This window comes from Xiphophorus hellerii, chromosome 6 (assembly GCF_003331165.1).
Source record: "Xiphophorus hellerii strain 12219 chromosome 6, Xiphophorus_hellerii-4.1, whole genome shotgun sequence".
NCBI lineage: Eukaryota > Metazoa > Chordata > Actinopteri > Cyprinodontiformes > Poeciliidae > Xiphophorus > Xiphophorus hellerii.
In genome coordinates this window covers 8926521-9057723 of record NC_045677.1, presented here as the reverse complement: position 1 = coordinate 9057723, position 131203 = coordinate 8926521, and the positions used below count along the sequence as shown (strand labels likewise).

Below are 131203 nucleotides of genomic sequence, written 5' to 3'. Positions count from 1 at the left end.
GAGCCCTCAGCATATTTTCATTTGGGGTCCAACATGTCAACACCAGCTGCTTTATCATTCATAAGCTGCTCAATTATCACTAGCATCATTTGTAATTAGCTTGCATCATGCCAGTCTGGCTATCGATTTTAACCTTGCAGGAGTAGCGGGCTAAAAAAAAACAACAATTATTTGGATTTTAAGTTGCAGAGCAACCTCTTTGTTTTGGCGGAGCCTGTCTGTGTTGGTCTCTGTTTACAGATCCGGATTGGCTGTGGCTATCAGCCTGACTTGGAGCACCTGGCCAGAGATCCCAGAGTCTTAAAAGCAGAGTGACGACTGCCACTGAGGTTGCGTGTTTCTCGTTTCCAACCAGAGACGGAAGGAGGTCGCCACCCTGGTTCCTGCTGCCACTCCCTAAATGGTCACTTTTTTTTTTCTTCTCATAAACTAGTTAATAAATTATATAGACATGTTTGTTGGAATTATTTTATCGCTGTTTGTCATAACCGGGTTGTGACATAGTGGGGACTCGTCAAACCACTTGTTGGGTGTTTTATTGGGGTGACGCTTTAGTCAGGCATGTGTTATCTGGTGCTGCTAAATGTAGCTGCAAATAATCCTCTGGTAGGCACAGCAGTGCATCCTCTGTGGATGCATTGCTTTTTTTAATCTGTTGCTGGAAAATGAGGGTTAAAGCAGTTGCTTGGAAGACGGCGTAGTTCAGAGGCATTGTCATGTTCTCTGTAGCAGCGGTATTTGGTGCACAAAAACTAGAGCTCAGTGTTAGCTTATGTTTTCGGCTAGGCAGGCTTAACATGGCGGGGGATAATTTTGCGCTTGTTAGAGGCACATGATATATTTTGGGGGTTTTCTGTATGTTAAAACAAGTGGAACTGCATTTTCATTGACCATGTTGGATAATGGATAATCAGTTTGACATGGGAAAAGCAGAAAGAGTTATTAATGTTCTAGTTGGAGCATGGCAAAACAAAGTCTACTGCAAGATCAGCTTCAGAATATTTTAACATTTTGGGTAACCTGCTAATCCTGCCCAGGAACCCTGAAACGTTGTTTCTTTTATTGAGCGGGTTGCAGACATGCGTATTTGGCCGGAGTCCGCTTGTCCTTTGATGTTGCAGAGTGTGTTGACCGGTCGAGCACAATATCATCTTCAGAGTGTCAGAGTTATGAAGCAGTTACATCAGCGGCGTTGCAAGCATACGGGTTGGTTCCCGAGGCTTAATGCCAACATTTTCGTGCATGGAAGAAGACTGAGTTCGTCTGCGATTTGATGGCACACTTTACTCACTGATGTTCAGCATTACAAGTGGATCATTTTGAGAAACCGTGTGACTTGGGCATTTGGGAGCAATTTAAAAACTCCTTACTGGAGAATATTGCTGCTTATGTCAACGATCAAAAAGTTTAAATTCCTGCTGAGGTGGCTGCATTGGCTTGTAACTAAACAAGCTTAGTTTTAGGGAATTTCAAAGATCATAATGTTGTTGCCGTAGGCAAAACAACACTCATGTCTTCTGTCATGTTAGGTAGATCAGAGGTAAAGGAGTGCGAAATTCAGAGAAAGACTGCAAATTTTATTATAAGGGAAAACATTGGTTAACCGACTGCCTTGCTTTGAAGACAAAACCAGAGACTGTTTCTACAGTCTTACCAGCTTGTTATTCGATAAAGGGTTCAGGTAATGTTGTGGCAAAACACTTCATCTCGAGCTCCGGATGTCTGTACTAATCTGTCCCTTGTCTGTTTTTCCTGTCCTTCTTAAATTGCTTCCCATTGGTACCGGGTTACTGAAGGGGGAGGTTTAGGGACAAGGTGGGAGTGAGTGGCTTCACATCAGGTCAATAGGTAGACATGTGTATTTTATGAATGGTAAAAGTATAAAGATTCATGTTCCATAATTTATTGGAAACTGAACAACGAAAAAAAAAAAATTTTAAGTGGTGTAATTTAGAGTTAAATGATTTGGGACGGAAGCCGGTTTCCATGGGTGGGGGACGACCTCTTTGTTTTGGTAGGACCCGACTGTGTTTTTCTCTGTTGACTCACCTGACCGGTGATTCCAGAATCTTAAAAGCGGAGTGACGACTGCCACTGAAGTTGCGCGTTTGCGCCTGGTTTCCCTACTAAAGGAGGTCGACACCGTGGTTCCTGGTGGCACACCCAACATGGACACTATTTTCCCCTCATGAACAAATTAATAAACTATATAGACTTTTTTTTTCCTACTTAAATTTGTGTCTGTTGGGGTTATTTTGTTTGTCACGGCCAAAGAGCCAGGTCGTGACAAAGTGGGGGCTTGTCAAAACTCTTGCTGGGTGAATAATCTGTTATTTGTGTGCCAACCATAAAAAAACAATCTCTATATAAAAATATATATCAGATGGCATCAAAACATTTCTGTCATATTCTATTTCTACTCGTCAATTTTTAAATGATATCCACCATTCAGTTACATTTCATTTTTATGCGATTTAATTCATATTCAACCAGTTGAACAGAGAAACCAGATTCAGTGACCTACAAAAAGCAGATGTAGGTCAAATTAAGCAATAAATCAGTTAATCACATGATAGATTAAACAAAACTCAGTAATTTCCTTTGGCATGATTTATTATTTTTCTCTCCATGTTTCCATCAAAAACTGGATGACAAAAGTCTTCAGTCTGGTGAGTTGGTTTCAACTGTTTGTTCTTTTTTTAAAGGAGTTTTGTTTATGGTCTTTGTAATTAATTTTATATGTTCTTTCTGATGTTTTGTTTATTTATTCTGGACATCTAAAATTTTTCCACTTCCAATGTTAAATGTTCATTAGAATTTAAAGTTTATTGATCTTTGAATCGTGATGCCTTTATTATTATTATTATATACCCTGCAAATGGTCTCCAAACAACAATATTACTGTTTATCGCAATAATTTCTGGGACAATTTATCGTCCAGCAAAACTTGTCATTGTGACAGGCCGAAGTGGATGAACACATCTAACTTTTTTTCTGCAGTGACAAAGACTGTGGCCCCAACAACCACATATAAAAATTACATTAAATGACTCAAATTATGAACGCACACCCTCACAATGTCCTCCTGGTCCACATGTGGAGGAGAAATCTGCACTAGAGTTTAGATCAGACCTAAAAAGTCCAACCCGACCCGGCCCAAGGCCAAAGACATTGTGTCCGAGCCCGATCCAAACCGACTGATTGACTTTAATTAGAGGCCTGAAGTAAACCCGTAAATAAGATTTTCCTGCTTTCGTTTTTAGTCTGCCATTTGAGTAAGCAGTGTTGCTTCTCCCATTTTTAGCTTTTGTTTAACATCTCCCAGCTCCATTTTGTCGCTTGTTGTAACTGCGGGGTGAGTCAGGCGCAAATCATCTGGGATGTGTGATTGATGGGAGCAGATCAGGGTTGGGGCGTTTAATTGTAACTGTTCCCGTTACAGTCTAATTAACTTCTGCACCTTAATTTCTTTCCTCAACAAGGTAAGCTACTATTACTCCATTTAGACTACAAACAGATGGACACAACATACGGTAGTATTCTTGTTTAGTTTTCTCTGTTCTGTTCGTACTGTAGGCTTGTTAAAAGCTAAAGTTTTCTCAACCAGACATGGTTCAAAGAGTCCTGTTCCACATGCTGTCAGCTCCCGGTCAGCAAGATGCATTTAGTTCAGTGTCCATGTCAGAGACAACATTCAGAAGGGACTTTGTTTTTATTATTAATTTATCTAGTTGCCTCTGTGTAACGTCTGTGCAAAGTTGAAAGTCTCTGCACCAAGTATAGTTAGGAGTGTAAATTGTAATCCGTGAAAATAACATTCATTTCATATTTTTCCATTTTTAAAAAAAAAAATCAAATACTGAAAATATTCACTTATGGCAACCCCTCATATATACATGTATATATAAATATTCATGTATATTTATATATGAGGGGTTGCCATAAGTGAATATCGTTGCTAATCGTCAATTGTTGCTAGCAACAATTCTAGAATTGTTTAAAAAGAATTTTTTTAAGCGATTTTCCCCTCATTTTAGGAAAATATACCTGTATCATCACGCTAGCTTGGTGCTCTTGGGAGCCCCCTGGTGGTATGGAGGCCCTAAGTAGCAAAAATGTACTTCTACAACTTATTAGCTCAGCCTTTAATCATTTTTTACAACCTTGAACTCCTTTGTGTTGGCATACCTTATAAAATTCAAGCTATGTAAAAGTATCAGGCTGTAACGTGACAAAATGTGAAAAAAACTTTAAGCGGCACTGTATGTGTATGTGTGCGGCTGTTGACGCCACAACAACGCCACATATCACAATTTAAAAAGTCCTGATTCAGACTTTTTAAATTACGCTCGCCTTCCCCTTGGTCCAATGGTATGCGTTCATCGCTCTGACATCTAGATATGAACAGAATCACTGCTTTGCTCACGAAGACCACAGCAGAGTGCCAACGGGACACTAAAACTCCTCGTTTCCGCGTTTTTCCCACGTGTCCCGCTGCTTGCTAATGAACTACCACACAGCATCGCTCTGGGCTTCTCTCTCTGTCGCCTCTGCGTCCGATGCAAAGGGCAACATCTGGTTTCCATAAGTGCATATATGTCATCACAAAAAACGAGGAGAAAATGAGGGCAGGGAGGGATTAAAACAGGGAAAGGAAAGGAGGGAGAGAGAAAATATTATATATCAAATACATTTTGAACTTTTAAGACTTGCTGTCGAGATATTGCTGCCTTTCATCTCCGCGTCAACTTCTTGCTGACTCGTGTTTACATGAGGCAGGCTGAAATACTGTCAGTAACAAAGAATCCAAGGAGATATTAAAGTGAATGAGCGCAATTGTGAGAGAAAGAGAGACTGAGAAGAAATAAGAAAGAAAAAGTATATATAAAAGAAATCCTTCATTGAGAATGCAGTTAAAGGAAAGTCTGTGACACATGCAGAGATCAGAAGGGCCACATCTGAGGTTGCCTGTGAAACCGGAGCATGGTGTGCTTCTCTGCTGAGCTCTTAACACAGAAACCCGTGTGGTTACACCGAAGAGGAGGGCAGGAAAGGAGTCGGAGGGGAGGGTCTGCTTACAGAGCGAAAACATATTGTTTTTACTGCCCACTCACCAAGACAAGAGCGGCCTCGCACAGCTGACTGGCTGCCACACGGCCGAGCCCAGCCCTGCCCGGAGCGCAGGTGGTGGTCCGGTCCGGTGCGGTGAGGCCCTCCAGCTGCTGTTTGCGGCAGAAACACAAAACTGCAGAAACTCTGATTTGAGCAATCTGTCTCAAGATCGGCGAGGCTTCTTGGGAAGTGTGGCATTTCGAGCGAGCTGGGAAGGATCAGAACCACCACTCCTCAAATTAAGTTGGTGTGAGAGTCAATCTTTAGCGGAAACAAGCAGTTTTAATTGCTGATATAGCCGCGAAATAGTCATTTCTTCAGCAAAACGAAATCTACCGACTTATCTTAAGGTGAAGGGAGTTTAGCCATTCTTTTATGTAAGAAGTTCTGAAATGTCTTTCTACGGTGTTTCATTTCCCCCCCCCCCACACACCCCAACAACGCCTCATCGACACAAATGTTTGCAAGATCAAAAGCACATATTAAAAACATTTACTGTGATCATAAAGCTTGAAATTTGATTTATTTTTATCAAAACCTTATGCGATTGCCCAACACAAAGCATCTGCCTCTAATTGTCATTTTAAAACAAAAACTAGTCCAACAGCATCCATTTTTTTAAATGATTTTTAAAGAGGTAGTATGTTTTTTTTCTAGGCACATGGTGCAATTTTTTTTTAGCATAATCAAGTAACTATTTTACCCCCAGTTGTTATAAAAATGCTATATATATCAAACAGGACTTGAAAGAAATTTTACTTTGTAACTTAATGCCTTGAAATGGGGCCTTTGTCTCTAAAAAAACTGCCTCTTTCTGAAACTCCGCCTTCAGGAAGTCATCACAACATGGCTCCTCTACTAGCCTTTCAGCAACATATTCATTTTAGCACAGCTTTAGGGTTACTACAGCAGACTAGAGGATTTCTCAAACATGTATATTTTTCATGAGGGAATAACATCATAACATGATTTAAAGCTAAAAAAAAAAAAAAGAAATGTTGATTTAACGTAACGCTACCCCTTTAAGAAAGAAAAAATAAACCAAAAAAATTGCTGTATAAGCTGTTGCCTATATGATAAGTTAAAAACAGATCCTGCACAACAAACTAGATGGCAATGGCTTACTATGTAGGGAAAATAATTAAAATTGAGAAATGGCATTTAGATTTTCTTTTATCTTTTACTTACATTGCTGTGTAAAAATGTCAAAATACTCATCTTTCACTGTGACGTGATGCGGTGTTACATTATTATATATGTTACATTAGAGTTTAGAGAGGGTGTTACTAAAAATATGAAATTATAAGCTTCTTTATATATAAAGTTTCTACTTTGCATCCAAGAGCATAAATGAAAAATCTTGGTTTTAAAGGTGAAGAAGGTTGTGACCCTTCGACCTCCCCCTACACTACCAAAACTATTGAGAACACCTTACCCCTTTAGAAACAGGCTTAAGGGACAAAGGAGCTGCAAGGGATCAAATGAGATTAGGCCAAAATTTTAAATGTTTGTCTTGTATCTTTCACCTACTTTCAATAACTTAAGTCAAGATATGAGATTAGAAAACCAAAAATGCCTAAAACTCCAATCTGCCTGGTTGAAAACCACACTAATTCTTATCCCCTCTTTTTTCTGGAGCTCTCAATCCAAGCTTTGGTCGCCCCTCCGAAAACGTCTTAGTCTCTCATCTGCCAAGAGATACTGGTGCTGAAGGTCTTCGCACAGTCCAGACACAGAGCTGCAGTTGCATCAGGCCAGAAAAATGTCAGGCTCAGCGACCATAGGGCTGTAATTACATAGAAGCACTGCTGAGCGCTGCAGGATAAACGTCAAGAACAGAGAGATGGACCGAGGCGAATAAATTGGGAAGAGGATAAATGCAGGGAGGAGAAGGAGGGGGGAAAAAGTAAATGCTGGGAGTGGAGAGCAACTCAAATGTTTTCAGGTGGGAGGAAAACACAAGAGGAGAATAAAGATGAAACCAAAAACTGCCGGTCATTTCTTTTATCTTTTGTGGTCGTGAAGGAAAAGAGGCCTCGTTAGCTGCTGCCGTAGTTTTGGTGTCAGTTTTGTTTTTAAGTTGCATGGTCAGCCGTGTGTGAATGTATTACGTATTTTAGGTCGTCCCAAAAGTCCTGATTGAGCCAACGTGGCATGACTGACCCCTTGTGGAGCCCAGGATAATATCTGGTACACCTTGCCCAAAACTGAACTGATCTTGTGTGGAAAAAAATCAAATAAATGAGTAAATAATTAATTCCTATTTAATTCAAGACTTGAATGTGATTAACAGATTTTGTTCAGCATCACTGGTCACAGCCCGGCCTGATTACTGCCTGACTTGTGTAACGACAAAATCACTGAAACAGAAGCTGTGCAACATCAAGATCATGCTAAAAGATATTAAAAACCAACCAATCATAGCTGGGCTAGCCAAAGTTTGGATCTAGTCCAGTTGTGTGTTCATACCTGAAAATATATTTCCTGGATAGCAATGCTTTAAGGAGCGGTTCCAAAAGGATCTGGGCCAGCATTCTCAAAGAATCCTGAAAGTAGTCAATAGTGATATCATTTTAGGAAAATTCTTATACTTTCTGGTATTTTAAATATTTTCCTAGAAGTAAGATAAAAGTTATTCACAAAACATTTAAGACTGCCAGAAAGGAGCGGTATTCTTCATTAAAATGGACTCAGCTGTGCCAACATCAGGCGCTGTATGTTGATGCTGTGTGGGACTTTATTCAGTTCAGCAGTTTCATCATTATGATAGACTTTTCTTAATCCAGTCTAAATTCAATGATTGGTAAATTTCCATCAAGTAATTACTGGGGTGTATTTTTTGTGTCTCTTTTTATTTCTTGCAACATTTTTGGTCTATAAAGTCACCAGATTCATAATTTCTTTTAAAAAAGACATTTTAGTTCCATTGGTCTTTTTATTTTTCCTCAGGCCTTTGTTTTCTATTTTTTATATATACCATATGTTTGTCCTTAACTTGATCTTTGTTAGCACACTAGCGCTACTTTATACCAAATTAACTTTTAGCTGCATGAAAGATATGGTTTTATGAGTAAAAAAAAGATGTCTCTAGTTAGTCAAATCTGTTAAATTGATTAGTAGTACATTTAAATGTGTATTTTTTTGTCATCTTGGAAATATGGCAAAGTTCACAGAAAAAGCTGTGTGTCGCTTTTTTGAATAAAATCAGTTTTCAAAAGTGAAGTATTGAAATCCTTTTTGTTTCCCTCTACTGAACATGTGATTACACTGAATTTACTGTATTCAACAAGTCATAACACAACACATTAGAACGTTCAAATATCTCCAGCATTGACCTATGAAAGCAAAAATACATTTACTGCACATTTAAAATCTCTCTTTGTTGTTGTAGATGTACGTTTTAGCATCACAAATGCCTGAACAGTGACCAGTCCTGCCATTTTGGATGTGGAAGTTATGACACAGGGACGTACTGCCCCAATTCTTACATTTTTGCCCGGCTGTAAGTAAGGGTCTGTGCACTCAAACCTTTATGTGCGCTTTGACTGAATCCACACTTCATAGAGGGGCATAGGGTGCACACTGGGACTGGGTTCTCGTTAGTTCTTCCTACTGTAGCACGGATACAGTAGATAGCTATGTCTATCTGTCAGTGCTATGCGTCTAAAACTACTACCGTCATGTTCACAAACCGAAAAATAGCAGGCTGTGTTAATGTTAAATATTATCATCGCATAACAATCTTTGAGTGACTGGACTGAAGTGGAAGCTTAGGTGTTATGCTTAGCGTAGCACTGGAACGATTTATATACACAACAAAACCACAAAAATATCACTTCCTTCATCAGAATATCCTACCGGTTTAAAATGAAATGCTATCGCAGATGTTTGCATTAATCCTTTTGTGAGAATATCCTACATTTTTAAAAATATTTAATGTAGGAGCCATTTACCTTTACCTGTGTTTATCGCCACCTGAGGGCGTATTTCATTTTGAGTTCTGAGTGTGTCTAAAAGGGGGTTGGGTTATTTAATAAGAGAGTGTTATTAAACTAAAATATTTTTAAAATATAGGGACAGGGTCATAAAGCCAGGTATAAATAAAATAAAGCTTACCTTAATCTTCGACGAAATAAAACAGACGAAACTAAATTTCCACAGGTAGGATGTATTGATAAGAAATCTGCTGAGTAATCAATATGTGACGTAGCATCGATGTGCGCATTACCACAAGGTAGGACGGATTCATGAGTAGCACAGATAGTTAGAACACCTGTTCCATCCAGTGGAAAATGGGTTCAGTGATGCAGGAAGATTAAAGAAGTCTCAAATAAAATATTTAATAAAATCCATCCTACTAAGGTGTATATGTATGTACAGTTGGGAACCGAAGCCCCTTAGCTTTTTCTTGAATACTGTTTATCTGTATTTGTTTTTCTTGAGGCATAACAAATATTTCTGCGAATAAAGTTTAAAAAAAAACATCCTCCCCCTTTTCCCCCCCACCCACGCAACAGATTTCTTGTAGATTTGATGTGTAACTTGTCTCTGTATTCCCAGATTCCAGAGAGAAATTCATTTGTGGTTTTAGTTTCGACACAGAGAGATAAATATGGCAGAGAAGGATTTCTTTATCGCTAAAGCTTACATCAATTTACAGAAGAGCAGCAGGAAGTTCAAGGAAAACAATGAGAAGAGTAAAAAGAGCGTGGAAACGTTGAGGGTAAAAATCGAGCGCCTCAACAATGGAATAAACAACGATACAAGGAGCTTGCAAGCAAAACATGAAATGCTTTTAAATTTGAAACAGCATTACAAAGAAGATATTAGTTATCTTAAATTCGAATTGGAGATGGAAAGAAATACAGTTCAGCAGTTAAAATGTGACTATGACGCCTTGTCAAAGTCAAATGTGCTCCTGGAACTGGAACAGATGTCAATAAGACGAAATACCGAGGAAACATTGAGAGAAATGTCTAAACAGCAGGAAAAACTAGAAGCAGAGAATAATGAGCTAAATAAAGAGATCACTGCTTTAAAACTGAAGCTGGACAAGATTGAATCCAGGGTGGCAGAAGAGACCCCAGAAAAAACCCCAAAAGACGCAACAGAAGAAACACTGGAAGAGACAAAACCCACCATGTTTCAGAGAGTCCGGCATGTTTTCATTGAGATGTACCAATCAGGAACGTTACGATATTGGCTGCCACCCTGGATTTTTTAATTTCTGAACGGGATCTTTGGGGGTCGCTGGCACCAAGAACCTGAAAGGTGTGTTTTTCCACTGGTTTAACAAGTTGTCCAGTAAATAAATGATTTGCTAAATAAATTTTTTGTAAAACTGATTTAAAACTGAAGTGGCTGGGATGGGGATAAGTGCCTCCAAATCCGAGGCCATGGTCTTGAGTCGGAAAAGGGTAGAATGCTTTCTCCGGGTCAGGGGGGGTTGTCCTGCCCCAAGTGGAGGAGTTCAAGTATCTCGGGATCTTGTTCACGAATGAGGGAAGAAGGGAGCGGGAGGTCGACAGGCGGATTGGCGCAGCGTCTGCCGTCAAGCGGGCGCTGTACCGGTCCGTCGTGGTGAAGAGAGAGCTGAGCCAAAAAGCGAAGCTCTCGATTTACCGGTCGATCTACGTTCCCACCCTCATCTATGGTCATGAGCTTTGGGTCATGACCGAAAGAACGAGATCGCGGATACAAGCGGCCGAAATGGGTTTTCTCCGTAGGGTGGCTGGGCTCTCCCTTAGAGATAGGGTGAGAAGCTCAGTCATCCGGGAGGGACTCGGAGTAGAGAGGAGCCAGTTGAGGTGGCTCGGGCATCTGGTCAGGATGCCTCCTGGACGCCTCCCTGGTGAGGTGTTCTGGGCACGTCCCACCGGGAGGAGACCCCGGGGAAGACCCAGGACACGCTGGAGGGACTATGTCTCTCAGCTGGCCTGGGAACGCCTCGGGGTTCCCCCGGAAGAGCTAGAAGAAGTGGCCGGGGAGAGGGAAGTCTGGGCCTCCCTTCTGAAGCTGCTACCCCCGCGACCCGACCTCGGATAAGCGGAAGAAGATGGATGGATGGATGGATGGATTTAAAATTTTTTCAATTTTAAATAATTTTCCTGCACTGTTATCCTTTGCTGTATTTTCTACAGTTAAATACCACAAAATGCCCAGTAAAACTACCATAAGACATCTTTACAAGTAGTTACTGTAATTTGCATTGCATTATGGGTATAGTACATAGTATTACAGTAACTTACTGTATGTTTTGAATTTGCAGTAATTTACTGTTTACACGTTACAGTAGTGGTACTGTACTTATAATATACAGTAAGAATTATATTTGATTCCCAACGGTCATCATACACTGTTAGCCTTTGCTGTATTTTTTACAGTTAAATACCACAAAATGCCCAGTAAAACTACCATAAATAGGGTGACCATATTTTCAGTTGGGAAAACCAGGACACGTTGTAGCGAGGGGGGGTCTGAAAGCGGGGAAACTCTTTTGTAAATAGTAGGTAAACATACATTTGCGCTTTCGTATGTTGTTTTCGTACTGACAGCCACGCTATCTATCTTCTGATTAAGAACAGGGCTGCCCGCACTGACGCGGCTCAGGGATTACGTCACACGCAGGGCCGTGCGCAGTGCCCTAGTGCCTGTAAATATAATGGTCCAATGAAGGTAATTTAAAAAACAGGACATCTCCTCACTTTCTAAAAAAAACCCGGGACGCCCGGGACAGGACGTAAAATACGGACATGTCCCGGGAAATACGGACGTTTGGTCACCATACCATAAGACATCTTTACAAGTAGTTACTGTAGTTTGCATTGCATTATGGGTATAGTACATAGTATTACAGTAACTTACTGTATGTTTTGAATTTGCAGTAATTTACTGTTTACACATTACAGTAGTGGTACTGTACTTATCATATACAGTACAGTAAGAATTATATTTGATTCCCAACGGTCATCATAGCTGCTTCATCGTGGTTCCCTGTTTCTGTATTTTTACTCCTTTAGTGGTTAACATATTTTTAAGGCAGAAAGAGAGCATGTACTTTTGTTTTTTCACATCCTAACTAACATTAATATGCAGTTTATCTAGCTACGTCATCAAGCGTGGCTTCGCTTACAACTGTTTTCTGATGACGTTTGTTTTAAACTCCGAAGCTTTTTCTCTCCAAGTGCAAGTGCAGCTCTGTCTCCGTGCTGTGGGCTCACACTGCTTCAGCTCTTCAAGACAGGTAAAAAAACACTTCTTAGAAAACTGTTTGAAGCCAAAGCCTAGTCTGGAAATGTACATTTTAGATGGAGTTAACGTAACTTATAGCATCATGCTATAATGCTATAACTTAGCATTATAGCATGAGCTGGTTTGTGCTGGTTAGCCTGGTAACATAACGTTACCTTTACTAACTCTGGTGTTTTATATAACTGGCATATTGCAACCTTATAAGTTACGTGTTTGTAAATGAGGTGAAAGATAGGAAAATATGATGGTGTTATTTTTTGAGCTGGTTCGGAATTAACGTTAGCAAAGGTGCTAATTTTACCGTTGAAGGTTTTAGCTTGACTTTTACCGCTTAATCTTCCTCGGGCGGCTTTGGGTTGAGATTAGCTCAGTGCTGAGTGTCTGTTAGCATTGTTGCTACATCCTTTGTCGAACAATATAACCTTAACTGATAATTGATCCCCCCCCCCCCTTTTCTTTTTTTATATACATCTAATGACTGTTCATTTGTTTAAACCATGATCTTGCAAATGTTAAAAGTGCAGATTAGCTACGTAGGTCAGCAAGGATGAATTTCTAACTTTGTTCTTTTTTTTCCTTTTCTTCAGATGACCTTTTTTTTTTAACTCCCAAGCTTTTTCCCTCCAAGTGGCTGTGCAGTTCTGTCCTGCTGACTGCTAACATAGCTTCAACTCTTCAAAAGACAAGACAACAGGTAAAAAGACAGCTCTTCAAACATATTTGAAGCCACAAAATAGTCTGGAAATGTAGAGGAGCAGCTAACCTAATCTATAACTTTGAGCTTGCTACAGCTGGTTAGCCTGCTAAAGTACCATTACATCTCCAACATAGTGTATAAGAGTCTGTAAATGAGGACAAAGGTGAAAAACATTAAAGTAGTTTCTGTTATTTTTTGAGTTGGTTCAGCCACAGTGGCAGGTGGACAAAAAAGTTAATTTCCAACCCTGGTTACATATAAGGACTGTTCACATGTTTAAACCATGCTCCTGTAAATTTAAAGTTAAGTCAGTACTAACAGGTGCAACTATGTACAGGTGTAAATTCTGCAGCATTTGTACTTCAGAATTTACAGAATTTTGTAGTCATGTGAAGAAACATCAACACACAGCTAATTATCGGTTTGCATGTGGAATAGAGCAATGTCCTGCTTCCTTCAGAACATTTTCTGCATTCAGGTCCCACATGCACAGGAGTCACCGCCATTGCAGAAGTCAGACTGAACACTTGTGGAACTGTACTTGTGGAATGTAATGCTTTAAAAAATGCATTTAGCCCCACAAACTGTCATTCACATCCGCTGTTTCAGAGTGGTAGCAGGATGTAGGGGTAAAATCTAGTCTAGTCTCCGGGATGAGGTTCTCAAAAACCTGTTGTAATCTGGGTGAACTGGCCCTTTAAATATAAATTACTACCAGTAATTCATATTTAAGAGAGTTTTCCTTTTATGTTTTAAAGGTATCTTCCACCAAGATGTCTGTTGAAATGGAAATGACCGTACCCACTACACCAAGGGTAATCATGCTTGGTAAGAGGAATATTTTCTATCACTATAATTTTTTCGTAGCAATGTATGTAATTGTTATGGTAGTCTGTACTTTTACTCACTAGCGTTAGCCTGACAAGGGTTTGTCTATTTTAGGAAATAGCTTGATGTCTGCAACCCGGTGGATGGTCAGTATGGAGGAGAAGGTATTTTTCGAGCCTGAGCAACTACATGACTTTGCCAGCGTCCTTGCTGTCTTTTTTGGGTCATATTCTGTCTTCAATCTGGAGTATCAGGAGTCAGCATCCACCACGCTGGAGATGATACAATGGCAAGTACTCTACACCAAGCCATTTATGAATTAAATTGAATGACAGTTTGATGATGAAGAACCATAGCTGATTGCTGTATTGTACGTCTTCATTAAAAAATACAATTAATATATTTTATTTCTGTTAAAAGATTCTTTTTGAGGATCAATCCAGATGTTGGTACCAAATGCACTGCCAAAGTCGGTACAAGCCGCAAGACGGGAAGTCTTGTCAAGAGGAAAGTAGTCAGTGTCAACTCCCAGATCACCACCTTCTTCCAACAACTTGCTGAATTTGAATGGAGGACTTCCAACTAGGTAAGTATTTTACCAAATGTAAATGTTTATTATTTTGTTGTCTTTTCCTCCTATCTTGCATGCTCTGACTTTACTTCAGCCTTTTTAATATGATTTTAATGATTATTTATAAATGCCATGTGATTCCTACACAATAGCCCTTTAGAGTAGCCTGCATCTTTTCTGTGTCTGTGGTAAAAAGTGGATGTCGCTGCATCCCTTAATAAATCACAGAAATGTATAAGTGTGTAGTTGTTTAAGTGTGGTGTATTTTTATACTATGCAGTTTTCAGTTTATTAGGCACACCTTTGCAGTAATCCGTCAGCACCAACAAAATGACTAAAACGATTGTTGTACTTCATCGTCCCCTTGGGGACATTTGTAGTACACGATCTTTTGAATTACTGAAGACTGACTGACTGACTGCTTTTGCCATAAACAATCCAAAAACCTGAAGTGAAGCCAGTCCTGCTCATTCTTTATGCAGCTTCTATTATCACTTCAGTCCAATTGATTTTTTTTTAAAACAAATTATCAACTTAATGCTGCTTTATGACAAAGATTTTATGCATGTGAACATTGTCACTTCAGCTTAATTTGTCAACTTCCTGTCGATTTGAAAATGTAGATAACTTCCTGACCATCTCATGACCTCCCACATTGTCTGTCTTATTCTTTACAGTTCAGCTTCCACAAGATGGATCCCACTGATTTTGTTTGACGAATGGAATAAAAGTTCTTCTGATGTAGGAAATGTGTTCTATGGTTTTGTTGTTTTATAGCACATTATATTGTATTGTGACATTGTTTTTTATGACATTGCGAATATGTAAATGGATTTTATTTCTACAAATCTGCTGAAAATAAATACCTGTTATTCACAGTACTTGGACTAAAATTTCTTTTATGAAATTTTTCAGTTTATGGTAAAATATTCTTATCTTAAAGAAATGTAAACTTTAATTTACAGTAAAACTCTGACATTATGTTGTGAAACAAGTTTACAGTAGACCAGCTTTACTATAAAATACAATTACTGTATTATACTATAAACTACATTTACAGTAATGCAGTTATAACTGTAAAGCACACTCACAGTAAAAATTAACTGTGAAATATCATAACAGTAAAGGTACTGTAGAATGGTAATTACAGTAACTTACTGGCAACACTGTTGCCAGTAAGAGTACTGTAGAATGGTAATTACAGTAACTTACTGGCAACAGTGTTGCCAGTAAGTTACTGTAAAATTACAATAAAAGGTCTAACAGTGTGTGCAAGTTTTAAGAAAAATATAAATATAAATAGCTTTTGCTGAAGGATTGTGGTCTTGGTATTATTAATCACTCCTTAGTGATTGCCTTATATCAGCAGACATTCTTTTTTTAAAATGTTACCTGTCATTTTTTTCTCAAGCAATGCTTTGCAAATGTTACAGTTAAGACTTTTAAGACATGCATATTAAATGTGCAGCTATTCACATAAAGCTTTTAAAATAAGTTATGCTTTATGATATTTTCTTTGCAGACAAAGACAACAGAATATTAGTTAATTGAGAACTTTATATGCTCTTCTGTATGCAGATCAGAGCATGTTTACTTAGGGAATATCAGAGCAGTTTACTATATATTTCTCTGTTTTCTTAATTAACTTAGTGGGTGGGGACTTTAGAGAAGGAAAAGTGGAAAGACAGAATTATTAAAGTCGAAGTTTAAAATATACTGTTGTCTTCCCCATTCATCCAGATTCCTTTGAGACTATGAAATTACCTTTTATTCATTGTGAGAGACTATATAGACACCCTTATGTCAAAATTTAATCGATAGAGTGATTTATGACCTTAGTATTTAATTGCTTTTAATTTCCAGTGACTGGATGCCTCCCTCTCTCCCCCTCCTTAAAAAAAGAATCATTTTTTTGACATCTGTTAATCCCATCTTTGTGACACTTTGTTTGCGTAAACTCCTTCTCACCTCTATGATTTTTAAAAAGAATACAATTAAGTATGAAAAACAATAATCAATAATAATACATAGTGTATACTATACCTAGAAAAATTTAAATAGATTTGGAGTGTTGTAATAGCTCTAGTTTTAAACAAATTGTCTTCCTGATACACAGCGTGAAGGGGAGACCCCCTAGATTGGATGTTTTGATATGTGCAGTTGGATTTCTATCGATTCTATGAAGTGATGGTCTGTGTAAATATTGATCAAATTGAATGGCCATTCAGGTTTTGTATAGTTTTTTTTTTCCTTTTGGTGTTTGTTGCACAAATTCAAATATATGCTGCTTATCAAACACAAATTCAATCAGTGTTTATTTCTTAAATACCCTTTCTCGCTGAGACTTAGTTACATCTTCTATCACTGGAAATTAAAGGCAATTAATTATTAAGTTCATAAATCACTCCAATTAAATTTTGACATAAGGGTGTCTATATAGTCTCTATTGTTCACTTATTTATGTTACTGAAGCCTGATCCTAATGCTGTGAAGCATTATATTTAGTATCTGGGTTAAGGTGTAGATTAAGTTTAGACTGAGGTTATGAGTAGTTTTCTGTTCTGGTAATGTCAAGGTTTGGGGTTGTCTAACGGTGCGTTCACACCAAACGTGTCCGACGCTTCAAGTTCGACGAGTGTCCACTTTGCTGCGTTCACACCAAACGCGTTTTGAGCATCGGGCGCATCTGGTTTACAGTCAAAGTCTATGTGGAGGCTCGTCGAAGGCCGTTTTGAGCGTTTGACACGTCAAGAGCGTCCATCGGAAAACAACGACTAGAGCTGACGCGCCGTCGACGCGCCTCCACAGTCTTTGAATGTACAGCAGACGCGCGAAACGTGTCAAGCGTCTACATTCAAAGTGAACACGAGTCGAACTTGAAGCGTCGGATCCGTTTTTGATGCGTGTGTGAACGCACCATAGAATTCAGGCACTTGATATTTTGCTCTACACCTATCGTCTCGCGACACTCGTTTGCATTCCAAGTCTATTCCTCTCTTGGGAGGAAAAACTGGGTTATAAACGCAAGAGGCAGTTAACTACATTAACGTACGGAGCCTTGTGCCAGAAGCCCATTAAAATGCTGTCTACATCGTTTTAAACTTTGTGATTGTGAGCATGAGTGGGAATAAAAACAGCAATAGGTATTTTGTTCCATATAACACAGTAGGAGTGTAACAGGTAAACCTTTATGGATGCAAACTCGACTAAAAACCCACCTGTTTAGGATTGTATTTGAAACGTAATAAATGACAAATTTATTGATGGAACTTGACTTAAAGTTGTGTTTTGATTGTTGATTCTATGTTGCATTGTGTTTCTGTGTTTGATATGATGTAAAGCACTTTGAAATGTCTTGCTGCTGAAATGTGCTATACAAATAAAATTTGATTGATTGATTAAATATACGAAGTTATATAGTCTTGCCACCACTAAGTTTAAGACCTTTAATTAACGCATTTACAACTAATTCATACTTTTCAAATGAATTTAAAATATTCTAACAATCAGAGTGTCTGGCTCAGGGGCGCCGCCAGGAATCTTGGGCCCCATGACAAAAAATTAAATTGACCTCTCCTCCCTCCCCCCGCACAGCTGCTGTTACAATTTTTTTTTAATCTATCAAAAGCATCCCAATTTTAAAGACTTGCAACTGCCTTGCTTTCTTTGGTCCAATACTGATAGTAGCACAATATTTACTTCTCATGAATTCCACATCCAACAGTAAATCCACATACAGTATGCAAGAAGGTTGTTTAATTTTTTCTGTTAGTTTAAATTACTGAAATGTCTCTCCCCACGAGTAACAGTCATAGGCAAGATGCAAAATATACATGAAGCAATCCAGACTTCTCAAAAAATGCTATGTAGTTGCATTTTATTCAAGATGCAGTAAATATCTTTAATACAAAATATGTTTTCTCCATATTTGTTAAAGCTGTCACCATGTCAGATAATATGTGAAAACAATCAATCTTCTCCCTGACCTACTATTACTGGCTAAAGTAATGCAACGTTCTGACCAAAACAACCAATCAGAACCAGTAGGAGGGTCTTAGCGCTGTCAATCAACCTCATTCACTCGCTGCTAAATGTGTTAATGGTGGAAAAACAACTTATCATTACAGGAAAAATGTTTATCTGCCGTCATTGGTAGCTATGCTAACTAGAATGAGCATTAGCAACAGGCTGCGTTAGCTGCAGCATAGGGATGAGCAGCCACATGAGATTGTGATTGACAGCAGTAAAACTCTCCTGTCTCTGATTAGTTGTTTCTAGATAGTACTGGGAGAAAGAAGAGGAAATAGATTTTTCACAGATTATCACTCATGCCTTACTGTCACAACATAATGACAGTTTTAACAGATATGTTAAAAAAATTTTTTTTATAAAAGTTACATACTGCAGCTTTATTTTCTCTTAGGAGACATTGGTTAGAGATGCTGCTTACCACTCATCTGTTGTTAAGTGGTAAAAGGTACAGGGACACGTTAAATATATCAATATGTTGGTAATTTCTTTCTTTAATTCATTAAATGCTAGTGAAATGGAGGCAAACAGTAGTCTGTATGTAGCTATGTTGAATGGTAGTTAAGCTACCATTCAACATAGCTACATACAAATATATAGATACTATACTATGCAGTATATAAAGATATATACTGCATAGTAGCTAAGCTAACATAGTAGCTAAGCTAGTCAGCTTAGCTACTATGCTAAGCTAGTTAGCCAAGCTAACTAGCTTAGTTAAGCTACTATGTTAGCTTAACTACCATTCAACATAGTAGCTAAGCTAACTATGTTGAATGGTTGATATTCTCACACAGTCTACCCACCTCTCTTGGAGAAAAACTGGGTTATAAATTGACACTTTTACCTTTTTCTCTCTCTATTTCTCTATTTTTTAAAAACTTACTTTATAATATTTCTTAGCAGCATAGTAACAACCACAGTCGTTCTTGTTTTCCACTGTCTGCTGCTGCACACCGTCACCGTCCAAGCAGAAACGAACCATTTCATGCAGATCCAGGGGGGTTCAGGGCAAATGTGAGCTTTTTGGTCTGGGAGGGGCAACATTTAATATTTACTGCTAAAAACAATTTTAGAAAACACAATCTAATTTTGTAATCGACAGGGCCCCATTTTGTTGTTATTTCTATGAACAAAAAAAACAAACAAAAAAATTGTGTAAGGTTGGTCAGGGGCCCTTGGAATTGTCATAACTTCCCCCCTACCTCCCTGGTCTGACTTGGCAGCAGTAATGGACCTTACCACAGGGGCCGTTTTCATTGGCTGATGCCCATTCTACGTGGTCACGTGCGTGGCCGTCTCACAAACACACTTAGCTTCCCGTTAGCTAAGTACAGCATAATGGCAGAACTGATACAACTTCTACACCTTGAAGCCTGTTTGCTACACAGTCTTACGTTAGCTAAACAGATCAATATGCAATGTGTCTGTATCTGACATAAACTAAAGATTTTATTTTAGCAGAAAAGGCTTTGGACTAAACTGTTACTAGTGTTAGCCACGCTAGCACCAAGTACAGCTAGTCAATCAACCATCGCTGTGTTCAGGGAAGCGCTGATTAATAATCGAGAAATAAATATCAAGCCTGGAAACTTGATATCGTAACGGACTGAATGTTATGTTTTTAACGTAATATTTGCTCGTCTTGCGGGGCGCAGGCGGTTGCCACGGTAACAGGTGTGCTTAAACTACAAAGAGAGAGAGAGAGTAAAAAGGTAGGAGTGGTTTTGAGTTGATCACCTGTTCAGGTTATTTTACCTTTGTTTACTTTTGCTGTGGCGCATTACAGCCGCTGTAGTTTCTAAACGTTGGACTAATTACCTCGTGCCTTTGTGAGTTTACGTCATTCACAACAAACATCAAATAGAACAAATATATTTAATAAAATTTTAACAAACAAATGGCTTCTACCGTGGTAATTATGTGAAATTAAATTAATTATACCCCAACTTCAGAAGATTTGCCTTTACCTTTACAGAGCTCTTTGGTTCCTCCTATCAGTCTGTAGCTTCTCATATTGACGTCATCAAACCAAATTTCAGATCTACCATAACTGACTGACACCTGCTGGCCTCAGGTTTGCAACCAGCTTGTGACTGAGAAACCAGTAACCTCCTCCCAGATGATGGCATGAACTTGTTAGTTCCTCTGCCCATTGTAGTAGCTGATATATTGTGAAAATCCGGTAGAAATGATGCACTAATCAGTCATGTTTACATAGAAACAAAGCGCCGCGAGGCTGTTTGTGAGACTTGCGGTCACGTGGGTCGGTTGTGGGCGGAGCTTGGTAAGGTCCCTCTAGGACTCTTAGGCAGAAATATTTAGGCTAAGATATGAACTCAGAGATCACTGAGAATCTTTCAGAATATGCGCTCATGTCTTTCCAAAAACAATGTGTAAATCACATCACATTTGATGGGGAAACAAAGCAGTCAAACTGTTATATTGGGCCTTTACTTAGAAACAGCTAAAGCATTTAGCTGATGCCAACACAACCTTCTTTCACCAAACATCGCTCGTCATAGCGAGGCTTGCTTAGTAGACACTCAGTGATTACCCGGGGTTATGGTTATCAAAACTAAAAATTGAGTTATTAGGTTTATGGTTATAGTTATGGTTTTAATGAATAAAACCATAACTATAAAACTATTTTCTTACTTACTCTGATTATCTCTGTGTGATACGAAAACTAGTTTGATGTGTGATATAAAAAACCAAAATCTGAATAAATCAGACATGAGAAATTCCTCATCTGTAAAAAAACGGGGGGGGGGGGGGGGGGGGGGTCCTCATCTACTCCGAACAAAAATTGACAATAATTTCAAACTTCAATTTTTTTTATTATTTATACATTCACCACTGATAGGCGTACTTAAAGAATTAAAAACAAAATGAAATCTTTGTACTAAAATGATAAAATAATGATTAAAAAAAAAAAAACAATATTAAAACCATTGGTGGGAAAACATATAATGCAATCTCCTCTCTCAGGCCTGTATTGACAGGAGAACTGGATGGGAGGAGGAAAAGATGGAAAGAGGTTCAATGAGGACATAATCCGAGCTCATGTTAGTCGTGACGGATTCTCTCCCACAGAGAATGATCTCATCTCATCAGAGAAACAGGAACACTGCATTGTCTTAGTAGTTTTTACACTAAGTCAAAAATAATCCAGAGCTGCCTTATTTAAAGACTTGATTTTGCAGATATTTTAAGTCTGTACAAAATGCCAAACAGGGATTTTTCTGATATTTTCTGATTTCTGCGAGCAAATGAGCAGACCAACAAATTTTCTCTTCAGGCAGAACTGGCAACAAAAAAAAAAGCCAGAAAAGAAAAGAAACCCAGAGGAGTCAACTGCTGCTTAAAAAAAAAAGTATAATCAGTATCTAGACTGAAGAAAAAGTGGACTTTGTAGTAGTTAGAAATTGTCCAGTGTGCCGTTCTGCTGCGCGATCAGGATGAAAAACTGAAAGAAAACATCAGCGAAGGCATAAAGGAAATGATCTGAAACCTCAACCGGATTGAAAACAACACTGCAAAACATCACGTTCTCCGTAAGCATGACTGTGGCCTTAGACGTGCTTTAAAAAAAAAAGTGACGCTTTGAGAGATGGGAAATGACATCAGTTGGTCCTCTGTTGGGTCTTTGTTGTAACAAAGTACATGTAGTGAAAGGCAAATGCAGGAGCGGCGGTCTCCATGGCAGTCCCGTCAGCGCCTCCTGTCTCTTGGTTCGCTCCGGCTGCGCGAGCGCCGGCTCGATCCCGCTCCGCCGCCCCCAGATCTACGGTACCCGTCCCTGCGTTTGTCGTTCTCCCTCTCCCTGTCTCTGTCCCTCTCCCTGTCCCGGTCTCTGTCTCGACCTCGGTCTCTGTCCCTCTCCCGCTCTCGGTTCTTGTCCTCACCCTCGCTCCGGTTTCCGGCGGAGGTGCCCGCGGCTTTCGTTCTCTCCTTGCGCTCTTCCTCCTTTTTCTTCTCCTCCTCCTCTACTTCCTCTTTTCGTCTTTTCTCGCGCTCTTTCCGCCGTTCCTCGCGCTCCTTTACCTCTTCCACTCGAGCCGCTTCTCGCTGAAGAAACTAAATTGAGGAAAGAAAAAAAAGATGAAAAAATGTTTCATTATGAGATAAGTTTTTCTCAGTAAAGTGACATGAGAAGTCATGAAACGTTCAATTAGAAATATACACCTTAAAATATTAACTTTCCCATAGTTACTGTTTATTTTTACTGACAAGCACTGGAAAAAGTCCAGAACATTTTGTTCTAAAATCTCCTTTAAAGGACAAGTTTAGTGTGAGAAATGTATCCTTTAATAAGTTAATATGTGATAGTAGCACTAACAAAAGCAAAGATGAAAAAAATAAGAGAAAAAGAATTGGACGTTTATTTTCCAAGTATACTCAACGAGTCAATTATCTGAGTCTTACAACAAAGCTAAAGACTAAACTGTAACTTCACTGCAAAAACACAGAATCATACAAAGTATGTTTAGTCCAGTTTCTAGAGGAAACATCTTAATACATTTGAAATAAGACAAAATTAACTTACAAGTAATTTAATTTAAATCAATAATTCCTTAGCATTGATTTTTTTAAAAAGTATTAGTTCGACTGGCAGATTATTTCACTTATGGGAAAAATATCTTGTTGAAAGTATGATCTGTCAGTGGAAATAGTACTTTTAAAAAAAATCAATATTAAGGAATTATTTACTTAAAAAAGCTCCTATATCTTGCTGGAAAGTTAGTTTTGTCTTAATTCACATGTTCTTAAAAACTGGACCAAAAATACTTGGTCAGTTTGTGTTTTCGCAGTGGATTTATTATGTGTTAACAGATCAAGAAAGAAAGCAATTGGCTGAGTTTGATTATGGAATATCGGAATGCCATATTTTTCAAATTGTTGTAATAAAAATAAAAAAATAAAAAATCTTTCTGCTTAAACTTTGCAATTGTTATGTTCATTCAAACAAAATACGTTAAAGGTTGTGTTTGTAATGCAACAAAAAGAAAAAAACCGTTTAAAATCAGTGTGAAAGCTGTGGTGCGTCTCTCACCTGCTCCTCTGTGAGGGGCAGCCAGTAAATGCAGGGAACCGCTTTAGTTTTGCGGAACAAGTCGTCCAGCAGCTTTGCAGGAGGATCCTCGGCTATTTTGAGAGAAAAAGAACAACAGAAGGTCAACAAGAATTTATCATCAACCACACCGTGTACAGGCTGAAGGATCTAACATGAGCCGTCCTCTCTCACCTTTCTTTTCCATCTTCTTCTCCTTGCTCTTCCCCCTCTCTTTTCGCCGTTTCTCTCTGGACTGAGATCTCCGCGGGCCGCCCTCCCTCACCTCTCCGGGTTTCCCAAACTCTTTCACCTTGTCTCGGTCCCACTCTCGCTCCGCCCGTGCCCGCTCTCTGCGCTCCATCTCCCGCTCGCGCTCCGCCCACTGGTCCCGCTCGGGGAGAAGCGACGGCAGGCCCGACGTCCGTCCACGTCCCGGGGCGGCGGGTCCCGTGTCCTCTCCTCCTCCAGGTCTGTCGCCTGCTCCCGAGGAGTTTTTCTGGTAGTCCAACTACGAAGTGGAGAGACATGCTTCAATTACAAATGTGCTGAAGATTTTGTCGATATTTTTCCAACAGTGAAAAAAACATAATTTCAAAATTGCGTTGCTTCCGTTGAGAAAGAAACGCAATTAAAATCACATGTGAATAAGTTTGGTGCTAAAAATGTTTAAAAAATTATGCAGTGCCATCATCCTCCTACCACTTCCTGTCGTCTCCTTCATCTATTCTGCCAGTAGTAACATCCGATTGTTGATCACGACTCGTGTGACGCGAAGAAAACATTTTGCCTTTGCAGGTTTGCAAACTTGGCCAATTTCGATACCGAAAACCACCGTAGGCCAAAACGTTTTTCGAAATTGCCGTGTTTCCACCAAGCAAATTTATTTTCGTAATTCCAATTGATTAATGGAAACTCAGTCACTGCAACCCAAAAACACCGACTAAATCGACTCTTACCTCATCCTGCTGGCAGAAGTCTACTCTGAGAACCTTCGGGTTGCTCTGAGGCCATTTCACTCCATGAAGAGCTGCCCGGGTAGCGACCGCCTCCTCAGTACTCGAGTACTACGGAGAAAGATTCAGAAAAAAACCCCCAAAAAACAATAAAACTTTCAAGAACCACAATCGGGCTCAATATGTGCAGGATGAAAACAAATATGGGTGAAAACTTACAGTGACATAACAGTGGGACTTGATTTTATCGATCCAGAATCCGTCCTCCACCAGAGTGCCAGTTCTGCTCAGCAGCTCCTTCAGCTGGCCGAGGGTGAACGGCCTTACCTGGAGAAAATGTTACACAATGCTTATGACCAAAAAATAAAAACATTACGCAATAAACGTTCAAACTGGAAATGTCCCAAAACGTTATTTTACTAGCGTGGTGAGGATTACTGTAAAATCTGAGAACGTTTCAAGCACTTTCAAGGTAAGTTTTCAAACTTTTCCAGCACTGATCTTTGGAGATAAAAACAATAAAAATGAACTAAAAGACCGTTTCAGTTTATTATTATGTAATATCATTTATAACAGTTATTAATATTATTTTAGAAAATATTTTACATTCATTTAAATCTGTTATAACTGTTAAAGATCTTAAAATCTTTAATCTTAAATTGGGACGTGACAAATCAGCGAAGGTCATCATCTAAGGATAAACCGTAGAATGATGATTCAATTTTCCAGAAACTCATTTCTTTTCTTTTATAAGATACAATAAGAGATAAAATATAAGTTCGCCCTCTCTCCCCCCATTCTTGTCTAAATGTTGAAAATAATCTAATTTCACACTTTTCAAAACTGCTCATTTTTCAACAAACAGGCAGCTGACACAGCAGACCGTGATCGCCACCTGCTGGAATAAACCTACTTTGGATCTGCTTCCTAAAATAGCTGCAAGTATCAGTTTTAATCTGCCAGGAGTGTTCTCTCACCAGGTTCCAGATGTGAACGATGCTGGAGACTTGGCCTCGAGGCGGTGAGGGCTGCCTGGCTGTGCGGACCGGGTCGTCGATGGTGATGGAAACGCCCGTTTTCTGCTGGCTGATGGAGCGACGAATGAGGGTGTCGCTGGGTGTCACTGGAAAAATGTTATGAACCCCACAGTTTAATCTTTTCAATAAATAAAAAGAAAACATAAGTTTAAACTTTTTAGCTTTGGATAGCTTTTAGACGCGGCTTTCTTATTGTACCAGTGTTGGTTTCAGTATCTTGGCTTGCTAGTGTTGGCGACTGGGTTTCCGCAGTTGCTGGGAGAGACGTGTCCATCTGCTCCTCGTGGGCCGCTACGCTTTCCCCTTCTACCTGAGAATCGTCTTCCTCAAAGTCTTCCCGCCTCATTCTCTTTGCCTCTTTTTGTCCGTTCTCTTGGCTCTCGACGGGCACCACCTGAAAACGGAGCGGAGAGCAGAGGTCAGCGGCGCAACGTGAATGGACTCGTTCCTGGTCACCTTTTTTAAAAAGGTAAGAGCTGCAGAATAACCTGCGTGACGGTGCGTCGGATCTGAAGGTCCTGGTCGGAGCGCTCCCGCTCTTCATCCTCGGTCCCAGACAGAGCGGCTTCTTCGGGATGTAGGTCCACTACAGCCTCCTGGCCTACAGGCGGCCTGATGTCTGGGATCAGGGACTAACGATAACCAAGGGGGAAGCACAGTTATTGGTCTTTTGTTGTTTTTTTGTGTAGAGGCAGTTTTTACAACAGCTGAGGGTTGTTATATGAGCAAATTTGATCAAGTTTAATATATTTCAGATTCAGGGTTCGTACACTTTTGCCACAGTGAAAGTTAGGCAATTTCAAGGTAAGTTTGAAACTTTTTTTTTTTAAAAAAAGCAGCTTTGGTTGGATGGCATAGTTTATTACAGTTATTAAAAATGTCTCGTGGTAGTATTCTACATGAGAATACTACAACAAGGTCAGGGTAAACCAGAATATGACTAAATTTTATGCTTTGAAATGTCTCTCTCTCTCACACACCTTATATGTCTAACTGGTAACGGATCAAAACACTAAAAAAATGTTTTTAATAATGTTACTTAACGTATAAAATTTACGGCAAGCTTTATTTCAATTACCTAGATCAAGAAGTCATTGAGTCATCAGGAATAATAAATATTCATTACACTGAAACAATCCAAACAAATCACACTAAGGCAAATTACCCTCCTGCACAAATTAAATGCTTAAAAACAATATACAGAGAAAGTGACAAACAAAATCTCTAAAAAAATGTGCTCAAAGATTTGTGACATTTAGGAAATAGAAATAATTTGTGTAATTGTAACAGAACTAAAACAAGAGAGGTTTAGTCTGATGTAACTTCAGACGGTGAGACAAAATGTGTCTTTGTATGAAAATATCGGGCTTCAACTGTAAGTAACTCTTTCTAAATTTAGGCTTTAAATCAAATGTTAGACTGCATTTTATTACAAAATTTAGTTTGAATATAAAGCACTTCCAAGGAGTTACAGAGAAATTAAACATTTTCCAAATTTAGAAAACACCTAGTTGGAATTAGGCGTTTTAAGTCAAGGCTTTTCAACAAACTGCACCAATACGTCATTAAATATATTTAATACTCAAGTGGCTTTTGAAGGTAACTAGTTTCACTAGATTTTATTTAGGGGCATCAAATACAAATGCACACCACATTTCCAAAGCAAAATTGAAAACCATGAATGATTTCACTTCCACTTTACAATTATCCCCTACTTTACATGAAATGCGATAAAGTTTGAGATTATAACAAAATGTGTCAACTTTTGCAAGGCTGCACACTATTATTAATAGAAAAACCTTACACAAAATACAGCAAATACCTTGAGTGATTCAGTGGTGATGCTGATGGAAGGTTTTTTGGCAGTGACGGCTGTGCTGGAGCCCCACCTCCTCTTGCGACCTGCCACGGCCCCCGACTCATGTTCGGCCTCTGCGTTGCCTGGAGATTGTTTGCTGCCTGGTGCGTCAAGATATTCAGAGATATAAGCAAGATGCCAAAGATAAACATTGGTTTCATTGAGGTAGTATGTGCAGTTCAGAGTTTATATTGTTTTATATAAAACACTTTACAAATTATTCAAGCAATGTAACTTATTAGGAAGAAAGAAACTAAACCCAGCTCTCATTCCTCAGCTGTGTCACAAATGAGAGCTTAGAAGTCCAGGAATGTACTCACTACCAAGGTAGATCTTGCGTCCGGAGAAAGCCTTCGGTGTCTGAAAAACAACAACAAAACAAAAACACTATATAAGAAAAACAACCCAAATTAAATGGGAAAGGTGAGAAATGAGCAGTATACATGGAGAGCAGCGGCAAAGATCAGGTTGGGGGGAAGAAAAAGCAGCAAGTATGAGGGTAAAAGTAAGGACTAAACAGATAAACGACAGAAACTGCTCTGCAAGGATGTTTTCAAATTCCTTGCAAATGATGGCTGTCATATATATATATATAAATATAAATAATTCAATTGAGAAAGCTAAAGTGTCCAATCACAACACCAGTGATTTATTAATGTGTCCCAGTTAGGGTTGCAAACAGTTAATCGACTTACAATTAACTGTCGATCAATGGCTTATTCGATTAACAAGAGTTCCAATCGATTACCTAAATAATGTCCGCTTTGAATAAGCCTTCTTTCAGTGTTGTAGTTTGGCCCCCACCCAGCAGAGGGCCCCGCTGGTCCCCTGGAGCCAGCTGATTACAGGAATAAAAATGGTGGTGGAGGCAATTCCAGCCCCCAAGAAAACACAGTCCGGTGTGGGATGCAAAATGCATTTTATGCTGTTTTGTTTTCAAATACAAACACTCCTTAAGTTATAACCTTAATATCGCTCATTCAGCAGAGCTGCATGATGGAGCAGCGTCAACTTCTCAACCAAAAATGGCCGACTTGCTATGAAGGCGATGATACGACAGGGCAGGGAGTGAGAGCATAACAGATAAAATTGTAACATGATGGGGAAAAAACAAAATGCTATTATTAAACAAGACTGATTTTGAAGGCTGTCGTGAGTTAATCCACTTCATGAAGCGATTTTTAAAATATTCCTTCAAGAGCAACCACAGACAATACAGTATGAATATCTCTGTTCATTGGTTATTAAGGTTTCACAGTTCCTGTCCTGATATAGTTTTTTAGTGTCCAAGTTCAACAATGTGAGAAAACCCCCGATTTTCTGTTTATTCAGAGTAGATTTTTTAAAATTCACAATATTAAAAAAATGGTGGCCCTTTATGTTATGGGAAGATGGTCAGCCCTCTTGACACAAGAGAAAACTTGGATTTTAAAGAAAATGGTTGCTTATGATTTAATCATGGGCCCACTGATAAAATCAATAAATTTTAGATTACCTCATTAATCGATAACTTGCCACCCTGGTCTGAATATTTTCACGACAGTAGACATGATCAAAATTTAAAAATAAATTTAAAGAAAAACCTTTTCACAGTCGATTCTCTCGCCAACATTACAACCAAAATTCAAAATAACTACTAATTTTGACACCGACTGAGATCCACTTAATCCTTGGAGTCACTGCAACCTGATCTTTACTGGAATAGAAATGGCCCAATCACAACTGGACCCTTGTTGTCTGATTGGACAACAAGGGTCCAATCAGTGGTGGCTGAGATGTTGAGACTGAAATGTGAAGCACAAGTGTAACTATCTTCTAGGTTCAGGGCCCTGAAATGTGTGTTTTCATGAGTCCTTCTGATGCGTCACCAATAGCAGGAAGGATCACGATCAGAACCAGACGCATGCTTTAAATGTTCAGTTCTCTGCAGCCACATTAAGCAGCAAGTTGTTCTTCAGTTTAAATGGAAAAAAAACAAACAATAAAAGTTCAGCTAAACGCAATCCAGAGAAAACATTAGTGGTTTCAAAGATGAAACAAAATCCAAGCAACTTTAAAGTTGCCGCAGGTTCAGTCTGTAGAGAAAATATCTGAGAGATACACAGAGTTGTTTGTGTTTCTCATACTGATCGGAAAAACAAAGCAGCGCAAGATGAAACCGGGATCATCAAGAAGCTGCTGTCCTGTTCTTTGAAAGCTGTGATCCAGTTAATAGCTCCGGAAGGCAATCTTGATGAGTACAAGGCAGTCTCCGCTCTTTTGGAGTTCAATTTTGTTCAATTTTTTTGACTCTTTAGGCCAGTGGAATAGCTGGAGGTGCAATAACAGCAATCAGCTGGAGTTTGAATGTCAACCAAAGAAAGAAAACATCTTGTTCCAGAAACATTTTTCCAGAAAAATGTTCCATTTTAACATTGTAATTAAACCAACGAATAAACTGATCAATAAAATTGAGCACAAAGCACATCTGTGTATCTAATTGTAAAAAAAATTTACAGTGGTATGTGTTCATTTGTTGACAGTTTTGCCATCCATCCATTGGTCTCTTACCTCCTCACTGGACTCTGAGGACTTTTCTGGATCCGCCGTGGAAGGATCTTTCTCCTGCCTGCATAAAGGTTAGAAATACAAATCACATACTTATTCTCATGCAGACCTCGTAAAATGCCTGTGTCAAATTCAGATAAGCAGCTGTTGGGGATTTTAAAAGCTGAACTATTATATTTTAAAGCGAGACATGATAAGGTGCTTCTGCTAGTTGTGTCTGATCCACCAAAATGAAGCCGGGGAAGCTCAAGGTGACACAGATAAAACTCGTTTTTAGCGTGGGAACAGATGTAGCGATGTCTTATAAAACCAGAGCAGCTAAACAGACCTTTGTTGTTCCTCTTCTTCTTCTTCTTCCATCCTGCTGTGTTTTCTCTTTCTGTTTGCATCTGTTTGTTTCTGGTAATTTAAAAAAGGCAGAAAATATATTTTTTAAAATGAAACTGCATTCTCAAAGTGAAGCTTCCTAAATGGGAAAGGGGAAGATTTCATCCCAAATTATAATTAATAAAGTTTACACAAAAAAGGAATGCAAAGATGGAAAGAAAGACAGAAACGACAGACAGATTACATCACTTTCCACTCAGCAGGAACAAAATACAATATTTCCAGTGTTCCCTCAAGTAGATAAAGGGTTATTTTAAAAAGCAAGTGTAATAAATAAAGGTTCATTATGCTACTGACCATAGTGTGAATGTCTCCATCTGTGGTGTTAATCCTGTCTACAGGCAGCTCTTTTTCAGGACGGGAGGCCTTTGGGCGCTCCTTTGAATCGTCAGATTGAGACTCAGCTGCCTCCATCGGCAGCGGTGATGAGCCTCTTTCATGTTTCCCCTCCTGTAATAAAAAGTAAAAGAGTTGAAAAATAATTCATATAGAATTGACAAAATACATCTTTATCCTTTTTGTAAGAAGTATACGACGTGAAAAATTATTTGGACTTCTTCAGATTTTTGTTACGCCCCTGGGTTACAAGAGTTTATACATTTTTAAACTATACTAAGTGAAAAAAGGAGATTTTTTTTTCCTGTTCATTTTATTTATTAGAAGGAAAAAGGCAACTGAAATTTACATCAGTTGGAAAAGTATTACAAAACCATTTCTAAAAATGAAGGGGAGAAACAAACCATCCTACCTAAATTACCCCAAAGGTTCATTCACAAAAGAACCCAGAACATCCCAGAAACTGCAGACCACACTGGCCTCAACTAAGTAAGAGGCTGGGCATAAACCCAATCCATGGGGAAAAAACATCTCAACAAGCCAAATGTGGAACTTCTTTAATGAGAGGTGTGTAACTTTGAAGCAATTGGATTGACTGACATCAGGTTTTAGGTTTGCGCTACACTGCCCTCTATGCGTCTGGCATGTTTAAAACAACGCTCAGAGGTGTTCATGTCTGCAAAGAAGAGTAGGTCTAAATCCCTGCACAGCGATGTGAAACACTCATTGCTGTCCTGTTGACAGTACCATCACACTGTGAGAACATAACACTGGGTCATGCCCAATAGCCAAGTATTCATACTATATGTAAATTCTTATTTCACACATAATTTATCTGTCCAAAAAGGACAAATTGGGAGTTTGTAAGGCTTACCTGTCTATTCCTGGAGGTGGAGACCGCTTTATCTTGAGAAGATGAGGATGAACTGGATGATCGAGAAGACGAAGACCCAGAGTCTGAATCTGCGGAAGAGGAATCGTTTGACGATGATCTTCGTCTTGCTTTTTTCTCTTCTTTCTTTGCCTCTCTGCCACTTTTATCCTCAGAAATTGAAGAGTCTTTCCTTTCATCCTTCCCCTCAACAGACTCTTCGGCCTTTGGCAATGTTGCCTCCACCGTAGATGTTTCTTCTCTGGAACCCAGGTGGGCTGCAGTGGGGTTGGCGTTCAGTCCGTCAGATCTAGTCCCTGTAGAGCCTACGGACACCGCGCCAACATCCTGCTTGGACTGAATCTGTGCGTCTTCCTGGTTGGTGGAGGACAAGGTTCCTCCTGGTCTTTGATCCCCAACGCTAGTCGGTGTAGTGACGGGGGATGCCCGAGGCTGGGGGCTGTCAGAAAATGTACGAGGCCGCTTGATGACAATAGAACCGGACTGAGGTCGAGCTGGGGAGTCCCTAAGGAAGCGAAACTTCTTAGACGACGATTGCGGAGAAAGAGGTGTGGAACCAGAGTCTGAGGGCTGGGATTCACTCTGGGCCACAGGGGCATGGGATTTTTCTTGCTCTGGGGCACTGCTACCACTTGGAGGAAGAAGGTTGGCATCTCTCTCTTTTTCTTGATGCAGTGCCTTCTTCTGCTGCTGCTCTACCATCTGCTTCTCCAATCGTTCCTGAGCTCGTTCTTGCTCCAAGGCCTTCTCCTTCTCCAGGGCCTGTGCTCTTTCTAGTTTCTCCAACTCTAAGGCCTTTTCTCTCTCAATCTGTTCTTTCCTTTCTTTCTCAGCTCGCTCTTTCTCGGTCCTCTCCCGTTCCAGAGCTGCCTCTCTCTCAGCCTGCTCTTTTTTCTCCCTCTCTCTTTTTTCTCTCTCCAATGCTTGCTCTCGTTTTATTTGTTCTTTTTCCTTCTTTTCCAGTTTTTCTTTCTCTAGAGATATTTCTTTTTCTATTCTTTCTTGCTCTAAGGCCTGTTCTCTCTCAATCCTCTCCAACTCGGCAGCTTTCTCACGCTCTATTCTTTCCTTTTCCAATCTTTCCTGTGCCAGAGCTTTCTCTCGCTCTATCCTTTTCTTTTCTAATCTTTCCTTCTCCAGAGCCTTCTCCCTTTCTATTCTTTTCTTTTCCAATCGTTCTTGCTCTAGAGCTTTCTCTCTTTCTAATCGTTCTTGCTCTAGAGCTTTCTCTCTTTCTAATCGTTCTTGCTCTAGAGCTTTCTCTCTTTCTAATCTTTCCTGCTCTAGAGCTTTCTCTCTTTCTAATCTTTCCTGCTCTAGAGCTTTCTCTCTTTCTAATCTTTCCTGCTCTAGAGCTTTTTCTCTTTCTATCCTCTCTTTTTCCAATCGTTTTTGTTCTAGAGCTTTCTCTCTTTCTATCCTCTCTTTTTCTAATCGCTCCTGCTCCAGAGCTTTCTCTCTCTCTATCCTTTCTTTTTCCAATCTCTCCTTCTCCAGAGCTCTCTCTTTCTCGATTCTTTCTTTTTCCAATCTCTCCTTCTCCAGAGCTCGCTCTCTCTCAATTCTTTCTTTTTCCAATCTCTCCTTCTCCAGAGCTTTTTCTCTTTCTACCCTTTCCCTCTCAAGTCTTTCCTTCTCCCTTCGCTCAGCCTCCAGAGCTCTCTCTCTCTCTAGCCGTTCTCTCTCCTTGGCTCTTTCTCGCTCCATTGCCCTCTCCATCTCCTCTCGCTCCCGTTTCTCCTTCTCCTTCCTCTCTTTCATCAGACGTTCTTCCTCCAAAGCTCTCTGTCTCTCAAGCTCTTTTTGCCGTTCTAGCTCCATTGCCCTCTCTCGTTCCTCCCTCTCTCTAGCCAAAGCTTCTTCCCTCTCTTGCCTTTCTCTCTCCTCTCTTTCTAAAGCTTGCTGGCGCTCAATCCTCTCTCTCTCCCGTTCCAGTGCGATGGCTCTTTGTCGTTCTTCCTCCGCTGCCCGTTCAAGTTGCCTTTGCTTTTCTTGTCTTTCCATCTCAATCGCCCGCTCCCTCTCTCTTTCCTCCGCTACAGCGACTTTGCGTAAACCCCCAGATAGTTGGATGTGGGCTGAATGTGTGCCTGGAATCACTCCGGCGGACCCCAAACCATCTAGAGGCCCTTTGCCAGGAAAAGCCATAGGTGAAGGTGAACCGCTGTCTTGCCTATCACCTTCGCCATCAGGGCCATGCCAGCCTCCTCCAGAGAAGGCACCCTCGGACTCCATTTTACGTGCCAGAAGGGTAAGCGGACCGGGTTTACGGTCGGCACTTCTCTGCGGCTCTGGGCTGCTACTGCGACTGCCGCTGCTGGAAGAGCCGGAGCTGGAGGAGCTGGGCGAGTGCCTTGCCGCGGCGACAGGGGGACTCGGTGGGCTCTGTTTGGGGGTGTCAGGTAAGGGGAATGATAACTCTGGAGGTGGGGAAGGAGGAGGTGTTGGCTGCCGGAGCTGAGGAGACAAAAGGGGGGGAATGTGCTGCTGCTGGGGCTGCGGGTGACGTGCTGCACCGGACCGTGCCGCGGGCATTCTGGCCGGCTCTCGGAGGCTTCTTCTTGGGGCGCTGCTGCCCCAGTCTTCATCGTCGTCGCCATCCTCCTCGCTGTCGTCGTCGTCGCTGTCGCCTGCAACTTCGCTGGAGGCAGAACCTCGCTCTGACCGCTGCTCTGAGGCAGGAGCTCGCATGGTCATAGAGCCGGAAGCAGGGGGGCTGGACACGTCTGCCTCCTGATTCCTGTTCCCCTGTCCTGCATTGACCGAACCAAAGAATCCCTCTCCATCCGAGGGCCCAGGGGGCTTATGTTGAGCAGCTGGTGTGACTTCCTGAAGAGCAATGAAATGAATTATGATAACCCCTCTTAAAAATATAGTGACTAGAATGGTATTTACACAGACGTAGTTGAATTATTATTTATTTAATCAATAACTGGCGTGTAAAGTAAATTATACATGATTTTAACCTTCTTTTTTTTTAACAAATCAAAAATCTGAGATTGTGGCATTAAAATGCAGTCAGACCTCTTTTACTGTAACACCCCCAAACAAAAACCAGAGAAACAGTCTGCCTTCAAAACTCCCTTGTTAGTGAACAGAAGTCATCTCTGTGCCTTCATCTGAGTATAAATCCAGCTGTTCTGCAAAGGCCTCAAAGGTTTGATATAGGCAATAAATCAAACAATGTACTATTATGATATATATATCCATAGATAGTACGTCGGATAGGATATGCAATATATAGAATATTCACTGAACTGCACAGCATTCTGGGGGATGTAGGAATTGACAATAGAGAGAAGAGCAATTAAGAGGGCAGACAGGTCAGGAAGAAAGTTTTGAACAAGCTTAAATCCTAGTTAAGGTCATAAAACAGTTTCCCAAGAGTTGAACATTTTATACAGTTCAATCCCTCATCTGAAAATCCAAAGAATACGGCACCAAGACATAGCCGTCCAACTAAATAAACAGGCTGTATAATGAGAGCAATGATCACAGAAGCAACCAAGAAGTCAACGTTATCTCTATAGACCTGTTATCTCTATTTCAGATGGAAAAGTCTGATAATAGGACTGATATTACTTATTTAATCCACATATGTGACCCCCATGAAAGACTGGAAAAAATAAAGCCACAAGAGGTCCTATTTAACATTTGCCCCAAGATAAGTAGACACAGCAAACATCTGGAAAAAGATGACATGCGCAGATGAAACTAAAATTTTAGTTTTTGGATAACATGCAAAGTGAAATATGGAAAATTAACGCTGCACAGCAATCTGAGCACTCATTCCCCACTGGGCTGTTGTCCTATATGGACGCTTTCCTTCAGCAGAGACAAGAAAACTGGTATACATTTGATCAAATTGACACAGATTTTAATACAGAAGAAACCTGTTAGGAACTACGAAAAAAAAAAAAAAAAAAAAAACTTCAGACGAGGGTGGAGGTTCCTGTTCTAGCGGAACAACTCAGCACACACCAGAACATACCCTGTAGAGGTTCAGATGAAAGCATGTTCATGTGTGAGAATGAGCCGATCAACATTCAGACCAATTCCAATTAAGACATATGTGGCAAGCCTTGACATGTTTGTTATTTCCAGAAACTCTCAATGTATTTTATTTTTTAGCTTAAGCCAATCTGAATGCAACAATGGGTAAAAATATCAGCATCTAGATGTGCAAACACCCCAAAATGCTAGTTATTCAAAGTACTGATTCAAGGGAGCTGAATATAAACAGACACCGCATCTTTCAGTTTTCTATTGAAATATATTTTTCCTTTTTTTGTCTACATCATTATGTGCAAATTTGTGGTAGTATATCCTAAAATCCCTCTCCTACGTTGCAGTTTATGATCATAACGTCACAAAATGGGAAGAATTCAAGGCGCATATCTGTACATGGCACTACAAGTTTTCTCATACAACCAAAACAAGTGCCTTTAATGGGAAAAGGAATGATTAAAAATAATCAACAAAAAAAAAAAGAAAAGAACAAAGCAGTTTACTAACCTGGGCAGGAGGAGGGCACGATGTACTGTTGTTAACCTGTGTGTGGCCCTCTTGCTCTGCTCACAAACAGAGAATGACAAACTTTCTAACAGACCAACGAGGCGAGTCATAAATAATAGCAGTGGACGGATTTCTAACAGCACTCACCGTTCGTTTCATACGCTTCACGAGCCTCTCTCTCCAGACGCTGCCTCAGGAGCTCTTGTTGCTTAGCCAGATACTGCTTGATAAAACTGTTCTGGCTCATTTCCTCGCCAATCTAAATATAGATATGATATTACACATGAAAAACGATCAAGCGCAATCCCGCAGGGGCAACGGAATGTACTTTTAGCAGATATATAAAGGAGGAGTGTGTTAAAACACATTCAGTTATTTATAGATCAGAGATTGGCGCTTAAAAAGACTCCCAGCCTTTGAAATGACAATAAAAGCACCTCTGAGATTTACCTGGGAGTTAGGCTGCAGTCCGACATGTGGAGTGGAGGTCTTCTGCAAATTCTCCAGCATGAGAGCCTGTTGTGGAGGTAAATGATTAATAAAAGGGATGAGCATATAGAATATAACTAGGAGAAAAAAATAAATCTCACTACTTACCATGTAACCAAATTAAAAGCCACATTTTTTCATGAGTCCTATAGGCATATTACATGACAAATCTAGTTAAATTAGTGGATAATTAAGTAAATGAAGAGGTTTTCTTTTCCTCACAAAGTTAAATCTGAAAACTGGATATGTGGTAATGTGGTGGTAATGTGGTAATGTGTTCAGACTGATGTGTATTGTTATGCTTTTTATTTTTCTAACAAGAATGCTTTTTAAATATAAGCCAAACAATGCTCAGTTCAGTCAGTTTAAACCTGGTTGACTCTATCAATTAGATAAACAGCCTTTATTCAGGGGTTTCATACACATACATGCACATAATACTTTTCAAATATATTCTTTTATTTTGTAAAATAATTTATTTTTTTTAAACAATAACAATATCATTTATCTTTCACTTTACAACTATGCTCAGGTTTGTGTTTGAATGTCACATATAATTCCTCCAAAAAATCTGGAGCTTTTTTTTTTTTTGGCTGTATTTTGACAAAACGTGAAAACTTTTCTAAAAAGCCATGCAAGCAAAAATGCTCTTCTTTGTTCCCCCTGATGTGGAATCTGCTGGTCTTTATTGATAAATCTAAGCGCAGTAAGCAGCCAGAAAACCTGCTGATACGTTTAACGTTTTCTTATCTCAGTTTTATCTCACTGTACAATAAAAGCTAAATCATTGTTCTGCACTAATCAGTCCGATTTTGCACAACTGTACTATGGCACACTTGCTGTACATATATTTACATATACATATCTGCATTTTTTTTTTTTATCTTTGCAAGGACTGCTCTTAAGTTGCTTTTTATATTAACAGCATTTCATATTTTTTTTACAATTTATAGCATTTTATATTTTATTTTATCTATAACTACTGCTCAGTGGTAGTTGTTATTGTGTCTTGTCTCTATGCTGTAACTGCGAAGTAATTTCCCTGCTGGGATGAATAAAGTACTTCTATTCTATTCTATTATCAGAAGCAAGTAAGCTGGGTTTAAGTAATGAGACCCAACCCAAACAAATATGGCAACTGTCAACCTATGGACAAATTTTCACAACGACACTGGGTGTTACTTCAAAAACTTAATTAAAACCATTATTATTGAGCTGTTTGATACTATAATAATGAACCACATGCACAATGTAAGACCTAAATGAATGAAATGGGTATTATTCACCCTAATTATGAACACAAATAAATACAAACAAACTAACATCTGATAAATGTCAAAGACAGAAAGCATTTTTTACAACTTCGCAACCATAAGATGCTTAGCAAAAAATATGACATAATGTAGCAACAAGTGATATAAAGCCCTAAAGTAAACATAATAAAATATGTAGTTGTCAATAAGGGCTGATTACATTCAAATGAGGAAAAACAAAAAGTCAAAGGTGCTAGCCGCTGACATTTGCGTACCATTTAATTATTTACTGCATTTCAGCGGGCACATTGTACACACACACACACCGCGGTGTTTGACGGGACAGAGACAGAGACTGACGCCAAGTTCCATGGCGGAAAATGTCGAAATGTAAACAAAGTGGCGCAAACATGACTCACGGGTAGCGCACCCCAGCACCCTAACCGGGTTTATTTCGCAGTGGACACAGAAGCGAGCCAGCAGCTCAGGCCAGCGCTCATTTCAATGCGTTAGCAAGGGGAAGCTAACAGGCTAACTGCACAACATTTACACCAACAAACAGTTTAGCGTTGGCTAATAAGTTGGCCGAACTACGGCGCACACCTCAAGTTCGGCAGGGCTGTGCAGACAGAACCGCAAGTATGCGGAACAAGCAGACGTTTAACAGCTGGGCTCAGCCTCAATAACTCCACTACGCTCGGCAGTAACGGCACTCAGTTATCGGCCCTCTACGGAGAGCATCAGCCCGTCTCATCGTTGACGCTAGCTCGGGATTCACCAGCGGCACTGCGCCTTCGCTGCAAACCTTACCCCTTTAAGCCTTTTAATCAGAGCATTCTTCTGTCCGCTTTTCGACAGCCCCCTCTCCTCCAGAGCCGCTTTGAGGTCCGCTACACGGAGGGACTGGAGCGGTCTCCCGTCCAGCGTAACGTCTTCGAGGTCCGCCATTTTCCGTTCCTCTAGTCAGTTCCCAGCGAGAGCGCCGCCTTCCTCCACCCTGCGTCACCGCCACTCACTTCCCGGTGTTGTGAAGAGTCACGGCCCCCCGTCAGGATGCGCCTCTACACGGCGTTTTACGGCAGCTTTCAAACTCCGTGGTGCGTTAAGGTCGAGTCGTACATAAAACTGTAAATCTCGAAATTAATGTGATTTAAAAACAAATAAGTTAATGTCCCCCAGGTCTCATTAGATGCCTGAATAATATGTCTGACTATTTTCAAACAGTGTAAGTTTAAGATACTACTCCAGGTCTTTATCTTCATTATATTGTGTTTTGCAACAGAATAAATTTGACTGCCCTACAGACTCAAGTTACAACCATGAATAGGCAGCTTAGTGGCCAATTCTGATTGCAGAATCACTGATATTAGGGTGATGGTTTATTTAATGATACAATTTTAAACTGAAATAAACTTTCAAATCATTATACCGTTACGCTTCTTCAGTATGAAAATGGTCATGCTCATGAATGTGCTAAATATTCTCCCTTTTGATAAAGACAGACAAGGTGGTTTAGTATGGGGGAATTTTTCTCCCACACAAAAATGTTAAAACGTTTTGAGAAGAAAAACTTGAAGTCCTGCTTTCAAAATGAAAATGTAAGCACACGTATTAAGTTTTGAGAACAAAAGACATGCAATCCTGCTTTCAGACTGAAAATGTGTGCTCTCGAATTATGGCAGAAAAATTACCCCATAGTTTTGGAACACCATTCCCCTGAAAAATTAAATTTGCCCTCATGACCTCAATACGGCCTTTTGCAATATCTGGTATTGAAAAGGGCTGTTTTTGGTATTTGATGAAAAAAAAAAGTGTGATAAAATAATTTGAAATCTCTTTCAAATCAGACGATCTCTTGTACGACGTGTACTTGAATGCACCACGACGTATAAAGCCTATTGCCGTAAGCTTGCCACAACAGAACGCAATATTATGACAAGAATGCGCATTTAGACGGTGAAACCCATTGCGACGCAACACCTCTCATAAATATTAAAATAACTAAAAGAAAAATAAAGTTTACAGAACACACAACTCACATTATGCACTTCAAATTCGTGTACATATATGTTATAAATCTATATCAATGTTTTACTTTTTGTAGATGTAGACAACATTTTGCGCAAATCCTGCGCAATCTTCACTTCCGTGCACAAAGAGGTTTTAAACTGTTTCCGTTTCCTGTGTATTTTTTGCAGCTACTCGACTGCTGCTAAGTAGACATAACAGGTCTCTAAATATGAGCAAAATGACGTAGTTTACTTCAGATTAGGCCGGTTTTTATAATTGAAACAGCTGGTGTTAAGTGATGCCGGCTTTAAAGTGACGCGTGAGCGGCGGTCTTGCCTGAACCGCATGTAAACAAACCCGGGAGGGTTTCTCCGCCGCTGGCGTTTCAAAGTCCAGCAAACTTTTTCTGGTTGAAGACACTTTCTGAGAAATGTCGTGGTTTAGTCAGGTCAGTCAAGGTCCGTACCAGCGGCAGGCCGCCGATGGCCAACAATTTGCAGCCCCGAATGTCCTCGGCAGTCCCTCTAATCCCGCAAGTCTACCAGCAGGAGCAGCGACCCCTGCTACCCAGAGCAGCAGCGGGGCTGGCCGGCCTTCTCCAGGCCAGTTTGACCTGCCATCAGCTCCCCAGGGTGCAGCCAGCCCTCCCAGCCTGGAGAACCTGTCCTGCGCGGGTCAAGACAGACAACCAGAGCCCATCTCCTACGTGACCTTCCAGGAGCAGCGGTGTGTCCTGAGCTGGTTCCAAGGCTGGAATGACTCCCAGAAGGAGAGGTTCCTGCAGGATCTTGTTGGGAAAGCCGTGCCGGGGAAAGTGTGCACTCTCCTCGACTCACTCAGCACCCTCCAGGTACTCCCTGCTCTGTTACATGCACTTCTTGAGTTGACACGTTAAAAAAAAAAAAAAAAAAATTCTTAACTACTGCTTTGTGACAGGTCAAAGACAAACTGCCCAACATCTTTGAGTGCCAGCTCCGGCTGTGGACCCAGTGGTTTGAGTCCTGGGGGGAAGAGGAGAGGAATCACTTCCTGCACATGCTGGAGGAGAAGGACCCCATGTTTGTTGCCCACTTCTACAGGAGCGTTGCTGGCACCGCAGGAAGAGACTGACCAGAAGTCTGCATCAGAGGACATGCATGCAGTTGCTGCATTCCTTAGATTTGCTACAGACCTCTTACATAGAAGGTCCGTGCTTTTCCGGTCTCAGATACTCCGATTTCTCAGTCAATTTTTGCCCCATATTTAAGAAACGATAGAAAAGTTTTGGATGATTTTACGTCAGATGTTTGCACAGTGTTCAGATGTCGAAGATGGAACTTTGAGACACCACAAGGGAACTGATGGTTGGATGGATTGATGGCTGAACAGAGAGATTATTCAACAGAAGGCTGGATGGAGAGGCAGAATGACAGATGTACTACTTTAAAAAAAAAACACTTTAACAGCAGTTTTTACAGTATTCTGTTTTTCATGCAGACAATTAGGTCTGAAAATAAATATTTCATTAAATATATTTCTGTTACTGGTCCAGACCTGGCATAAGAATAAATCAAAATCCATAATTTTCCAAAGTTTTAAATAGAAATCCACCATCGATACCGATTTCCAATTTTCCTTGGCATTGTGGCCTGCTGATTTCGACTTTTGTCAGTTATGCATGGATCAAAGGAAAGTGGGGGAAAAAAATGTTTTTTGATTGAGGTTGAATGAAGGAATTACAAGATAATCCCCACTGATGCTTCAAAGCATATGACAACGTATAAAACGTTTATATTTACCTCGTGTCAGTTGTTTATAGACCAAAAATAGTGGGAGTTCTTTAGTTCTTTTTGGTGATCGGCGTGTCAGATTTTTCTGGTAGCCGACACTACGCATGTCGGCTACCATAATTATCAGAATTACGTAGTTTTACAACAAGTAAAACTACGTAATTCCGATCTGCGAATGATTGACTTGTGCATCTCTGCTTTTCTAGGCCTGGTAGGAATCCTGTTTTTTTTTTTTCTCCTTTGGTCTTTTTCAAATCCATGTAATTGTTTAAACTGTGATGAAATCCTTTGTGATCATTTGACGCGAGTGGGTTTTTTCTACAGAGATTTGTAATGTTTCTCAAGATCAACATGTTCATAATAAAAACATGCTTTGTTTTATGAAGTTGGACGGTTGAGTTTCATTAAAACGTTTTTTCTACACAGGTTGTTCTTTTTTTAAATGGTAACGTTTATTACACCTGGGAGATGACAGTCAGAGGTCAGTACACACTTTTTTAAGTTTGTTGATTTATTGAATCAAAATCATTCATAAAGACAATAAAACATTTGATTATTAAGTCATGCAACTGTTGGACAAATGTGCCAAAACCAGACTTATTGTGTTGCTTAATTAATCCAGTCGGTTGATCCTGGAGGCAGCAAAACTATTGGCTGAGGATTTTCAACATCCTCAACGCAGTAGTTGAGAAACGGGTAGATTCTGTCGGTAAACTCTTGACCTGAGAACGAGTACAGATGAGATCTGGCGCCAGCGTCGTAGAAGGACACCTGTCCCTTCTTGTAGTCCAGCAGGATGCCCAGAGTAATGGGCAGCCTCTCAACCTGAAGGGTTACAGACGTCCTGTCGATCGCCTTGAGCTCACCCTGTTTGTTCAGGATTATGGTCCAGAAACCGTTCGCGGGCCTGAAGGATAATGATCCTCTCCTCTTGGCCGATTCGCTGACCATCCCGATGTGGTAGCAACGTTTTTCAGCTACAGACACCTCCCAGTAATGGCGGCCTCTCGAGAAGCCGGTCGAGCCCAGAACGCCGAGGACCACGTCGAACCTGCTGGGGTTGTCCTGGGACTGGAGTGTGTCGTCGGTGGTGGATACCTCGGTGTTGTCGGAAAAGAAAGCTAATCTGGGATGTGCCGTATTCGGATCCCAGGTGACCTTTGCTGGAAAAGGGAGAAATGCAGATTGTGTGTTTGTTACATTTAAAAAAGTTTAAACATGCAGAGTACAAGGCGTCTGTATGTTACTTTTAGGGTTGCACTGATAAATCGGCCTAGATTTCTTTCATTTGGGGTGACTGGCGATCGGTCAATACTTACACGTAAAACTGATCTTTCCACCGATATTACCTACTGACCTAAAGGTCTGAAAATCAACCACTAGTTATGTTTCCATTATAAAGGTGGACACAACTCTGTCGATATTCGGCTCATGTTGAAAAACCCATTTTCGCAATGTTTCCATTAAATAAGAAACGAAAATTAAAATCACACGGGAATATGTTTGGTCACGTGATAAGTAATTTAAAAAAAAAAAAAAAAAAAACATGCTGTGCCATCATCCTCCTACCATTTGCTGCCGTCTTCTTCATCTTTTCCGCCAGTGCTAAAATCTGGTTGTTGATCACGTGACTCGAGTGATGCGGAAAAAAAAAAATTTCCATTGCAATTTTACAAAATACACAAATTTTAATGTAACTGAAAAACCACCTCCTCATAACGCAAAAACCTTCTAGCAAAAGACATGCGTTTTTTTGAAATTGCTGTGTTTGAATAAAGCAAATTTGTTTTTGTAATTCCAATTTGCCCAACTATGTGATCAATGGAAATGCAGCTGCTGCCTCTTTTTGTTCTGCGGTGACGGACCCGCCCACCCGGTCACATCTTTATGTGCGTGGTTAACAACAGTCACGCCACTGCTGTAAACTTAGTCATTTTGTTGCTATATTGAGCAACTTTTCAAACAGACAAAAAATGTTGATGACAATGTAATTGGCAAGTCCGTTTTCTTAAAAGATTGGCGATCGACCAAAATACTGCAATCAGTGCATCTCTAGTTACTCTCCTAGCAATTCTGGCTCTTGCGTGTGACTCACTGTTATAGATGGTCCTGTCTTCCACGTTGGTTAGTTTAGCCACGACGTCTGAGAGGAGAGGAACAAAGCATGACTTCCTGGTTCTGATCTGAGCTCGTGTTTAACTCGTAATTCTGAGGTGAACATACTGTTGTAGTTTTCCTGCAGCTGCTCCTTCTCCCGCTGCTGTTGCTCGAAGTCGCGCTGCAGCTTTCTCAGGGCGGCGTCCTTCTCCTGCAGCTGCTGATGGAGACGATCCGCATCCTCCTGGCTCTGCTGCAGCTGCCTCTGCACGTCTGTTTTTTATCAGAAGCTTACTATAAATAGCACAAAATGACACGGTAGATCTTCGCTACAGGTCATTTTTTTTTGACCTCTCACCTTCACAGTGGGTGTTGGAGTTGCAGCACGTTTCCAGCTCCTCCATTTGTTGCTTTAAGTCTGAGTGAGAAAGGAGCTTCGGTGACCAAACAACAAGAGACCATTTTCAGATCAGTGCATAAGAAGCAATTTAAAATTGAATGTTATTTTCCGAAACACGTCCACATGCATGTGGTTCATTCAGGGAATAGTGACTGATCTTTTCCAGTAGATAACAGGAAGGCTGAACAGAACACAGCAGCAGAGCTCATTCCATACCTCTATTGGCGCTCTCAAGTTTTCTGTTTTCTTTATCCTGTGTTCTAAGTTGTTGTTCCAGGGCTGAAAAGAGAGGGAGAAGAATTGCCTGAATCAAGTGTTGCATGCTCTTTGGGGTTATTTATGACAAACACAGTGACTTGAAAAAGCCTTCACACTCTTTTAAACATTTTCACATTTTGTTATTTTGCAAACATGTCTTTATTTGGCAGACAAACTACAGCAGCTGTTCAAGAAGTAAAACTAGAGTGAAAATGTCGCCTAATTGTTCAATGTGGTTCACCTGTGTGTAATTCTATCCAACTTTTATCCAGCTGGTCTGTGAAAGTCTCAACAGCAGCGTCTCCATTACAAATGTTCGCAAAACTTTGCCAATATTCCGCTGATGACAAAGAAGGCAATTTTCGCAATTGCGGTATTTCCGTCAAACAAGAAGCGCAATTAAAATCACGCGTGAGTACGTTTGTTCACGCGATAAGTCATTAAAAACAGGAAGTGCCCCGCCTGCCACTTCCTGTCGTCTTCTTCTTCGTGGTTCGCGCCAGTGGCAGCATCCGGTCGTTGATCATGTGACTTGTGTGACGTGTTTCCATTGCAGTTTTACAAACTAAAGCAATTTCTTTACCACCAAATCCCCCCCCCTCCCCACCTCATCCTAGCACCAAAACCTTTTATCAAAAAAAACAATACTTTTGTACGGCACCCTATAGTAAGTATTTGCTATATTATTGCATTAAAATAATAACAAACCAGTAACTTTCTTCTTAGAAGTTATAGAAGTTTCTTCCTTCGCTTTTTTCAGCTCAGATTTGAGATTGGCGATATCCATTACTGACAGAGACAGAAAAAACACAGTTATTCCAGTGGCAAATTAAAAACAAACAAAATGTTAAACTAGTACATGAAAGGAGTTTGCACCTAGTTTAAAATTCCTTGCGTCTGCCTCCTTGAGCTGAGCTTCAGTGTTTTGCAGTTTCTTCTGAGCAAAATTGCGTCTCTCTTGAAGTTCTGGAGATTAAGAAATACATGCATATGAGCCAAAAGTGCAATTTACCCTTAAGTAAATGTATTAGTTATCGCTTTACCTGCGAGGTTTTCAGCATACGTCTGATTGAGGTCTGATATTTCCTGCTGCAGAGGTGCGATTTTCTCATTCAGTTCCATAATCTGAGCAGCTAAAAGAAATAAAAAAAAGATAGTTGCTTAAATGTTGTTGTTTTTTTTAATTATCTAGTTTATTCTTATTTTTGAAAGGACTAAATACTCACACAGATTCGCAATTCTCAAGGGTGACGTCTCCAGCATATTTGTTTTCTTTTTTATCTCATTTCTGACCGACTCCAATAGATTTTCCAGACCTAGGAAATAAGAAATAAAAAGAAAGCGTGAGGTGTGTCCATGTGATGTTTTATCATTATTATTATTAGTAGTATTATTACTTTTTGCCTCACCTTTAATTTTCTCAGCTTGTGCTCCCAGTTGGCTCTCCATCTCCTTCTTCAGTCTGGCTATTTCGTCCTTCTGAGTCAGAATTTTAAATGCTGACAGAGAAAGATGTGATCCTGTCAGATCAGCTACTGCTCAGCAGTGCACCACTCATTTCACTGATACCTACTTAGCTTTGTGTTTTCATTGTCTGTGTCCTGAATTCCTTCTATCAGGTAACTGAGATGATCTTGGAGTCCTGCAGTCGCAATTATATTAAATAATAAACGTATCCAGTGCTAGCGCAATGCTACGTGTTTGTTACTTACCTTGGATCTTGGCGTAATCTGATTCATTGGAGGCCACAGTTACCAGTCGATCAATCTCCACTTGTACGGCAATAACCTGCAAAACTGAAAGAGTCGCACATTTTTAGTTGACTCACATAAATATCATTCAAAAGAATCATTTATTTATTTAGTCATTGGCTTATATCTTACGTCTTTGGGACTGCGTGCTTCGTTGTTTCAGCTCTTCTGTTACTTTGACCAGTTCTGCACTTTTCTGGTCAATTATTATTTGAAGCTCTTAAAAAAAAAAACAGAAATATTTTTCAGCCAGCTGGCTTGATATTGAACTGTACACAGTACAAGGATATACAGTATAGTAATTGTAAGAAAGACACATTTTTTTATTTTTTTTTGTGAGAGGCAAAAGCTTTTTATTTTGTTACTTTATAAATGTTTTTAGTCTATTTTTTAGCAACAAGAACAGGATATGGGTCCCTTTCCCTTAAGAAACACTTGAAGTAATTTAGCTAAGATAGCTAAAACAACAACATTTGTGTGCACGGTTCATGCAAACCTACCTTCAACTTTAGTTTGGGAAGCAGAGCTTTCCAGCTGCTTCTTTAGTTCTTCCAGCTGCACAGTCAACGTAGAAACTTGAAGAGCTTAAACAAACACATGCGTGTCATTACCGTCGACGTCCTTCGATCTTCCAAATCATAGAAAAGATACGCGCAGCTTTCCGACTCACCGAGAGACGTGACTGTATCAGATTTGCTCTTGAGTTCCTCAATCTTGGCTCCCAAACTTTTCTGCAGGTCTACCAAAAGCAAAATCAATAATTATAAGTTTTGAATTCACAGCATTTCCTCCAGCAGGGACGAAGAGAAGTAAGAGTCACCTTGAACTTGCTGCTCATTTGTTGTTGCAGAACACTCTGATTGAGTCTGGTTCAAGCTGATCTGCAGAGCTGGTAGAAATAAAAATGTTTTTTAAATCATTTATACATTAAATATATTCGCAGCAGCCTATATGTTCACTAAACTTACTTTTTATCAAGTTCTGCTGTTCTTGGTTCTCCTTTTGTTTAATCTTCAATTGTTCATTCAGCTCTAAGAAGCATCATTTAAACACAAAATGAATAATGACATCACATACGCGTTTTCCAATCTTAAAAAGAAGACACAAACAACGTAAACACCAGGAGCCCACTCACTGGACACCGTGGCAACGACTTTTTCTTCTTCACTTTCCTTTTCTAACTTTCTGAGCTGGCTTTGCAGTACAGAGATGTTTACCACTGAATAAAGCAGAAACAAAATGATGAGGCACACATAAATGTTCATATGAGATTAAGATCGCAGCGTTTTCTCGCTTCACCTACACAGTTCGCCGTTTTCCTTGTTCTTCTCCTTCATCTCCAGGTAAGCTTTTTGTAACTGCGCCTGCTTGATTTCAAGCTCTTTGTTGAGTTCTGATTGTGGGAAGAATTAAAAAATATTAGTAATTTGCAGGACATCAATAATGGACTCACAATGGTCAAAATAGGAGGCAAAAAAAAGAAGATATTTTTTCTTTTCAGTGGTCTTAATCATGCTCCGCATTTATGTGATACACCAAGACAAAATATTTCATTATTGTGAGGTTTAAGGAAAATTATACATGATTTTTTTTTTTTGTTTTGTTTTGTTTTACAAGTAAAAATCAGAGAAGTGTGCCAAACACTAGAATTTAGTCCCGTTTGCACAATTCTTTGTAGAACCAACTTTTGGTACATTTATTTATTTTTGACTATATTTCTTTGAAAAAATACTTCAAGTTCAATCAGGTTTGAGTATAAACAACAATTTTTAATTCTTTCCACTGATGTCTAGGGTTGTTTTTCGTCTGGAAGTTAAACTTTCACCATATTCTGACGTTATTTACAACCTTTAACAGGTTTTCATCCACTTCTTGTTGTAACATTTCTATACGTGTGTGGTGCTGCAGCAATATTTAAAAAGGAGGAAGGTGTGTGGATGCTTTTTCGAGGCAAAAATCAACCTCACTTCAGATATTACTTCATTTTGCTGGAGGCACTTACGGGTAATCCTGTGGGATTGTAAAACCTCGGTCACCGACAGCTGTTTCTGAAGATATTCCACCTGACTCTGCAGGGTCAGGACTGTCATCACTGAAACGCAAAACACAAAGTCAAGAGCCTAGACAACATTTGTTTTATTAAATATCATAATGAACCAAAGAAGGACAGACATGTGCTCTCTAGAGGAATGAAAGTGTTGGAAACTGTTTCACTCACTGTGTTTTAGGGTTTCCTGGTCTTTGCTATCTATCTCACTCAGCAGACCATCCAGTCTCCTTTGCAACTCTGAAAAAAAAAAAATAACAGTTTAATGTGGAGTAAATTAAGGAATTTGTGACACAATTCCCATAAATGTTTAACTCTGAACCAGTAACAATTTAAAGTACCTGATATCTCACTGGTCGTCTCGTTGGTATCCTTGCTCTGAAGAGTCCAGATGTTATTCTGCAGCTCAATAATGTTTAAAACTGAAACATAAATGTAAATGGGAGCAACAGAGCTGAAATCTTGGTGGGGCCTTTGGACAGCGGTCTAAAGAAGTACATAGATGTTGTCAAGTAGAAACCTCCTGGGGTCCATCAGGAACGCAGTGAGAGCTTCCTGACTGTTACATCCTAACTACATCTGCTTGCAGGGCTCCAAATAAATTGTTTTTGGGCTTTTTAGCACTGAGAATGCTACGTGCAGAGTGCCCTGCCACTGCTCAGCTGCAACAAAAAAGGACCTCATTGGCAGAAAACAATTCACAATCTGTAGAAAGTCCTGATCATTTAATTATTTAAATGATTAACTGTGATTAAATGATTAATTGGATTAATTAGATTAATTGCGATTAATCAATTATTGAAATAATGGTTAACTAATTTAGTAAGCGATTAATGGTTAACTGGTCAGAGTCAAAAAAAGGCCATTTGCTGAACAAAAACAACAACATATGCAGAGCAGTAATTAAGCCAAAATTGTGCAAAAATATTCCTACATTCTGCATTTACGATAAGAAAATGCCCTTTGTCTGTAAATATGTTTTACTAAAAGCTCCTCGAGTGACAAATAATTAAATTCAAAAAGGAATTTTATTATTTGCTTATTTGTCTCTGCTAATGTATTTCTAATAATGCATGTAAAAAGCTTAAGAAGTTAAATGAAAACCTGCAGAATGTGTCGGTTTGATTAGACAATCACATAAAAATACGCGATTAATTGATTAATCAATAGAATAATCGATTACTGAAATAATTGTTACTTGGGGCAATAATTTTGTGGGTTTCCAGCCATTTATGGATTTTCCTTCCATAAATGGGACTGTTTTTACTCTTATGAAATATTACACAGGGATAATTTAGGTGTCAAGAAAGCTGCCTGTCTGTAAACCATCTGGAGAGAAAAAAATAGGCTGAAACATTTTCCATGTGATCTGGACACGTCACAGTGGACTCACCTATCTGTGAGTTGGGAATCAGTCTCTCTATGTCTGCAGTCTTGGCTTTTAGTTCTTCTTCTTTCTGCAGCAGCTCCCTCTGCAGCCCTGAGGAGAAAAAAAGGGCATTAACGCATCTCGCTTTCAAGAAGGTTGAAACTACTTTCATAAAAATAAGTGGTACTCACTTATAATCTCCTTTGTACCAGCCGATGTTACGATCGCCTTCTTTAAAGCTGCGATTTCGCTGTGCAGGTGTATTACACTCACAACTGACACAGACAAGCATAATGTACATGACAAGTTTTATAGAAAGAAACCACGCAAGTCCACATTTTCCTCTAATAAATAGGAAAAAAAACAACTGAAATTAATACCGAAGGCAGTTTTAGAGTCTTCAGTTCTGTTCAGCTGTGCAACCCTTTGTTCCAGTTCAGTCTTTACCGCTGGGAGAAACAGGTTAGGACTTTAGATCAGGAGTGCAACCGTGACACGACTCGGAAGTTCAGAAAAGCCGCTCACCGATATATCGCTCCTCAAGTCCCGAGCACTGCTCACGTGTCTGACGCAGCTGCTCCTTCAGGCCTGTACGGAAACACAAAAACAGCCTGGTTATCAAAAATGTATTTCACAAAATGCCACTGACGTCACAGAATAAGACTCACTCTTTATTTCACTTAGAGCTTTGGTGTAGTCTCGTTTATAGGTTTGAAGGAGTGTCAGAATATCTGCAAAAACATTCGAATAAGAATAAATGTTGAAAGTGATGCGATTTAAGAATAAGCGGAGGCGCGCTCACCAGGCTGTTCATCGGTTGTTGTCTCCTTGTGCTCCGTCAGCTCCTCCATGATGCTGATAACTTTCATGACTGGTCAAAGTAAAAGTGCACACTCGTCAGCTTTGTTATGGTGAACATAGGAAACATTCTCCAGAGACAGAGATCCCTCCTCTTCCTCCTCTTACTCACTCAGCTGTGCGATGGCGTGGTCTGTATTCTCCAGCGATTTCTGCAAAATGACCTCTTTTCTCTTCTTCACTTCCAGTTCCTCTGTTATGGCTTCAATGAAAAAAAAAACACTCCTTTTAACACATTTCTGCTTGTTCAGTTTAACTAACGTCAAGACTTGTGGATAATATGATAACGGTTACAAAAAACAGGACAAAACAAGCACAAATTTTCAAATTTCATCACCAATTTTAAATGTGTTTTGATGAGATTTTATGTGACCAACCAACACAAAGTAGGGCATGGAAGGAAAATGGTTTCAATGTAAAACAAAAAAACAAAAAAAATGGAGACATAATCTTTACTTTTTGCAGCTGTAACTGCAAAATACCTCCGTACACTCAGATTTAAAAAAATATATATATCATTTTTCTTAAACTCCAAAATTCTGACACAGTTACTTTGTGTTGGTATATCTCATAAAATGCAAATAAAACTAAGGCTTCAGCTAACTTTAGGGATTACAAGAAATGAAATAAGACCAAAAAAATGTTACGGACTAAAATGCAACAATATTGCATCGCTTTATCTTTTGCAGCAAAGGATGAATTTCCACCTAAAAAATTCCTTCCAACATCAAAATGTGAAAAGCTCAGCCCTTTTTGTTTGACTTTACATTAATGCTGTGTAGGGCTGATCTGTTGACAATTTCTTTGGATTAACTAATTAATAATTAGATAGCAAAAGGTGCTTATTAGTTGTTGGGGTTTTTTGACAGAATTTGAACCATGTGAAGCTTAAACTAGGTCATTTGAGGAGATTTGAGTAGAACAAATTTGCAGAGTTTTTAAAATTATTATAATTTTTTTATTTACCCCTCCAGGGGGTCTTTTGTGGGCTTTAGTGTCCCTTATATGAAAGTAGGCTGACAGGAAAGGGGGAAGTACAGGGGGGAAGACATGCAGCAAGGATCGCCAGGTCCAGGAGTCGAACCCGCGACAAGGACTCAAGGCCTCCAAACATGGGTCGCGCTATCCCCTACGCCACCACGGCACGCCCTTATAATTATTTTTAATGAGAAATGTATATATATTTTTGTACAGTTTTGGCTTAATTTGTGCTCTCGGTGTCTTATTCTTTCAGTAAATTGCCTTATTTGGAGTCAGCATAGTCCAGTTAACGATTAATCGCTTACTAAATTAGTTGGCAATTATTTCAATTATCGATTCATCACAATTAATCAGATGAATCGTTTCAGCCATAAATAAAGTCCATCGCTTTGCGTGTTGCTGTTTTGGTTTACATCATTCACCTGTGATGGTGGATTCCAGGGTCTCTTCGAAATTTGAAACTATCGTTGCCAAACGGTCCACCTCAAACTGGAGCCTCAGGATCTCCCTAGCTGAAAAATCCAAATCAAGAGCACATTGGGTCAATGCAAACGTAAAACAAGAACCTAAGTGGAGATGTTGGAGTGCAAGCTTACTAAGATTCTTGTCATTTTCCCGTCCACTCAGCAGCAAGATTGCTCTCTTCAGTTGCTCAGTCTTTTGCCTCAATTCCCTCTGAGCATCTGAAAGTAAAATGAAAAAAAAAATTAATAATAATCAAGCTCAACATGCAAAATCTGAACAAGATATGTGTTGGTGATATGCAAACACAAACTCACCAAGACTTTTAGATTTGGATCCCTGTGTCAGGATCTTGATCCTTTTCTCCATCGTCGTGATCTTATGGCGCACAGAAATCAGCTCCAGCACTGATCAATCACGTCCATGTGATCGATTAGAAATACCAGGTTATTTGTTTTTTTTATATGACTTTAAAATTGTGGATAGAAAACAAAGAAACACTGGCAAATGTAGTTGGAGAGGCTTACACACCAATAGAGATTGGGTCTTCTTTGCGTTGCAGCTCGGAGAGCTTCCTGTCCAGCAGCTCTTGTAGCGCTGAGGGGAATTAAGAGTCTGCATTACGAGATTGAGTTTATGGGTGAACTGTAAAGTTAGAGCATTACTTTAATAAATGCCATGTGTAATCTCTTGTTCTAATTTTTCAGGCAAAGAGAGCGCGATTTACCCAGAAGTCTTCTATCGACAGTCAGAGCGGTTTTGCTGCTCAGTTCGGTCTGCTGCAGGTCCCAGATCTGATTCTGCAAGGAGATTATCTCTAGGACTGAACACACGAATTACACTTATCATGTACTGGACACCGTTTTCACTGCTCAGCAAAGGAATAAATCTTTCCAAAAGAAAAACAAAAACTCACTTAATGCCAGAGTTTCATTGTTCCTGCTGATTTGCTGCTTCTTGGCGTTGAGCTCGGCGGTCTTTGCGCTCAGTTCAGCTTGCACAGCTGTTTGAAACGATTTCAGAAAAGAGACTTTTCTATTCAAGGCAGAAATTCAGTAAAATAAGAACATCAAAATTAAATTGAAGCGTTTTGATAATGCATGACCTGCAGTGCTTTATGAATGTATTGTAATGCCATAATCTTTATCACATTTTTCACAAGTTACAACTACAAACCTCAAAGTATGTAGGAACTAAATATTTAGTGATGAAGATAAATATTTAGCTTAATCACTAAATACTGAATTTGAAAGCTAAATATATACTGTAGTTTTTAAGCAAAATATTTAGCTTGTGGATGAAATATTTAGTTTGAAACGCCGACATTTATAACATGGCGAAAATATGACTTTGAAAAAAATGAACACCCATTTTTTTTACTCCATGACTAGCTAACTAAACCAAAAATATAGCTGTTAATTGTTGACTCTAATCACATGTTGTTTTCTTTGGACTTCACAGTTCACTTCACTAATTTTAGCTGGTCTATTATACAAAATCCTAATTAAAAATATTCAGGTTTGCGGTTGTAATGTGACAAATTATGTAAAAAGCTCATTATATTTATGCTCCTTTTTTTTTATGAATGAAGTTAACCATACTGAAATATATCTATATATTTTTTTAAAAACATTTTGAAAAACTGAAAACGATGAATGGATGAATAAAAACTTCCCACCTGTTATCTCGGTCGAATTTCCATTTGAGTTAACAGCGAATTCAAATTTCCTCCGTAAAGATCTAACATCCCTGGTCAGAGCCATGATCTTCAAAACTATAAGAAATACATTTTTAAGAAAAAATGAACTATGCTGAAGCATTATAAAGATGAAAATTACCTTAAAATTTAGGCATACCTTGAATGTTCTCACTGTCAATCGCCTCCAGCAGATGCTTCAGTTTGTTGTGCAGCTGGGTGTGGTATGCTGTCGGGAAATAGATGAAACATTTGAACATTTTGCTTGTTGAAGCCACCCCTGAAGATGTGGTCAGAGGGTGAAGAGCAGGATTTTCAGGCACGATCTTACAGCCGGCGACGGACGTCACAGCCAAACTGCAGGTGGAGAGTTTCAGCGTCAGCTGCCTGACCTCCCGCCTCAACGCGAAGGCTTCCCCGTCTGCGATGGAGCGCGCAGGTTAAAGCAGAACAACGCAAAAGGAAGCTTTCCATCCAACCCGCCGAAGGATGTACCGTCTACTCACCCAGCTGGCTGTTACGCCGACTTGCTTCCCGAAGCTGCTTGTTCAGGGAATCCAAGCTTTCTTCGAACCCTTACAAAACAAAAGCGAGAACCCGTAAGCATGCGTCGGATTAGAACTGGCAACACGGATAAAGAATACACTCACCAGCGCAAAGTTTGACTTTTATTGACTGAAAGAGAATGAAAGGCATTAGATTAGAAGAACCCAAATCACAGACAGCATTCAAATTAGCATGAAAAAGAGGTGATTACATACCGTTACATTTACATTGTCGAAATCAGTTCCATCTGGCAAGGGTATCTGAGATGAATACATTAAAAACGTTCAATCGTTATTTACAACACACAACTTATACTATAGCAACACAGTGGATATACAAATTGTGCAAAACCCAAGTAAAATGACAGGTTTCAGTGGATATGTGATTATTCATAGCACAAGGTGTGACTTGACAGCATCACACAATCAGATTGGAGTCGACTTAAGGAAATCAGTTAGAGATGACTTGAGCTTTATGACGTGGTATATTATTCTGCTGTTACTGAACATGTCGCCTTGTTTGAATTTTATGCACAAACTGTGTGACATGTTCAGTAACAATACTCAGGGAGGCTGTGGCAAACGTGGGTCAAGAAAATATTTCCTCTGCCCTGAATTGTCGATCACAGATTTCTCAACTCTGCTGACTGAATGCTGCAGCCTAAATTGCAACATTGTTTCAGCTTGTAGTTGTCCAATTTTGAGTCAAACTGAAAGGTGAATGAATGCTGAAATTAAATCCAAATATACTTCAACGTCAGACGAGTTTCAGGGTGTGAACACTTGTGCAACCGGGTTGTTGTAGCTTTATCATAAAGTTAATTTTTCCCACTAATTGCATTTTTGTTTGTTTTCAAAAGGATATCGAGATGTCACCTTAAAAATGGTAAAAGTTTTACAATGGATCATCATGGTTTTATTTTTTATAGTGCTCTCTTTACATGCACTATGAATGAACAGGGTCAGAATCAGTGAGGACTCACAGGAATCCTGGACAGGATTTCGTCCAGCTGTGGGTTTCCAGTGTTCTTGACAAACTCACCCACGTTATGCGGCACTGAAAACAGATGAAGGATTCAAATTTCAATCAATGTTTCAATGCTATATTTACTGGAAACATTACGGGAAAGCATTGCTTCTTACCGTGTCTGTTGTCAGACGCAGGGAGGACACAGATGAGAAGGAAGGGAACCCAAACAAAGCTAGAACCTCCCGCCATTGTTCTGCTCCTAAACTGCAATGACTTGCAGCAGCAGCAATGCTCTTTTTATCCCACTGGATGACCAATACCAAGAGAAGGTCCAGGCTTCCCAGAAAGGGAGGAGCAAATTGATTCTTACTAGTGTCAAAAGGTTAAAAGTGAAAAGGTTGCCGTGGTTCCGCTAACCCAGGAGAGTGATACAGTATCGTAAATATTCACAAGAGATGAAAACCAAGGAATAAATTGTGCTTTTTTAAATTGGAAGTGTTGAGATTATTTCAAAAATAGTAAAATCAAAAGATTTACAGTGCTTTGAAAAGTGCTCCCTTTTACGTTTTAATTTTTTTTGTCACGTTCCAACCATAAACCTAGAGGCATTGTACGGCACCTTGCAAAAGTATTTATACCACTTGATTGTTCACATTTTGGAAAAGCACAGGCTTTCATGTATTTTATTGGGATCTTATGTAATAGGTATATATGGTTTCCAAAGATTTTTTAAAAATACATACAGTATATATCTGAAAGGTTCGGGATGCATCTATAAAATATACGGTGGCCCAGAAAGGTCGACAAAATGCAAATGCCACAGCACATCAGCAAAACGGTTCTGCTAAAACGAAAGACATAAAAAAAACTTGATAGCATAACTTCTGCTTTGGCTTTTGTTGTTGCGTTGAGACTTTTGCATTTTGTTCACCTCTCTGGTTCACCGTAATATTAGGCCTGACTGAGTCAATCCTTTTAATTGAATACGAGAGGTTCTAAGACTGAGCCTTGGGGTACCCCGCATGTGATTTCTGTCCACTTCGATTAGAAATTACTGATTGAAACAATTATCGGACCAGTGCACCTTCTTCCTCATGTTTGCTGTGACTTGGGAATGATGCTGCAGGATAGTTCATGACCATAATCCAATCCAATCCAGTCCGTTTAAGTTACAAAGCACATTTAAAATACAAGATGTTTATCCAAAGTGCTCTCCAGTAGGGGCAGATAAACTGAGACAATAATAACGATAAAATAAAAACATTATTTCTGGGTATAGTTTCGCAATCAGAGAAAGTTCAGGGAGCATGACTTGTACAGTATGTGCAATAGTTGCATTTGTAAATGTGCATACACCCATTAAAGAGATGTGGTGTCAGCAAAAGAGGAAAATGGAAAAAAGCAACGCCTGCACCCCCACCCACTGTAGGGTGGGGGTGTTAAAGGTGGGACAACAGTTGATTGGAAGGGTACATGGCAATAACTATTGCAAAAAAAAAAAGAAAAGAAGAAAAAACAATTTAAGCGCAAAATCTTTCCCGCAATGTTGGCCCAAAGTACTGGCAGTAAAATAACGTGCTCTTCTGGTAAGTCCATTCGGATGAAATGAAGTTTGATCACTGAGATTACTGCAGTCAATACTGTTTACCTCAAGCAAACATTACAGGCACATCAGCCAAAAAGTCATTATGGTCAAAGTGTGTAAAAATAGGTGCAGACAGAAAGCAGAAAACAATCGTACATTCCTCGGAATGATGTACAAAAAGACATTATTCTGTTTATGCTGTAATACCCGAGAGCCACTTTTAATATTTATTTTTAGTGTACATGGAAAGAAGCCAAAGAGGAGAAAGAATAAAATAAAGGACAAGAAGAAAGCTTATCAAATCATTATTATTGGACCAATGAAACGGATTAACAAGTTAACTAGACAACCAGCAATGTTTCAACAGTCAATCTGCTTGTTTAGGTTAACTTCGACAAATTGCCTAGACAGATTGCCACTGCATCGGAGTTGTTCACAAATCAGCAACGTGTATATTGCCACACACACAAGAAGGTATTAGAAATGTTGTGTGTACCAGAGAACTTTGCAGAATTGCCCAATGACTGTCCATCAGGAGGGCAAACAAAGAGGTGCCAGGCAAATAAAAATGATGCATTGGATGAATTGGAGAGAGGAAAAAACATGTTCAAACTCAAAATAAGCTGGAAAGTGCTTTTTTTTCCTTCTTTTTTACCATGAATAAAATGGCTGACTGCATATTTAAAATGATTACATGAACCGGATTTTGCACAACACAAAAGTCACTTACAAGTCATGAAATGATATTTGGTGTCATGATAGTTTGGTTGTCGGGGTGCAGTCTTCTTAGTAAGACCTCTTGCTAAATGCAGGCAACCAGCAAAAATAAAGGCTTTGGTATTCATGAAATAGTGAAGACGTGGTTTGAACCATATAGCTAGGCAAATACAAGCTCAAATAAAAAAAAAAAATCACCTCAATAAGATTATTCTGTTACTTAAAGACAAGTCAGTTTCGACTGCCTCGGTTTGCTGGTTGATTGCTTTGACAGGAAATAGACTGAACAAGTCAGGTGTCTTTAATCTAAAACACCATGGCTTCCATGTTTGTAGTGTTTCATCAAAAATAGCAACAAAGCTTCTTCAGCAATGTTTTGACTACAGATGTGGCAGATTAATGGGGTTAAGCACTAATTTTAGTGATTTTTAGTGAACACCAAACATATAGAGGGCTGATGACGTGGGCTTAGGTACAAGTGAATTCATTCTTTGAAGAACACGTTTAGCGGATGACTCCTTTAAAAGCTTCAAACATACGCCAGAACTCTATAGCAAATATGGCCTATATTTGTATATCGCTGGTGAGCCTTGTGTGTAATAAGTTGTCTGGGAATGAAGCCAAGCCTTACTGAACTATGTACTACCACTGGACTGACATGAATGTTAGCTGAGACAAAAGTAACCTTAAAACAAATAGAGGAGTATATAGTAGAGCTTTAATACTGTCATGCAAAGCAATGTAACTATGCCTTTCATTTCTTAAGGCTTGTCTTTGTTGTCTCAGATTCTTATGTTTTAAAGTGAACTTGATCACTGGAGCATCAACGGAAATACTGTTTATTTCTGCTAAGCTTCAGACAGTTCACAAAAAATATTAAGTATTTTGTTTTTGTCTTGGTTGTTTGGCAAAGTCACTCCCTGAAAGACCTTTTGATCTCTCTGAGGACAAGAAGTCCACTTAAGGTCTTGACTTTTCACAACATCCCTATTTCTTCTTTGAGTCATTGGTGTGTCTCAGTCTAATTCTAATCTTTCTTCTTGTCTTTGCAGATGGTTGGGATTGCTAAGCATATGAGTGCAAGCTCCTGAACTACCACAATAGCTATCCAAGTACACTTTTGTTTTCCTTAATCGTAGATCCTTCTGCTATGTGGACAGTTATTATAGATCAAAGGTAACTCTAAACAAATGGGTTCTTAGCCCGGATTTAAAGGAACTCAGTGTTTCAGCAGCTTTGCAGTTTTCTCAAAGCTTGTTCCTGATTTTAAAAAACCCTACTCAGCTGTACATTTAGATCATTAGAGTATACTATTTTTAATAACTGTGCAATATTATTTTTCTACAACTGTAAATTTGCCCTTACTGTATAATCTCTTACTATTATTTTTATATTTATTTACTTTTGTGGAAATATACATATTTCTAACTTAACTTGCTGCTTTGACTCTTGAATTTCCCAGAGGGACAATAAAGGATAATCCTACTTTATTTTGATTCCATGTCTTAAGGTAAGTAATACTTTTACAAGGCACTTATAGTCTATCTTTAAAAAACTAAAAATAAAAACATATTTTTCCACCAGTCCAGTTGATCAGCGGCTGTATACCAGTAAATACTTATTTTGTGATCAATTTTGTGGTTCTAATGTAACATTATTAGGCCTTACTGTTTCATAATTGACTCATCAAAAAAAAATCTGAAAACAGTCAATACTACTACTACTACTACTACTAATAATAATAATAATAATAATAATAATAATAATAATAATAATAATAATAATAATAATAATATGATTAAATATAGACGGTAGGCTGTTTTTTCTAAATTAGTAACAAAAGTAAGTTCTGCAATCCTAGTGCATTCCAGGATTTTCTGAAGTTGTTTAATAAACAGCGCCATCTTCTGGTGTTGTTTCGAAAGTTATATTCACTCTTGACATTCAAAATAATTTAAATTTTTTGCAAGTTAACTGTGACCTGTGGTGTTCCACAGTTAGCTAAAACCACGGGTCCACATTTACAATAAACTTTGAATGTCTGTTAAAAATGAATACAAATATAGAAACTACACATGAAGTAAATGTGCCATCGTGCCTCTTCAATATGCTCTCGCGATACTTTCACCCTGCTTTTCTCGCGATATTTACAGAAGCAGCGTATGTTTTTGTTTTTTGTTTTTTCTTTTTTTGGATCGCCGTACATGGAGCTGGTGACAAACTTGTGATGTCACCAAAACAGCATCGACAGTCCACGGAAAATCAACACTGCCTCTCGTTCTTCCTTGGAAAAGACTGCAACAGACAGCAGGGACTAGACAAACCAGAACCGCCGCTCTCTGCTACAAGGTAAGCCTTATTTAAAACAACAGCGTCTCTACTTTATTTTATAGAGTTAGTGTAATTTTTGGGGATGGACTGATCTAGGCTATATATATATATATATATATATTACTCACTTTGTCAATGTAGCGAATTAGCTCTAAAAAAAAATTTCCATTGTGTATGTTAAATTTTAGTGTCCTGCCCAAAGCGCCTGTCTACAACTCATATGTTATGTATTCTTTTTGAAAATAATATTCGCTTGTAATTACCGTTTATCTTCAGCAGGACTTAATAAGGATGAAAATAAGTTAGTATCACAATGAAAACTGAAAAACGTCGATGGATTTTACTAAAGGGGGGAAAAAATAGTTACCTAAAGTTAAAAATAAATAAAATTCACGTAGTTGATCAACAATTAAACAGTAAGAAATTCTCACCATAAAGTTTATTAAATAGCGCAAAGTTTCACCAAATGCCCTGCCACTGATTGCATACACATTTCGTCATTATAACATATACAAGCTGGCTGGTTGCTGACTAATGATGACTGGACCTAAAGTGGTTTTGTAAGACAGAACACGGTTCGACTTCCAGGGAACTTTGGACATCAAGAAGCAATAGAGCAGCGTGGCGCTTTCGCAACCGTGGCTGCCTCCACGCCTACCTCATAACCCACGGACATTAATCTAATCTCATCTAATTAATCTGAAAGGTTTTATCAGTGGTTCTACAAATATGATATCTGTTTGAACTGAGAGAAAAATTATATGAACTATTTACACGGTAAATAATGTACCATTGTAAGCTAGGATAAATTGTATGTGCAAACAGGTTTATTTGCATGTATTCGTGTATGTGTGGTTGGTAATAGGGTATTGCATTTACATAGAGAAAATATGCAAGTACTACTTTTTATTATGTGTGGTTTTCTCTTGGTGAAATGTCTGAAATAAATGTATCATCCGCATTAAAAACTACTCTACAGATAAGTGGAGTGCAGCATATTTTGAGAAACCCAAGAAGAAACTGAAATGGGTGACAGTGAACCAGGAACAATTGTGGGTGGCATCACAATAAATTTGAAAAGTTAATTTACTTTAGAAATTGAATTCCCATCATATATGTATTCAATACACTCAGTGATACATCCCACAAGGTTGTTTTCTGGCTTATTTTTATGATTGTGGCTTGCAGCTACCAAAAACTGAAGCTCATTTCATTGAAAATTAAAATCTTAAATTTAATTGAAAAAGATATTTTTAAGACAGTAATGTCGTGTTACGGCTGTCCTAATTCTTGCACCTCCATGAGGAAAGCTGCTGACACGAATGTCATCCAACAATCAATAAGTGTACGCCACGAAAGATCAAAGATTAGCTGGCTGTTCATGGAGCATATTAGTGGAAAGTTGAGTGAAAGGAAAAGTACCATACTTGGACAAAGGAGAAACAGCCCAGTTGATCTCTGGACAACTGGGCTGTTGTCCAGAGGTCCAAAGTTCTCGTTTCATATCATATGAAGGTAAACTTTGGCTTTTATTTGGAAAATCAAGGAGTGTCTGGAGGATGAGTGGAGAGGCACAGAATCCAAGCTGCTTGGGACATTATCAAAGCAGCTAGAATACCGTACTTTTGAGTGGGGTGTACGAACTGACTCATGGTTGGTACGAAACATCTTGTGATGACGTCTGTTTTATACTTCAAAGAGTTTGGCACCAAGTACCGTATTTTTCGGTGGCTATAAGCCACTACTTTTCCCCCACGCTTTGAACCATGCAGCTTTTAGCCCGGTGTGGCTTTTCTGTGGATTTTTCTTCAACCGCCAGGGGGCTCCTTAGCAGGAAGTGAATCATTGGAAGTCAAAATTGGAAATCAAAGAAGAAAGTGCTAATTTTCATTTACAACAAGCACATGCTAGCAGCAGGCACGACAGAGAAATGTTTTCAAACTCATATGATGCAGCTTTTAAGTTGAGGAGTATCGATCTGGCAGTACAGGAGGGAAATAGAGCCGCTCGGCGTGAACGAAACCGTGGTTCGGCTTTGGAGACGGAGACTCTCCTACGCTCTGCTGGTCCTTATGGAAAATCGAGAGCGGTGGAGATTCCAGCGGTTTATAGCCCGGTGCGGCTTATATATGTATGTTTCCAGTTTCTTTTTTTAAAAAACAATTCTAGGTGCGGCTTATAATATGGTGCGCTCTATAGTTCGGAAAATACGGTAATCAAAATGGCAAATGTCCAAATGTGGTACTTGTCAGAAAAGGTTGGAGAACCATTGGCTTATGTTGCAAATTTACCTCCTGCAGGCCAAGATGTCTCTTTCCGGCTGGGTGTGTATAGTTACTGGTGCCTCCAGGGGCATCGGCAGGGGAATAGCGCTCCAGCTGTCTGAGGCCGGAGCTACTGTTTACATCACAGGACGGCAAGAGAAGACCCTCAAACAAACTGCTGCTGAGGTGAACTTTAAAAATGTCTTTTTCTGAATTGAAATCAGATTACTTTGCAAGCCAAGCTTTTGCACAATGCTTGTCGGTATGTTGTATTTTTCTGACGCCCTTAATTATAATGTAGGTGACTGAGAGAGGTGGGAAGGGTGTTCCAGTGATCTGTGATTCCACAAAACCGGAAGACATCCAGGCACTTTTTGAACGGATCAAACAAGAGCAGGATGGCAGACTGGACATCTTGGTGAACAATGCCTACGCTGGCGTTCCGGTTTGTATCAATAAAACACTCATGAAACAGTTCTTAGTATTAGTAAGCCAAGAGAGGTTGTATATAATTTCACGTGATGGCTTTGTCGAGATAACGAGTTCCTTTTCCGATGTTTTTGTTTGAGATCTCCAGATGATGGGTGTGTGTTAAACCTGATTCTATCCTCCAAATGCATGCCACAACAGCGGGAGTATATAAGTGTCATATCTTGTGTGTGTTATTCTGAATAATTCTGTGAATAAGTGATAGGTAAACCTTTCACCGGTGGAATGCATTTGAAGGATGGACTCGAGCTTAACACGCACACCAATCATGTCATGATCACGAGAAAACCATCAAAAAAATTAACTTGTGATCTTGAGAAAATCATTGGAATAACTCGTTACCTCGATAAAACTGTTGGAAAATTAACGTGTGACCATCTGGAAAAAGTATATGCAGGAAATGTCCCCTCAAAGCTTCCATATTAAATACAGATTTAAAAATAGTAAAAGTTATTTTGGTGGGCCTTTTTTAGGAAAAACAAGAAGTAAAAATGAATGAAAGGAAGTAAAGATTCGAATATTGTGTGTTGACTTTAAATTGTCATTCCAGGATATTTTTGACAATATGGGTAAGAAGTTCTGGGAAACCGATCCATCTGTTTGGGATAATATCAACAACACAGGCCTGAGGTACTGTTAGCTTTCAAACACACTAAATCATATTGTCCCACAGTCTCGTCTTGCCTATTTTCTTCTGATCTGCTATAACTTCAGTAGTTATTGTTATTTTTGTTGGGTTTTTTTTAGGGGGCACTACTTTTTCTCAGTTTATGGATCTCGCTTGATGGTGAACCAAGGTCATGGGTTTATAGTGACCATTTCTTCTATCGGCGGACTGCATTACCTCTTCAATGTAGCGTATGGGGTTGGTAAAGCTGCTGTAAGTTCTTCCACTTGATTCAATTTGGTATCCAGTTTCAAAATGCAGTTTGTCTTATATCTCATTACTGTCAAAAAACTGATTTTGTTTTGTGTTTTTCCAGTGTGACAGGCTGGCAGCTGACATGGCGGTTGAGCTGAAAAGCAGAGGAGTGACCTCCATCAGTCTGTGGCCGGGACCGGTACAAACAGAGCTTGTAAATCAGTTTGTAATGCAGAAAGATGCACCTCAGGGTTTGAATCCCAAGGTAGGCTACCATCAGAGAGCAAGTCTGTTTGCATAAATGGTCAATTTCAAATTCTCTCTTAACCTTTGACTTTGATTTTACTCAGTATAAAGATGTGTTCGCCAATGGGGAAACTACAGAACTAAGTGGGAAGTGCATCGTCAGCCTGGCTAATGGTAAGTCATCATTAAAGATCTCAAAAATGTATAAACGTAACTGTTTATTAATCAGTAAATGTGATTGAGAACTTTGCTTGATAGAGAGTGCAAATATCACCATGTCAGGGCGTGTGATGCTGATCGTCTCCTATCAAAAAGATTGAATGAGGCAATTAAATCAGATTTAACAAAGTACTAATTTAGTATTTACATTTATGTTACCAGATTACTCCCCTTGTTTCATATTCCCCCAGATTTGGTTATTTCGCATTGAATTGTACAGGACATAAGTTACATTGAAGGTGGAAGAAAATGATTGATCATAATCAAATTTTTAAGTCTCAAAATCTGTGTGTACACTCTTAAGAGCCACTGTAAATTAACATCTTACACAGATGCATTTTTTAAAGCTACTTTTGTTTTTGTCTGATAGATAAAAATCTGATGTCCCTGACTGGGAAGGTGCTCATGACGTGTGACCTGGCCAGGCGATATGGCATTAAAGATATTGATGGTAATGTAGTTTATCTTACTATTAACAGTCATATAATCATACAACAATAACCACCTGCCTAGTGGTCATGTTACTTATTTCATCCCCAGCAGGGTGTACTGTTAGTCAACAGAGTAATCTGCAATAGTTCAAAGGAAAATATGTCGTCTTTTTTTTTTTTTTTCAGGGCGGGATGTAACAGATTTTACGTCCCTAAAATTCCTCCTGACCCAGGTCCCGTACCTGTCCTGGCTTTCAGCAGTCGTCCCCTCATTTCTTCGCCTGCCTCGCTTTGTGGTCACGCTGGCTACCAGACGCTTATGAAGGGTTCCCTCATCACTCCCCACAATGCCATACTGCACAGTTTCAATATCTGTGCTAAACGACTCCATGAATGACAAAAATTTTCCTTTTTTTTTTTGGAAAGAAGTAGTCTTGATTCAATCAGATCACAAATAAGGATAGCATTTAATGTTGCAGATGTGCTGAAGTTGTACCAACGAAGGTCCGCATGAAGTAAGCTTAACAGTAGCACTAATGCCAGCCAAAGGTGAACCCTCCCAATGTGATTGTAACAACACTAATTGCGCAGTTTAAAGAAGTCATTTTGAACTAACCACTGAATGTATTTCATTACGATTGTATGGAAGAAAAAGAAAATAGGAACTGGGGTTCCTCTGGGTTGCCAGCTCCTTCTACCTGAAGATGTTTGAAAGATAAAAATGTCAAGTTTAACCCAATCAGCTGAAAAGAAGTGTGATTTTACATTGAATATAGAGTTTTAGTGTAATGTTTAGCCTGTACTCGTACTTAATTTCTGCTTTTAATGTTCTTTTTTTTTTTCTTGGATGTGCAGGCAGTCATTGTTTGTGCTTGAGGTGCTGTTTTGTTTGGCAGGATCTTCATTCATGTAATGAGCCTTATTTTTCCCTGAGGGGACATTGAGGTGGATGTTCGGCTGTAGATAAGCCAGAAGGAACAGCATCGCCCCTTATTGGTGAAGGAGTGTCATCTCATGTCCTTTATGTCTTACAGGGTTAAAAATAGGACTACAATAAGAAACCAGTTGACATTCTGAAATTTCAGCTTGTTTTCTACCTGCCTAATCAGCTAATGTATTTCTCCAACTAAAATACAATTCAACAAAGGATTTTTTTAATCTCTTGCTGTTTATTTGTCCTACTCATTTCTGAAACAATATATAGAGATCATAATGTGTAGGCCAGATTTTTTTTTTACTATTACGTAAAGCAGCCAGTTGAAGATATAACCAGTGATGGCATAGTTACTTTGAAAAAGGATTGCTGATCACTCCTTGAAAAAGTAACTTAGATTACTAATTACTTGATTTGGAAAGTAACGCAAGTTACATTTAAAGTAACTTTTTTAGTTACTTTCAGCAGCTGCTAACAACAACGCTCTGCCACCTGTGAAAATTACATTAAGCTTTGCCAAAACTTAATTGCAAGTTATTTTATAAAGGTAACATCCACAATGTGTTTCTACTTTTAAGGTTGAACTGAAGGGGAGACTGTTTAATGGCTACAACAGTACAAAAAAAAACCCTAGTAATTTGTGCGTGTTTGTGTGTGTTCCACTAAACTCTAAGTAGGATTTTAGAGTTCGTGGTTGTTTTCACGTTTATTGCGATGTTCTTATTAGTCTCGATGTTTGCAGTTTGTTGTTGCGCAACGCGAAGCTCGACGTCATTCACAGCAAATATATTAACCTGACATTAACAAAAACACAGCAGGATGGATCATCCGGGAAACGATGGACAGGGAGAGTCTGACTAAAACTAATTGGCGGTCAGACAAATTCTGGGGTTTATGTTTGCTTATTTCCAAGCCCAAAAACCGCAACCAGCGACTCATTACATTTGCTAGCGACTTTAAAAAAAAACGAGCCCAAAGCCGTTTATAATAATCGGACTTGGCGACCGAAACTCAAAATAGTTACCGTTTTTCCAGCAACAAAATGCCCATCTCCCTCCATTGTTTACAATTCTGTCGCTGCTGATACTGTCGCATAGAAACGGCGATCGCTCCCCAAGACGCACAAAGGAAATAAAGTTAAATTACAAAAGAAAATAGTAACGCAAAGTGGTTTCGATAAGTAACTGTAGTCTGACTACTGGATTTGAAATAGCAACGCGTTAGATTACTCGTTACTGAAAATAGTGGTCCGTTACTAAGTAACGTGTTACTGACATCACTGGATATAACATGCAGGATGGGAGACTGAATTAATTACTGTTTGGTAATCAAACATTCAAGTGACGTTTGATTGCTATTGTCTGTTAAAACATTTCTCCCTGTAGACAGATATTTCTTAATATATCTGTGTAGGTGTTTAATCTGTTTTTCTTTGTAGTAAAAGAAACTGTTACAATGTGTTATATGAATTGTAAAAAAAGAAGAAGTATAGGTCTGTTGTGGGAATTTAGTGAAATCATGATTTAACAATTTGGGGAGAGTATAACTTCACATAGGATCAGGTTTGTTTTTTCCCCTTTAATAGATAAAATAATCTAAAGTAAACTGACTGCAGTGTTCACGAATGTTTTCTCAGTCTTATATTTTTTTTAATCTCAATCATGTAACAAAAATGTTGATATGTATTACATTTATATGTATTTATACATTCATATGTGTTTGTCCTATGGCAAATACTTGTGTCTGTGACTGTTCAAGACTGATTCAACCACCAGAGGACTTCCCCAATACAGTACAAAACTGGCTCAAAAAGAACCGTTCAGTTTAAAAGATGATTCTCAGCGTCATCCCGTCTCTCTGATGCCACCATAGGTTGCAGCGGGGTAGTTGGTATTGGATCTCCGGAGCGGATTCATTATACTGGCCCGTTCTCCCTCCAATCCACGGCCTGCTCACCCAGACTGGCACACCCACCCAGCCGTCAGCGAGGGGAGAGTCATGTGGGCCTTCCGGGCTTCCTGGTCCTCAGCTCCGCCTCGCGTTGGTTTGGCCGGACAGGGGGAAACACTTCACAGTTAAAGAACAAAAGCAGCAACGGACCGACCGAGGGGGAGGAACAAACGGCGACTCACATTCAGCCTTTTAATCTCCCGAGTTGGATATTTGTGTCCCTGACCGAGAATTAACCAGCGATTGAACTCCTACGGCTGGGGACAAACTTGGTTGCGTCGTATCTTTGAATCCTGACTGTAATCCGTCGAGGTGCTTGGTAAAAAATAAGACAAGGGTCAGCCAAATAGATGGACGGTATTGTTTCCTCGCCTCGGTGCCTCCAACTTCGATCATATATACCCTAGTAGTGTGGAGTAGGCTCAGTTTTTCTGGTTTACGTGTCACCAGAACGGACCCTGGGGATTAAGGGGTATTTCGGCAATTTCGGTAAGTTTATTTTTATGTTTCACTGAAGCGTGTCTGACGACGAAGTGCGCCTGTGCAGTGTGAAGCGTTTTAGTTAGTACGCCACAAAGAGGGGGGGGCCAGACTGGACCGCTATTGTTGCTGGCATAGTGGTCAACTTCCACAGCTTTTTATCGAACCCAATTAAACAAAGCGTGAATAAACTATCTTCGCGTGTTGCGGGAAAGTGTCGAAACTGAGGAGAGAGCCCATGTTCTCGCCCTCTGGGATTTAACTGTGTCACCAATGACTAACACGATGGTTTGTGACCTAATGTTTGTCCCACTCAAAAACATTTCAGCCCAGTTCCCAGCTACTTAAGGTCAGCCATGGCGTTACCTAACTAAATACGCAATACTCTTATTTGTTCCGAATAAATAACCCCTGGAATAAAATTAAAAGTTAAGAGAAGTAGTTCAGATCAACTTTTAGCCACCAGATTTATGTGTTTGCCGAATCAAAAGTGGTGCGAGGACTTAAAATGCTATTTAAACCTTTATTTACATAGCTCTTCTTAACAGTCACCCTAGTATGGCATAACACCTGTTGCTGGATTAGAAAATATACATGCATAGTTATTTTTTTTTATTTACATTTTTGGATCGCACTAGTTTCAGCATAGACATGAGTCTGACGAATCCTCCTCCTACTGCAGGTTTCTGTTGCCATATCTTTTCCTGTGAAGAGGCCTCTCTCATCTCTCAGGACTGAGAAACTTGGAAGTGAAATAAAAGCCTGACCAGCTAGGGTGAGCAAGCAGACAGTGATGGATTCCTTGTAGATTTTCATTCCCTGTGCTCCCACCCCTTTAGCACCAATCCCCCCTCAGCTCACGCAAAACAAAAGTCATTCACCACGCTTTGGGGGGAGGGGAGAGTGCGCCTTGACACAGTATACGACTAGTTTCGTAGAGAGTTTGGAATAAGCAGGGGAACAGGCAGAGGGGTGTATTTGTCCACTAATTAACTTTGAGAATGAAATCAGAACAGAAAGTTTATTTTCTTGAACAGATTGTCCTTCTCTGCATTGTGATCTTATCTTTGAAGTGACAGTTTGTAAGAAGAGGTGAACAAAAAAAAAATTTTTTTTATCATTGTTTGTTTTCCCTTCTAGATGGCGGAACATATTTTGATAGCCGACATGGCGTCGTATACCGAACGTAACGGCAGAGACAGACGACTTGTGGACCTAGATGAGCCTTTTGAAGTGGATATGACGGAGCCAGAGCGTGAAGAAAAGGCAGAGACCAAACGCTCTTCCAAGAAATTGCGGCACTCCCCCAGCTCAGCAGAAAGCAGTGCCAGTGGCGTGGCTAGTTTCACCACCAACCATAACTCTGTAGTGTGCCTGCCTCTGGTCTCAGAGGGGCTCAAACTGGTATGGACCCAGTCCGATCAGACCCGAGAACTGGACTCAATCCCAGAACTTGTCAATGCCTTTAACTTGTTTCCATACCCATCGTCCAAAGAGGTTAGCACACTGGCTCGGGTCTGTGTGTTGCCACTGGACAAAGTTAAGGTGTGGTTCATGGTGCAGAGGATTAAATATGGCATCAGCTGGTCTTCTGAAGAGATAGAGGAGACAAGGAGGAAGTTGGCTGTGCCTGAGCTTTGTGAGGACTCCGCTGAAACAAACGGAGCCAATTTAAAAACCAAGAGCAAAAACTTAGATGAGGAAAAGGACAGCGATGAGGAGGAGAGTGATCTCATTGGTTTTGTACCTGAAACAAAGTTGGCAAAGTGTGAGTCTCCAGATTCACATAAATCTACTCCTCCATGTTTTAGGTCCAGTCTCCCACCTCCTCAGGATTCATATTTCTACCGCTCACCAGCAGACACTCCAGCGACCACAACAGCTGATGCCTCCCCTGACCTCTCAGAGTCCTCTTCGCAACAGTACCGGCACGGGCGCTACAAAAAGTCAAAAGCTCAACTCGCTGCCCTGCGCAAAAGCTTCCTAAGAGAGAACTGGCCTGCAGAGCCTGAGCTCAAGCGTTTGCAGGAAGAAACGGGTCTGAGCCGCAATGACATTCGCAAATGGTTCAGCGACAGTCGTTATCAGCTAAGAGTGGGTCGTGGAAGCCTGGCAGCAGCCCAGACCTTTTCTCACCAGGCTTCTGTTGGGAGTAAACATGAACCACAATCTCAAACTCAGCCTCTTTCACTTACTAACCAAAAATCTCGTCAAGTAAACGGGGTGAAAAGCCATGAGGGAAGCCGGAATAACGGGATCAGAAATTCACATTTCTTTCAGACTTTTCTGTCAAACAGTCTAGAAGCATTTGGGGAAAAGCTCCAAGAGCCACAAGCAAATGACGTTATAGAAGAACTTTCGGGAGATACTTTCAAAGAGGAGCAAGAAACTGAAGAAGAGCCGCTACAGTTGACCAAGACCTGCAAGATTGAGCCAGAAGTTGTAGAGTTAAAGTCTTCTCCTTGCTCTTCCCCCTCTCGCACTCCACCGCCTACCGCCTCCCCCACCAAAACATATTCACACAGAATCCGTGCATCAAAGAAGTCGGTGCATTCAACTAAAGCCAGTCCTTCACAGACAACCACTTGCTTGTCAGGCGCCTCCACGTCCTCATCCCCTGCACTCACTCCTGCAGGACGTCCTCGAAAGACCAAGGAGCAGTTGGATGTGTTAAAGCAGCACTTTTTGAAGTGCCAGTGGCCCACAAGTGAGGAATACACTGAACTCGTCAAACTCACAGGTTTACCCAGGGCGGATGTTATTCAGTGGTTTGGCGACACTCGCTACGCCGTCAAAAATGGCCAGTTGCGCTGGGTGAAGGGCGTCCGCGAGCAGTTCTTGGCAGAACTTGCTGCCCAGCAAAGCGGCAGCGGCCTGTCGAACGGCACCGGAACGTCAACTCGTGGCGGGGGAGGGCGCAAACGAAAACTAAGCAGAGCAAGTACAGATTCTCCCGATATCCAGCCACTGGTATCTTATTACCTTACGACAGGCACACTAAATGAAAAAGACCTTGACCTACTATGCAAGAAATCAAGAATGAGCTACCAGCAAGTGCGAGACTGGTTTGCGGCTCAAGAAGTTGGGGAAACTGATGAAGAAATTGTTGTGGCTTAGGACCTTTTTCTTAAAAAAAAAAAAAAAAAACTCATCTGCCCACCCCCTCACACACACCCACACACCTTTAACACAACAGATGTGATTATTGCTGTGGTTCATGTTGCTTTAATTAAGGCAGGTTTGTAAAATCCAGTCTTCCCTAAACAAGCCCAAAGTGTGGTTTGTGTATTTTTTTTATATAGATATGCTGCATTTCCTGTTTATTCTAATATATTTAGATCTGAATTATATTTCTACTGGCTCAGTTGCTGTAAATAGAACAGTAACCTCTACACTGGGTTGCTATATTTTTGACCTCCTTTTCGTTTAGATATCACTACAGTTGTTTTTTTTTCTAATGTATTCTATTTGTAGCAGTATAACATAATCAGGTAACTAGCTGTAGAGCCAGAAAAAAAACGGCTACACTGACAAACTATTGACTGATCATTCCTTTCTAGCCATTATATTGTATTCATGAAAAGCACACTGGACTTGCTCCTTATAATATAACATCTTGCACTTTGGTTTTCCAACCTGCTGCCCCGATGCTAATAATATACTAGTATTTCACAATCTATACTCCTGATTAGTGTCATTATTTTTACTCCTTGCTGTAGAACTTGTTTTAAAACAACAGCACGGTACATCTCATATGTGTAATGCATTTCCGAAACATTTCCTAAATTGCTCCTCACTCTGTGGAGGTGTTTTACTTACCATTTGAATGCCTTGTCATTTGCATTCTGCAGCATGTTTCGAACAGTAAAGGTTGAACCGGGTTGCAGGAATTACATCCGTTGCATAGATGGCAGACTTGCTACATTACTAGACGATGAGTTAGTTAGCATTTCATAGGCATAGGGTGTAATTTTATAGTTTAAAATGTGGGCAGAAGGTGGGTTTTGAAGTAGAAGCGAAAATGAACCAAAATCCAAAGACTGGTAACATTTCACACAGAGTGACAGAACAATATAATCGGGGTCATACGTTCACAATATTTAAGTACTTCTTGTTGACTTTAGAAATTGATGTCGGCTTTAAATGGAGTTCAGCTCTTTGCAAACTTCGTCCAAAGGTCAAACGGCCAGAAACTCGACAAAGTGGCGTGTATGACTAAAGTTTTTCCTCCTGTTGCTCATGAAAAGGTAACGCAACTGTCATGCTGTTGATGTAAATCTGTACATGTAAAGTCTTCAAGTTTATTTTATTGTATTTTTTTTTTCCTGTTTTAAAAAGAGAAAATCTCATTTGCACAATTGTGTCACTGGAAAATAGCTAAGTGTTTTTGCCATTATAATCAAGTGTACAAAGATTTGTTTGTGTGTGTTATGAATACAGACACCTGTGACGACTTCTTGCTGTGTAAATTTTGTTCTGAAATTGTCCTATAAAAACGACTTTTACTAATAATTAGTTACAACGTGCATTTCAAGGAAAGTAGACTGTTAAAAATCAAGCCAAAGTTTACATAGAGGTTTTAATCCAGGTGAACAATACGGCAAGGTGTTTCAACATTGGGGAATACCCCTTCCTTTGCAAAGACTTAAGGTTGTAAAATGCTAATGTTGTTCAGGCTCACGTAAATAAATCAACTAGTGGGTGTCATGCACATCAAAGGCATTCCCAGCAAGAGCGGTGAGTTATTCACTGTCTGGGTGAGTGAAGTGAGATTCCATTCATAAATGGGAACTGGAAACCAGGAGTCTGGGTTCTGGGAAGGACACAAATGAACTGACTCATTTCTACGGCGGAGAAATTCTTACCCATCATCACTTGTGACATGAGGCTGCAAGGCCAAAAGATCCCTGGAAGTCGTTACCTTGTAGGAGTGCCAAAAGATGGTGACGTTCCTTAACGGGAAAAGATGGACAAATTGTATAACTCCGTTTCAAATCGACGTTTGTATGATCGACGTTGAATTGAGTCGCCGACAAATTAGATTTTCAGTCACACTCACTGAATTCGTGAAGAGAGCTGTGGCTGGAGATGGAAGCAATGGATCCAGGAGTCTGATTAAGAGGAAGTAGAATCGAACCCTTTTTATATTTTATGCAACAAAGATGAAAAATGTTCAAGTGTTTGTGAACTTGGGAATAAATCCACACTTACAGTGAGAGAAATGCCTCTATCCCTGGTCCACCTCTGAGACTCTCCGGAGCCGACATGACTGAGGCAAGATGCATTTTAAAGTGTTTTACAACTGCATGTCAGGAAATCCGAACATCATTGAAAAGTTATTTAATTTCGTTGCATTAAATAAAAACAGGAAAATCATAACATACGTGACACACAGTGACAAATTCCAATTGGGTTTTTTTTTGCAAATGATTACGACTTGCAGCTAATGAAAACTCCAAAAATCAAATTTCCAGACAATTTGAATATTGCGGAGGCTTGTAAAAATAGATTTCCTAAAAGAAAGTGGACAGACTGATGATTGCTAAACCACGTGATGGTGAAGGCCACAACATAATATCCCTATGTAAAATAGCCTCCATTGGCCCTTTACATAGTATTGACTTTCAGCAAACTATAATCATCAAAATTAACTAGTAACTATTGAAATTAAATTCAAAAATACTTTAATAACCCCAAAGGGAATGGATTGAATTACTAAAATAAATGGCAGTCTAATTTATTGCGAAGAGTTTGTATAAAACTGAGGGAAAAGGTACATCTCAAAATTTTTTTTAGTAATATGTAAAATAGTTCAATAATTTTTTTGTCATTTCAGAAAGTAAAACTGTTGTATGTCTTTATCACACATAGAATGAAATATTTCAAATCGTCATTTTCATGCCTCTCTTACGTATGACGAAAACTCAAAAAATTCCGTTTCTTAGAAAATTATATTACATTGTGAAATGTCAGGCTTGTGAAAAGTATGTTTGCAATTAATACTTAGTTGGGTCTCCTTTTCAATTAAAACTTTCTGCTGTCTTTCCATCAGTGCAATGTTGTGTATTTTTATGTCAGTGGATATCTTTTTGTAAGTCTTCATCTTGATCGATTCCCAAATTTCTTTTGTATTGAATAAGAAATATAAAACACAGACTCTTTTTCTCCTTGGCCTACGTAAGATGCTTGCAGCCCTTTTGTAGGATTCATAAATGCATAGCGGCTCTTGATGTTCTGACTCCAGCTGTAGTCCACTTCCTCCCCAAATTCTTGAATGGATTTTTCCTGATAAATCCTCCCACGGCGTCGGTTCTCCATGTTGGTGGTGCCCCTTTTCCTACCACACTTTCTCCTTCCACTCAACCTTCTAAGAATATGTTGGAATGCAGTTCTCTTGTCACACAGATTGAGAGAATTGAAAAGCTCAGGAAACCTTTGCAGATGTTTTGCGTTAATTAGTTGATTCGGGTGTAACACCATGAGTTTCTGATATTAGATTTTTCACAATACTTCAAATTTTCGGAGACACTGAATTTCAGGTTTTCATAATATTTGAGCCATAATCATCAAAATTACAAGAATTAAAGGCTTCACTATATTTTTGTACATTTACGTTTTTATTATTTTGGTTATTTTGGTTACCTAGCAACAACCTGTTGAGTAACTTGTATAGCAGCGGTTTAAGGTTTTCCCACCGTGTCTCATAATTGCATAAAAATAAAAAACAGCAGGGAGGGAAAAGAGAAAAAAAAAGTACAACTCAAGAGGGAATTGTGGATAAAACAGGAGTGGTCATGTCACCAGTTTGGTAGTGTTCTGGATATTTAAAACAAGAAAGCTAATCAATATTTATCCATAATCACTGATATAAAACTCTTACATCACGATACAATTTTCATTCATATTGTCCCGCCCTAATTCTGCGTAATAAAATCTATAGAAAACACGATTTCCACTTTCTGATATCAGAGATGAAACATATTGGCATTTTTCATCATATTCTAATTTTTATAGATGCATCTGTACAATAAGCAATTATGAGATTTAAAAAAGAAAACCTACCTCGCTGTTCTTGATCGAGGAGTAACTGTTAAAAACAGACATCACGCCATTTTAATCGTTAAAGCTCCGAAACTGACACCAACCCTAAACAGGTTCTGAGCTTCAGTCACTGGGTTTACCTGGTGAGGTAACGCCAACTGGGAGCGAAACCCTCTGAGCGCTGCGGTTCGGAAAGCGTCACAGAGTGATTTGACTTCTAACAACTCACAGTTTGCGATCATGAACGCAAAGAGATGCTTACCCAGTAGTTTGGAACTGTCCGGGAGAAACCTGCGGCACAAAAGAAGAAAAAAGTGAAGCGTGTTTAAAAATTCAACATGGGGAAAGGACAAATTTTTTTTTAACACTTGCCCTCCTTTGAGAGAGTGGCTTTTTCAGTTCGGCAGTTTCTCTTTGCAGCTCCAACAGCTGCTTCTTCATCTCTCCGTTCTCTCTTCTCAGCTCCGACAGCTGCTTCTTCAGCTCACCGTTCTCTCTTCTCAGCTCTGACAGTTGTCTTGTGATAAGAGCAGCAGCAGGAAATAAGAGTCACAGTCTCAACTTTTACTTTATTTGATTTGATTTTGCACAGTCGCTATGTAGCAACGTGAGAATCACCTGTAACCCTGCTCAGAAACCTCTTCCAGACGCCTCTCCAGTTCACTGGATTTGTTCTTAAAGTGAACCGTGACTCTCTCCTTCTGCTTCTGCTGGAAAATGGCAATCTGTGGAGTGTGAAAACTCCCTCAGTGACCGATGAAAGCGTCTCCATGACGTCAGACAGGATGCACAAATAGGACAGACCTGCGCTATGTTTTCCATCCTCGCCTGGATGAGCTTTCCAGGGTCCATGAAAAACACCTTTTCCTGTGGCTTCATCTGAAATGAAAAAAAAAGAAAAATCTTCCATTGTGAGTTGAGTTGATGCCCAATCATAACCTGCAATGAACCTATGTCAAACTCACCAACCTGATCGGTGATGGGCAGATAACTGCAGGCCACCCCACATGTACTGCACTGCTCTGATGGATTTAACAAACACAGCAGACATCAAAAACAATGAAGTCAATCCGTTGAAAGCTGTGTTGGACGAAAGCGACCTCAATTAGCAAAATCCTCACTTGATTTAACGCAAGCTTCGCAGGAGATGTGGCCACAGCTCGACACAGCGAACTTCGACCCGCTTTTCTTGAAGCACTGGTTGCAGTGGAACCAGTCCATCTTTGGACTTCTACCGTCTCCTAAATCAAGAACAGATACTGTCGCCAGGCGAAACTTGTTCGCATTTTGTGACTTTGAAACCACAAACTTCGATGTAATTCTATTGGGTTTAGTGGAACAGATTAACACGACATAGTGCATAACAATAAGTAAAGAGAAGGTTGTAGATGACTTTCTCTGCTTTATTTAAAAGTGTTGTGTTTTGTTGAACTACATTTTTCTGCAACCAGAATTGCAAAACTGTCTTAGAAGGTCTCTACGAGCTTCACACATCTACAGACACAACCCTTCTTCCACCATTCTTAGTTCAAGCTCAGTCAGCCTGGATGGAGGGTGTATTATTAAGCACTACTTTGCATGGGTATTTCACATAAGATCCAGAGAAAATATATTAAAGATTTTGGTTGTAGTGGCAAAATGTGTAAAGCTTCAAGGGGTAATAATAGTGTGCCGTCCAAGAGTCCCACATTAAACTCTTTATCAGTTAAATCTACTGTGTCTATGTGTTGTCAAGAGATTCAACATTTTATCCCAAAAAAAGACCTAAAAATGTTGATTAAATAATGAAAATCCTGTTCCAATAAGCAGGTAGCAACAAAAATTGGAATATAGGCTTCTGTAACATTTTCAATCGTGGACAATTGGGGGTAGGATTTAATAAGCTTAGGCTTCTTCCTACCAGATATGAAAGTTTTGGGGTATTTTATGTTTGATTATCAAAGGGTTTTTTGTTCTTGTTTTCTTATTAATTTTTTTATTCCACCCATTTTACTGGTTTGAAATAAAGGTTATCAGGTTGTCGCCATGCTGAAATATTTCCTAAATAAGTGAACCAGCTTCAAGCAACTGTTATACACACATTTTATTTTTCTAGGCCACAAAATCTAACCAAACAAGTCTCTGAAGCAAAACATCCCAACTAATTAAAATCGATTTAAAAAAACATTTTAAAATCTGTAAAATCCTAAGGGTTTAATAATACCTTCTAAGATGACTTTTCTTTTTATAAAAAAATGAATCACCCCCAAACTCCAGAAATGAGTCTTGAGAGTCCCAAATTATTTTTTAATCAAACACCATAGTACTTTATATGTTTACAAAGAAAACTTGAGACATTTTTAAATTTGTAGATTTTTTCTGATCACAATCAGTATGTAGCTGTTTAAAAAGGATGACAACATTACAATGACATAACAGGAGCTACTGACTCCTATGCACAAGTCATTTGTGTGACAAACGGAAATATATTTTTCTTGTGAATGTATTTGCAGAAATGATTCTCTTTATAAATGACAAACTTTTTGAAAGAGCAGATTGCTTGGGAAAAACTAACTTAACAAAGCCTAGAACTTATGATCTGTGTGTTTACATGAAAAGTCTTATTGCAATTTACCGGGATTACAAAACGGAGCTTCTGTGGGGTGGAAACCAAATCTGGCTGCAGCCCAGCGGTCCACGGCCTCCTACATCCGGCCCTGGCTATCCTACATTAAACTTTTTGAAAAACAAGCAGCAGTTAAGGCTGAGTCATTTATACAAACTGTTACTGGATCAAAATCAAGTTCAGATCAGTTATGTTTCCAACGTTGCCATAAGGTTCCTGATCCTGAGGACGTACAGCTAGCAAGCTAGCTAGCTTAAATATCTGGCAGCTTATTAGCGGTGGAAGCTGAATTGTGAGCTCCTAAACAGCAGCTCGTTAAAATAAAGTCCGTCCATCTTACCTTTTGTCCAGGAAAAACCTGCGTCCGTATATTAAGCTTCCCGAAATTCAATTTTAAGAATCCAGTCCAGTGACGTAGAGGGAGCGAGCGCAAATCGGGGAACTTCCGGTGCCGTCAGCTGCTACGGTTCAGTAAAGGCGGTTTCTCTTTTTTGTGGCAGATTGAATAAGTTAATTTAGAACAAATGAGTTTCATCTTTTGCGTCATCCGACTGATTCTGTGGCAAATGCCGTGGCTTTTGTGGCGTATAAAAATCTGCCGCCGGAAGTGCCACAATTTGAGTTTGGACCTGCTGGAGACCTAAGGCACCAAATTCCTAATTTACAGGATTCGAGGATAAATTAAGATTTGTCCTTAACCTGTTCATATTAATGTACATTTTTCCATCCAAAGATTTTTAATGGACAAGCATGAAATCTGGTGTGTATACAGCTCCTGTTTACATGTGCATCCTTTGCCAATAAGCTGGAACATGGGCTAAATGTCCAAGATATGGTGTGCATTCAGCTTAAAGTGAAAATGCTCAATTTATTGCATCAATGTATAGTTACCACACATCTTAGAATATTGGATTCTTATGTGTAAATCCTTTTCCAACATATTGGGCTTAAAGTTTTCTCAGGCTTTCCATGAGCTCTCAGGTCAAGGTTTGTCTAGTTATGCTTATGGAAAACATGAGCGTAAACCTTCTGCATAAAAGCCATTTGACCCCTCCCCCATCCTAAAAAAAAAAACCACACAAACAAGATACTTATAGTCAACTTGGCTATTGTATCCTTCCTAGTTTTGGTGTCAGGCTTTAATCCAAACTTTAAGTTAATATAAAGAGACTTTTCCTCATTTAAGTATTTATAGATTCCACATTCTTCAAGGACTCTCCAGAAGTTCCAGCCAGAGCATCACATGTTAAGCCCAGTCAGGAATGGTAAGTGGGCCAATCACTGCCTTCTGGAACAAACCATTGCCTAAAGAATAGAATTGAATTAGTACATACACACAAAAAAAAAAAATGTTTTGTTTTTAAACCAAGATTCATACCTGCTCCTGGGCTTCTTGCTCTTCTGGTCTTGCAGGAAGAGTCACAGCAGTCACATATGCTACTATACACAGGGTTATCCAGCAACTCCCAACTGAAAACAAAAGGCACACCATTCAGCTCGAGCGTCAGGATAACTCAATAGCAAGGTGACGCCTTTATCTTTACCCGTGATCCTTCACATAATGACAGGCCTTCTTGGTGCTGCCAAGACCATTGGGATCCCAAGCAAACATGGTGCAGTGGATGTATACCTAAGAGACACCCATCAGACTCCATTCACAACCAACAAGCCAGCCACATAAAGAAACAAGTTACCTCTTGTCCAAGCCCAAACCTAAATGCCTGAAGCGATAGCCGGAGTTCTGAGGCCTTCTGTCTTTGTTCGAATTTTGAGCGGCTGATTTTACTGTCTACAAGACACCTGCAAGTTAGAAGAGTCATTAGGAGTCACAAACAAGGGGAAATATAAAAATCCGTTCATACACAAGGTTAATTGAAGTACCCCTTATTGGTGATTATGGTGTAAGTTTCAACAGCAATCTCGAGGTCTGATGTGGTTGCGGCAACACATTCTTCAAGCAGAAGCAGCAAGGGTTGATGGGCTACTGCCTCCACACTAGCCATGATGGGGATCATGGAACCCAGGGGAAAGGTAGACGTTTCAGCAGGGCCCGAAAAGTCAACTGAAAAGTTCCACCAAAACAGCTTTCAGTTTGACTTGTGGATGGTCACCATCAGTCATTAGAGTGTTAGAACCTACCATTCATGAGTTCAATATAGAATACCAAGTCTTCGACTCCATATGTAGAGGACACCGGATCATAGAGTATTGGGTACCAGTCTTTGGGCCTGAAGACAAGTTAGTTCAGTCTTCAAGTACAGTTAAGAGTTTCAAATCTAGTCACCCAACACTTACCTTTGATATGAACAGACCACTGGAAGAGTAAAAGGAAGGACATAAGAGTCACGAGATGACATGTAGAACAGGTCATTTGTGTAGTTCAGTTCATTGCCCGAGACCTGTTAAAGAAGAAAGTCAAGATGCAGTTTGAAGTAGTTTGACATGCTTCGTTTGGCCAGGGATATCTTGCTCACCAGCCTCCTGAAGTTGCAGTTGTCAAGTTCCACATTGAAGACCACCTCCTGTGGTGTAAAGGTGGTGGGGAAGCAGCTACCAAGACGAAACAGCGACACATCAGCCTGGGATCTGCTGTCTGACCAAACTAAGGTCACGTAGTCCGGCCCACAGTCTAGTTTCAAATCTGGAGAGGATAAAGGACTAGTCTGCAAAAAGGCTAAAAAGATTGTTTGTGGAAAAAGAAATACCTATATGTTGGCACCATTACCTGCAGCAGCCAACCCAACAGCCACCAACCAGAGAAGGAGCTCATGATACCAAAAGAAAGCCATCATGACTGAATAGTGAGTTGTCCCAGTTGTGCTTTTATTCTCACTGACTGTTGCAGTTCAATCAAGGAAATTACTTTCACCTGGTGGCTGTTAGCAGCAGTCAGGCATAGACCATTGGTGTAATTGCAGCAAGGCTCTAATTCAAATCTCCCAAAAGATCCAAATAATCAAATGTTTCATTTTATGACAAAGAGAAGGAAGGAGAATAAAAGCATGCATATGGCTTACGTGGTGTTGAAAATTCATTTATGATATTATCACCTTCACAGAAGTACATTGTTGTTACTGTTGTCATTCTACAGAGGTTTATGACGACTTTGGATTTTACTTTACCATAGGTTAAGGCAGGGGTGTCAAACTCCAGTCCTCGAGGGCCGCAGTCCTGCAACTTTTAGATGTGCCTCTGCTGAACCACACCTGAATAGAATAATTAGGTCATTAAGGTTCTGGAGAACTGATCTACACAAGGAGGAGGTAGTTAAGTCATTTCATTCCAGTGTCTTGTACCTGTGGCACATCTAAAAACTGCAGGAAAGCGGCCCTCGAGGACTGGAGTTTGACACCTGTGGGTTAAGGGTTCCAAAACCATCAAGGGCAAATAATGTACTCTAACTTCTAAAATGTCTAAATTTTCTAGTTTCTATGATAATCAACCAACTTCCTATTCCATTTACCTTTTTCTTGTTCCATTTAGCTTTTTTAAATTTATGTTATGAGACAATGTAAACATCTGTGTTAATTTATGAAACACATATGCATTAAAAGCATGACTAGGAAATGTGTGGTCTAGAAATCCAAGTATCAGTTTGACTACTTGGGATTCTACTAGTTAACTACTGTCTCCTCACAGTAAGAAGATCCTTAGTATGAATCTGGGCCAGAGCTTCTCCACATACAGTTTGTATGTTCTTCCCATGTACGCATAGGTTCTCCTTGAGTCCTTGGGCTTCCTTCGAAGTCCAAAAATACGGCCGGGTTAATTGATCTAAGTAGCCGTTAGGCATCTGTGTGTGAATTCCCTGTGATAAATTGACTAAATATCCATTCTGTATTCAATACATTAATCCCTAAAGATAGACACTGAAATCATCTTTGTCAAATAACTTTAAGGTAAACGATAAAACTTCAAAATGGCAACCCACATCTAATATTTTTCTTAGGGAAAACAAAAAAGTTAAATATTTATGCCAGATTACTCAAAGTAGCACTTAAAACAGATTTCTATTTAAATAGTTTAGAAAACACTGTCCATTCCAGGGACTAGAGGGTCAAAAGCAGTTTTACTGGTTGTTTTTAAGTTGCTTTTTCTTTAATGCGTTGCTCTAAAGACTGGTCACAGGCTTTTTTTCCCCCCCTGTATTGCATAAACACCTTTAGTCAATACAGAAGTAATTTTAAGCTCTTAGAACTGTAACAGGTTACATAAAAGACTGATTCTGAAATCAAATTTGTTACTCATTTCAGAAAGTGAAATTTATTGCAGGACTATTTCTTGTAACATGACTTGCAGAAAAAAAATTACATAAGAAAAAAGGACATTTTAAACAATGTCAGTTCACAGCATAGCATGGAGGTGACAAACCTGTGGGTTTTGCTGAAGTATAATGAAGTCCAGATTATTTTGATAGTGGCCTTCTAGTCATGTTTAGTTTTGATGTCTCATCTTTAATACGCCAAGTATAGAGTTCAAGTTGCTGGCCAAATAATTTCTTTTGAGCTTTTGGTACTGCAAGTATGGAAAGTCCTGCTGAAAATGAAAGTCCCATAACATTTCCTTATAAACACCAAGGACATGGGAGCCTTGGAGAAAAAAATAAAATAAAATTCAGTGTCACTTGCGAACCTTGATTTCCAAATGAAAGCCAAGCTTTTATCTATGCTGTGGCACTTTAGGCTCACTCCAGCCTTGTAGGACATTGCCATTTCAAGTTAGGGTTTGACCATAAACTAATGTTGGCCAATACAAATTGTCAAGGAAAAAATAAAAATAAGTTCTGGATTTCAATCCATGAATAAGTGTTTCACTGATGGAGAAATACTTAGTTTTCATATAGCAGTTGAAAGATTTACCTTTAAGATAATCTAGTGAAGTTTATTGCACATGTTCACTCATAAACCAAGATCAAAAATAAAAATAAAAAAAGAGAGTCTAAATTAGAGCAGGGTTTATTTCACAACAGCATCAAGTCAGGCAATTTCAGGTTCTTAAAAAAAAAACTGGTGTCCAGAATCTTGTAAATTAGTGCCACAGGCTGCACCTTGGAGTTCAGCTTCAACTTAAATTTCCTGCAAACAGACGATTACATTTGTAATGAGACATGCATTGGTGCAAAGCTTCCCCCCATCCTCTGACCTGTGAGCCAGCTGCATCAGTCTCAGGCAGAGAGGCATTCGTCATAGAGCCTGGCTGGTCGACTATGATGATGGGTCCCAACACAGAATTGAAGTGCATGCTGTGAGGCTCTAACAGGGAGAAAAAAGAAAAGAAAAATCAGGAGGCAAGCTATACAGCAAGGCTATTGGGCAGGGACATAAAAACACTTACCCCAGCTTGTTGCCCTTTTGGTGCGAGGACTACAAGAGTTATCACAGCAGTTGCACAGAGAGCTCCGAGCAGGGTCATCAAGCAGCTCCCAGCTGATGAGCAGAACAGTTTTAAGCACCTTGTCCTTAGAAACCAAGAGAGATTTGGCAACATACAAGTTCAGTACATATAGTTACCTCCCATCTTTCACATGGCAAGCCTTCCTGCGTTTATCATAATCCCCATCCCACACGATTAGATTGCAGTGAATGTACACCTGGGGATCGCAACAGTTAGTCCACAAATTGGGGGAGAAAAAAAAAAAAAAAAAAGGCAATTTAACTCTGGACTCACCTCTTCTCCCATCCCAAACTTGAATGACTGGAGATAGAGAATTATGGCAGATGAATGGTACCGAGGAAGGAACAGTGAACTTCCCCTTTTACTTTCTAGCAGACACCTAGTGGTCCCAATTCAAGTCAGCCAGTCCGGTGACAAAAAGACAAAATATTGGAAGTTTGACGCCTACCCATGATTGCCAACAATGGGATAAAGTTGGTTGCCAGGTTCCAGCTGTGGGGTTGAGGCCGCGACACACTCATCCATGAGGAGCACCAGCGGCTGATGGGACTTCTGCTCCACAGCTGCCCAGATCGGTATGAATGAGCCGAGGGGAATCACATTCGTCTTTGAGACTCCTGTTAATTGCTCTTTAAGGGGTGGAGGTGAAGAATACAAGTTATTCATCCCAGAATGTAGCTAAAATTTTACCTGGCAGGAGAACTTACCATTCAGGAGAGCCACATGAAAGACTAGCTTACTGCGTCCCTCAGAAACACCTGAGCCAGGATTTAGGAAGTGGGGGATTCTTCCTTCAGGTCTGAAACAAGAGAAGATCCAGCATCATACCCTTACTCTTTTAATCATACTGTAACAAAATGAATTCCTACCGTTTCTGGACACATTGGACGGGATATTTAAAGACGACAGGCTTCGGTTTTGCTTGTGGCCTGAAGCTCAGCTCGTTTTGATAAATTATGCGTTTTCCCTTCAGCTGCAGACAAAAAAATAAAAAATAAATGTTAGTGGCGAACATTGTACGCCGATTAATCGACTGAAAACATCATGGAGACACCTTACCCGCTTGGTAAACTTGCAGTCATAGAATTTGTAGTTAAAATGTGCTTCTCCCTCTCCGGTGGGCAGAACTTTCCACGATGACGGCATGCAGCTTCCAAGGAAGAACCGAGCTGCGTATGGGACGAACTGGGGGGCTACCCTCCATGTCACTCGCACAGAGTCTTTAGCACAGACCACTTTGATATCTGCGGACAAAGGTCCAGAATTATTTCATGACCACAAAAAAAGAAAAAAGCAGCTGCAAAACATCCATACAGATGTATGAGACAAATACCTGGGTCAGCAACAGCTGTTGCTAAGACAGCCAAGACCACAAAACCTAGATAGAAATGAGTTACCATGACTAATGGGTCTCAGACACAACCAGACTGAGGCATTTTATCCACCTTTCGGTTAATTAGATGAATGGAGAACATCTGTGTGAAGGCGGGACAGCGATTTATCAGAGTGTTGTGTTCACTGTCCCCAGGAAGAATGGAAGTTGAAATAAATACATATTTAAATTAATTAAAAAAAAAAAATAAAAAAATCACTTTTCATTTTTAGTAGAAACAAAGGTCTGCTGTTGTGTTGTTTAGAGTGTGCTTTTTTTTTTTTTTTTTTTTTAGAGATGATGAACAAAAATAAATGTACACAACTTTAAATTTATTAATATAGTAAACCTATTCACAAGCAAACATGTTATTTTCAAATGAAGTGAAATTAAATCATGGATTGCTTTACAAAAGTAGATATATGCCTCTCTCCTCTCTCTCTCTGTATGTATGAATGATGAATATATATATATATATATATATATATATATATATATATATATATATATATATATATATATATATATATATATATACAGAAATGTTGATATTTCTGTCTATATATAGACACTTCTGTCTATATATATAGACAGATATATATATATATACACATATATTCATCATTTATACATGCAGAGAGAGAGAAAGAGATAAAATAGTAATTAGAAAAATATGTAATGGACACTATAAAAACAAGAATTTGTTTCTCTTAGAGATTTTTCTTATGAGATTATGTTGTTTTAACAACATAATCTCGCAAATTTCCGAGTAATTTCGTGTATAGTCTACTAAAATTGTGATACTAATTTGCTAAACTGTTCAGACTCTCAGATGGTTCGATTTTTATCGATAACAAATAACAAGAGATGCTTATCTAACACATGGTCGCTAACAAATAAATTAGTGTTGTTTTTATTTTTGCAAAAGTTTATAAAAAAAAAAGATAAGGTACGTCAAGATTAAATTTTTATTATTACTAACATTATTGATCTGTAGTTTTAACGGCGGAACCTTTCTGCTGGTGTTATGTGGCAAGCCGACATAGTTAGGGTGTTGGTCCGCTACACAGGAAGTAAAGTCTGGTTAGCTTGACGAGCTGGTTGTAAAGCGTTAATTTGCCAGTTGTTTTGTTCTGTTAGTCGTCCATTTTCTTTTCAGTAAAATAATAGTGTTTATTCAACATGCTGATCAAAGTTAAGGTGAGAAACGTTTCGTTGAGGTTTAACTTTATTGCTGTTCGCTAACTGGTCCGCCGGTTCATTATTTCTTCTCTGATATAATCAACCATTATTCAGTGATTCTGCTCAGAAGACAGTTACATTATCTGATAGTAAGGTTAATAGATAGTTTGGGCTGCTTAACTTACTGCTCTCGGAAGTTGTTTCAAAAAATAAAATCATGAGTCAAAGCAGAAGGAAAACAACTTTTGACTCGGGAGTTCCTGTACGAGCCGTACTATGTATTTTTGGGTGTCCATCTCAAAACCCTAGATTTATTCTGGTTGCTGACTGACAAGACGTGTCCTAAACAACTCCCACGTTTTTATTGTTTCTGTAGTTTCATAGATAAAAAAAAAAAAGGGATCAATTCCAGTTAATTTCGAGCCTTACAAACCGCCACAGGACTTTTCAAGAAGGGTATGAATGTTACCTTTATATAGCAGTCAGTGGGTTTCTGAAGATTAAAAAGCATCTAAGTCTTCAAGTTTTAGGTTTATTGGTAATCCTGTGATACTAACATATCACCACCTTCCTAAAAAATAACGAGCTACGTATTTTATTGTATTTTTTGCCAAAAGTGACTTTTGGAAAAACCAAAAGTATAAAATCACCACCACTTTCTTTCCAAAAGATGTTTTTGGCAAAACAAAAAAAATTGAAAAAATTTAGGCCATTATTTTTCGAAAGGTGACGGTATGTACATGTATAATACAGTCAAAACATTTAAGTGTATGTTTGAAAAAAACAACATACTGATAAGTTCTACCTATTAAAAAATAAAATAATTCTGTTGAGGCTTTAAAATCACAGTAGTGTTATAGTTATAAATGTGTTCATGGTTGGGAACAGCTGTCGAATCTCACCCATGCTGTTAACGTTCCCACTTTTAGACCCTGACTGGAAAGGAAATCGAGATTGACATCGAGCCCACAGACAAGGTGACACATTGACACAAACTACTGTTTTACAAAACAACCTCATTATTCAACTGATTTCTATCAGCGCTGAGTGTTCTCGTTTTGTCCTACGTCAAGGTGGAGCGAATCAAGGAAAGGGTTGAGGAAAAGGAAGGGATCCCTCCACAGCAGCAGAGGCTCATCTACAGCGGGAAACAGATGTGAGCCAGCTCACTTTGTAGTCCTTTTTGTGATCCCTCCATAAGGGTTCTCCTTTAAAGCCACAACCCTTCCCGTCCCCTCTTCCTCCCGTCTTCAGGAACGATGAGAAGACGGCTGCAGACTACAAGATCCAGGGCGGCTCGGTGCTCCATCTTGTGCTGGCGTTAAGAGGAGGATCAGAACCCCACAGAAGCTGCACACGCCTCTCTCCCTCGTCATGAGTTGCTGCTGACCTGAGACCTGCCGAGTGCCAACACCGCGGCGTTCAAATCGGTGTTAGAGCTAAATTAGGCTAATGCTACCAAGAAACGGCAATTAAAAACAACTAACTAAACCTTCACAAAAAAGTAGAAATATGAACGCTCTAATACATATGTGGATTTTTTTTTGTGTGTTAACCTACATTGTTTTCTTTGACTTTGAACAGTTAAAGCACCACAGTTTGAAGATTATGTGATCTTTGCTTGTGAATAAAGGTGAAAGTTGACTTCTAGTGTCGTCCTTTGGTTGCAAAAAAAAAAAAAACAGACATCAGATTAAGTCACGCCTGAGAATTTCTTTAATTAGAAAACAAAACAGAATAATCAAAGACAATCAATATTCTCTCAGCTCTTTACAGTGGAGTCGTGTGTGTGGTCTGACGTCTAGAGTTTGCTAAAAGCAGAGATGAAAATGAGTCACCGAGCTAACACAAACACGCTGGTCTCATCTCGACATCTTTTTTTGTTTTGTAGCACTTTGTCCCCCAACAAAAGGCTGGGCGTTTCCGTGGATTTAAAACTCTTGGTTGTGCTTCCACATTTATTATCCAAAATATACATCTGGTAGGCAGCGGCGTGCCTGAATTTCTTCTTGTTTTGCTGTACATAATCTTCATAAATAAACCTGCTTTATTTAATCATCTGTAAACAATTGATAAGATTCTAACATCCAGGAGCGGTGTTGTTTGGTATGTAAAGTCTAACTAATTGATCTTGGCCTCAGAAGGAAATGTTTTGGAAAAAAAGAAAAAAAGTGTCAGAAGGCACAGGGGAATGGTCAGGAGCTAAAACACCTGGATAATCGAAGAACTCTGAGATAAGAAAAGGCAACTCATATGGTTGTGTTTAAAATCTACCCTTCGATATCTCGCTTTTTAATAAAAATAAATAAAAATTGAAGTAGTGGTGAAAAACTCATTGGTTAGTGTTTTGCCTTGACAGTGCAAAGAGCATAAAAGCAAATATCCTGATATGGAGCAAAGATGAAAAGTTGCCATTAAAAGCCAAAAAAAACGGTGAAAATAAAAACACTATGCAGCAGCCGTCTTTCAATAAAATGGTCGTGGCTATTTAAGGTTTGTGAACCCTCATTAATTTTCTGTATTAATGAATCTTTAAATAAAATATTAGATTTTTTCAGAATCAGATAAGTATCCCAGATAAATAAAACATGGATTTAAATTTTTTTTTTCCTTTGTTACTCTTTAAAACGTCTTCAGTCCTTGTTTCTTTAGAACCAGATGCAGCAAGACTGTCCCAAAGACATGATCGAAAGTATTAAATTTAAAACATGTTATAGGCCGAGATGACCTAATCAGTATACCTAGATTAATTTGGTTTAATTCATGTCACTACTATATTGTAAAAACAAAAACTATGTTTTGAAATAAGTTGTGCAGGAATCTAGAAATAAAAGGGTTCACAAACATTCAAATCTACAAGAGAGTATTAGGGTCACACGTTTCTTTTTACATTTTAGTTCAGCAGTAAAGTCAATTTCTTGTTCAAGAACAAATCTAAAATGTTAAGAAAAAAAAAAAGCAGAGGAAACAGGATTTTAAAGGGAAAAAAGCAAAATGTCTGAACGGCTGTCAGTACAGGTCATTTACACAAAGAGGAACCATCACTGGCCCTTGTTTACAATCTCAACATAACATTTTTTAAGAAGTGTCCCTTAAAAATATATTGAGTGTTTTTTTTTTAAATCAGCTTTTTGAACTCTAATCTCATTTCGTTTTTCCTTTGCTGTTAAACTATTTTGATTAGAATTTTATTCCCCAGGATTTCACCCTTTTCCTCAACATTTCAAGTTGGTTCTTTTGACTTTAATCTTGAAACAGGTAAATAAATACTTTCTCCAAGTGACCCTAACACTTTGGTAAAAAAAACCCCCCAAAACTCCCTCCTTAAACTTGTATAGTGATGATTTCAATTTACATGACCCATTTTTTTTCTCTGATACCTGCAAATCCTTAAATGTTCACCGTTGTGATGTTTACCTGACGAGCACCGAAAAAAATATATAATTTCTTCAGTGTGGCTGTGGATTCCTGTGAAATACGCATTTCTCGGGTTTGAAAACAACCTAACGGGACTCGGAGAGACCCCTCCTGATCCTGCTGCGTTCAGAGTCCCGGGAAGGAGTCCACCTGAACTGTGTCCTGAACGACCGAGCCTTGGCAGGTGTAGGACACACGGATCCTCATTTTCAGGTTTACCTGAAATGTAAGGAACAGTTCACTGAACGTTTTAGTCTTCATGTCTGATTATAGTAAAAATAAATAGACGAATAGATAAGAATACAACATGGTTCCCAAAGGGCTTGAGTCAATTTCTTCGACTTCACAACCAAAACTTCTGAAGAAGTTTCCATCGGTGTTCCCCACCGCTAGGGTGCAACGTTAAAGAATCACTACATTGAATGGGAGAACCAGCTTGTGCGTTATTTCTCCACTTGCGCCTTTGGACGGGTTTCTGCGGGTTTCACCAACTCAAATTTAAGACGTTTCTTAAGACCGTTGTGGATGGAATTTAAGGCCTGTATCGCGACAGAAACGTACAAAAGAAAATCGCAAATAAATTATAAGAGCTGGCAACAGAAGTGAGCCAATGGCTAAGACAGACATCGTCCAGCTAACTGGTGATAAATATACTGCTAATATAAATATTTATTATCTGCTAACATATATATGGATATATATATGTTAGCAGCTAATAACTGGTAGCCTCAATAGCCTCGAGTCACAGAACACAGTGAAGCCGATTGTGAGTGACTCAAGCTTTTGCCTGTCAGAAAAGTCACATAAAAAAAAAAAAAAACTATCAATAAACGAGATTAAATAGTCTGGCTACAACTAAGTGTCAGACCTATAACCAACTTACTTTAAAAAAAAGAAAGAAAGATATTTTAAGGCCTTAATTCTATCCATTCATCCATCCATCCATCCATCCATTTTCTTACACCCTTGCCCCTAGTGGGGTCGAGAGGTGCTGGTGCCTACCTCCAGCTAACGTTCCGGGCGAGAGGTGGGGTTCACTCTGGACAGGTCGCCAGTCTGTCGCAGGGCAACACAGAGACAGACAGGACACACAACCATGCACACACACACTCACACCTAGGGAGAATTTAGAAAAACCAATTAACCTGACAGTCATGTTTTTGGACTGTGGGAGGAAGCCGGAGAACCCTGAGAGAACCCACGCATGTCTTTCTGCATGGATTTCTGCAAAATCCATGCAGAAAGACCACGGGTCAGGAATCGAACCCAGGACCTTCTTGCTGCAAGGCAACAGTGCCACTGTGCAGCCCGCCTTAATTCTAAATAAATAAATTTAAGACATTTTAATACTTGTTAAGGATGTAGGGACAGTCCTATTTGCATTTTGCAGACCCACCTTGTTGGGGTTGTTGAGGACCACCAGCTGGGTCAGTTTAGCGCCACCATGTGCAGGAAGGGAGTCTCTGCTCGGGGCCCTCATTTGTAACTGCACACTCTGGAGGACAGAAAACAAAAAAACGGTGAAGCTGAAGCAGCAGCGTAGCAAAACACGTGGTTTTTACTTTCATTTTCTGCCGGTAGGACTGTAGTAACGATTTTAGAGGCAATAAAACGGAAGTAGCACATTTTAAATGTTGAAAATAAGACGTGTTATTGGTTGAATGTCTTTAACAGAGATAAAATAAGGGTTCCTGGTTCCAGTAGTTGGTTTCACAATGCTAAGCATAAACCAAAAATGCAATGGTTATTTTAGTGGGGGGGTTTTAAATTATTATTTTAAAGTTGCATAAATTTGAATTTTCATTTCTAAACCTCACTGGACTCAGACGACCAGAGAGATTTGTTCATTGTTGTGTTAAGGCAGTATGCTAACTGCTCTGTTAGCATTCCTAATCAACAACACTACATTTGTCTGAATTTTGAACACAAACTGACCGAACCCACAAATACATCTGGTTCAATAAGACTACAGCTAACTGTCACTGTAATGTAGTGATGGAAGACATTTTATAAATGAATTTAAATGAAGTCAGTCTGTTTAAAATGTCTGCACTTTAATTGACTGCTGTTTACAATTACATTCAGCTGCGGCTATATTCCTCACTGTAACACTGAATGGTGCGTTTATCACCGAACTCGACATCGTCATAAGAAATGCGGTTAGAAGGTGGTTTCACGGCGGTTAGTTCAGGGGGATAAACAGGATGTTTGTTGCAAACCTTGGGCACAGCAGCTTGCAAGGTGAAGCTGCTGATGTCTGAGTCGGTGGAGTTGGAGGCGGTGAGCGTGACCGTCAGGCCCGACTCCGACTGTCGTTCGCAGATTAGCGTCAAAGTCACACCGTTTTTCTCATACACCGTCACAGTGGGAGCTGAGGCAAGCAGAAGCATAAAAAAACTTTGAATTGATTCAAATACGTGGAGCAAACCAGCTTATGAAAAGTTAAATATACATTCTAAAAATATATATATATATATATATATATATTTTTTTTTTTACAGCCAACAATTGTATAGTTTTTGTGTTTTCATCTCATCTGTGTCTGACAGAACTCACCTGGGGCCAGAGGAGTGGGCTCGAACCCACCCAGCAGATCCAGGAGGTCTCCTCCAGCGCTGGCGGGGGCAGCAGTGAGCTGTGCTGATGCTGAGCCACCGACTGATGAGCTGGGCTGCAGAGGTTCTTGAGAACCTCCCAGCAGGTCCAAGAGGTCACACACCTGAGCAAACACACAGAGCGGAGCGCGTAGATACACAGCTGCCCTGATATTTAATGCCTCCAGGTGGAAAACAGAACTAAACCAAACAAACTGTAGATGCATTTACACTTACGTTGAAATCGCGCAAACTGGAATTACAGAAATAAATCTTCTTAATGGAAACATGCTAATTTCAAATAAACACATTTTTCGATTGAAAGTTTTTACTCTAGAATGAGGTGGTTTTTCAGTCGTATCGAAATTGGAGTTTTTCGCAAAACCGCGACGGAAAAACTTCTTCTACGTCACACCAGTTTGTATTCTATGACAGAGTATTAGAACCACGCTTGAAAGGAATAAAAATAGTAAAATTACAAGAATAAAGTAATAAAATTATAAGAATAAAGTCGTAATATTAAGAGAATATAGTCACTTTACTATGAATATTCTCATAACATTATGCTTTTACCCTCAAAATATTTTTACTTTATTCTCACATTATTACAATAAACAATTATTAAACTTCCTGGTGACCATCAAAATAAAAGATGCAAAAAAATAACTATAATTAAGAGATATTTTAGGAAAGTCTGTTTCCACATGTGTTATCATACCTGTCCAGCTGGTTGTTGTGGCAGAGCCATCTCTTCCTGTTTGACCTTTCCCGGTTGGCTCTCCTTGATGGGTTCTTCGCTCAGCTCTCCGTTGGTTTGACCCAGAGAGTTTTTCTGAATCACAGGCATCCTCTCCAGCACAGCCGCCCTGTGGAAACAAGCAATAACCTCAGTCTGGAAATAGCTACAACCATCACAGTTTACAAAAGTAAAACTGAGTGCTCTTTGCTTCATCAGAACATTCTTCAAACACAGAAGCGCGACAGAGACGGTGAACCTGGAACGAGAAACGGTGTGTTTCTCATCCTGAGTTCACCTCTGAACTTACAACCTGGATCCAGGAATGACTTTGAACCCAGTTTAGCCAAAAGTTCAGTTAGTCCAGACTGATTGATAAACTGACTATTGGGAGAATGGACTGATGGACGGGCAAATCGATAGATGGATAAACTAACAAATGGATGGATTGATGGACAGTCAGATAGATAGTTAAAGAACTGCTAAAATTTACAGATTCCTCATTTTTTGTAGCCAATATTTAAATGTAAAAATTCACCCCGGATGTCTGACACTTTTTGACAGTAATCAGACTTTTCTAGAATACAAAAGTAGTTATCCAGACCTGGCAGATACTTTACTCAAATTTCCCTACTGCTTAAGAATCCCAAATAAAGACTAAAATAAAACAGAAAACAGTGTCTATTTGTCATAAAAACCTGAGAACCATTGTCTTAGAACATAACACGTACAAAAGAAAGAAATATCTGATGCTGCTCCGTCTTTGCCTACCTCATGTGGTCGTACTTCTTGAAGAGTGCATTGTATTCAACCGCCCTCTGCTGGAGCTCCACGTCTATGCAGCTTCCGTAGATGCTGACGACGCTCCTGATCCGACTGCCGGCGGGGAGCGCGTTCATGAGGAGAAAGAGAAGCAGTTGGGTGTGAAACGGAGAAGTTACGCAAGGTGTTTACAGTCGGCGTTCTGCAGAAGTTCTCCAATCAACAAACTGGTCTGTTAGGGGCATTTTACACGATTCTGATCACTGTGGACCACCGGGGACTAAAGAGGTGGGTTGTGTTTTTTCTTACTCCACATTGTCTGTGATGCGTGTGCTCAGTTTCATGGTGGCGGTGAGAGCGAAGCCTCTGGTCGTTGGAGTCGACATGTGCGACTGTAAAACTATCTCTAAAGCGTCCAGGACGTCGTCCTCCGTCACCTGATGAAAACACGTGCAAAACAAAAAGAAAGGTGATAAACCTCCAAAAAAGAAGACATTTTAAATTCAGTTTTGAGCAAAATAAATGTCACTATTATTTTCCTTTTAACCCTATGGAGTTAAAAAACAACAACAATTTGTTTCTTCCTGAACATTGTGACCATCTTGCACTCTTTGGTTTATACCTAAACACAACATCAGTACTTTACCTGCACAGCTTCTGTCTCCTGACACTCTCCTTTCAGCAGCAGGTCTCCATACTCTCCTATACACCAGCAAGCCACCTGGACCAGGGGTTGCTGCGAACACAAAGAAACTCCACTTGTACATCACTTGGAGATACACAGGAAAAGCAAAAATTCTCACTTTTTTTTAATTAAAAGATAAATCTGCTTCCATCCAACTCAAACCCTGCAGTGAAACCGGACCAGCCTGAGCCACAGACCTGAGAGATGTCGGTGAGCAGCGCCCGGTAGAGCTTGTGGACGGTGTAGCAGTGCAGCTCTGAGGTGTTGGTGATGAGCTGAATCAGGTTGGGCACAGTTTCATCTCTGACATCGCCCCCTGCCTGCGCGGGTGGAAATGACACACACGCAAACGCAGCTGTAGATCCTTCAGCAGTGCAACTGTTTGTGTCATCGTATGTCGTTCTTCAATATGTATAGAGAAATTCATTGAAAATGGGGGTGGCATTTAGCAAAAAGACCAACCCTTCATGTTACATAAGCAAAAAACAAAATTATTAGTCATTGACTGCAAGACATGAAATGGTTAATAAATAATTGAAATAATTGTCAGCTAATTTAGTAATTGATTAACTGAAAAATTAAGCAACGTGTAGAACTTTGAATTTACACTTTCTTGCCAATTTTTAAAAAAAAAGTTTAGTTAGAAGGCATTTTAAAAAAAATCTAAGTTTATTTTCCTTAAATTTTGTATTAGTTTTTGTCAAATTACGACCACAAACTTCAAAAACTGTTTAATGCGTCACTCAAAAATGGAAAGAGTGTGAAACTAATCAAGACAGGGCCAGAGAGCATTAATCAGCCAAGATGCTTACAGTAACTCTGGAGGAGCTGCAGAGATCCACAGCTCAGCTGGGATAATAACTGTTAGTCAAATTAGTGTGGAGTTTTACTTCATGTCTTCTACTTCTCTACCGTACTGCCTATCCAGCTGCTGATGATGAAAGACCACTAACCCACTAAAATGTAAATAAATAAAAACACCTGCTACAAACAATCAAACTGCCACAAAGGGAACAGAAAAACACGTGAAACAATGTGGTTTGACAAGATCGAAATATAACTCGAAAAAGCAGGAATGCAAACGCTGGCGATTAAAGTCGTTGATACCTCCTGTACGAGCCTAATAATTCATCAAAGTTTGTGGTTGTAAGGCGACAAAATGTCAACACAACTCCAAGAGACATGACTTATTTAGCAAGGCTCTGCAAGTGTTTACTACAGTGAACTTACCGTGGTGAGAACATGCAGGATGGTGTCAATGTGCCAGCGTTTGGAAGGCGCATACCTGACAGAGACACACACACACACAGCCAACTGAGCAGTGCTCTACGGTGAGACGAGCCTGCTGAATCTGTATCTGCATTGTGTGTAAGAGAATAAGTGCTGGGCAGTGTCTGTCAGACAGGAATATCACTGAGTGGATGCAGAGTGGATAAGTAGAGCCTTTATTGCATCTGCCTCAGCATTAAAACTGCCCCACTCTGGGTCAAAAACACACAACACGTCCAATCTATTCACATGCATGACGGGAAGCCATCTGTGCTTGCATGCGTTACGACAGTGTTAGGAATAAACTAGTCATTTATACGCGGAATAAAATCCACCAAACATTCTTTGAGACTCTACCTTTCAGCGGCGTTAAATATGCCGCTGGCAGCCTGAGCCCTGAGCTCGGGGGGGCAGGAGGAGAGGAAGATGAGCAGTTCCTTCATCATGGAGCGGATGTTGGAGGCCGACACCAAAGCCAGGGACAGCTCCAAAGCACGCCTACGTGGATGGGAGAGGAGGATCAAAGGTGCTAATTAATCCAGCTTGGCTGTGTTGACAGGCGCTCACAGTGTTCCCCAATGTTAAAAAAAAAGGAACATCTTTAAATATTGATACTTAGGATTTATCTCTGCATATGAACATTAAAAGAGATGCTTTAAAGGCTTAAATGCTAGTTTGTTTGGTACAAATGCTCTGTCTGTCTCATTAAGAATGCAGTTTTTTTTTTTTTTTTTTTTTTTGTAACCCCTCCAGGGGGTCTTTTTGTGGGCTCTAGTGTCCCTTTTTATGAAGTAGGCTGACAGGAAACAGGGAAGGAGAGGGGGGAAGACATGCGGTAAATGTCGCCGGGTCCGGGAGTCGAACCCGCGACCGCCGCGTCGAGGACTTGAGGCCTCCAAATGTGGGTCGCGCTAACCCCTACGCCACCACGGCACGCCCAAGAATGCAGTTTTTTATGGGGTTTTTTAAAATGGATGCTAGATAAGTGAAGCAGCTCCCAAAGCGAGAGGCTGAAACACGAGAAATAAGAGTGCCAAAAATCACAGGTGGTGTGAAACTGTTTCACTTACTGGTAAATCTGTTGAGAGCTTGTGTATTTATTAAAAGGTAATCGTGAAAAATGTTTTTAATGGTGAGACACTACTAAAAAAAATAAAAAATAAATCAAATCTTGCTTTTGTAACCGGTTCACTGCGTTTATTCAAATGTTTTTTCAAAAGCAACATATGGTACAACAGACTTTTTTCAGGTTTGGTTAACGATTGAATCAATAAGTAGATATAAAATGTTTATTATGATGATATGCAACAATTTCTACTTCAGCTTAGTAGATTTAGTAGCGGTTCACCCAATCATACAGATGCAGATTGATCTTCCTCTTTGCAAACAAAGTGTAGGATGAGATTAAGTAAAACTATTATTAAGGTCTTTATAATAGTTTTTAAAAATGTTTTCTTCCATAAAAAAAAAAAAAAAAAATCGCAAAAACATGTTCTTACCTCATTTCATGTAAATATGACTACTGCACATCTTTGGATAATGGCACAATCATATTATCCTGGTTTTCCTAGATTCGCACTGGTTTCCTGCATGTTTTTGCATAAATTATATGACTTTTTTTTTCCTAAGCCTGTCGCAATAAGCAATTAATCACATGATAAATTAAAATACAATATGATTCATTTAATGATTCATATTTTTTGAAGGGCAATTTTGTTCAGAGACTTAATAATCCATTTTACTTATGGTTTTGATTGTAAAAGTCTCCAATGATTACATTGAAGACTTTATACGAGTGTCCTAAAAATTGTCAAGTTAAAAGCTAAAAAAATAAAATAAAATAGCGTTTTTAAAATAATGGATGGGTTTGGTCCTGTTTTACCAAGAAATTAAAATGAAAGCCAAATACATGGTTAATTAAAAACAAGAACTTTGTGTTACCAATATTTGTCATCTTAAGGGGACTTTAATTTGCCAGAGAAAATTTAAAAAGCGTCCATCTGCATCAACAGCTTGTGCTTGAGAAACCAGATTTGTGCAATTTTTAAAAAAATGCAATTAAGAAGCCACAAAAAAAAAAATCATTCTAATGGCCACAATGGGTCTCGTTCGACACTTTGGACACCTCTGGTCTTCCGACTCCTGCTTGAAAACGGACTCTTTTGTACACTGGCTGTCAATTAGAGGCCTTTCATGTAGTGGCGTCTCTGTTTCAGCCCATTTCTCACTAAAGAAGTAGGTAAAGATTACCGCTTGACAGATGCGTCCTGGTCCTTCAGGCAGTCTACTATGGTCCCACGGTGCCGCTGAACCGCATTGTGGTCTGTCGAAACGATCTTCTGAAGAGAGGTCATGGCAATATATCTGCAAGAAGACCAACAATGAAACATTTTTTTTGTACCGCATCATGAACAGAGATTAATAGCAGTGTCAGCACTTTTATACAGTTCAGACATTATGTTTGGGCAGATATGATCAAGTAAAGCAGGTCTAACAGGAATGAAGCATTCTCATCACTGCCACCCTGTCAGTAGTTCGGCAGTAGCAAACTAGACGGACCCGTTTTACTACAAGGCCCATGTGGAAAAGACTAACAAATCCGCAATACAAGGAAACCTCCAGGAACCTATGCAACGTGTCCACATTCACTGCTAAAATGTGCTTAAACTGAGTGAGCTCCTAGCATAAACGCTCAGAGGGAAAGTAATTATTCAGCTCAGCCTGTTGGGAGGAGATCAGTCACTTTTGAAATAAAGCAGGAAAAAAAGCCTTCGCTGAGATCAGAGGAAATAGGTGGTGAGCAGAGATAACAGAGTGAAGGATTAAAACAGGAAGAAAATTAGCACTTACCGAATGTTCCTGTCATTATTCAGGAGGAATCTTCCCAGGATGTTTACAGCCAAAACCTATGGAGCAAGTGAAGTGATGAGCGTTTGATAATTACGTGAAGACTGCTGATGTAATAATGCAGTAAAAAGAGAATGTGTCTCACTCTGAGGCCGCTCTCTGACTTTATGTCTAGTACAGAGAGAACGGTTTCATAGAGCACAGCGTTGCCCACAGTCTTGGTACTGTCTGTGTTGGTCGCTACCTAGAAAACAAAAATCGCACATCAGTAAACTGCCATTGTCAGACAATAGACTGAATTTCAAGGTTTATGCAGGTTTCATCACCTCAAATTTAAGACTTTTTAAGACCATTAAAAATAACATTTAAAACATATATTATGACAGAGCTGTACAAAGAAATGCAGGGGACCAAAACTGTGAAATCTCTGTGGGGGTTTTGGCTCTTGGCAGCAGATTTGTGCTTCTCACATGGCATATGGTCCTATAGTTAGCCAGCTAGCTAGCTAGAGAGACATATGCTAGCTGCCAATGGCTTGTTTGTGTGCTAGCGAGCTAGCAAGCAAGTACTAGCAGCTAATTACCTGTAGCCTTAACCACCTTCAGTCACAGAACACAGTGAGTGAAGATGTTTGCTCTGCACACGACTAGAATACAAAATGTAAGACTTTACATTTTCTTTGATGAATTTAAGAGATTTTAAGGCCTTAATTTTTTATAAATTAATATAAAATCTTTTAAGGATTCGAGGACACTCTGTATTTTGCAGAGTGTCTGGTACAGACAAGAAAGATGTCCAAAAGTCAAATTTGAACATCCATGCTTCTCTGGAATTGAGCAAAACATCTCATTATTCCAGTAACGCTGTTCGGTTGGAAAAATAAAAACAAAACCTGAGCTAGGAGGTCGTTCATGGCGTCACTTGCTGCTTCGTTGTTCCGACCGAGGATCCTCAGCAACCTTAGGATGCGTACCTGAAGGAAAAGTTGGGGGAGAAGAAGCACAAAAACAGAGGAGAAATAATACACCTGTGTAAACTTACATCAAAATATTCAGTGCCTTGCAAAAGTATTAACACCTTTTGGCAGTTTTGACATTACATCTATAAACTTTGTTGTATTTTATGGGGATTTTAAATGACAGGTCAATTAAAAGTAATGTAGGTTCTCCAAATCTCTTACCACTAAATATTTTAGAAGTCTGATGTGTAATCTGCCTGCTTTACTCTAACACCGTTAGATGCAATTTAGTGCAACCAGCTGCCACAAGAAGTCATCAAATTCCAATAAAAATACACTGAGATTTGTTGTTCCAATGTGGCAAAATGTAGAAAAGTTGAAGAGGTATGAGACGTTTTGCAAGGCACTAGGAATTGCTCTAAGTTTAAACAAATGTTGACATAAATTTACAAAGCATAAGAAAAAAAAACCCAATCTGGGTTTAAGTCAATAAAATATCCAGTGATGTCAAAGAGAAGAAGTGGGCATCTATTGCGAGTTTCAAAGTCCTAAAGAGCAAGGCTGACCTGTAGGAATGGATCACTGACTCCTGCCACATCGTGGTCCGGAGAATACCCTGAAATCACCAGGCCTTTCATGATCTGAACTAGATCTGGGACTGCCTGGAGAGCACACAACACACCCACCGTTATGACGTGCACATTACCGCAGGACCATCGGATCGGGACGCCGCTTACCTTCCTGAAGCGCTCCAGCGTTTCTGGGCTGCGCTCACACAGTTCAGTAATGAGCACAACGGCTCCATGTAACACACCTGTACGTAAACGGTAAATACAAGAAGATCATGGAAGCAACATTTTGGACACGGGGACGTAAGATGTGGGATTAAAATCTACTAACCGTGGTTCTTCTCAGAGAGGAGGGAGCGAGCTGACGGGACAAAGAGCTCTCCTAGTTCATGGACTTTCCTCACAATGTGAACGGCACATAAAGCAGCCTGCAGGATACTGGTCAGTAAATCACACCATCTCATACCAAGAGTGGTTAAATTTAAACAGAGGAGCTACAAATGCCTTAATTCAAAGGCAGCTATTAGCCATCATCTCCATTAACATGTAGCTAAATTAATCTGCAACGTTTCCAATCTATTGTTTTACGTTTTGCTAAAATCTAGCAATATTAGGACTATCAACTCAATAATAAATAGAGTAAAGCAGAAGTTTGTTTTCTTATTACTCAAGCGACTGAAAGAAGAAGCATTAACAACAGGAGAAAAGAGTGTCTTAGGTTTTACACAACAATTTTCCCTAAAAAAGGTGTATTGCAAAAATGTAACCCATATTACACAAAGATCTGACAAACAGCGGATCATGTGGTAATATGGATATTCTAAATCTGAGAGGTTTTAGTCACATTATAAATCTGGTGTTACTAGAAAACAATGGTAATTAATGGCTTAATGGTGACTAAACTTTAAAAATGATGTATCTTTATGTTATTAAGGCTAAAGTTTAATCAGTATCAATACTTTTATAACAAATTTATGTCAGATCATGATTTCTTGGTTAATGTCAAGTTGTCATAACAAAGACATTTTGAATAATGTCAACTTTGTATTAAAAGTGTCATGATTTACAGAATGACACTTTATGACAACAGTCATAAATATTCATGAAGACTAACTCATGATCATGACAGGTGTTATGTCATGTTTATGACCATGTCATGACAGTCTTATTCACAACCCGTCAAATAAAGTGTTACCAAAAACATAAATTCAAATGGACGTATAAAAAAATAGTGATGTTCCGATCTGTCAACTTGAATTTCTAATCAAGTTTTTTTTTTTATTATCGCTACCTACTAAAAATTTCAATCTGGACATCCCTCAAATGAACAACAACGTGTTTGTTTAAAGTTTAAACAAACACGTTGTTGTTCGTTTAAACTTTAAACCGATAAAACATTTCTTATTTTGTACCAAGTGAATAAAACTCATTGTGGCTCCAGTCTGTGCAGAGTTTAACTTCATCTGTACCAATTCCACTTTGATTTGTGAAACTTGGAAGCGGATACTGACTGCTCATAATAACACAAAACTCCCACATACCAAAAAAATGATAATAAAATAAACCACCGACACTCTTTGGTGTTTACAGTAATACCAAAAAGAGCTTCACTAATGGATAAATGTTTAGGAACTGCACGAATTAAAAAAGAAAATATTGTAACCTTTTTCTTTATGTAAGAGTTGGAGGAGCGCAGCAGTCTGTCGATCTCTGGGGCCAGATCCCTGCACATCTCAGCTGAACCCATACAGGCCAGCGTGCACAGAGCCAGAGACTGCACGTACTGGTTGCTATGAGACAAGTCGCTGAACGAGACAAACACAGAAACATACATTGATCGCAAAGCAGATTTGTGGTTACTATAAAAAAATAAAAATAAAAATAAAAATTTGGATATATAATTTATCTGAATGACATGAAACACTTCTATGATTAGCCATTTATTCCACGGAGGTTTGTCTCTTTGATTAAAATGATCTTTTGGCCACATGCTTCAGATTATATTAAACAACTTTTAATATCCCCCAAAATCTGAGGAAAATACATAGAAGTCCATCTAAATTACAAGCCTAATTACTAACCAATCTGAAGAGCCCAGACAACTCTTGAAGTGGTACAACCTGACCACAGGAAGTAGGAAAAAATATCTCAAAAAGTAACAACATCTAAAGAAATTCAAGACTAGATGAGAAGCAAAGTTATTGAGACCCATCAGTCTGGAAAAAGTTGCAACACGGTGTTTTCTATGACTCCAGAGAGAGCCAACTACCGCAAAAAAATGTAATAAATAAAACAAAAAAAGCAGAACACTGGTTAATGTTCCCAGGTTCATGATGCAACAATAAGAAACAATAAGAAAAAATAACCAGAAAAACCCTGCAAAGGTTTGTCTCACATTTAGCAAGAAAACCCCCCCCAAAATATCTTCTTAATCGTTTTGGGAAAATATTCTGTAACGGTTACATCTGTATACCTCCTTACATATAATAGTCTTAATATAGAATTTAAGAGAAAAACGTCAAACATGGTGGAGGTAGCTTAGTGAGCTAGGCTGACTTTTTTTTTTTTAGCGTCAGGGTGGAATCAACACTTTCACTCTTGAAAATGCGTGACCGTCAGTTCATCACAAATCCCACAAGTTAATTCCGCAAAATAAAAATAAAAATGGAAGTTTGGGAGTGGCCTAGTCCAAGTCATGGCCTGATGTTAGCTCAGATACTATTGCGTGATGCTAAACGGGCCATTCTTAAATGAAAACCATTTTATCCTGGGAATAAATTTAGTTAAATGCTGATTGCCAGCTTTCACAAACACCTAATGGGAGTTCTTGTTGCCATGGGCGACACAATCAATTATTAGATTTTCATATTAAAATTAGTTTGCTCATCTGAAACATTGAAGTGTAGCAAAAACAGAAAAATGTAAGAAGCTTACTACCTTTTCACAGAACTATATGTGATTATGATTTTATTCTTACCAATCCCTGACATTTAGCCGTACAAAGAGGAAATACACCAACGCAAAATGTGTTTTTCTCCCTGCATTGATATAAACGCAAATCGTATTACATACAATGCAGTTATTAAGAGTTCTCCTTACTTCTTTATAGAGTTTGTGATGAGCAGGCTCGCATCCTGCTTCTCGTCCAGGAGCATCATCGCTCCCAGGTACCCCACGCGCTTCTCGCTGTAGCGCGGGCTGGCGATCATCCGAACGCACTCCATCTACAAAGAAAAAGCAACGAGTCTGTGAAATGTGGAGCTACTTGAAATACTGACCCCTTTGCTGAAGCCCAAAGGCAAAAATATTTGCTCTTTCATCACTCTGAGCAGAGGAGACTTGGTAGTCTGAGTGGGGAAACGACAGAGTCAGTGGCCTACTTACAGGAGATTTGTTGATCTTTGACAAGTTTTGCTTGAGGGAATTAAACACAATTCACATTGTTCAGATAACAGAAAGGATTAGAAAAAAGAACTAATTTCAACCAGTTAATACAGCGTCTTGGGAAAGTCTTCACACTTTGTCATGTTAGAAAATGTATTTTATGTGACAGAACAACACAAAGTCGTACAAATGTGAAGTGGACACAAAAATAAGCAGGTTTTCAGTAATAAAGCAATATCCCAATTGTGTTGCGCTAGTAGTGCATAGCTTTTACGAAAGAGCGGCAAGAAGAAAGCAGCTTTTGAAAGAAAACCATAAGATCTCCGGTTTACACCAACTCTCGCAACTTTAAGATGCAGCCGTGCTTCAACACGTCTGAGCCATGTCTCTGGTCTTCCTTGTCAGCTCTGCAGAACCCTGGAATCGATTGATTCAGGCGTGTTGCAGAAGCAATGCATCTAAAAACCTGCAGGATGGTAGCTCAGGGTTTCTGCAGGTTACACCAACTCAAATTGAAGACTTTTTAAGACCATTACGACTTAAACTTAAGACCTCTGTCTTCACAGAAATGCACGAACTGCGTCCATCCAATTGCCGATAAATTTGCACTTACCCAAGATAGCTAGCTAGTGAACTAGCGACGGGTATGTTAGCAGTGAGTTAGCGGTAGTCCCAACCGTCCAGTCTCACACAATGTAGATGTCTGAGAGCGATTCAAATTTTGCCTGACAGAAAAGTCTCAGGAGAAAAATAAATATGTATACGTATGTACAATATATACTGTATATATATATATATATGAATCTATATGATTAAATAGTTTTGTCAACACAAATTTTAAGACCTGTGATCAACGTATCTAAGACCAACTTACTTTTTTATGATTATAAGATATTGTAAGGCCTTAATTTAAGACTTTTTAACGATGCATAGACACCCAGGAGCCCAGAGTTGGACACCTGTACATTTCACTGAGAATTTGTGGTAAGAATGAACTTATGATGTCTACAATCTATCTTGAACCGATCTCACTGAGCGTGAGCTATTTTTCTAAATGAGTTTGAGGACAAAAACTTAAGTCTCTAGATGTGCAAAACTGGTAGAGACATTTACCAAAATAACTTCAAAGTCTTGACTCAAAGTGACTAAATACGATGAGAACCTTTCGTTCCAACTTCAGATTTGTAAACTAAATCCCAAGAAAACACATTGAAGTTTATGCTTGTAATATGGCAACACGTGGAAGGGGCCTGGATATTCTGCTTTATCAAACATTTCTGCAGACTTGCTGATCACACAAACAACACCTCTCGGTGCCTCACTTCTCTTTGGACTTGGACTTTGCGAAAGTCGGCACAAAGTGAAAGCAGACACTTGATGGTTTCCCACACTTCAGCCCACGCAAACCCCATGACAGGAATTAACTAAATCTCCCCTCACCTGACCAAAGTGAGCAGGGTAGCCCAGCATGTGCACGTAGAGCAGCTTGGCCAGGTTGTGCGACCGCCCGCCGTTGTCGGTTTGTCTGAACTGGGCCCGGATGGCGGCACACTCCCTCTGGATGACCCCCCGCTCCTCACACTGGGTCCTGGCTGACCTGATGGCTCGGATCATCTCCTGCAGCGGGACTGATGGAGACATGGCTGCGGCTGTGCAAGGGTGACGTTGGGCCAAGGGAGAGAGGAAGAGAGAGACATTAAATGGGTTATTGTTTTGTGTTCAGTCGTTCAGATCCCAGGACAAACTCTATTTTTCAGAGATCTCTCAGGTCAGTTTGTGTTTCACTTCCTGTTTCCACACGTCCAGCTGTGTGTGGGCGAATGACAGACTTACTACAATGTACTAAATTCAATATGCATTGTAAAAACAAACAGAAATAATAATAATTAAAAAAAATCAAAGTGAAGAAAAAAAAAAACCATGGTGTGCTCACAAAAACATTTCAGCCCCCATTTAAGCTTAGAAATGTGTTATATCCGGTGACACCCTGAGTCATTCTAATAACAACTGCCATTTTTCCCCCCCAGTTATGTCACTTTGACGTCAAAAACTAGAACATGACCAATTTGGTCAAAATGTTACATATCCACACACCGCCCCAGTCGATGCTGCAGGTCAGTGAGCAGAGCCAGAGACCGGCTGGACCGAGCTAACCTGCTGCGGGATGCTTTGAGGAGACAGCCGGGCTACGAGAGCAAGCTAACCCACTGCGACGTTATACGTCTGCGTGGCAAAAACGACGACCTACCTCGATAGCAATGTTTGTATTTTGAAAAAATAAAGCGTTGTTTAACCGACCCCCTCCAACACTCGGCCGCATTCAGTTGGCTGGAAACCCAAATACCGTCTATCCATGCAGGTGACGTCAAAACAAAGACTGTAATCACCGGACTTCCTGTTCCATCCTTCAAATTAAAATAAAAATAAAATTGTTGGAATTTTTTTAATAAACTAGGCTTTTCGGTACACTTTTCTATAAGATCAATGTAACTTTTTATATATATAATCTTTGTCGAGTTTTTGTTAGTTTTTTTCTACAGGTTTTTTTTTTAAAAGCTTTATTGAGCCTGTGTGGACATCACAAAATACTTTTTATTTTACTCATTCCCTTCTTTTTAACCTAATTTCTCCTACAATGGAGGATTTTGCACTTTGTAGGGTTGTAGCAAAGCAATTTTTGCCGAACTTGTATTTTATTTTATTTTTCCAGAAAAACAAGGCAACAATCAAACTGGTGGAATAGGTGTGTGAAAAGGCTTGGGGCAGACTGGAATGGTCAGATATTATTATCAATTTATAATCAGCCTAGCCCTACCAATTAGCTCCACAAAACATGCACATGCAGTACAGCTGGTATCATCTCTATCAATATAAAATGCACGCAGAGTCTCCTTTGTACCTGTTGCTATTGTTATGCTTAATGACATAAAACTATAAGGTTTTCTCAAACCTTTTTTATGCTAACTGATCAAACTAGAACAATCCCACTTCAGCTTTTTCTCATTGTTTTATATTATGTATATTTTTTAATATGTTCGCCTATGCTGAAAATATAGGAAAAATAAATTTACCATAGGCCACTGACCATCATTCCAGACAACATAAGATAGAAGAAGTAGGAAAAAAACAACAACAAACTCTTCAGCTGCCAGAAAGAGAAAAAAATGTTCAGGTTGGTTTAAGGAGGATGAGTTCAGACTATTGGTATATTAAATGAAACATGTGTCCATTCAAGTGGTAGGTATTCACAGAAATATAAATAGGTGGGAACAAGTAAAAGTTTTGCCATTTAAAAACAAAAACAAAACAACTATCATCATTACTGTTTGAGTCGCCACTAACCTTTTTTGACAGTTTCCATCAAGACCTCCGGGTCGTCTTGAGTGAAGTTGAACCACCTGCAACTAAAATGCATCTGAAATTATTCAGAATCAAAATCAAGATCAGTCAAAAGTTGTCCAAGTGCTCACTAATGCTAGCAGTTTCATTTGATTCTTGTGCCTTTTATGATGTAATAAAACACAGGATCAGCAGAATGAGCAGCTTTTATGTAGATTGTACTTTGGAAAAACTTTGGATTTGGTGAAATCTGGCCATGTAAATTCATACTGTATTAGCCAGAGGTTATTTTTTCTTGCCAGGGCGCATTTGTTATTGTGGAAAAAATATACATAACTCAGTGGTCTCTTTAAATATTACATTTGAAAAAACTGTAACCTTGATTTTTAGAATTTACTCTGTAAACCAATAAACCATATTTATATAATAACACAGATTAGGATAAATTAACCTCAATGCTTACACATTTCTGAATTGCTTAATGATGTAATGCAGATTTATACATACAGCTAGTCTCTTAAATAGCTCTTGGAGAAAAACAGTGAACAGTAAAATATGAATTACAACAAAAATATCAACTTCGGAAGAAGTCACTATAATTATAAACTTCAAGTTACTGACGTTTAGATGTAAATTGCATTTTCGAACAAGAAAAAGAAAAAAGAAAGATCAGTGTTTGAGCCTTGCAGAAATGCATGAAGTGCATGAAGTTTATTCTTCACACAAAAATTATATTAAACATGTACAACTCCACGAAGTACAGGCCTCTGTTGTGAAGTTTTTGTTCCTAACAAGAAGGCAACAACAATATTAGAACATTATATATTTTGTAAAATGCTCAATATTGCATGCAAAAACAAATAAAACTTTATAAAATGTATCACGCATATAACTTCTGTCAGTGTCTTACAAACCCCCCCGCCCCCCTTCAGATTATGTAGATATGTGGCTTTAAGAGTTGTGGTGTTGCCACATGATGTTGCCCTCATATGTGCATCAAACTGCTAAGATATTAAACGGTGTTTTGACAAGAACCACCGCATTTAGGCTTTTATTTTGAAAGTAAAACCCATAACTCTCTTTCATTCTTAACAGCCGTCTTGACCCACCTCAGCTTATCATACCTGTGCATGACTTCCGTAATTTGATCACTTATTGTGGCCGAGCTCCACCCTCTGGTGCTCAGGCTCTTCAAGCGGTGGATAAAACATTGATGAGGGCAAGGAGGCAGCCTAATTCCGGTTTCACTGCAGGACAACACACAGGCACTTCACGAAGGAGCCAGGGCAGCCCGGGGATGCTTACAACTGAAACCATTTATATATTTTTACAGTTACTGCTGAACGCTTGAAAAGCACGTTTAAGGATTTTTACAGCTTCTGCTCTCCATTGTCAAGCCTGCCTTGTGATGTCTGAAATCAAAAGGAATACAAAAGAAACAAAGGAAATGCAAATCAATGAAAAGAAAGAGGAAAGAAGTTGAGGAGGGAAAAGCACCTGAATGCATCTTGGACACATAACAAACTGGCACCCTCTGGTTGAATATAAGAGTGCCTTGTAGTGAGATTAATATTCCTATTATTCAACATAGTGGGATTACCAATACATGCTAATTTGAAACACTAAAATTCATTCATGATAGCATTCAGATAGGCGCCACAATTTCTGCACGGCTTCTAACAAGCTTGTTGCCTTGATACCCCAGGTTGACTGCAGTACCAGGTGGGACAAAATAAGTATGAAGGTTCTCGGCAGTTCTGGACTCTTATAAAATATGATAAAAACCATAAACACCATACATGTCAACACAGTTCTGCAACTTAATGTTTTGTCACTAAAAAAAGGTCCACTGTGTCGGAAAAAGTAATTTTCTTCACAAGTAGCACTTGTTTCTCATGGATAACATCATATTAATCATGTTTTATCCCCAAACTGTTTTGAAAATAAAGTTACATCTGCATTTTTTTTTTTGACTGTGTAATACATTTAATTTTTTTCTTATTTATTTATTTATTTATTTTTACACCTGAAACTGCCTAAAGAGGGAGCAAAATAGCTTTTTTGGAAAACACAGGATAGCCACATGACACAAATAAAGAGAAGTCGATTTTTATGTGGTGTGTGACAAGAATCGTGGCCAAAGCCGATGAGGTGTAGCGCGAAAAAAAACAACAAAAAAAAACCCCAGCCCTAGAGGCAGCACCAAAGGCCGTTAAGTCCTGAGAGAGGAGCCAGATGGTGCTTGTGTGTTGTGTCCACTTATCAGCCGAGAGAACGGTTGTAAAAACACGCAGTTTGTGTAATTATGAGACCACAAACACAAACACAGCTGACCCAAACCCCTGTAACAAGGCTCACACGGGTGTTAAATGCAGAAGGATAAATATTATTCTCAGTCCATTTTCAAATCTGCTGAGAACATGAGTATATTTACGAGTTTCCGTGCCAATAACTAATGATGTGACACCCGGAGGACTGGACTCATTTACACCAACCGACTCAGAGCTGAGCCTTGAAACAGACCCCAAATTGCACATTAAAGCCCAGAAATGAAGGAGGCAGCCAAGCAGCAGTGGATAAAATGAAAGGACACTCGCTGAGTTCAGTTTCTTTTTCTTTATTTTTCAAGCAGCTGAATCGGCATTTTTACCTTCATAACGTTGATAAGCTTAAATAAAGGACGTTTTGTGTGCAACATGCAAGGTTCAGTGCACATTTAGCAATGAAGAATATAGCCACTCATCTTTCACCACAGTGCTTCGTTTCACATTTTTAACCCCAACTATGGGATCATAAAGACAGAGGAAATATTAAATGAGAAGTTCTCGCTTTCAGTTAATCGGTTCATCAAGTTCAGGCATAATTAAGGGCCCCGATTGGTTAGGTATAGGGGGAGCCGATTATATGGCAGATGAGGGATTAGTGTACTTAGAGTAAACACTTTCTCACACTTTGTGTGTGGTTTGGGCATGAGTGGAAATCTGCAACTCTTCTGTGGCGAGTGTAAATTTCAGAAAGTCTGTGGGCATCTGCCTAATTCATAAATTGGCACCTTCTGTTCATATTGTTTGTTGTTTTGATTGCATGATGTCTGGAAGTCGTGCACTGTAGGTTGGGAACGTGTTCAATGCAAAGAAGGGCAAAAATTGGAGAAATACGTCCAGCAGACCTTCTTCTCAAATCAAACTTATCTTTGCGTACGATGCTGAATAACTATCACATCCGAAGACTGACCAGTTCTTGGTTGGTTGAGTCTGTTTGTTTCTTGGAATTAAGTTCTTAAGTCATTTCCTGTTTCTGAGTTTTGCATCTGAGGCTAAGAAGATGAACTGTTCCAAGACAAGACTCCTAATGGGCACCACCCAAAGAAGAGTGGATTTTTGGATGACTTAAGAGCCGCGTCATTCAGACTGAGTCTAGGACTAGTGGGTCGGAAGAACGGAGGGCTTTCCTGTGTAAAACACAGAACACACAGGCGTAACGTTATCTGGAAACTTTTGCTTTTAAATTAAATATTGTCGGCAAGGAGTTGCTTTTAACACCAAGGGCATTTTAGGACTTGTCGTGGAAAAAAACTATTTCCAAGCACTGTTCAGGTGAAATCACTTAATCAGGTTTATTCATGTATTGTGCACAATACAGAGAGCTTGTAGGACAATCAGTAACGAAGCAGGTCTGCATGAAAAGCTCTGCCAGGCAGAGACAACACATGAGTTTTATACAAAGGGATAAGGGATCCTAAGCCTGGGAAACAGACTGGTTCCCATGCAGCTTTGAAAAACAACGTCCAACCTTGTACATGTAACCAAAATAGTTTAACTTGGTGGGAATATACTGGAACTTAGAGTAAACATATAGCAATACAACTAACAGGTGGGACCTTATTGTAATTTTTCCACATCAGACTCATAATAGGACCATAGTTCATTTATGTATGGATTTCTCAAATAATTTTGTAATTCAGTACATTTATGTTTAAGAAAACATAAATGAACTGTATTTTTTGTATCTATTCGGTATCGACTGATACTTTTATCAGAAGTTTAAAAAAAAAAAGCGTATTGGTGCGTCCCTACTCGCAGATGGCTTTGCATACTCATGATGTTCAGAGAAAGACAGATTGTTGTGGCTAAAGTAAAGGTTGATAGAGAATAAATTATATCACTGAGGAAGCTCAGTTTTTATTGAATTTTGAGATAAGGGAAAATCAAAAGGTGGCCTGGAAGAAGAGCTGAGGGGTGTGAAGGTGGAAAGGAATGGAAGAATAAGAGAGATGACGTTGAAGGAGACAAAGGTGGAGGGGAAGGAGGCAGATGATGAAGATGATGACGAAGGCCGAGGACACGCTCCTGTCCAGACCCAACGGCTTCATTGGCCATGGTGCTGCTGTGACACTTCCATGAAGGTGCTCCTCTCCTTTTCCGTCTCCACCTCTTTATCCTGTTTTTTCAGATGCTTTTCCATCTTTTTCCTCTCTTTCTCCATCTTCTTATCCATCTTCGTCGCAATCCGCAAAGCCCTCCGTTCTTCCTCCAGCTCCTCCTCTAAAACCTTCCTCTCAAACTGTAGCTTTTCCGTCACTGATTCGAGTCTGGACGTCTTGCTGACAAACTTCTGCTTTTCCTCCTCCGCTTCCTTCCGGATCGACGTCAAGTGCTTCTTTTCCTGCAGCAGATTTTTGTTTATGGTTTGAAGCTTTTCTTTTTCCTTCCGCAGATCTCTCCGTTCTCGTCTCAGCTGTGATTTTAACTCGTTCAACTCTTTCATCTCCAGCTGTAATTCCTGGTTACTGTCCTTCATTTTCCTCTTCTCTTTCGCCAAATCTTTTTTCTCTGACTCCAGGCTTTTGACTTCCTTCCCCAGGCATTGCCTGAGTGCTTGCATCCACCTTTTTCTTTGACTCTTTGAGTTTCTTCTTTTCATTCTTAATCCGTCTCTTTCTCTTCCAGCTCCATGCTTACTTCCTCTAAATATATTATTGTCTCTTTCAGTTGTTTATCCATGTTCTTTAAATCCTTCTTGGCAGCCAGCAGGGTCTTTTTCCCCCTTCTCCAAAGCCTGCCTGTCCTGCTCTAGGTTGCCTCCTGTATTTTCCTTTTTGAACCATATTTCGTCTGTTGAAACCACATTTTTCTTTACATCAAAAGCTGACGATGTTCCAGTTACAAGCCATACAGAAACAACTGCAAACTGAGAACAGTACAGTGTATTTTTTATTGAAAATGTTCAAACACAGGGACGCCAAGCAGGTAAGCAGAAAACAGTAACTCTCCCCCCCCACCACAATGAAGAGTGTATGGACATTATTCTGACATTTTATGGATCATGTGGAATGTGTTTGATAAGGCATCGGTCCAGTTGGATTGAATGTACATGTCCACAGGAACTGTTCGTAACTGCACGGATGATAACCTGAACAGTTAAGACTAGTGAGAGTTGCTGACGGTGAACTGAGCTTACAGGGACAACGGGTTGTGTTTACAGGTGACGGCTGATCTGCGGGAATCGGTCCATTTATTCAGTTATTTCTCTACAGACTCAACATGGGAAATCACAAGTCCAAGTTTTAACCGTGGATTTATAAAAAGAGGTTCTAACAACCATAAAGTCTTACTAAAAATAATTTCAAAAAAAAAAAACAAGTGGATGTCTGACAGGTGTGCTGATTCTTCCTGTTCACAGGCCGATGGTGTAGGAGCGGCCGGCTGGATTGTGGATGGCAGAGCAGGAGGGCTCCGTCACTGCCCACTCGTACCAAACCTTCTTCCCATTGTTGCAGCGCCAGAATCGCACAACGATGTCATCGTCTCGGGATATAGTGATGGGTTGCTGTTAGAAAAAGGAAAGGATGTTTACTCCCTAAATCTAATTATTAAATTTCGACCCGTGTGGAGCTCTGACTTACTTTGAGTGGGAACAGAATGGGAAACCAGGAGAACATTCCAGGTGAATGTGTGTCTGGTTTTATACCTGCAACAAACGAGTTCATGAATTAAACCGCATCAACTGCCAAACATTACTTCTTCTTCTTTTTCTTCTTCACTCTAACTTACTAAGTGTGACATCTTTGTAGAGAATGGTTTCAAAGTAGCCTGCGAAGCCATGGAGCACAGAGTTGCAATCCACAGAGAAGCGAAGACACTGGTACCGGTTATTGTTCATGTCTGACAGAAAAAAAAAAAAGATAAACTTATTAATTTTAATAATGTCTTGTGATAATATTCTACAGCCTACAGCAGGGACAAGGTAAGCTAAAATACAACATGGTTGTATGTTTTGAAATGTTATACAATGACATTGATGACTGTCTACCTTTTGTGGGGTGTGTAAATGTGAAGCAGGGCTTAGGTTCCGCTAGCTGGTGGAAGTTATGGAGTCGCACAACGTATGGCGTCTCAAAATGACACTCTGGGTCCTTGTCGCGTTCCCGGCACCCTCGGACTTCGTTGTACAGCTTGGAGGAAGACAGGGGAGCCAGGTAGGACGTGTAGGAACAGGGGATGCTGACTCCATCGTCTGCGTTGAAGAGGAAAGAAAAATGATACACGACGCAAGCAAGCGGTGATGGGAATGAAGCAGAACAAATGCTTCTTCAGGGTTTCGCCCACTCAAATTTATTACTTTTTAAGACCGCTAAGAGTGAAATGTAAGACCTGGTAAGACTGAAGCTTGACCAACATGTTCTAAAACCAGTAAACCTCCAACATCAGAGTTTGTGTCGCACCAAATGTTGATCAGATTAGTGGCAGTAGCAGCATTGACTTTTTTCTGGGGATCTTTTGCCACTGTCACGTCAAAACTGTGACATTTCTGGAGTCTGTTTGTGGCTCTTGGCAGCAGCTTTTGCTCATCACACTAGACACGGCTCTCTACAGTCTTAATCCCCGTAATTCTAAGTTTTTTGACAGAATAAATGTAGCATTATGCAAGTTAGCATCACTGGTTCATTAGCGTCACTGGTTCATGAACCAATGATGAGTTGGATGTCATCCGGTGAACTGGTGATAAATTTGAACTTATTTAGGATAAGCACGAAAAAGCCAGCTAGGTATAAAGGGTCTATTAGCAGCTAGTTAGCGGTAGAATGTCATTTAGATGTCTACAGGCGACTCAAATTGTTGCCTGATAGAAAGGTCCAGCAGTAAAAATTATCTACAATATATGACACTAAACAGCCCTGCCACAACAAAATTTAAGACCTGTGATTAACGTATTTAAAACCAACTTGTTTTTTATTTATTTATGAATTTAAGACTTTTTAAGGATGCGCAGGCATCCTGTTCTTGTATATCCTAGAGCAGGGGTGGGCAACTCCAGGCCTCGAGGGCCGGTCTCCTGCAACTTTTAGATGCATCTCTACTTCAACACACCTGAGTCAAATAATGAGGTCATTAGCAGGACTCTGGAGAACTTGACTGCACTTAGGAGGTGATTCCGCTATTGGATTCAAGTGTGTTGGACCAGGGAGACATCTAAGAGTTGCAGGACACCGGCCCTCGAGGACCAGGATTGCCCACCCCTGTCCTAGAGAGACGTAGAGGTTTGTAGGAAGCTCCGGTATTAGTACCTTTGAGAAAGTGCTGCGCTCCATCCAGGCACTCGGGGGAGAGCTCATTGTCGCCAAACGAGCCCAGCAGCTCGCTGACGATGATATCGGCTTTCTCTGGTGCTTCCCACTCCCGCATGTCACATGACACCACAGTCACCTGGTCGCCCCACTCCTCGAAGCGCCAGTTCTCTAATCTGAACCAAAGAAGCTCTTTAAATTAAACAGTTAAGTCCTTTAAACGTTCCAGAAATGAAGCAGCTCTACTCACGTGATTACAGCATTGGGGTTTTTCTCAACAGCATATACTCTCAGCTTTCGGTCTGCCTGTCTGGCAGCGCGCAGGGATGCATTGACCAGAGGACCCCTTCCTGCACCCAACACCATCAACACCCTAAAACAACAAAACAAATTGATCAGACACTTCTGGTGCTTCATACACCTTAAAGTGTTTGTGGTACTATTGTGATAATGCTAAAAATGATGAGGAAAAAAAAAAAATTACTATTTACTTTTTAGGTAACCGTATGGCTGTCAATGTCATGGCACAGCATTCATAACAGCACAAATACTGCTCTTGAAAAACATGCCCATTTGAAATAAGTGTCTTCAGGACGCCACTTACAGAAGTGTGATATAACTGCACATAGTAACTGCATTTAATCGAAATTTTCAAATTTACTGATATTTATTGATTCTGTCTTGGGACAAAGAAAGGAAAATAATAGTATGACTAACCTTTCTGATAATGCTGACAAATATTTTTTTAAACACTTTTCTCCAGAACCAGTGATGTTTACAATCAGCCTGACGTCGTTTTAGGTGAGTAATTCAGCTAAGTGTACCTTATTGCTATTGAAAGATGCAGATTCTGACTGATATTTGTTGCATGAATGTGTATACGGTTATTTTTCTCTTGTTCTATCACATAAAATCCATTGAACTCCAGTGAATTTCTAACATAATGCCTCCCTGTGTTTCTTTTTTTAACCAAGAGTATTACAGGATGAAGGTAATGAAGGGTAGAGGGGAGCATTGACTGAGCTACAAATCATTACCCAGCTCAATTAAGAGTCCTAATTGTAATTTCATCCAAATATAAGAACATCTTACTTACTGAACATTAGTGTCTTTCTGCTCTTCTGGTACTCTGTCCAAAAGACATTTATATACAGCCTGAAAGAAACCAAGACTATTAGACAAATGTGCATTCTGCACAAAAAACATTTTAGATACAAGCATTATTTAGATTCAATTTAAGGTCAATAAATGTTTTCCCTTTCTCACCAGGCACATTTAAAAAGTCTCATGAGAAACTCACTTATTTAAAAATGGGTTTAAGGTGGTTTAAGGCCTTAACTTTAGATACATGAATGTAAGACTTTGTAAGGATGTGAGGCCAACCTGTGACTGTGATTGCATTTCGCAGCAGTCAAACATTATTCTTGAAAAATATTTCCATTTACAATATACCTATTATTCATATCACTAAATGCACTCTGTGACAGCCTTTAATTATGTTTTCAAATTTACCGACATTTATTGACGCTTTCGTGGAACAAAGAGTGGAGAAATTAAAGAAATAATAATATTTCCTATCACCATCGACAACTGCAATTTATTGAGAAAATAAATCAAAATTCTTGTCATGACAAGAAATCTTTCACAATAAATGCCCACACCCTCCTTAAAAATACAAAACAACATATGTCCATTGGCTCACCTGTTGGTACTGAGAATATTTAATGGGATCCTTCTCAAATACTTCATATGTCTGAGACTCCAGGTTGTCCATGAGGGGCTAAATGAAGGACAAAAAAAACAAGAAATCAATTTAGCTACAAATCAAAAAGCTGATTAAAGAAAAAAAAATTGTGAGCACAGAGTGGAGGTGTTGACCTGTAGAGGTGACTGCAGGTAGTCTTCGTAGCCTTTGGCAAACAGCTCATAGGCGTTGGGCGCAGGCCTGTTCTGGTTGAGGTATTCCAGGTATTGCAGGTAGGACCTGAAGTCCTTCTCAGTGTGCCGACTGGCGCCTGTGAAGATAAATTGAGCCTCCAACTGGAAAGACAAGTGTGTTTTTGTTAAAAAGGAAACTTTGAAATTTGGATAATCAGCCAAACCACCGGGAGCTTTGATGTCGGACCTTAAAAAGCCGGAAGATTATCCTCTGATGGGCCTTAGACAAAACAGGGAAGCCTTTCTTATTGGTTAGGAAGATGCTAGTGGGAAGCACAGCTGCTTTGATCGGCTCTCCCAGCCACTTATCGATCACAGCGTCTGACGGCATGTCTGCTCCCACTTCAATCGCTGCAAGAATAGAAAACGAGCACATTCTCAGTAGGGGAAAAAAAAAAGAGACTTGTAATGCTTTAATTTGCTGCCTGGCAGTGAGTTCTCTCACCAAGACAGATCCTCTTGTTGTAATCACAGAGGGTTCTGAATGAGTGCCACCTGAAAAGACAAAGATTGATAAAGAAACTGAGCCGCAGTTTTCATTTGATGCAGCTCTCCTGCTGATGAGGAAGCAGTATAAAACTAACCAGCTCCAGGTTTTTTCATCTGCACTCGTCTCGTCTAAGCAAGCGGTCGGTTCGTTCTCGATCAGGTCATCCCGCATGTCTTCTGGGGCCATCAACGGGACGCGGATCCAGAACTAACGAACAGAAAGAGAAGCTGGGGTTAAACGAGGACTGCAGCACGGATGCGTCAAATCCAATTACAGGCGTCCGCCGGATGCCCCGATGCTGTGTCTTACGTTTGAGGTGTGGTGTCCAGTGTGGATGTGGTTTAGCAGCATTCGGGCCAGATTGGCATTATTGGGGCCCTTCAAAGGGATCATGAAGACAGGCAGACCCAGGTAGGCTGAGAAGTTCAGTTCCTGTGTGAGAGCCTGGAGAGAAACGCAGAAAAGCAAAAAGATGAGAGGAGAAAGTGACGGCAGATGCAAACAGAGAGGAGCTCTGATGAGACAAAGGAACTGCCCAGCCTCACAGCGGCAAAGGAAGTGAAAAATGTTCAGACTGAGGAACGTACAGCTTCCGAGTTCCTCCGTTCCGTCTCTAATTCTGAATCCGCGTCGACCCATTGGGAGAGCTTCCCAACAATCAGAGTATTCCAGTCTACAAAAAGACAGAGAATAGCCAATTTATTGTTTAAAAAAAACAAAAAAACATGTCCTCCATTTGCATTTACCATCAATCAGTTCAATATCGACATTTGTAAACCAGTTTACTGATGGAAGGTTCTGAGCCAGATCACCCCAGTTTTATCTGCATTAACTTTTGTGTTAAACGTTAAATTATCAGAGGCTCCCTCATTCTAGATAGCCTGATTTATTTATTTGGTCATTTTCAACCTTTACATACACAAGTAAAAATAAAAAACCCAATGCTTAGGTCTGTCGCAATAAACAACAAATCAATTAATCGCATCATCATTTTCCTCTCTTTTTCTGCCAAAGACTGGATGACAAAAGTCTTCAGTCTGGTAAATTGGTCTCAACTAGCCTTTATTTTGAAGGACAATTTTCTTTATGGAGACTTCATAATTCATTTCATTTTTGGTTTCTCTTGTTTTGTTTTGGATATTTACAATGTCTTCCAGTTTCAGTGTTCAATGTCGGTTAGAATTTAACGTTTTGGATCTTCGGGAATGGGTTCTTGCATTATTGTGCAATTATTGTTACATTACTTGAAAATGGTGTCAAAAGAACAATGTCATCATTTGTCGCAATAACTTCTGGGGCAATTTATTGTCCAGCAAAAATTTGTTATTCTGACAAATTATGCTGAAAAATACAAAAACACAAAACAAAATAAAACGGCAAGACAAAACTAGGAATTTAAATATTGAAATTCCTGTGGGTGGCAAGAATACGAAGTGTAGACCGAAAATCTGCAGATGGAAGCATAACTTTATAGATTTGGTTTCTGATACAATGTCACACGAACGGGTCAAGCTTTGACGGGTCACTAACGTGTCATGGAGAATGTACATGTACAATGCATGCACATTCATGTCAGTGCATGGTAGTAGTGTATTAACAGACAGTACTAACACTGATACCACTTTGATAGAAAACTGGGATGTATTTGGCTGGGATGTTATTTGTCGAAACACAGAAATATCACACAGTGGTATCCGACTCTCTGATTCATGATCACAGTATTTGTGTTCCTAGACCTACAAGATTAATGAAAATGAATTCTTCTACAAAGTTACCTTGTTTATTTGGATGTAGGTCTGTCTTATTTTAAATCAACAGTTTAAAATGAAACTGAAAGCCATGCAAGTTCAATCTGATTACACAGCTGCTTACGATAGTCAAGTCAAAATTATGAGCAAATTTAAGAAGACGTATCGACTAAAGTGGAGTAGGTACATGTTGAAAAACAACAGACGGAAATAAATTTTTTAAAAAGCACATGAGTGGCTTTTTAATTAGTTTTAGAAATAAAACTATATAAATAAAATAAAAGGGCAAACAGGGGATTTTTGTCCAAAAGTTACACAGAAAATAGTTGCTAGAATTCCTGTTTAACTCTGCTTAAGCATAACTAGGTCATAAAATTAGATACTTTGATGCATTTAGTTTTGCTGGACGTCTGTATAGTAAACATTTTCATGTTCATGACTAATGTTAAGATGTTTTACATGATCTAATATTAATAGCATTAAAAGTATTAGTCAACATGAAATGCATACTTTAAAGTTCTTTCAAAAAAAAAGAGAAAAACCTTGAAACTCAACTTCATTTCCTAATCGGCATTTGGTTTGCATTTTTCTGGACACGGTTAAACATTACTCAATTGATACTTTATATAAGCCATCTGAGGAATTTCAAAGAGTAGGAAAATGGCCAATTATTTTTCTAACTGTAAATAAAAAACAGTACATCTCCTAGCTTTGCTGTGGCATAAAAACTAACCTCTTCCACAAAGCAGCAGGTCTGAACGGGTCTGGGCTCCGGATCTGGACTTAGCGGGCTCCAACTCAGACTCTCTCTTGAACCTCGGATGGAACAGGGGCATGCACAGGAAGTCAAACCTGTGGAGGAAAAATGAACCTTAAATAACACCGACACGCTTAAAATAGACGCCTGGAGAACAGCGACAGGCACTTCCTAGAACACGTTTTGAAAAGGCGAGGAAATATTAAACACAACAGCCCACGCTCCAGTTATAAACATTTCAGAGGATCATCAAGCATCGTTGTGATGCGGGCACGTGCTGAGAACTCGCCGGCTAGCTTAGCCAGCATCCCGCTCTGACAAAAACCAACAAGCGCAGGACGGATTATTACGGCTAAAAACCGACACGCAGGGTCGAACACTCTCCTCACCCGAGTCTGGCGACCGCAGCTAACGTGTCAGCTATCTCTGGCACGCAATTCAAATCTCTCCCACAGGACACTCTGCTCCCCGTACTGGCGGACGCCATGGCTTCTGTCCGACTGAACAGGGGGGACCGTCTTGCTCCGTCGTTCGGGGAAACTGGCGCCATTTTGGATCCAAAAGGACGTGGAAAGGCACCGCCGGAGGAGGCATTCAGAGCCAAAATGGCTTCACAAGGACGCCGGTTGCATATCCCGTAAATTACCGCGATAATTATCCAGTGTCGGGAATTTTTCCAAATTCCCTTAATTCAGTGACATACATAAATAAAATAAATGAATTAATGAAACCATACATACATATGGAAACGTTTTTGATAAATGTCAAGGGAAAACCGAAAACTCTAATGTAACTATTGAACAATATCCTAATATATAATTATGATTTTAAAAAGCTCTATATATTTTTAAAAATAGTCTTAATACACGAAAAGTATATCATAATAGCACAAAGTCCCATTCAGAGTCTTCAGTGATTTTTCTGGCCACAGCCATTACTCCCAATATTGGTTCTTTAATCACACTAAAGCAGGTTACTATATCATCTATTTTCCCTTTAGGATTAACAAAGTGTTATAAATTGAATTAATGTACCTGCAATTGTTTACTGTATAAAGAAAAAAAAAGATAAACCAAAAATAAATAAATAAATAATCTAAGCTGTTGATATACTGGTGGTTCTAGCTCTCATCTGCTGAATGAAAGCAAAATAAAAATGTAACTGTTTCATAACTAGATAACCTGCTCACCACACACACACACATCTACATATTCACACTCTCTTCTCAGAATGAAAGCTTTGCAGAAAGAGGCTTCACTACATATCAAATTCACAGCAAGAAGAGTGAAACATTGCTTACAGATATGTTTGTACATGTATGCAGTGCAAGCTGCAGCATTTGTTAGAGCTATAAAAGGATAAAAAGGCACCCTTAGGAGCAGATAAAAAAGTGGACTTCGAGGGAATGATTCTTCATCAGAACCCTAGCTGTGTTTGGAAAACATATGGCTTTTGTCAGATCATTGCTTGGTTTTCTTGTGGACTACCAATCTTCTATGTTAACTGAAAGGATTTACAGATTGTGTGATCAACCCAGCTATTTACGGCTTTTTTCAACACTAATATGGCTCTGGAAGATATTTGTTGCTTCAAAGACAAGCCTGCGCAGCAATTGTTTCCTTTTCCAGCTTTGGAGACAGATTATCACAACCTTGAGTTGGAAAGACTGAAGACATCTCAGACAAACTGGGGGGATCCACAGCACATTTTCATACCACCTTTCCCCCAAGCCACCCCATTCATCAGCAGACGCACGTCTCGTTTCAGACCACCAAACCATGCGCTGACCGTGCAAAGGCCTTTCCCTCTGTCTCATGGAACAACAACCTTGGGTTTCATTTTCCAAGGTGGCGTAATTGCAGCAGCAGACACACGTGCCAGCGCGGGCGGCCTTGTTGCATGTCCGGCTGTACACAAGATCACCCCTATTCACTCCCATTTAGTGGTCACCTCCTCAGGCAGCGGTGCAGACTGCATGCTTTGGGAGCGCATCCTGATCAGAGAGATCAGACTATATGAACTGCGGCATAAGCGTCGACTCTCCATAAGAGCTTCTGCCAAACTTCTTTCCTTTATGTTGCATCCATTTAAAGGGACTGATGTGTGTGTGGCACTAACTCTGTGCGGTTGGGAAAAGGAAGGAGGGAGTTCTGGACTGGTTCACAACTTTGGCAACCAATCTCTTGTGACTGATGTAAGCTCTTCAGGCACTGCCGGCAACACTTCAGCAACAGATCCGCTATCCCCAAATAGTGGCCCACAGGTTATCTACGTGTGCAGCGATGGCGCCCGACTGCAAGGAGATATCATCTCTGTTGGATCAGGGTCTCCTTATGCTTATGGAGTCCTGGATGGGGGTCTGAGTTGGGGTTTGAGTAAAGAAGAAGCCATCTCCTTGGCAAGAGAAGCAGTTTTCAGAGCCACTCATAGGGATGCCTACTCTGGAAACAATGTGGATCTTTTTCACATCGATGCCCAGGGTTGGATCCAAAGACCAAGGGAGGACCTGAAAGAAGAATATTACAGAGAGTTGGAGAGAAGGTCCAAGCGCAGAAGAGAAAAGAAAAAGAGAGATACAATAGAAAGCAGTTAGAGCAAACAACACAAGGGAACTGTGTTGGGCTTTGGAGATGAAAATTATGCACCTAGGCTGATCAAAAAGTAGTTATAAGTTGTGGTAAACCTCTTCTAGTTTTTAAGGGTACTTCATGAAACTTATAGACCTTTAGGGATATTCCCTAAAGTTAAATTCCCTAAATGTTACATTAGGAAAATGGTAGCTAACATTCAAGGAATCTTTATGTAACCCAGAGGTAACATAATCAAAGTTGTAGATAACCTTCAATGGACCTCTATAGAACGTTAAAGATTTTCTACAAAGAGTTCAAAACAACTTTTATTTACCTTTTGGGGATTGTCCTCTGAACACTAACATTGTAAGAACATTGTGAAAGTTGCATGTATTGTTCCAAGACTCTTTGTGGAAATTTCCCTGAAGATTCTTTAAAGGGTACATAACTAAAGTACTATTTAACCTTGCGGAAAAAGTTACATAACTAAATTACTTAACCTTCTGGATAACATTGTGAATTGAACATATTCTTCTTTGAACTTGTAGAGAACATGTCAGTTCCTAAATGTCACACTATTAAGGGAGAGAACCTCCTGGTAACATGCCCTCCATGTTCTCTGAAGGATATAAATTATATAACCCTCTGAGGATGTTCCTCCAAGTAAACTTCAGGGACTGTTCAAAAATAATAACCAAAAGTTCAAACCGTTTTGGAAATCTTCCCTCAGGTTCTGGTAAGGTTAGTGCTCGTTGGGTACGTCCTTCAACAACCCATTAAATTATTTGGAAGTTAGTCTACACAAAATAAGGTTCAAAATCTCGCTTTTTTCCCTTTGTTTGGGCGTGACATATTTTTGACTGTTTCAGTCAATCACCACACGGGGGCGCTGTGTAATTTTTGCAGCCATGAAGAATAAGTCTTCCTGCTCTTGCCGGAAGTTGCTTGCTCATCGCACTCTTTCAAAGATGGCTCTTGCTAGTGTGTTAAGTAGTGATTGTCCGGATTTTTCGTCTGATTATCGGCAGCCGTTCGCTTTCGGCTGCGGTTCCGGACAGAACGAAGGAGAATCTGAAGCTGGACCGGGGGAAAGTCTCAGTTTTTCCGTTAAGAACTCGCTGCTCGCTGGGGATGAAGATGGCGTTGAGAGGAAAATAGAGTTTCTGCACGGCACAACCACATTAGCGTTTAAAGTAAGTGCAGTAATCTTTTGTTGTTGCTAGACGTTTTCATTAGAGTCATACTAATTGGATATGTTTCCTAAAGAGCATTTAGATTTGGTATAAATCACACGCAATGATTCATATCAGACAATGACCCAAACGTTAGCTTGGTGCCGCTAGCTCGGCTAAAAACTGCTTTCTCATGGCAGAGAAACTCACTGGTTTATTGATGAATAATGTCAAAAACAGAAGACCGTTAATTCCATACGTAGCTTTACCAACCTTTTTACCTCTACAAGTAGACATTAATCTGTACATCTTTTTATTCCCATATTGTAATTTTTCATAACATTACATCTTCAGATAAACTAGTTGCGTCCTGGACCCTGTGTTGTTGTCTTTGGTAGTAAGAAAGCAGACAGTGAATGCCCCAGATCTCTAGCCTGTGTTGTTATTATCTTATGGCAGCTATGTGACATTATGTTTATTCTTTAAAAAAAAATAAAAAATAGAAATGCCAAGAGGACCTGTCATCATTCTGTATAGGGGGCTACAAACCAAATAATAAATAAAAGTTAAAATGGATAACTAAATATAATTAACAGATAAATAAAAATTAAACAATATTATATAACGATCTTTTAGATTAGGATTCATTTCTTGCAAGTTAAGACAGATTCATGGCACCAGTCAACATTCTGAAATGAATTGAGTTCTGTTATTGTAAAATTTGCTTCAAACTCAGGACCGATTCCAAACTCCTATAATTTGATGTTTTTTATGTAGACAGAAACATAAAAGTAACTCATCTTATGCCGAAGCAGAAGATGGATTACTTCCATGGGGAGATGGATTATTTTCTCTCCTTAAAAATAATTAAAATTGTAGTTTCCATTTTTTTTCTGACCGCTGTACTATGAAAGTAGGTGAATAGCATCAACATATTAAATTTTTTCCTTGTTTCTTTGAAAAATAGAGATTAGCAATGATATAGTTTTGAAAATGCTTTTTTTATTGGACTTTATTAGTAAACATAAATAGATTCAAGATTAGTAGCTGAAATTTACAGAAACAAAGAACCATGTTTTACATTTACCTGATATGTGTTGTTTTGACCATAATTGTTTAAACAATGTTGCCATACCTAAATTTGTATTTTGTTGATTCCTGTGTTATAACACTTGATTAGTTACTGTGAATGGAGCATAACACGGGTCTTCTCCCCTTGTATCATTCAGTTCCAGCATGGAGTTATCGTGGCGGTGGACTCTCGGGCCACGGCGGGCTCCTACATCGCCTCGCAGACGGTGAAGAAGGTGATCGAGATCAACCCTTACCTCCTGGGGACGATGGCCGGAGGCGCCGCAGACTGCAGCTTCTGGGAGCGCCTGCTCGCCCGTCAGTGCCGCATCTACGAGCTGCGCAACAAAGAGCGCATCTCTGTGGCGGCCGCCTCGAAGCTGCTGGCCAACATGGTGTACCAGTACAAAGGCATGGGACTCAGCATGGGCACCATGGTGTGTGGCTGGGACAAGAGAGGACCTGGTAAGCACAACAAATGCATTGAACATGTGCTTTTTAAAAAAAGAAAATAATAATAAAATTACTAGAAGTAGATTTTAGTTAAATTTTCTTTACCTTAATAAAACATTATATAAAGTACATCTTTTTAAAATCATTGTTTGCGGCTCAAAGCAAGTTTTATTTTATAGCAGCGGGAGCAAAAGTGGCTCTTTGAATAGGAAAAGGTAGTTGACCCCTAGTGTAGACTCTGCAAATCTGGTGGAGATATACCCAAGAATACTTGCAGTTGCACAAAAAGTTGTGCAAAATATTTTTTCAGGGAGCTAAATACAAATGCATGTCACACTTTTTAGTTGTTTTTTATTGTTATTATTATGAAAAAAAGAAAACCACACGTCATTTTTCTTTCTCCTTTGTATTTGTGCACGACTTTGTGTTGGCCTGGCTGTAGATGGGAAGCATTTTTCTCAGAACTCAGGAGATTAACAAATGTGCAGTTCCGTTGCCTAGCCAGTAGATGGTGCTGCAGCGCCTCCTTTCCTCTCCCCTTGTTGATAATGTCACGCTATGCATTTTGGATGCCACACGCTGCAAGGCTCTACATCAGAAGGTGTGTTTAAAGAGGCCACCACAGTGACACAGTAATAGGAAATCAATGATCCCTATGGGCTAGTGAGAGTGCCGCCGGATGATGGGCGGCGGGGGTCTCTGCTGGGACAATCCGGGTCGCACGTATAAATGCCACGACATGGAACGGTGATCAATGCCAGCTTTATCTTGTAAGGCTGACGCCGGCGCTGGACACGCGCCTGATCCCCAGCAATCAATTGAGGAAATAAGGATCCTGTTATGAGTTCAACAGGTCAAGCAATGTAAATATGTCCGCGCTCAGCGCCTTTGTGACCGAGCGGAGAGGTAAATGTCAGGATAATTAAATCAATCACCATAAGGCAGAAAGCTCATTAAGCCGACTACAACCACGTCAAGTGCACTTATTCCCCGCAGATGAAGTTTCTTAAGCTGCATGCAAAATAAATGGAATAATAGCCACGCTAAGGAGCCTGACAAATGCGGCTCCGTGTAATAACATTACATATTATGACACTTTGTAATCAGCGTACAGTTAACAGCTTTTATTTCAAGGGGAAAAAAAGTGACGGCGTAATGTACAGACTCCTTTCAAGGACAGGACAGGTTTGTAATAGGGTCGCATATGAATAATCGGGCCTCATTAGAGGAAAGAAGGGTACCGTGTGATCTGAAGCCTCGTCAGACGACCAGTGTGGCAGATGGGTTTTTACCGCCGCTCCCAAGAGGATGATGTAACGACTTCTTTTTTTTTTCTTTTTTTTTGTCCCTACTCATTTTTAAATGGATTCAAGGACCGACCCAGTGGATGGCAGTCGTCCATGCACCACGCCGCGCTCATCACCTACATCTAAATACTGTTACTCCAGCCAGCTGCACAGCCTGCTGCTTAAAAAGGAACTCCTTAAGCACCTGTCAGCCGGTTGATAAAGTAGAAGAAGTCTCCGTCGGCCGGCGCGGCCTCACCGTCCGGACTGTGTTTCCGCTGCCTCCGCTCGTCGTTTCTTTCGCGAGCACGCACGGCGGCTGAGTCAGAGTTGGAGGGGGCAGAGACTATGAAGCGAAGCCACATTGGCTCCACAAAGGCCCCAGGTGTGCGCTCGTATACCGCTTCTATACTTGGACCTCTTAAAGAGTCCTCAGCCCTCCCCGCAACCCCTTCCATCAAGCATGCCACTCGACAAAAGAGGGCCGCCTTTACAGTTCCCTTTCCCTGCCTATTATGTTTTTAACGAGTCCCTCGCAGTTTCCAAGTGGAACAGGCAGGTCTTGGAATGGCAAATTACCCCCGTGCGCACGCCGGCGCTGGATGATTATCATGGCAATCTAACGACAGGCTCAGGAAGCTGCAATTTGCCAGCTGAAACCAATACTAAGATTCTTTTCCTTTCTTGCTTCTTTCCTTTTTTTTTTTTTTCTTTTAACGCCCTGAAAAGCAAGTGGCTCTCGAGCTTTAATAGACTGTCACTAGTTAAGCTGAGAATCAGCGAGCGGGGTTGATCTGCATGCGTTCCCGGATTGGTTTTCACAGGTTTCAGCTCTGTGAAAGCGTTCTGAGGAAGAAAAAAAAAAAAAGGGAGAAAAAAAAATTCATGCCTTTTTGCAGGCTGGCTTCTTTTCACCGCTCGTGGGCGAACTCGCAGGCTGGTGTTCGTCACTCTGGAGCCGGGCCCGTGGGGAGCGTGTGTCACGGCTCAGAACAAAATGTTGCGCATGTGTCCGTGACGCGTGGTGTGGAGCAAACTGTCCCTCACATGTCCGTCGAAGCGTTGCGGAAGTTGCGTTCGCTCGAGGGCTTACGGCGGGGCGGGTGGGCGAGCTCACGGCCCCAAACTCCGTGTAGACGGCTGCGAACGTGCCCGTCTGATGTCCACGGGATGTGAGCACGCTGTAGTAGTGTTGTTTTTTTCATTTTCTCATCCTCCACGATGAGGCGTGAGCCGCAGTTACCTGGACAGCTCAGGTTATGGGTCGATAGTTAATTTTTGGCCTGTTTGCAGAGAATCAATAAGAACCAGAGAAGGGGGCCTTTGGGCAGACGGCGTTATGGGGCCACGCCTCGTCAGCAGGTTCCGTGGTCGGCTTCATTTTGCTTGAAGAGGATGCAGCTGTTCATATCTGCCAGCCCTCGCTTCACTTGGAGGGGCTGCAGCTGCTCTTATTTTCTCTCCGGAGGATGTGCATGTGTATGTGTGTGTGTGTGCACGCGTTTACAGACTTGTGTGTTTTGTGCTACATCATTTTAGCAACACCTGAATCGGGAGAAGTGACTCCCCCGACGCCACCTCCTCACCTTCCCGACCTACCTTTTTGCCCTCTCTCTTTAGGGCTGTACTACGTTGACTCGGAGGGCAATCGGGTGTGCGGCGACCTGTTCGCGGTGGGCTCAGGCTCCATGTACGCCTACGGCGTAATGGACAGCGGCCTGCGGCACAGCCTCAGTGTGGAGGAGGCTTGCGAGCTGGGCCGCCGTGCCATCTACCAGGCGACGTACCGTGACGCCTACAGCGGAGGGCAGGTCAACTTGTACCACGTCCACAGCGAAGGTTGGACACGGGTCTCCCAGACTGACGTGCTGACGCTGCACCAGCAGTACAAAGAGCAAGCGTAACGGAAGGGGAAGAAGGAAGTTGAGAGGAGTGGTTGGAGAGGGGGGGAAAAAGAAAAAGTTTTCTAAATTCCAATCTTTAAAAATGTTCTGAAAGGTTAACACATAATAAAAAGGTCTCAGTTACTCATCACCTTCCAGTTTCATCACTTCTGTTACTCGTTGCTAGCTTCATATTGTACATGTTAACAATGCCAGTAAGCTCCACTCACCTTGTACAGAGGGATAATTTGAGGGGCTGCAGAGAGGGCGCCGATGATTCAAACAAGCTTAACTCAGTGTGGGAGTAGTGTGGTGCTCACCCGGTGTACCATTCATTTCAGGTCCTACCCTTGAAAACTAAAATATCTTCCACAATAAAGCCTGTGTTCTTTCTCAAAATTGTGCCTCTGCGGTTTCTGTTTAACTTTCGGTCAAAGGATGTACAGATTAAAGCCAATAGAAAACCAGTGATCACAGATCAATCAACGTTTTGGTAGGATTTTCACACATTTATTTCTTATATAATCCTCAATGGCCACTGTGGGAGAACCCTCCTTTGTAATTGTCCAGAGGTAGATTGTTATAGCAAAATACAATGCAATAATGAAACATTGTGATTAAAACACTCAAAAAGTACATTGATAAAATATATATATATATATATATATATGAAAAAAATACTTTATTCTTTTTCATGTGTCTTATCCTGGTTTATTTTTCATGTTTTTTACGTTTTACCCTCTGTAAAGCACTTTGTGTAACCTAGTGGTTATTTGTAAATACAAATTTATAATTATTAGTGCAGTGCATTTGAAGAGCCAAGCAGATTTTTCATGATCTGCACAAATATTTGAAACTTGTAAGATTAGTCACAATTATAAACAGGTGAAATATCTACTAATGTTTCTTTAACTCATCTATGGGGTTCCGTATGTACAGTAGATGTAAATGGTGAAAAATTAACAGCAACTTGAATTATTTAGAGTGGGGAAAAAAGGGATTAAATTTTCAATGTCATATTTTAACCATGTTATTCAGTGACTTATAAATGTTCCACGTTTAACTAATATTTAACTAGCGAACTAGACATTCAGTTTGAACACTGAATATCTAGTACAGGTCAACTTATATATATATGTATGTATATTAGCTTCAAGCTCTATATATTTAGCTTCAAGCTAGATATATAGTTGTAGCTGTATATACAGCATATAGTTATTGAAGCTAAATATATAGCTTCAAGCTAAGTATTTAGTGAACTAAATATTTAATTAGCTCTATAAGCTAAATATTTAGCTTTCTAACTATTTAGTTGGCAAACAAATTATTTATTTTATTTAGCTTCAAGGTTAAGCTCATTAGTTAGCTAACTAAGATCATTAGTTAGCTAACTAATGAGCTTAATGTTTATTAGTTAGCTTCAAGCTAAACATTTGGCTTTGTGCTAAATAATTAGCTTGCTGATAATTTTTTTTTTGGGACTAACTTCACAAACAGCAACCCATACATACGCAGCTCTGATAAGTAGATAAGTATACTTATAGGTTTTTGTGAGTTAAATTAAAAACACTGATCTCTAACCATGGCCAAAGCTAGTGAGACAAAATGTACAGTGTTATTTCATCCATTGTAATGAATCCAAAAGCAGAGCTTTTGAAGTTACATTTCTACATGACCTCAAATTGACCAGTTGTTGCATTAGAAACCAGCAGTTATTGAATGCAGGCTGCTGGTTGCGTAATTAAATCATTAATTAAAAGGGCTGTGTTTAAAATAGTAGTGTGGGGTTTAATCAGTGAGTTTATTCATTCTGTGAAAAATCAGTTAGCTCCTATTTAAGCATAAATGTAGCTACTGTTAGGCATGCTGGTTATTGTCCACTCTGAAATCCTGAGTCAGATGGATGGTTTCTGGAAGAGCATGCTTTGATTAAAGCTGATGTGAGAGTTGAAAATGTACACAGAAGCGCAGAAACTGATGGTCTGCATGAATGATCTTGGCGATCGAAGCCAGAAAAAGGAAAACTACAAACTACCATTTGAAAGGATGAGAGCTAAGCTAAAATAACTCAAATCGGCGACTCCGGGGTGAATCTACAGTTACCTGTAAGGACTGCAACAAACATATGTGAAACCAGGCTTTCAGCAAGAAGCCAAAAAATAAAACAATGTCAGCTGAAAAGGTTAATTTGTCAAAGAACACAACGACTGATTTTAACTCCGTCTGAAGACCTACCCAAACACTCAATTTAATCCATGATACACTGTGAAACGTGGTAGCAAATGTGTCATGAAGTTTCTTGATCCTTGGACCTTTATCCAATAGTGATGTGACAGTTTTTGTTTGGTTTGAGCCTTTTTGGGTCCTTGCATATGGAATAGTTTTGGTTTGATGTTTGAATCCTCAACATAACAGGATGCTGGGAGCCAACACACATCAAAACTGGTTTCACAGTGGAGAAAGTGGGTTGAAACATTATTGTCAAGATGAATCTGGTGGAATCTATGTGAACACAAGGCTTAATATGTGTTTATTTGAGGGTTTATGTATTTCTCTAATCACAGATAGATTAAAATAAATCCAAACGTCTTCAGCCAGTTCTAGTTTTGGATATTTATTGAAGTTGTTACATAATCGTTCCGCCCTGGAATAAGAACGATTGAAATGGATCTTTGCATACAGCACATCAACCATGACGTGAACTTTTCCATCAGTGTTGTATTCAATGCCAATGCCTCCATCTTCCTTTTAATGAAGTTGATTTTCTTTTTTTTTAAACCGCAGTTTGTGTTTACATTTCCGTCATCTGTTCCCCCAGCTGTTGGGATTTGGAGGTACAGCCAAAGCCTGTTTTGTCTCCTCTATATGTTCTGCATGTATTAGCAGGGAGTAGCTCTGTCTAAATAGCAGTATTTAATTGCACACCACCAGCCCCAGTAATTGTGCCTCCTGAGTTGTAACAGTGTGTTGTCTTCCCTTCACTGATAATGTTTCCTTCCTCTGCTCACGTTGCACAAACGCGTCTTTTAATTGGGAGGGGAGAGGAAATTTATTCTTTAATTCCTCCCAGACACACTTTAGTTTTCTGCTTTTTGTTTTTTGGTTGTTGTTTTTTTTGTGTCGCTCTCTGTGCAATGTTCTATGGCACCCTGTCATGGTGTTTACAATAAAACGAGCGGCGTTGCAAGTAGGTGCCCCTCCGCTGGTTTTTATGCTTTGTAGTAAACACTAATAAAGGGAATTGGGTGGAGGGCTGCAGCAAGTGCACTTTGAAACCATGGTTAAAAACTAGTTTCACAGGTGACTAGTTGGCAGATGGAAAAGAAATAGGATTTCGATAAATGGAAATGAGCAAATCTCGTATGGGATGCTGCTCCGGGTAAATGAAGTGATGCTAGCTGCAACATCAATAGAAGCACACACTGATGGAGAGGCAGGGTTCCTTGGAGATATGCTAAGCAGCTGCAGAGTTGCAGGGATGCTTGTCCCTTAAATGTCCTCTGTAGCCGGCCTAACAAGCGAAGACACGGATTGACTGTGATTCTACATCAATGTCACGAAAGTGGAAAAAGTCAGGTTTGTTGTGAATGGGAAGTGTGAGAACGCCTGGAGGAATTTAAAAACGAGAGTCATATCCGAGAGATGCCTTTTTTTTTTTTTTTTTGATTCACCAGCTTTACAGTTTTATCCAGTATCTGGATGCTTACTCTCAAATGATTCAAGTAATTCCCCCCAAAAATGTATTCTGCTCCTCTTTCTCCAAAGTTGTTTCTGTACAGAGTTGCAGTAACAATCTAGGAAGCAAACCATTCCAAGAATTTTGTCCACTGTTTGGGAATCTTAAACACTCAGAAAAAGTTTTTGTCTAACAGTAAACCAGCTGTTAGACAAAAACTAACAGCATCTTGATGATGACGATCATCAAGATCGTCATCTTGATGATGACGATCATGAGGGTGATGGTGAGGATGAAGGAGCTGTGCAAATGAATCATTTATACTAGAACTGCATTAGATCTTCAAGGCACACATTCTACAAGGTGACAGAAACAATCCTAAGTGTTTTTGATCTATAATTCTTTAAATTTGTTTGAGGCAAATCTCCTCTTCTGCCCCATCCCAATTGAGGTTAATTGAGTTCTGGTGATTGTGGAAGCTGTTGGAGAACAGTGAACTCATTGCCATGCTCAAAAATACATTTGAGATGATATCAGTGTTTTTTTTTTATTTATTTTTGGTGGTGCTTCATTCTGTTGGAGTAAACCATTAGGGATTAATGCTAATGGAGAATGAGCACTTGTCTACCAATATTAGTTGACCCAATAACATTTTTAACAGAATTTTAGTCAATATTTGCATCTGTTTTGATCTTTAACACACATCTATGGACACAAACACCCACACCAAAGCACAATTTAAAGTGGCCAATTAGCCTAAAATGATTTTGGACCCCAGCACACATGTACGGGGGGGGGTACATTTGAAACAAAAAATATGCAAGAGGACGAATACTTTTTCATACCAAGGTATGACCGAGTTCCGTCCGATTAGTTGTAGAGAATCTGTGAATCATAATTTTACAT

At 39.7% G+C, this 131203-nt stretch overlaps 12 protein-coding genes and 1 long non-coding RNA gene across 15 annotated transcripts; 6 read left to right on the top strand and 7 right to left on the bottom strand.

Moving 5' to 3' along the window:
- Positions 1-21307: 21307 nt before the first annotated feature.
- On the bottom strand, positions 21308-38821 carry acin1a (apoptotic chromatin condensation inducer 1a). Of its 2 annotated transcripts, XM_032565331.1 has the most exons (19): positions 38622-38820; positions 36520-36585; positions 36217-36328; positions 36070-36125; positions 32959-34383; positions 31537-32748; positions 30624-30776; positions 30268-30338; positions 29943-30000; positions 27713-27752; positions 27357-27493; positions 26023-26166; positions 25733-25928; positions 25475-25620; positions 24717-24824; positions 24501-24608; positions 23737-24052; positions 23545-23636; positions 21308-22568 (listed from the first exon to the last, which is right to left on the bottom strand). In XM_032565331.1, exons 1-19 carry the CDS (start codon positions 38757-38759, stop codon positions 22203-22205), a joined length of 4944 nt encoding a protein of 1647 aa, XP_032421222.1. In that variant the 5' UTR covers positions 38760-38820; the 3' UTR covers positions 21308-22202. The 2 variants fall into 2 exon arrangements, with proteins under 2 accessions (XP_032421222.1, XP_032421221.1); XM_032565330.1 differs by having other exon boundaries at positions 31537-34383; positions 38622-38821.
- Positions 38822-39973: 1152 nt separating this feature from the next.
- On the top strand, positions 39974-41971 carry c6h14orf119 (chromosome 6 C14orf119 homolog). Its single transcript, XM_032566414.1, has 2 exons — positions 39974-40671; positions 40758-41971. Exons 1-2 carry the CDS (start codon positions 40252-40254, stop codon positions 40929-40931), a joined length of 594 nt encoding a protein of 197 aa, XP_032422305.1. The 5' UTR covers positions 39974-40251; the 3' UTR covers positions 40932-41971.
- Positions 41782-55326, bottom strand: LOC116722214 (CAP-Gly domain-containing linker protein 1). Its single transcript, XM_032566413.1, has 43 exons — positions 55198-55326; positions 55038-55111; positions 54271-54315; positions 54160-54184; positions 54016-54084; positions 53841-53930; positions 53670-53738; positions 53492-53587; positions 52730-52816; positions 52541-52636; positions 52345-52410; positions 52131-52220; positions 51948-52034; positions 51774-51863; positions 50483-50572; positions 50315-50383; positions 50181-50243; positions 50038-50100; positions 49893-49961; positions 49704-49787; positions 49537-49623; positions 48485-48565; positions 48315-48383; positions 48099-48188; positions 47400-47489; positions 47232-47315; positions 47065-47127; positions 46917-46985; positions 46767-46835; positions 46597-46680; positions 46229-46315; positions 46058-46141; positions 45919-45987; positions 45755-45844; positions 45572-45661; positions 45389-45478; positions 45222-45311; positions 45054-45134; positions 44304-44366; positions 44046-44105; positions 43814-43960; positions 43686-43733; positions 41782-42753 (listed from the first exon to the last, which is right to left on the bottom strand). Exons 1-43 carry the CDS (start codon positions 55271-55273, stop codon positions 42200-42202), a joined length of 3837 nt encoding a protein of 1278 aa, XP_032422304.1. The 5' UTR covers positions 55274-55326; the 3' UTR covers positions 41782-42199.
- Positions 55327-59521: 4195 nt separating this feature from the next.
- On the top strand, positions 59522-65330 carry dhrs1 (dehydrogenase/reductase (SDR family) member 1). The gene is made up of 9 exons (XM_032565540.1): positions 59522-59675; positions 61958-62107; positions 62223-62366; positions 62961-63040; positions 63158-63290; positions 63394-63537; positions 63623-63692; positions 64108-64188; positions 64355-65330. Exons 2-9 carry the CDS (start codon positions 61964-61966, stop codon positions 64489-64491), a joined length of 933 nt encoding a protein of 310 aa, XP_032421431.1. The 5' UTR covers positions 59522-59675; positions 61958-61963; the 3' UTR covers positions 64492-65330.
- A 276-nt stretch (positions 65331-65606) lies between these two features.
- On the top strand, positions 65607-73578 carry homeza (homeobox and leucine zipper encoding a). 2 transcript variants are annotated; one of them, XM_032565537.1, is made up of 3 exons: positions 65607-67541; positions 68215-68307; positions 68673-73578. In XM_032565537.1, exon 3 carries the CDS (start codon positions 68673-68675, stop codon positions 70647-70649), a length of 1977 nt encoding a protein of 658 aa, XP_032421428.1. In that variant the 5' UTR covers positions 65607-67541; positions 68215-68307; the 3' UTR covers positions 70650-73578. The 2 variants fall into 2 exon arrangements, with proteins under 2 accessions (XP_032421428.1, XP_032421427.1); XM_032565536.1 differs by lacking the exon at positions 68215-68307.
- On the bottom strand, positions 72750-76966 carry LOC116721672 (uncharacterized). Its single transcript, XR_004339653.1, has 7 exons — positions 75543-76966; positions 75378-75452; positions 75192-75298; positions 74836-75090; positions 74714-74754; positions 74595-74619; positions 72750-72801 (listed from the first exon to the last, which is right to left on the bottom strand). It is a non-coding gene; the product is annotated as an uncharacterized LOC116721672 (long non-coding RNA).
- Positions 76967-77894: 928 nt separating this feature from the next.
- zp3f.1 (zona pellucida glycoprotein 3f, tandem duplicate 1) lies at positions 77895-79995 on the bottom strand. Its single transcript, XM_032565539.1, has 9 exons — positions 79904-79995; positions 79653-79819; positions 79474-79577; positions 79318-79406; positions 79060-79240; positions 78873-78978; positions 78723-78808; positions 78557-78648; positions 77895-78483 (listed from the first exon to the last, which is right to left on the bottom strand). The coding sequence occupies exons 1-9, from the start codon at positions 79968-79970 to the stop codon at positions 78425-78427; spliced, it is 951 nt and encodes a 316-aa protein (XP_032421430.1). The 5' UTR covers positions 79971-79995; the 3' UTR covers positions 77895-78424.
- Positions 79996-81421: 1426 nt separating this feature from the next.
- LOC116721669 (zona pellucida sperm-binding protein 3-like) lies at positions 81422-84009 on the bottom strand. Its single transcript, XM_032565538.1, has 10 exons — positions 83906-84009; positions 83632-83816; positions 83442-83545; positions 83280-83371; positions 83021-83201; positions 82846-82951; positions 82689-82768; positions 82513-82604; positions 82321-82430; positions 81422-82253 (listed from the first exon to the last, which is right to left on the bottom strand). Exons 1-10 carry the CDS (start codon positions 83970-83972, stop codon positions 82245-82247), a joined length of 1026 nt encoding a protein of 341 aa, XP_032421429.1. The 5' UTR covers positions 83973-84009; the 3' UTR covers positions 81422-82244.
- Positions 84010-84978: 969 nt separating this feature from the next.
- On the top strand, positions 84979-86770 carry nedd8l (NEDD8 ubiquitin like modifier, like). The gene is made up of 4 exons (XM_032565785.1): positions 84979-85144; positions 86056-86103; positions 86200-86282; positions 86381-86770. Exons 1-4 carry the CDS (start codon positions 85127-85129, stop codon positions 86502-86504), a joined length of 273 nt encoding a protein of 90 aa, XP_032421676.1. The 5' UTR covers positions 84979-85126; the 3' UTR covers positions 86505-86770.
- Positions 86771-86824: 54 nt separating this feature from the next.
- ap1g2 (adaptor related protein complex 1 subunit gamma 2) lies at positions 86825-104726 on the bottom strand. The gene is made up of 22 exons (XM_032565784.1): positions 104596-104726; positions 103788-103990; positions 102063-102187; positions 100627-100768; positions 99295-99391; positions 99132-99208; positions 98961-99056; positions 98329-98409; positions 97582-97680; positions 97440-97495; positions 96840-96953; positions 94947-95087; positions 94551-94605; positions 93518-93640; positions 93282-93371; positions 92945-93072; positions 92645-92749; positions 91856-92003; positions 91100-91262; positions 90763-90914; positions 89940-90038; positions 86825-88762 (listed from the first exon to the last, which is right to left on the bottom strand). The coding sequence occupies exons 2-22, from the start codon at positions 103986-103988 to the stop codon at positions 88670-88672; spliced, it is 2385 nt and encodes a 794-aa protein (XP_032421675.1). The 5' UTR covers positions 103989-103990; positions 104596-104726; the 3' UTR covers positions 86825-88669.
- A 6155-nt stretch (positions 104727-110881) lies between these two features.
- On the bottom strand, positions 110882-118751 carry prmt5 (protein arginine methyltransferase 5). The gene is made up of 16 exons (XM_032566531.1): positions 118576-118751; positions 118163-118281; positions 116269-116354; positions 115991-116125; positions 115776-115888; positions 115637-115686; positions 115379-115542; positions 115132-115293; positions 114956-115033; positions 114350-114408; positions 113504-113626; positions 113254-113429; positions 111999-112202; positions 111740-111850; positions 111592-111656; positions 110882-111515 (listed from the first exon to the last, which is right to left on the bottom strand). Exons 1-16 carry the CDS (start codon positions 118734-118736, stop codon positions 111363-111365), a joined length of 1959 nt encoding a protein of 652 aa, XP_032422422.1. The 5' UTR covers positions 118737-118751; the 3' UTR covers positions 110882-111362.
- An 877-nt stretch (positions 118752-119628) lies between these two features.
- psmb11a (proteasome 20S subunit beta 11a) lies at positions 119629-121810 on the top strand. The gene has a single exon (XM_032566419.1). It carries the CDS (start codon positions 119751-119753, stop codon positions 120777-120779), a length of 1029 nt encoding a protein of 342 aa, XP_032422310.1. The 5' UTR covers positions 119629-119750; the 3' UTR covers positions 120780-121810.
- psmb5 (proteasome 20S subunit beta 5) lies at positions 121684-127020 on the top strand. The gene is made up of 3 exons (XM_032566421.1): positions 121684-121949; positions 123158-123464; positions 126359-127020. Exons 1-3 carry the CDS (start codon positions 121725-121727, stop codon positions 126640-126642), a joined length of 816 nt encoding a protein of 271 aa, XP_032422312.1. The 5' UTR covers positions 121684-121724; the 3' UTR covers positions 126643-127020.
- The last annotated feature ends 4183 nt before the right edge of the window (positions 127021-131203 follow it).

Bases quoted from the DNA above. Each gene is read 5' to 3' on its own strand.
- prmt5 (XM_032566531.1), bottom strand. From the start codon at position 118,736: ATGGCGCCAGTTTCCCCGAACGACGGAGCAAGACGGTCCCCCCTGTTC. The intron at 118,282-118,575 runs GTGAGGAGAGTG...TTTCCTCCACAG, and splicing joins GCTGCGGTCGCCAGACTCGG to GTTTGACTTCCTGTGCATGC. The intron at 113,627-114,349 runs GTAAGTAAGATG...TTGTTGTTTTAG, and splicing joins CAGAAAGACACTAATGTTCA to GGTGTTGATGGTGTTGGGTG.
- zp3f.1 (XM_032565539.1), bottom strand. From the start codon at position 79,970: ATGATGGCTTTCTTTTGGTATCATGAGCTCCTTCTCTGGTTGGTGGCT. The intron at 79,578-79,652 runs GTGAGCAAGATA...CTTCTTTAACAG, and splicing joins ACTGCAACTTCAGGAGGCTG to GTCTCGGGCAATGAACTGAA. The intron at 78,484-78,556 runs GTATGAATCTTG...TCTATTCTTTAG, and splicing joins AGCAAGAAGCCCAGGAGCAG to GCAATGGTTTGTTCCAGAAG.
- ap1g2 (XM_032565784.1), bottom strand. From the start codon at position 103,988: ATGTCTCCATCAGTCCCGCTGCAGGAGATGATCCGAGCCATCAGGTCA. The intron at 99,209-99,294 runs GTTAGTAGATTT...GTTTACGTACAG, and splicing joins CCTCTCTGAGAAGAACCACG to GTGTGTTACATGGAGCCGTT. The intron at 91,263-91,855 runs GTATGATAACAC...GTGTTTGCTCAG, and splicing joins CACAACAACCAGCTGGACAG to GTGTGTGACCTCTTGGACCT.
- homeza (XM_032565536.1), top strand. From the start codon at position 68,673: ATGGCGGAACATATTTTGATAGCCGACATGGCGTCGTATACCGAACGT.
- nedd8l (XM_032565785.1), top strand. The intron at 86,104-86,199 runs GTGACACATTGA...TCCTACGTCAAG, and splicing joins ACATCGAGCCCACAGACAAG to GTGGAGCGAATCAAGGAAAG. The intron at 86,283-86,380 runs GTGAGCCAGCTC...TCCCGTCTTCAG, and splicing joins ATCTACAGCGGGAAACAGAT to GAACGATGAGAAGACGGCTG.
- dhrs1 (XM_032565540.1), top strand. From the start codon at position 61,964: ATGTCTCTTTCCGGCTGGGTGTGTATAGTTACTGGTGCCTCCAGGGGC. The intron at 62,367-62,960 runs GTTTGTATCAAT...TTGTCATTCCAG, and splicing joins ATGCCTACGCTGGCGTTCCG to GATATTTTTGACAATATGGG. The intron at 63,538-63,622 runs GTAGGCTACCAT...GATTTTACTCAG, and splicing joins CTCAGGGTTTGAATCCCAAG to TATAAAGATGTGTTCGCCAA.
- LOC116721669 (XM_032565538.1), bottom strand. From the start codon at position 83,972: ATGGTAACTCATTTCTATCTAGGTTTTGTGGTCTTGGCTGTCTTAGCA. The intron at 83,817-83,905 runs GTATTTGTCTCA...CTTTGTCCGCAG, and splicing joins AACAGCTGTTGCTGACCCAG to ATATCAAAGTGGTCTGTGCT. The intron at 82,431-82,512 runs GTAAGTGTTTTT...TCTCCCTGTTAG, and splicing joins CAAAAGGGCAACAAGCTGGG to AGCCTCACAGCATGCACTTC.
- acin1a (XM_032565330.1), bottom strand. From the start codon at position 38,759: ATGGCGGACCTCGAAGACGTTACGCTGGACGGGAGACCGCTCCAGTCC. The intron at 36,329-36,519 runs GTAAATCTCAGA...ATCTATATTTAG, and splicing joins GACTGCAGCCTAACTCCCAG to ATTGGCGAGGAAATGAGCCA. The intron at 24,609-24,716 runs GTAAGTTTTCAC...CTTTCTCCGTAG, and splicing joins AGTCCCACTGTTATGTCACT to TACTCGAGTACTGAGGAGGC.
- psmb5 (XM_032566421.1), top strand. From the start codon at position 121,725: ATGGCTCTTGCTAGTGTGTTAAGTAGTGATTGTCCGGATTTTTCGTCT. The intron at 121,950-123,157 runs GTAAGTGCAGTA...TGTATCATTCAG, and splicing joins CAACCACATTAGCGTTTAAA to TTCCAGCATGGAGTTATCGT. The intron at 123,465-126,358 runs GTAAGCACAACA...CTCTCTCTTTAG, and splicing joins CTGGGACAAGAGAGGACCTG to GGCTGTACTACGTTGACTCG.
- psmb11a (XM_032566419.1), top strand. From the start codon at position 119,751: ATGGCTCTGGAAGATATTTGTTGCTTCAAAGACAAGCCTGCGCAGCAA.
- LOC116722214 (XM_032566413.1), bottom strand. From the start codon at position 55,273: ATGGCGGGAGGTTCTAGCTTTGTTTGGGTTCCCTTCCTTCTCATCTGT. The intron at 52,221-52,344 runs GTGTGTAAGCCT...GTGATTGATCAG, and splicing joins AGAAGACCCAATCTCTATTG to TGCTGGAGCTGATTTCTGTG. The intron at 47,490-48,098 runs GTAAGTGCCTCC...TCCCACAATCAG, and splicing joins ACAATCCCACAGGATTACCC to AACTCAACAAAGAGCTTGAA.
- c6h14orf119 (XM_032566414.1), top strand. From the start codon at position 40,252: ATGTCGTGGTTTAGTCAGGTCAGTCAAGGTCCGTACCAGCGGCAGGCC. The intron at 40,672-40,757 runs GTACTCCCTGCT...GCTTTGTGACAG, and splicing joins ACTCACTCAGCACCCTCCAG to GTCAAAGACAAACTGCCCAA.